The 144,179-nt window shown below is 34.9% G+C and overlaps 3 protein-coding genes across 4 annotated transcripts in view; 2 read left to right on the top strand and 1 right to left on the bottom strand.

Annotated features, from left to right (window-relative positions):
- The window catches only part of LOC149085184 (zinc transporter ZIP3-like), an 81,463-nt gene extending 17,632 nt beyond the window's left edge, over positions 1 to 63,831 (top strand). Inside the window, exons 2-3 of the mRNA XM_089233041.1 lie at positions 23,063 to 24,539; positions 63,499 to 63,831. Coding sequence (XP_089089167.1) covers positions 23,694 to 24,539; positions 63,499 to 63,720 — 1,068 coding nt within the window. The 5' untranslated portion in view covers positions 23,063 to 23,693 and the 3' untranslated portion in view covers positions 63,721 to 63,831. The remainder of the gene's footprint in view (positions 1 to 23,062; positions 24,540 to 63,498) is intronic.
- Positions 63,832 to 80,408: 16,577 nt separating this feature from the next.
- Positions 80,409 to 82,112, bottom strand: LOC149085183 (THAP domain-containing protein 1 B-like). Its single transcript, XM_089233931.1, has 2 exons — positions 81,588 to 82,112; positions 80,409 to 80,520 (listed from the first exon to the last, which is right to left on the bottom strand). Exons 1-2 carry the CDS (start codon positions 81,738 to 81,740, stop codon positions 80,458 to 80,460), a joined length of 216 nt encoding a protein of 71 aa, XP_089090057.1. The 5' UTR covers positions 81,741 to 82,112; the 3' UTR covers positions 80,409 to 80,457.
- A 1,835-nt stretch (positions 82,113 to 83,947) lies between these two features.
- Positions 83,948 to 142,156, top strand: Vinc (vinculin). 2 transcript variants are annotated; one of them, XM_089233039.1, is made up of 23 exons: positions 83,948 to 84,224; positions 90,229 to 90,336; positions 91,141 to 91,312; positions 91,453 to 91,598; positions 92,154 to 92,322; positions 97,846 to 98,006; positions 99,272 to 99,490; positions 102,657 to 102,849; positions 102,961 to 103,106; positions 104,269 to 104,361; positions 107,970 to 108,039; positions 110,927 to 111,072; positions 115,273 to 115,338; positions 123,797 to 123,908; positions 124,951 to 125,148; positions 127,313 to 127,404; positions 127,672 to 127,777; positions 130,035 to 130,148; positions 131,939 to 132,069; positions 132,420 to 132,535; positions 136,666 to 136,789; positions 137,166 to 137,256; positions 141,803 to 142,156. In XM_089233039.1, the coding sequence occupies exons 1-23, from the start codon at positions 84,168 to 84,170 to the stop codon at positions 141,970 to 141,972; spliced, it is 3,000 nt and encodes a 999-aa protein (XP_089089165.1). In that variant the 5' UTR covers positions 83,948 to 84,167; the 3' UTR covers positions 141,973 to 142,156. The 2 variants fall into 2 exon arrangements, with proteins under 2 accessions (XP_089089165.1, XP_089089166.1); XM_089233040.1 differs by lacking the exon at positions 130,035 to 130,148.
- Positions 142,157 to 144,179: the final 2,023 nt, after the last annotated feature.

The raw sequence follows: 144,179 nt of genomic DNA, 5'->3' as shown, positions 1-144,179 counted from the left end.
ACTACGGAAGAAATCACTTCGGATTCCGTGAAATACAAAATGACACGGTTTCTTTTTTTTTGCCCCACGGTTTTGCAAAACTGTCGGTAAGAAAACATCTGGTTCATCTTCAAGTCACGATCTTAGCGTGAGTGTGCTTAATTTTAGTTTGTTTGAACAAAGGCGGTTCGTGCCCTAAAGCTATGAATGAAGGTGGCAGCATGACCAGAAGCTTCTGGAGTTTCGTCTATTCAATTTTCTTCTATGTTTTTCCCCCCACCGTGTACTTCCCGTTTCTGCTGAAGAGGGGTTTTTTTTTGTCAAGGTTTTTCCATAGAATTTCACTTATTCAAGTTTTCTCTTTCAATTTGATCCATGTTGTTTGAGTAACTTTATTTGACAAAATCACTATCATCAACAGCAGTGACGTAACTTTAGTGGTTATACAATACAACTGACTAGTTTTTTTGTATCGTTAGACCGTTAGAGGTTTATCGTGAGAATGTGCTTCGTGTTTTATATGGACTTCTGATTAAACCTTGAACCTTCACTCATACATCGGGGTGCCGTTGATGAGACTTTATCAGTTCATATCCCCTCCATCATCGCTTTGCCAATTAAATGAAGTAGTGCATTGAAGCCATGGTTGGTATAAGAGAATAGAGATGATGACAATTTAAGAGTCATCTCAAGCATCTCTAAGATGGCAAAAAATTTAGAAATGTGGCTGGAAATACATCTTTATTCCGAGAGTTACCAGCCACCTCCACAGGAACAAATGGATATCGTATATTGATGGTAATTGATGCTAACTAATTAAATATGATAATGTGATGTAATATGAATAACTGGTAATAAAGTCACCACACAATGAGTAAGATGCTGAAGATGCAACATGTTAATAGTGATGCGATTAATGCTTTATGAATATGATAAGTAATAATCAAGATATGTAAATAATGATGAATCATATTTTACTTGAAGTAAATAGGGAATATAATATGTGTAGTCATGAATTATTTAGAATGACATATACAGTGTATCAACTCTGGCAGTACCAGAATGGAGAGAATTAGCCATGTAATACAAGTACATGTCAAAGACAAGGATCATTGGGTCTGGACATATCGAGAAATTTTTTAGGCTTCTTAAGTCTAAAAGAGATTTAACGAAGATGTTCATAGTCAGAGTTGAAGAAGGGAATTATAGCAGTTTCTGAAGAGCCTTTTAGCATATTCCATGATTGTTTTGATCTTGGTATCTCTGCGTATATGCTTATTTCTGATGAACCGGGGGAACCTGGTAAAACTTCGGAGTGTTAACTGTTTGGAAACGTTCAAGAGCAATAATATTAGGATTTCTAGCATAACATTTTACATCCAGGCAGAAGCTGCGTAAAGTAACGTAGGCCGTATGATCAATTGATACAAAATAAGTTATTCCCGATTTTTTATATATATATATATCTTTGCAAATACTTAATTAGTTATACTTTAAAAACATATTAACTGCTCTCGGATTTTCCCCACGTTATAATTGAACGAATGATGTTCTTATAGGAATTCGATCGTCAAAATAACAATAGCTAAATAGGAAATATGCTAAATCAGTTAACGAACATTACTGGTTTTATTATCTCACGAGACATTGTCGATAATTATTTCCGTTGATGGCTTTCGAATGACAGCTTCCAATCATTTGACGTATGCTTTCGTGCGTACTTCCATGCTTAAATGCGTTTTGTTATTTTCTTGCTCGTTATATTTTTTTATGGCTTTGGTATGGAATGAATATTTCGACGAACCCCCCCCCCCCCTATTTATTATTGATATTTCTGTTCGCTTCTCTATGGAACTATCGGAAAAAATAGATAAGGAAGTAAGCTTAAAACGAATGCTTGTAACATTCGGAAAAGAAAAGTTATGCTGATAACAGTAAGACTTTTTCTGGCTGAATACTTTTGCGTAATCTTACTTTTCTTTTATGTATATTGCTGGAAATAAGTTCGATCTGGCATGACGTCTTGATTTTTATACATGAAAGGAAAGATGATTTTAGCAATAATTTTATTGGAGCGAAAAGGAATGAAGTTGCATAAGTTAAGTATCGCACCGCGTATGCGTTCATCTCCTTGCATAAGTCACATATTGAACAAAATCGGTGACAAATGACCTGTAACGTTCACCTAATCAGTCTCAACTTAGTGCTGATTGTTGTTTTTTAGTGACTGTTTGGTACTCATTAGATTTCTGAATATCGGAAACAACATTACAAATAAGCATTAGTATCATACGATGAGTGTTTTTCTTGCTAAAAATATTGTTAGATTGCTCTGAGATTATTATGTTCATGGTTATTGTAGCCAAAAAGCGTGTAAAAGATAAGTGACTCGATAGCTCAAAATAATAACCATTTCTCAAAGCTAAGACCCTAACTATGCGCACTCGAAGCCCGAGTGCCAATTGAGGGAGTCTTTTGATATAGAAAATGACTACTGCAACTTTACCTAACACCAACTCTGATCACATAATAGAGAAATTTACTACCGATCGAGTTGGGTAGGAAATGAAGCCGCCATCTCTCGGTAATCGCCTCAGGTTTATAGAAAAAAGACTTACCACATAACAAAAATTAATACATAAATTTTTGAAGAATTTCAATTAGATTAATGAATCGCAGTACGTACGTGCTTGGAAGTAATTAACTAATGAATTAATATACAGTAACACCTAGGCTAACGAAGAGATATTCGTTCCGGAATCACATTCGTTACCGAAACGTGATTTCTCATAGGTTTCTATGTAAAATCGTTTAATTCGTTCCAAACACTGCCCAAAATTCAAAGATAAGTTTTTTAAAACACCAAGGAACGCTATAAAAAAAGACAAAAACTGACCGAAGGCTAAAAGAAACAACTTCAAAACTGGATAAATGAGAATTCAAAGGGAGATGAGATACTGTGAAGATCTTTTTATTTTATACTTATGCTGTCTTGTACACACAAACCACATTAATTGACACTACCCATTCGAGTTCGTTGGTGTTCCCATTCATTTGTAATTTGGTCAGTTCATTTCTGTCTCATATTTATGCAGACAGAAAAGATTATCTCCTACAACATGGGTTTTCAACTAGTGTTCCGTAACAGCTTTTATGGGGTTCAGCATAATCGAACACCACGGAACCCTTAAACATCCTGGAACCGGAGAGCTTTCAAAGAAGAAATCTTTATTGTTGCTGATACTCACAAAGCTGTTCTTTATTTTGAATTTTAACGAGACAGTGTCGTTAAAAAAAAGTCAGACCACATAGATGACTAAACAACATAGAAACAGTAACATTACTTTTTTTTAACATACAATTTTCGAACCAGAAGTTCATGAATATCATTTTCCATTTAATCAGGAAATTATAAGTTGTAAAAACAACGTTTTTCTTTGCGGAGAAGGGGATTTTCATACACTAGAAGTGATGATTGTTGAATTGTGCAGAATTTACGTTTAGTTTACGAGACACCCGTGTGATCTTAGCACACGAGTCTCACCCGACCATGATACGGGGACCTCATTTGCATAGGGGCCTCCACGATAAGATCGTGCAAAATAATTTATGACAGTAAATATGTAAATTAAGCGGTGGTGCCTGGAGGCTATAATGCTGTTGGGATGGCAGTAGAGATACACTTTTTTTCGAATAAATATTCAAAAATTGGTTTGAGTTCCGTAGAACAGCCTCATTGTCATCAAGGGTTCTACGGAATAGCCTTATAATTTTCAAGGGTCCGACGAGAGGTTTTACGTTGGAAACACCTGTTCTAGAATGGTTAGTCTGTTCAGTTTCATGCTAAGAGTTGAATGAGTAATGCCTGTTCTGCAAACATAGGCTCAATTTTGCAATGCATTTTTTATTAGCTGAATCTTTAATTTTACATGAAATGATTCAATAAATTTCAGGAAGAGAAATAGAGGTACATCTGGTATCAGAGGCGTCGACATGAAGGAAACATTGGAGGGGCTGAAAGTTGCTGGTCGTCCCGTATATACGGGACTTAAGCGCTTATGCAAGAGGAGGAAGGTGCATTGCATTGTTTTTTTCAGAAATTATTGAGGGAGGGGGCTCAAATGGCTTCAGCCCCTAGCTTCCGGTGACTATGTCTGGTATAAAAGATTCCAAGGTGGGCATGAGTTGGACTCTAGTGATAGTAATTCTAATGATTGGTGTGAAAAAATTCAGCTCACCTCGTGGCTGTGTTAGGTTATCACGTGCATCGATCAACAAAAGGTCGTTAACCGAATCTGTATTCGTTAGCCGAGGCAGAAAAATTAAGAAAATCTTCGTTAGCATAAAAATCCGTCAGCCGAGGCGTTCATTAGCTGAGGTATCACTGTATTTAATTCCGCCAACGTAATCCCCCATTATTTTTGCATATTTCATATTCCATCCATATGAACGACGTATACAGTATTTACTCCTAGTTTTATATAATATATTTTCTAACTTTTATTCCACAACTATAACCAAATTTATAAACCAAAAGTTATTAAGTCGTCTAGCCATCTTCTTAATCGCATTATCTGATTAGTTTTGCATAACATATAACAATACACACAAGGGACGCTGGATAAACGGAAGGAAATGATAACGTGGACGTTGCAGTGACATGAAATATGACACATTATTATGTGAGGATGAGATATGATGTTATCTGAACCTCAAATAAATTTGAAGGCCTTTTACGTAAGTATTATTAGAAACCTTGTTCTTATAATAATTATCTTTGTGCAAGCGGCTGTCATCTTCAACTGGAATTGCACGTCACCAACTATAGGGAATTAAATTCTGTGTTGAACCTTCTCAAAGAATTTCATAAAGTCATGAGAAGTTGGATCAATGTTTCAGAGCACCTGCTATGAGGAGATGATAAATTACTTTAGTGTTGTCGTCGTGTAAATCGCATCTCATTATGTTGTATATATACCTAACTGTGTAGGTTTTCTGTCATTACTTCAAAAGTAGAGGAAGAGAAAAGCCCTTTGGTGAGAAAATTAATTCCTCCATCTGTTATCACTTATATAAAAATGCACGTGAATAATCTAGAAAACTATCTTTCGTTAAAATTATTCACATGCTCTACACCAAGGGAAAAAAAACAATTGCTTCTAAACTATATAAAAATTCAAGTAATGATTATTTATTAAAGCATATTTATAGGATTGTGGAAATTTAATATTTACCTAATTGAAGAAACTTGAAAAATCGGAAACTAAAAATTCAATTCTCACTTATTTAGATTGCGTTAATTTTTCTCGCGTTCTCTGCAAAATCTTAAAGACAAAAATTAAGAGATAAACAAATCAGAAATTTAATCGCGTGAATTCATCATACATTACAATACATTAGAACTTACAATAACGATTTTTTACCACTGTATCACCATTTTAATTTCTCCGCTATTCTCCCGCATTCAATTCCATTTTACACACTATGTATGTAGCTAATATATGAGCTATTTATAAAAATATCGATTATATCTACAGAGCTTCTTTCTGTGAGATGCAAACACATTGGAATATCAAATACTTTTTTCCCAGAATTGAAATTATCTGTTATATTAGTGCTTGAAACTTCAGAGCACACAGCAATATTTTGTTCTAGTGTGTAGTTATAATGTAGTATACTGTGAACGCTGCTTAATGTGATCACATTTTCACTCTTGGTTTCTGATAATAATAATCGATTGATTACTATATTCAAAAATCTCAGATGTAAGTATAATGACTATACGTCCCGTTTGGTCTACTGGTACGTATGGAAAAAAGAACTCTTGTTTTTCTTTCGCACATAAGGCAGGGTTCACGCTGGCGCGATACGGCAGGCAATGCAGCATGCAGCTCGACGCGGATTGGCTGAAAAACTTAAAATTTAGGTTTTTAACCAATCGGCATCGAGTTGAAAATGATTTCAGAATTACCAAATCAAATAAAGAATCATTTAAAGCAGTGGTTTTCAAACTTTTTAAGTCACGGAGCACTTTTATTCTTTTCCAAAATATCTTCCTTTAGATGATATTCAATGGCCTCATCGTTCAATTCACTTTTCAAAGAAAGTAGAGAAGGCATTTTCTGGAAACTGCCTCAGTGAACCCTGCACAGTTGAAATAACATCAGCATCTTTATTGAATTTTCTGTTACAGCACAGAGAGGTTCTCCTTCAACATCCGAAGCAGCCAGAAATTGCAGAAACAGGTGTGAAATCTGGAATTATATCTTCATTTCATAATACTAAATTTTATTATAAAAATTGGAAATTGTAGAAGCGTCGTGAATTAGTAGGAAATCGGACGCTACATCATGATAACGCCTGTCAACAAGTTACTACTTCTGTGTTTAGATCTATGTATATGTAATATCAAAATTATGCCAAACATCCCTCACCAGGCCGTCTTAAGAACATCATGGGCCCCCGGGTCAAGTGATTTTTCTGAGACCCCACTTGGAAAATTCTCGAAAAATTCAACTACTTCTCGTTTTTCTGAGGCCCCGGGCCGTGCCCGGGTGGACCCATGCGTTAAGACGGCTCTGCCCCTCACAGTCCGGATCTCGCACTATGCGATTTTTGCCTGTTTCCAACGTTGAAGGAGGAGCTCTGTGGGAGAATTATTAGTTATTTCAGCTGTGCAGGGTTCACGGAGGCAACTTCCAGAAAAAAAAACCTTCTCTAGTTTTGAAAAGTGTATTGAACGCGATGGAACCATTGCATATCTATCACCTTACTTATATTTCTTGAATTTTTGATTTCACTCCCATTTTTTACAGAACGTACCTTTTAGATTGGAATAAATCAAAAGTATGTAATTTCATCCCCGTAATTATAAAAAATAATGTACCGAAAACCTTTTATATAGAGTCATATGAATCTAGTCATCTGCTTGTAAACAGCAGCATCTGAAAGAAACAAGAAAAACCTACAGATTCGGTAAGGAAAAAAGTCGTCACCTCAGCCAGTCAGTTTGTTGCGAAGCAATCTTTCTGACTAACAGAATGGGTTAATCGCGTGAATTAAAATCTTTTCGATCGTGGTCAAATAATTGGTTAACGATGCATGAGCCATTCAATGTCTGAAATATTTTCAACAGCCACTACATACTACTTAGTCGTACATGCACCTCTTAAACATTCCTCAGGGGGAATTTTTTACGAATTGGTTACATGCAGGAACGTGTTTGTACGTGTATGCGTGTGTTGCTAAGGTATTTAGGTTGTCAAACTTATTTGTGCCATACTGGTGCTACCATTTACCTTCCATATTTGGAGTAAAAAGGGCAGATGCCTGAATTTTCATGTTATGTGAGTATCGTGTTGAAGGTCTGCGCGCTCTGTTAGTGGAGAGACGTTTTCAAACGAAAGACCGGCTCGTATTCACTCCTCGAAGTTGGAGAACCGCAGAAAATCAACTTTGGCCGACTACCACTGTGCCGCAAACGAAGTTTGAACCTGTATCCTCACGAAGAGAGTCCAGCACGATGCCCACGCGCTTCAATTACTAATCAGTATCTAGAACTGGGCACTTTCCGCGTGTGACAGAGGCAAGTGGTGAGAGTAGAGGAGAAATGGAAACCAGAGAGCAGCGCAATTAGCCCTATGAAATCACTATCGGAGACCGCTCGGCTGGATCTTACGTTATTATCGAGGTCAGATGAATCATATTACCACCCAGCTGAATGAGGAATATAGTGGGATAGCCTGTATATCAACCGTGTAGCGCACACTTCACCCTATGGACTTCAGGAGCTGAAAACTCGTGAGGGTGCCTTTTCTGAAAGCAACCTTTTCTTCATCGCTCTGAACGTTTTTCTCAGCCAGAATAATGCACTTAGAGTGGATATTTCTAGGAGACTAGAAAACACAGTGAGTTGACTATCGGAAATTAGAATCAAATAGCATGAAATGACTAGTTCCATTTCTAACTATACTAGACTGTTGCGTGGCTGAAAATATGATGAAGCCCGTGTGAAATTGTAAAACGGCATAAACCAGGTCGAAATAATACAAGGTGGCCATTGTTTCAATGTTTCAATGATGGCATATGGTTCAGGGCCATCTTAACGCATGGGCTTGACCCGGGAGGAAATAACTCCGGAAATTTTTCATCCGCTGGTCGAATAAATGGAGTTCAGTTCAAAAACAAAGCCTCCGATACATTTTATTACGTTAAAAACAAATATTTGCTTTCGCTGATTCAAAAAGAAGATAGATCTCAGCTTTAACCTGTAATGAAGAAATATAAATTTTTGAAATTCTTGAAAAAAATTATTTATTTTCCAATCTCTTCGCGGAGCACCAAGAAATCTTTGGCGGAGCACAGTGTGGGAACTCTAGATTGCAAGTGATTTCAGAATAAAATTAATTTCAGAATCAATTAGTTCAATCAGTAATTAATAAAAACGTCTTCAGAATTAGTGGAAAAAAATTATTCCAGAACTAATCAAAATTGATAATTAATATAAAAAAAATAATTTCATAATAAATGAGTCATAATCAATTACTTTTGTCCCTGTTTAATTCGAGACTCCATTGGCCCCTTCAAGTAAGATACCACTAAATTACATGAGTTGGTGGCTCGCGGGCTTCGGGGGAAGTTTCAATTTGGACCACCGCGTCTGAAAGGTTGAAGGCCCATGCTTTAGGACTTAAAAATTACGGCTTTTTTAGCACGGAAACCTCTTTCCTAGACACCGATAATGAAAACCTACATTCTTCTAAAGATTGACTTCGGTGAAATATTTATTCAATAACAAATCTGGTTCGCATTGTCAAGTTAGGACTTCTTATAATCAAAGCTTTATTGTTACAACTGTTCGAAAAATCGTAAAAAGGACGCAGCTGAAATGCATGTGTAAATGAAACTCAACACGTCCAAACTGAGGCTAAAAGTATCAAAAATGAGTTTAAAAAAAGAATGTCGATGTTGTTTTAGTGTCAATATGAACTATTGCACATTAAAACCAGTGTTTTTTTTTGTGGGAATGGACTGAACACTTCTGTGAATAACATCTTTTTTATACATGAAGGGATTGTAAGGGTATTTACTTGTTCACGTGAACGTCAAATCACAAATACCACGCGAGAATCCAGAAACACTTTCATTTCCTGGGGATTAAATATCACGCTGTCTTCCGGACTTATAATAAATAACTCCTGCAGATGAAATAACTTCGTATTAGTAGCCAGATCACCCAAAAAGAAACATTGAACGCGTTCGGTTCATGTTATTTATTCTTCTCCTTCCATGTGTCGATTTATCTATGCAATTGTTGATCCCGTCGAAACACAGGTCAGTGTTATCAAACATTACATGTAGGATATACAGTTGACTCCGCTTATTAAAATTGCGGATAATGTTATCATTCGTTTATTATTATCACTTTTCCAAAGAACGGAACGGACCAATATCATCACATGAGAAAAAATTTGTTTTAGTTATCGGGACTTCGAACAATGTTATGTATCAATTTTTTTTTCAGAATTTTTCGAATCTAATTTTTTTTCGTATTCTGAAGCTGAAGTTTAACCAAACTTTATCTTTCTTGTAAGTTATCGTTATCAGGCTGCAAGACTATGTGGGAGGCTAGAAGGTGTAGTCTCACTACTCCCTTGTTAACAAACATTTCCGTACTTAATGTCGTAAATGAATCCGTATTATTCGCTTTGATCCATGTACGTGCGGAGCTGCTTTTGCAATGGCCTTACTATAGTGATGGTAAATGTATGACGAAAAAAATTCTTTTCTTCAGTTCTTGATCAGTTTCTTTCAGTTGACCAGATTCAAATTTCTTTTTCAGAGAGGCTTTCTCAAGGCATCTATGAAACGTATTCTACATTTAAAAAAAAGTAATTCATAATATGTATACATAAGACAGTTTCATTCTAACGCTTCACAATGGTTGAATCAAAAAATGTAGTATTTAAGCTTAAAAGAAAAGAAAGAAGTCCAATTGTAGAATTGAAAAAAAAACGGAACGATTGAACATTTCTACCGATACCTGTTTACCGTTCGTCCCATCTGACGAAACGGGATGCATGATCACTGTAGTTGAAAACGGGACTTTTCTGATATAATTATCATTCAGTTAATTTTATCAAATTCAAATTTATTCATCTACGTCATAGAATCAAGCATATCATATGTGTACAGAAAAGTGGGAAAATCAAACATATAAATAATTATTGCAGAAAAGTAATAAAAAATTTGTATGGCGTAGATAGGGCAGGGGAGAAAGAGCCATAAAAATTACCCGAAGAGTTTCCCTGCCCTAGGAAAAAAGCAGTGGCAACAGCATGGAACCTGGTACAAATACATAATTAAAGTATATATGAAAGTTTAGTCACACATAATACAATAAAATACAGTAATAAATACCGAGTGAAAAAGCGGAAACCACTAGGCTCGATGCGATCATATTAAGCGGCGTATACTGTATAAGAAAACTACGACCTCTCTTTCTTTCTCGGTTTACTTATTTATGCACGTGTGATGACTGAAATAACAATCGTATCATCTTTGTTTAAATTCGAAAAATATTGCTGTGTGACATCATAATAGAATTGTGTTTGAGGGAATCGTCATTTCTTCCTTCCTATACGATTCGAGTTCTAACAACCAATAACGATAGTTTATGGTTGAACAATTGTTGTCGATATCGGTACTAAGCCAAGAAATTTATTGTATTTGAAGTCAACTATGCCACAATCCTAGAGATTAGAAATCGATTGGTGCTGCTCATGCGATCACACTGTCTAACAGTTCAACATCTGGCAAACGACGAAACCGTGAATTATCTGATATCATATGCAAATGTATCTTGCCGTCATTCTTTTACATTATAATTATCCCTCTACGACTTCTTAAGTCAACACTAAATAATTGAAGTACTTCGCGTTCTTTTATAAAAGGAAGAAAAAAAAACACAGATTGAATAAATAGATAGCATTTTATTTTTTTGCAGAGAATAATAGTTAAGAAGCATCGAGAAGTATGTCAAGATTCTCAAAAGTAACCTTTTTTTTTGATGCGATAATGTAAATATTTGATTTTATAGAACCATAGAAATTCTCTTGAAAGAATAGAAGGCGTAACAAAAAAAAAGGGGGGGGGCTAAGTATGTGTGATACTTAAATAGTTTCGTTTTTAATGACGTGTCATTCAAAAGCTGACGGGAAAATGAAAAAGGGTGAATATGATACGGCTTCTCACAGCTATTTATCCTGCCTTTGATGTTTTGCCAGACGTCGAGAGATGAAAAAGTCTTTAAGATATAATTTCATTTTGCATAGATGCACATATTTTTTTTTAGATAAAACACGACTCTACAAAGTTATCAATATCTTTCAGAGCAAAACAAACAAACGATAAAAAAAAACAAAAAAACAATAGCATAAAGAAAGAATACGAAAGAAAAAGCCAAGAAAAAAACGGCACAGTTGGCCGACTTTCTTGAAGATACTAATTATGAGAACAACATAAAAGAATGCACTGGGTGGAAACGAGCAAAAAGATTAAAGAAAAACGGTATATTTTCTGTGTACATACATACAATGTAATTTTTTTTTTTTTTTTTTATCGTCTTTCACTCGGAAGTTCTTCCATCGGTTCTAAAAATGCGGAAGAGTAAGCTCTTTAATTATATTTTATTTGTATTTAATGAAAAAGGAAATTTTTATAGACGTGCACAAGTTGAAGTTCTCGAAGAATTAATTGCCAGTAGAATTTGATAACTTTTGCCGCTCTTAAATAAGCACTCAAAGAATGTCATTATTTGTGTGTGTAAGTTCGTAACTTTTTTTTCTTCTGTTTTTAACCTGATGGCAGCAACCATAATAAAAGTAAATCTCGGAACCTCGTTAAGGGCAACTCGAGTCCCTCAGGTAATCAGCAAACGTTGGGAAACTCTTCCTCCTATTGCCGCTAATTTCAGTTCTAAATCGAAGAAACTCATTTTCATTAGGCTTGCCCAATGATGGTCAGTAATGAGAATTGCTTGAACGATAGGCCTATATCCTTTCAAATTAGCAAGTTTATTCGCCGTTGAAAATGTTAGTTATAATTTCTCTTACAGAATTCACAAGATCCATTTTTTAAAATTACTTTCTTGGGGTTTGTTTATTTGATAATTTAGAGCTGTCGTATAATACAGAAAAGAAAGATGCTTGTCTCATGAAGCTTCGAAGACATCTGGACACTGCTGAAGTTAGTTAACGACCTCAACTCTTTAATTAACTTCAGCAGTAATATTATTCAAGTTTATCTTTCCCACAATGTATACAGGGTGTCCTGTAAGTGCTAATGCGGCCTTTATCTCGTCAGCCGTCCGTCGTAGAGGTAAGGTTTCAATTTAAGAAAATAATAATATAATAAATAATTCGATATACTAAAAAATGCTCAAAATGTGTTCAAAAATCACCCTGTCCGTTTTAAGAGTGAAAATACAGTTTGCCACAAAATAAAAATGTAAATTTTTATACGGTTTCCCCATCTTCTAACCTCCAATTAGAAAGTTGTTGCCCTGTCTCTTCTGAGCCCAACAACAAAAATTTTATGCTTCTAAGCGCAATATTCGCCGAGATATTCGAATTCAAATATTGGGAAGAACAACACAAATAGAGGAAGGAAGCGTTGTCCGTTAGTTGTTTCTGTTCTTTACCAACTTTTCTTCGATTTTTGAATTCAAATATCACAGTGAATATTGCAGTAAAAAACATGGGATTCTTTTTTTCGGGCTCAGAAAAGACAGGGCAAAACTTTCCAATTGAAAGTTATATAGAGGATAAAGGGACCGCATATAAATTTTGATTTTTTTTTCTGACATACTGTATTTCCCCCTCTCAAAACCGGTACAGGGTGATTTTTGAATTCATTTTGAGCATTTTTTAAATTCGGATCATACTTCTATGCCGAATGGTTAATGAGATAAAGACCGCATTAGCACTTAAAGGACACTCTGTATAGTTTTCGTATAATTTCAAGAATTTTGTTTAATTTAGAGTGTCAGACACTGGACATCAATTGTTCGTTTTAATTACAATTCCAAGATTGGGATTGTCTAGTACATACCAGGATTTCGATCACAATGACAGTTTCACTAGATTCCGTATGACTTCGGTCGGGGAGGATAAGCCCTATGACTGACTTTACCACGCTAGTGTCCCTGGATCGAAGAAATAACTGAAAAAAAAAAATAGCGAATACAATAGATCAAAACTGAACCAATTCATACGAAATTTGAATTTTTTGTTGAAAAAATAATGCTGTAAAAAAGCAAAATAATGTCGCTGCAATCGTATATGGTTGGCATAAATTGTCTGTTTGACAGTAAAAATGTCTTTTCCGATGTAGTTGTGAGATAAGAAATTCAGTAACCAATTTTTTATGAACTTTTAGGTATTCTTCGCTGAACAAAATGTGATAGAGACCTATTGGCAGATTAGATGCAAGTTCAGTTAGACCTGGGGTGATCAGCCCTTTGTGTTTCACGGACTCGCTCTCTCAACGAGATAAAGGCCAGGGACCCTCACTGTCAATAAGGGGTCATTCAAGTATTACGTCATCATCGATGGGGGAGAGGGGGTTTCCGATTTGCTGACTTTTTATGACAAGGGGGGAGGGGGGGGGTTGGATAATGCTTACGTCATCGCCCACCCTTTATGAAAATATGAGTTAGGATTCAGAGGGGCAGAGCTGATGACGAAATTCAGCTGACAAGAGGGGGGAGGGGGTCAGCGTTTTGCTGACTTTGCTGAAAAGGGGGAGGGGTCAAAAATGACTAAAATTTGCTTACGTAATACTTGAACGGCCCCTAAGATGAAGGCCAGGGGCCCTCTCTGTCAATAAGTTAGTCAGGGACACCCTTACAGAATAATATACAAATAAAAATACAACAGACACAATGCCCAACTAGGTGGCTGAAAAAAGATGCCCATAAGAAATATGGATGTCGAATCTAAACAATATCAAAAATACAGCAACCCAATAAGAGCAATAACAAACCAATAATTAAGATAAAATATAAATATCCTGCCCATAAAAAAATTGTTTGTCTCATCTAAGTATGGATAGCTTCTCGATTCATCGCAATATGTTTATCGTATTTCTTTTCAAACGTGTCAATCGCGTTAGAATTCGAGACTCCAGGGGGTAAGCTATTCCATTTATTCACAACTGTATTATGGAAAAACTCTCTGCGACACCACCACCTAGAGTTGTCCCTTACCAATCGATACTGGTGTCCCCTTATCGAAGCAGTTAATTGACGGCGTATTTTTTTAATAACTCATGTTAAATCCTATCCATCCCGTTGAAAATTTTGAATACTTCGATCATATTCCCCCGACACCTGTATTCTTCCGATGTAAATATATTCGAAAAATGAAGTCTCTCTTCATAGCTTAAGTAAGTATGGTCTTCAAAGTTGGGTCAGAGACAATGTTATCTGCCAACCTAGATTCAACTTCCATTTTATCATCCCTTATCGTTTTCTTCAACGCCCTTCTTTTTTCAGTAAATGATGACAGGTAATCTCTTCTGCTTTTGCATTCCCTGAATGCCCTTCTCTTTTCAAGATAAAGATTGCGCACGTTATCCGTGAATTAGAGGGGGTGAGATGAACAAACCCGCTTTTTACGAACAAAGTTTGGGGGGGGGCAATTTTAGGTGGCAACAAAGAACACCGTTATGAAATTGTCAAATTATAAAGCTGTGGCGGTGGCAAAAATTCTAGCTACGGCCCTGGGTATAACATCGTGCAAAACAGAGGAGAGTTTTGTTCTGAATTCCTCCCACTAACTTACCGCGTACACTGATACCAACGGGTTTTTGAAAATCCTAACCTTTCCTTCAAAAGTTCGAAGTTGGTTTTTCGAAAATAAGGAACCATTCTGCTATTGTTCGGTTTATCCGCGAAAAAGCTACAAAAAGTTAATAACCCGACGATCAATGGAAGAAAAGTTGTCTCCAACCGAAACATATTCAACAAGATCTTCGGAACTGGTGATAAGCAAATCCGAAATAGAACTGCCCCTAGTAGCTTCTCATACCTGTTGATACAAGGATCGAGCACGAACTTAAGAAAATCTCTATCATATTGATCCTTGATTTTTTTTTATTTGTCCAAAAAAGCCTCAAATTATTGTTTAAGAGCACCATCTAGATGCTCTTGACCTTACGTCCCGCTTTTAAAGCACTCTGTTTTTTTTTTCTTTTCTTTTTTTTTGGTCGCTGCTCTGTTCTTTTAATTATGCCATATAACTGTTTTGACATTGCAATATTCAAATTTGATCCATCATATTTTTCTTTCTTAAGTCTGTTGAAGCCTTTTAATTTATCTCAAATCTACACCATGGAGTTGAACCTTGTTAATGCGAAAATACGTACTACAAGAGTTCCAGGGCTGAAACTAGAGGAGTGAGAGGGGGTTCTTGTGCTCCAGGCCTCTGGGAAAGGGAGAATCCGAATTATTTTTTTGATTTTATTTTACTGCTCCTGAAAAATTACTGGGTGGGAATTCCAAACTGCAGACTTCCCCTTTGTGATACAGGTCATTATTGTTTCTGGTATTACGGCCAAAGGCACTGTCTGTTCCCTTAAGTTTTTTCAAAATCTTCGTTGCCAAGATATGGCTTGAAAAATCGAGAGGGCCGGTGGCATGAATTTTTTTTTTCAAAATTTTAAAAATTTATGTGTCGAAACAAATGCCTAGGATGCCACCCTTACAACCTGCCACCATGGTGCTTCGCACCCCTTGCACCCTTGCTTAAGCTGCCCTAGGGTATGTCTTCAGGTGAATGCGTAAATCTCAATGCTTTCTGCATAGAAGTATTGTTACTTAGGTCGATGAAAATGATATCCTTGATCATAGGGGCCGGAACCTGGTGGCTGAGGGGTTTTTAACCCCCTTCCAATAAATTTTGTGAGGAGGCTGAGCCCTTCCCAAAATTCATGAACATACAATGGAACACACCATCCCACCTCCTGCGTACGGGCTTGACTCCCGTATATACGAGAAGAATGGCGATTTTCAGCCCCCTCAATGTTTTCTTCATGTCGGTCCCTCTGTCCTTGATGTTCATGTACACCCACATGCCGGCGCGATAGGTAAAAATTCCATCCTACAGGACAACAACGTTCGACACCATAGAGCTAATATCGTCAGCGACAAATAATTCAAAGTATAGAATGACCATCTTGATCTCTTGACTTGAATCTCATCAAACATTTTTGGGATGCTATAGGCAAGAAGACGTGTTGTTTTGTTCAATTCTCCACCCAAGACTCTTGCCCCGCTTAGAGCAGCTATGCAAGAATAATAGATTTTATTTTCTACTAAGCTCATAATTAATTAACATATTAATTTTATGCCTGCGCTATTTTTTTAAATGTAAAACTAATTGTCTGCAAATTTATTTTCATGTTATTTCACACTTTCAACGTGATGAGCAACGTGACTCATTTTATTTTTTTCCACCTTAATTTATCGAAACCACTGAGTATTTACTTTACGCGTACTTAATAGCGAATTAATGCATGACAATAGACCTTCGCACAGAAAAATAAAAATTTTCAGAAATGCTCATGTAGATTTATTTCATAAAATATCTGACTATATTTAAAGTTGTAATACATGAACCTCTTAAAATTTCATTTTTTTCTCCCGAATTCGATCGAAAAAAATGTCAAATTTTTTTCATTGAAATTTTTTGTTCATTTTTCATTTGTAAGTAGGGAAATGTTATTAAAGTTATTATTTCTAATATTTTTAAGCATTTAGAACATTTTTACTGCAAATAAAATAATAACGTTTTACCTGCAAGTCGTCTTTTCTTTCTACTTGTGCGTCTAACAGAGAAGTTACATTTACGGTTGTACATATGTGTAAAAAAACTACCTTCAGTGCAAACTACCATTTAGAGGAGAACTACCACCATCTATACGACTGATTTGGTGTTAAAATAGAATAAATATACGGGCAATCTCACTTGCCCGTATCTTTCTCTGATTTGCCCTTACGGCGTACGAACAAATCAGTAAAGGCCCGGAAACAGTGCCCGTACGACGCACAAGCAAAATAGGCAAGGAGTTAATGAATGTTGTGAAACCCATTCAAACTTTCCACTCCATGTTACCATAACTCATCTGCACCACAGGAGGTAGGGAATGTTAGATATTCAACACAAGAAAAAGAAATATAGAATATAGAATCAGGCGATATATAGAAATGCTGATTTTTTGGAAAGAAAAATTCATCTCTGCCTCACTCGAACACCGGTCTCTCATAAACAGGATGAGTTCTCTACCACTAAGCTATGAAGACAGATAGAATATTTGTTCCTTGGAGCATATATATGATGAACGCTAAATATATGTCGCCATCTTGTGGCCCCGATCTCATTTACTCGCAATAGCTGATTGTTTCCACTGTCCATCGCATATGCGGATATGCGCAACATGGATATTCAACATACGCTCCAAGGAAGGAACATTCTATCCGTCTTCATAGCTTAGGGGTAGAGCACTCGTCCGGTATACGAGAGACCGAAGTACGAGTCCCCGTGGAGGCAAAAATGAAATTTTCTTTCTAAAATAAATCAGCATCTCTATACATATAACCAGGTTTCCGTATATATTCTATTAACTAAGTGGAGAGGACATCTTCCTCTGCATATTCAACAACCTATTAAATCTCGGATAGCATATTCCGATTACAAGAAAATTTATCCCTTCCGCGGATCCAAATACGGAGAGATTGATTATACCTGTCGTGTAAAAACTTCAGAATTTGATTATATTACACACACCTCCTATGCATTTTCTACACATGAAATTGCTGTGTTCGCGGAGCCTCCTCTTCCATATCTGGTGGTTGGAACTTTGTGTCCGCGATATTTCACTTTATTTCTCGACTCACCCACCAAAATAAAAGGGAAAATTTCAAAGAGAGACAAAAAAAAAAAAAAATTATATCTCAGCGGGCCCTAAAATGTGAGCTATGGTTCTTCTTTTCTTGTGCCGCTACATATCTTTTCTCCTGGAATTCTTGCTTGAAGCACCGAGGGATTTTTCCGAGAAGTTGGAATTTCGCCCGGCGGCACAGTAGTAATGGATTTTTGATCTTCTGTTTCTGGTATTCCTTCGATAAGCTTGGTATTCTTAGATAGAGAGAGGAGAGAGAGAGAGAGAGAGAGAGCTTGCCTTTCTGTGTGTGTGTGTGTATGTGTGTGTATATATGTCCACAATTTGCTCAAATGCAAAGAGAATAGAACGATTTACTTGTGTATGCTTTTTGGCTTGAGGTATGGAAACAAGCACAAAACCGTTACATACCTTTTAATGTCACCATTCATGTTTCTTGAATGTCTCTTGTCATGTTCGCTAGATGGTTGCCTGAATTCTTTATGAAACATCAATTTACCTATCACATATGAAAGTTTCAATTCATTTTTACGGGATATTTTTTCGCAAACATACGATTCTTTTTTATCTTGTCGAGCGTTATTATTTATTCGTTTACATTCACGAATGCATTTGTATTTTCTTGTCATCAGTTAAATTCTGTGGTGTTTGGTCAGAACATAACTCCAAAACCACATTTTTGATATATAAGCATCTTCATTGTCATTTAAAAATCAAAAATAAAGCATACACACAAATACAAATGAAAATATCATACATCGGCATGTCGTTTAGCCGTGCGCACGCATTTATTCATTCATCTCACTTCCAATTTTTTTGAAGATATAATATTCTGATCAAACACCACAGAATTGTTTTGTTAGCATTCGATTGTATAAACTCGATCTCAGTATGCAATTTTAAAATTTTCAATTCACTTTTCCAAGATTTCTGATGCGATGATGAAAATTTACTTAAAATAAACATTGGGAGTTTTATGGCTTCGTTTCACGAGTAAACTCAATGTATTAAAAGTTTAAAATCCTTCGCGAATTTCGAAGAACCAAATGTGACTACGGGTGTCAAGAAATTTCAAAACCGCATATACGTATGATCTATTTAAAATTCAGTTGAAGATGCGGAATCGAATGTGTGTGTATTACTTCTGTTGCATAATTTCAATAGATGAGTGTAAGTGGAACAGAGAGAGACAAAATGAAATGCTAGTAAAGAATTTAAATTTCTAAAATTAATTTAAGCTGTAATTTTGCATTTATGTTCTCTATATAATGCTATTATCTGCATGGGGTGTTTTGAAAATGACTACAAGCCATAAAAGCTTAAAACTTCTGTAGCAATCTCATTTTAAGCAAACAGATGGCGCAGAAACGCGGAGAACAGTTTTCCTGCGGCCTCCTGCTAGGAAAACGATTCTATCAACTTGCCATTACTGCCAAATGGAATGAAAATTTTACCCATTAGTCCCACATTAATTTTAACAACCGTGACTCGCATAAATTGTGACAGCGTTTCGAGTGCCGTTGCTTTTAAGCAAAAATGACGTAGAAAATAAAATTTCGGTTGTTGATGCACGTTACAAACTCGAACGATACGTTGGTCATTATTGTAATCTGCCTCATATAAACATTAACCATTACATTTCATGTGATTTGTTATAGTTTTTCTCGATTTAAATACTCAAAGCTTTGCACTTATTCGTACTACTGTTTTTTCAGCTGATGACATTGGATTTTTAATTTAACAGCAATAGAAAACTCAAAATTTTCATGTAAGCTATTTGTTAAACGCTATCAGCAGATATCACAGACATTTTTGTAGATAAATTTTTTCTCAAAGAAAATTCTTTCCACACTACCCCTATACAACACATACATACATGCTCTTCAAAAAACACATTTTCCACTACTTAAAAACAATAAGGTTTTTTTTAAATGCCGGTCCGAGGTCCACATCTGTTTTCCACAACTTCTGCCGTTATCTTGGGCCTAACAACACAGAAAACAAGTTTTACGAGGCTTAAAACTGGGATTTTCAACTAATCTGTAGGATCACCCGAATTACAAAGAATCAACAATGTCAGCTAATGCTAAAACTCAAGGCAAACAGAGATAATTGCAAGAAGAGAGGGAAGCCAGTTCGAAAATTGTTCAAGAGAAAGCAATTTTCATTACCGAAACGCGATCCAAAAGCGGCAACGGAAATTTGCGATAAATTAATAAGTTCGCCTTGTTTGGTGGATGTATTTACGATTTAAGGGTCATTAGGGAGTTATTTCGCTACCATTTACTTCTACTTGGTGGTATTAACGTCTTTCATAGCAAAGACGTCGACCCACACTCGATAATGCAAGTAAGCTTAATATATTATGACAAGGGCAATGAAGTGTTAATCTTTCGGAGCATTTTCGTTTTAAGCAACTAGTCATCTTGCTATTCACCATTGAAATCACCTGTTTTTATGCGGACAATTAAGTAGCCCCTATCGTGAAGTAAGTGCACTTACACGCTACTACTACCACTGCAGACAAAATTTATTCGGCAACCGATCGAAATAAGTAATTTCTTCGAGATTATGTTTTGCGGTTCATTTAATGGACGTTTTCATATTCTTAACATCTGTTTAACCGATCCACTGCTAAAGGAAGTTTAAGCAGATGTTATTTATGTATTAAAAAAACAAATGTGTTGAATAACTGTGATAAAAGAACGGGCGAAAGAGTACGTTACGAGTTAAGTATGTTTACCTACTAATGAACAGGCACACACATCTCGTCGATGTTATCTAAAAATAGATTCTTAATCATGAGTTTTGACTGAATTTTATCGAACACTCTTACCTATAATCGAAACTAAAAGACGTAAACAAACTTTTAGTATTAATAATCTAATTTATCACTGTATTACTAAAAATACAGACATTTTATAGAAACTTCCGAATACAGCAACGTTAACTTTCCGTAACAATAGTTGCCATTGATGAATCACATAGAAAGAAAAATTACGCAAACGCATCACTTACGTATATGAGCATGAGAAAATTTTCGACGTGTTCATGTAAATCTTTTTTGATAGAAAAATTTATCATTTTTCAGGGAACATTAGAGAATCCAGTGAGGAATATTATAAATCGCGTGTCCACGTATTTATTTTATTTTGAAACTCATTTTTTCAGCTGCAAAGTTAGTTTATTTATCGAAAGTGAGCTATATATAAATGTATAATATATTACGTATCCATGAAAACAAATTTACGTGAATATATATTTCTAAAAGTTGGATGCTCGAGGCATTTATTCGAAATCTTCTCTTCAATTTGTGATGTCTATACTTTCGTGGATGAAGTAACAATTGAGTTATGGAATAAAAACGTCAAATTCAATTCCTTATGAGGAATAATATAATATATATAAAGAAAACTATACTTTCTGTTTTACAGGTCATCGCTCTTTTCCAAGTAATTCAGTGCATTTTATGACCAAAACATCTTCCCTACTTTCCGCTGTCAAGTTTTATTGTCCCTTTGAAAATAGAATAAAAAATTCGAGAATATACTGAATCAAAATAGGAAAAAATAAACTTCTATCCATTCCCATAAATATTCGCGAATTTTGAAACGCGAATGACGTTTCTTACTAAAACACGTCAAAGTATTGAAATCATTTGAAACTTATCTTTCGGTGAATTTTTGTTTATTTTATCTTTCTTTGGGACGTTTACTAGGATAAGCAAACTAGGTAAAAGAAAATCAGATGAATAAATACCAGAGAAGAACTATTCAACAGACGCTACAGTCGAAAGTAAACAAAGCTGGGGAATGGTTTCCTCTCTATTTCTGTTTCTCTCTCTCTCTCTCTCTCTCTTTGAGTCTATCGTCTTTTCTTACATGAAAATTAGGCTACCATGCAAAGAATAACTCAATGTAAATGTTAATTCATACGAACTTCTTGTAAAACCCGTTAATGAATCTACCCAATCAAACACGAAAGATTCGTTCAGAAAAGTTCAGAGACTGAAGTTTGTTTACTTAAACAAGGATTTCCACTCTAGGGAGTCGTTGCGAGAATCAATAGTCAACAACGTTGTATATTTCTTACGTTGTTAATAAGAATAGAATTTTACCCAAAATATGTACACTAGACACGACCGATGAAATGTTTACCGTCTTCTTAGTACAGTATAAAGCTATATCTCATCTCCAGCAAATACTATGAGCAGAAAACCTGGATTTTTATACAAATACAAATACAATGCCACAACAGGCAAAATGCCCAACGAGGTGGCTGAGAAAAAGATGCCCACAACAGTACAGTAAAACAACATACAGTAAAACCTCTCATATCCAGAACACACAAACAAAATGAATTTTTAAGGAGATAGATATTTTCTGGATATTATGCTGAGGTGTGAAAAGTCATCTTGCCTCCGCCAGGACTCGAACCCAGACCCTCTTGCATAACGAGAAAGTATGCTTTATTACTTAAGCAAATTCAAAGGTACGTACGGTCTCATGAGGTTGGTGACCAAAGAAATAGCGAAAATAATTTATGAGCTATTTTTTATATTAATGCAAAATTGTATGAATATAAGACAAACAAATTTCTGCAATTTTTATCCCTTTATTAGCTTCAAAATTTTTTATTTTAGACTTTCTTGCAACAGTATGGAGATATTTACTCGTGTGCTGAAATTTTCTCACACGAAATGGATTCGCATCCCTCCCCCACCATCTTTATCTTGGATAAGGGGATGATTTTATACTGTATAACAAAAAAATTTTAAAAAGGAGAATTGAGTCACAAAATATATAATAACATAATTGCTATTTCTTGGAAAGTAGTTTTAGCAATCAATAATTTTTAATCCAGGCAAGACTTAAATTTTCGCATTGAACTATTAATATTAAATGAACCATGATCTCTATAAACCTCTCGCACTAAATCACCGAGATCCATTAAAGAGACACTAAAATAAAAAAATTTACGAACTTAAATGGCGTTTTCTTTTTCAGTTTTTAAAATTTTTTATTCGATATAAATTAAAATTTTAATATTTCTGATAAATTCTGTGTGTATATTTATATAAAAGTCAATACTTATGGCCGTATTTTTTTATTTATTTCCACAGTCTGGTGAATTCCATCTGACACTAAGAAGAAATTAAGAAATAGAAGTTTATATGAAAGCTGTTCGACGTTACGGCACTGATATTTTCGTCTGACATTATCCAGAGCAGCTGTGTTTTCAAGCTTTTTTTACAATTATTTGCAGAGAACTATTCAATACCGTTTTCAGCGTCACGCGTTAATGTGAAGTCGAAATTAGTATTTTTACCCCAATTTAATAACAGAAGTAGCAGCAAGTGCCGCATGTCGCAACAACATACGGTAAGAAACTCGCAAAAAGGGTGTAACGAAACAGGTGGTGGTGGTGAGCGTACACTTGCTTATCGCTGCTGCCGCATTAGTAGGAAGTCTTTAGCAGAGAGCCGTGTGCCATCAACAGTCGTCAGCTCAAATCTTATCACTACGTCGATAAAACCGGAACGTCGTAAGTTAACGCTGTTAGTGAGAATTTCTCGAGATTCTCTCCGAAAATAAACGACCCCGCGTGTAATTATTCGACGAGACAGACAGCCCGAGAAATACGGAAAGACGACGCAACCGAGTAACAATAACCGACGCAGAAAAAGGAAGAATCTAAGGAATACAAAGATATTCCTAATTTACTGGACACCGATCTTCTAACAATCGCATGTGATGCATATAATTACCGCCCAGCTGCTAAGCCTGACATGCTTGTTCGCAAGTATGGTTGGCGTCTTCCTGCTCCCATATTGGTGGCTGTCCCGTAGACCAGATTCCTTCGATGGGTCACGTTACCAGATTGGTTTGAGCTTGGCAAACTGCTTATCAGGTGGAGTTTTTATCGCTACGTTCTTCGTCGGTCTCATGCCTGAGGTTCGAGAGTTATTCGACGGAGTCTTGCAGAGTTACAACATCAAATCTGGATTCCCAGTGACTGAATTCGTTATATTCTTTGGATTTTTGCTTTCTTTAGGAGTCGAACAGTATGTTTTAGAGTACCAAGAAAAGAAATCTTCCCGTTACACATCCATTCCTTCTGGGATTAGTGACGATATCAGTAAAACAGACACGAGCTCCAATTCTCTATCATTAAATGCTGAAAGAAACGAAATCACTGACTGCGAGAGTGAACGCGAGAATTCGTCGAAGGCCACTACTGTGATTTTAAAAGAAAATAATTCCACGTGTTTTGAAAATCCTAGAAGTAATGAAAGTAAGTGCCACAACCACGGCGGTGGCGGCCACAGCCATACGGACATTGTCCATTATTTGAAGGGCGAAGCCGGTATTCGCCTTGGAATGCTAATGGTGTCACTCGGAGTTCATTCGTTGTTCGAAGGTCTTGCCTTGGGGCTTCAGACAGATGTGCCTGTTCTACTGAATTTAGTTATTGGCGTCGCTGTTCATGAACTTCTGGTTTCTTTCGCAATGGGGGTCAACGTCTCCAGATTAAAGTTACCGAATTCTACTGTCATCAAGTTAGCTTTAGTTTTCTCAGTATCCATTCCCGCTGGTCAGGTATGTGACATATTTTCATACTTCACCAACACAACAATGTTTTAATCATTTAGGGAGCGGTAGCCCACATCGATAAGATACTCGCTTAAAGGAACAAAGGATGTTCATAGGTGTCGCGAGTTTGATACCTGGTGCGTCCTTGTCAGAAACTTTCCTAAGACAGGGTACAACATAAATGGCTACATGGCCACTGAAAAAAAAATGCTACCACGGGGAGTCCCATATCGAGGGGTTAGCTCACCAACCTCTCCGTGAGTATAAAAGAGAACAGAGGCTGCCGTTTGGAATCGGCAATAAATTGTAGGTCCCGGTATTATTAGCCCTCGTATACAGAAAATGACCGTGGTGCGACAAAAATGATTAAATTTAATCATTTCAATAAACTTAATGGGCTAAAGAATGTAAATAGTTTTTTTTTTCACTACGATAATTATACTCATCATGATTAAGGTTTTCACAATAAAACCAAAACGAGAAAGTCGAAGTCCCATAAGGACAGAAAAACTCCATTAAAAAAAAAACAATAATTCTAAAATTTTGAGTGCGGTAGTTGTTTTTGCTCAATAATGCTCGCCTATGTATGTCTCCCAGAAAACAATCAATCTTCACACGAAATATCGCTTGGAAGTGTTGAATCACTTACCTTACAGTCCAGACCTGTTACTTTATAGATTTCATTTGTTTGCTCTTGTCCTTCTCTGAAAAAGCACCTGAAAGAACGGAGATTAGCCGGACATTGAGATGAAAGAGGCGATGAAGGATTGGTTGCCCTAAAAGATCAAAGCTTTTTTTAAAAAGATCTGTCTTCAGTCACAATGCACCCATTTCTTAATGATTCGTTTATTTTTCATAATGAATGCTTGTCACTTTGTCATTTGATCAATCCTAATATATGATAACTACAGTTATTACATTCTCGTGTTTATTAGCGGTATGATATTTTATTAATTTTTCGAAGAATATATGTCTTATCATATGAATATAACAATTATATAAGAAGATGAAACCAGTGCGAAACATTAACAATCAACATACACACAAACTCCGTAAAAATAAACCGGAACTATTTGAATAATATGTTTGCTTTTTTTTCTCCATAATACAGTCTAGAGCTCATCATATCAAATTTTTCACATAGGGTATTAAAAATGCAGACAACAGACAGATTTTATTAGTAATTTTTATTGTTCTTTCATTTTATTTGCAAGTGATATTCAAATAATCATCAAACATTGAATGATAATCACGTGGGCCGCAAAACAATGAAAAATAAACTCATTGAATCGTGATCTGAGCCTGTGCTTAGTTTTCTTCTTTAGTCTCTCATTAAGATGATCCTCGCTTTTTGATTGACTTTCAAATTAAGGAAAACATTTTTCACTGTATCAAGATGTCCGCGCTCATTACAAGTAGTATAAGGCCGAGAGAGTTATTATATATTCCCATCAGAATAAAATAGAATTTTTCATAGCTGCAGTATTTTTCGTAGAGTAAACAAATTTTCAATTAACAAAACCGGAACACGTTCCCTTTAAATTTCTCCACGATGAAAGTTCACATATTTCTTATTTATGTTTATATCTTTCGAAATTTGCCTTTGATGAAAACTAGAGTGTAGAAAGGTGTGTTGTTTGTGTGTAAAACCAGGTTGTTTTCACGAAGAAGCACCTAGATTATTTTCTGGAAAGATGTAATAATATTGAATATTTTCCTTAATTCTTTCTCATATTTATATTTTCTTCCTCTAGATTTTCTTAATATTCTCCTTAATTCTTTGCAATTTTGAAATTTTCTGAAACTTCATTATGCCAAACAAATTTGTGAAATGAAAAGCTCTTATTTTTTAACCCCTACAAGTATCAATAAAGTACTTTAAAGGAAAAGTTGACGATGCTTTACGGTATTAATCTCGTGAGAATATGTTTAAAAAAAATTTACCTCTATACTGCAATCAATCTTCGAAGTTTTGTTTATTTATGCATTTCTTTTTCGGATAAATTCACGATTTTTTTTAAGTAAAAACTGAATATTCGGGCACTTTTTTTTTGTTCTCTAGTTCATTTCATATATGTATATATATGTATGTACCGTAACATATGTATATATATATATGTTATGGTAAATGTGATAAATGGGGTTGTTATGCATAATCGCCAAGCATTTTGGTAAAGTTTTGATAAATTTCCCTAAATTTATCACACACATACACACACTTTTACCGGTGATTATGCATAATGTATGTATGTAATATGTATTATGCATAATCTCCGGTAAAAGTGATAAATTTATCAAACTTACCAAGACGAATGGTAAGTATGCATAATAACCGATCATCATGTATAATAACCGATTTATCACATTTGCATAATAACATATATTTTTTATAATTTCTTAAATTATTCCTGAATTTCGTATTTTTATAAAAATCAGCTGATTTTTATTTATTTCTAAAATTTGTTTTCTCCGCAATGAAAGTTCTACACCAGTACAAACAAGTCCACTAATTTCTTGTTTTCTTGAACCCTGAACATGCCTGATTTATGATAAATGGGCGATTTACCACCTTTTAATCCTGAGGGACGAATTGTTTCAACATGAAACATCCTTTTCGCTTTCTTTTACCGTGGTTCGATCTTTGTCTTTTGTGGGCGCTATCTATTTTCATTAAGGGATAAGTCATCTCACTGGTCTAGAAAAGGCATATGGAACAGATCCGCCCTTAGAGAGTGTGCGATAGGTGCGGTCGCACCGGGCCCCGCACTTACGGTAATAGAAGTGAAAACAAAATATATATTTATGGTGCACAGTATATCAATTACATTGATGAACGACGTGTCTGAGGTTCTACTGTTTTATTCTGCAATTTTCATCAATTTTATAATCGTTTTTTTTCTATCAGAGCCCCCTATATCATTGAAAAATTCATTCCAAATTTTTATCAGTACCAAAATGATTTCTTTTCACGGAGACGCTATTGAAAATTTCACTAATATTCTAAGATTATTTTTTCATTAAATATGAATTTTTATTAGTTATGGAATTATTTTTTTTTACTAATATGAGTTTTCATTAATTTTGGAAATTATTATTTATTTATTATTTCTTTCCGTAATTCTTAAAATATTTCTTTCAGTAATCCCGGACATATTTTTCATTGATTATGAATTTTCATATAAATTACGAAATACTTTTTTCCCCACCAATTCCGAAATTACTTCTTTTAATAATTACGAAATCATTTCTCATCAATTCTGACATTATTTCTCTCATTAATTCAGAAATTCAATTTATCTCTCATTAATTTGGAAATTCAAATTATCTCTCATTAATTTGGAAATTCAAATTATTTCTCTCATTAATTTGGAAATTCAAATTATGTCTCTCATTAATTCAGAAATTCAAATTATTTGTCTAATTAATTCTGACATTATTTCTCATTAACTCGGTAATTCAAATTATTTCTCTCATTAATTCTGACATTATTTCTCATTAATTCGGTAATTCAAATTATTTCGCTCATTAATTCTCAATTTTTTATAAAACTAAATTTGAAAGTACTTCTCTCAATTCTTGAATACATTTTTTTCATTGAGGTTTTTTTTTCTGCATGTCTAGAAATTATGTAATTATGTGAAACTTTTCGCCCATGGACCACTGCAATAAGGTTCGTGGGACACATGTGGCACGCGGGCCATGCGTTGTAGACCCTCGGTATACTGTATTTATCTTGCAAGGATATTACTTTTACTCTGCATAGAATACCCTATAGCCTACTGCGTCATGATAATTAGTTTTTATATGAGGAATACTGTTTTGGGAACGGAGAACGTATTTTTAATAGGATCTTCCTTATTTTTATGTGGTAAAATTTGCTTTGAGTTTTTCAAAATGACAAGCAAGTTTAAGCTCGTATATACAGGGTGTCCTGTAAGTGCTAGCACGGCCTTTACCGTACGGCATCAACCGTCCTTCGTAGAGGTATGATTCCAATTTAAAAAAAATGCTCAACAGCCGTTCAAAAGTTACTCTGTACCAGTTTTGAGAGTGAAAATACAGTGTGCAACAAAATAACAAAGCTAATTTTTTATACCGTCTCCGTGTGCTTCAACTTCTAATTAAAAAGTTGTTGCCCTGTCTCTCCTGATGCAAACAAAAAATTCCATGCTTCCAAGTGCAATATTCACAGAGATATTCGAAATCGAAAAACGGAGGACATTTGGGAAAGAACAGCGTTAAATGCAGAAAAACCGTTTTACCCGCATTTAGCGCTGTTCTTTCTCAAATTTCCTCCGTTTTTCCGAATTCGAATATCTCTGTGAATATTGCACTTAGAAACGGATTTTTTTTTGCATCAAGAGGGACAGGGCAACAACTTTCTAATTAGAAGTTAGAGCACACGGGGACCGTATAAAAAATTTAGGTTCTTTTATTTTGTGACACACTGTATTTTCACTCTCAAAAAACTGGAGCAAGATGATTTTTGGATACATTTTGAAAATTTTTTAAACTGGAACCATAACCACGATGGACGGTTGATGAGATAAAGGCCGTGCTAGCACTTACGGGACACCCTGTGTATATACGTTTGTTACGACAAATGTGATAAATCGGTGATTATGCATACTTACCAATCGCCTTGGTAAGTTTGATAAATTCATCACTTTTACCAGTGAATATGAATAATACACAAGCGTCTTCGGTAAATTTGATACTTGAAATTTATCACCTTTACCTGCGATTATGCCAATACTCTAGTGTAATTGGTGAATTTGATAAATGTGAAAATACAAATGAGTCTAGTATGTGTGATGATTCATCGCACATACTAGAATTTAAAAAACAGAGGGTGGGGAGGGGGTGGCAATTACCAAACTTGAGGGAATAGCAGTTTCACGGATGGGGGGGGGGTGAAAATTTGGTTTTTACTTCAAAATATAATGGCGTACTCCGTTTAACGAGTCACTCCGCTTACTAAGTCATATTTCTGCTCTCCCAAGACTGACTCATTAACGAGGTTTGACTGTACAATACATGTATGAATTATCATATACGTAGTATGTATGATTATATAGTATATCGTATATACCTTTAGTAATAAATTTAGGAAAATTTATCAAATTTACCAAAATGCTTGCGAAGTATGCATAGCAACTACATGTATCACATTTACCGTAACATATATATGAGTCAAAGTACTTTATTTCTCCGAATAGTCTCATACACTTTAAAAGAACTCCATTCAATAACCTCTTACTCCTTGTTGAAGAACAGGCTCTTCTGAATGTGACGTAAATGAACTCTTACTCGCACGACCGAAATAAAATCCAACAAAAACGTCATTTGACGGTTACGCGAAGCGGTTACGAGAGTCCCGTGATGTCAACGTCGCGCATTAAATAGCAGAAAAGTCCATGCGTAAGAAGGACCACATATTTGAAGAGTGGATTCATAAGAAAAACCAAGCAATAAAGAGCCTAATATGTTTATTTCTTTTCAAGCATTTCAGGCTTAATGATCGTTGACAGCTGTTCCAAATAAGCAATCAAATTACGACACTCGTTATCAGAAGAGTTTGTAATTGCACGGGCATTAGAACTATTAGCATAAACGCGATTATTTCCAGAATTGTACGCGAAACTGTCAGGAATGTGTTAGAGCTGGAAAGCAATTTAAATTTTTGATATAATGCTTCATTAAAACTCTCTGTTCATTTGAAATGGAATTATATTCGTTCTTAGCGTTATGAATCCTCTAGTAAATTGCTCTACTTCTCAAATTAAATGCTTTGGACGGAATTGAACAGTGATCTTATACAAATGAATAAAAGATCGGAATTACATTTAATTTTTTAAAATTGCATCGGAAGTATTCGAGAAAGTTGTATTTATTTGTGTGTGTGTGTGTGTGTGTGATGGGAAAGGGTGAGTCAAATTATTCAAGTGGTTTACGATTGCGTGCCTCTTGTGTTCAGAAGGCAGTTGAGAGAATTACAATTTGTGTTAGGCCAGTAAATTCCAGTCAGTGATAATTGCATATTCTTGGTGGGAATCGCTGCTTGATAGTCAAGTAATTCGCATGCCTTGGCTTCTTAGTTTCCAAGTTGAATATGCGTTTCCGTTACGATTTGGAATCGGATTCGAAATATACCTAAGTCACGTCTAAATTACTTCGTCTGTATTTAATGACCATATTAGGCAAAATATTGTTATGAAATAAGATTGGGGATAATTTACTTACGTTTGGTGTTGTCGTTCAAGTTTTTTTGTATGCAGCTGCTGAATACGAAAAGAAAAGACAACTTATATATATCCAAAATTCCGAGACTTTTTATGAAATTCTTTTACACGGAGCGCCAAAGTTCCTGGCTAACGATCATGCATCATAGGCTCGTTCAAGTTCCCATGTTCTGAGCAGTTTACAGACGTAGCTATTCGTCAGTACTAGAATCGATTGAAAATTCCTCAATGAAGAAGTGGGAAAAAATTGAAATTAAAAAAAAAAATGAGGGAGAGGCTATATACCAGATTGTTTTATCCGTAAATGTTAAGTTAAAAGAATTCATCGTAAAAAAGCAAATAAATGTTCAACAATAGGATTTAAGGTGGCAAAAAGTTTTTCTTGTGAGGATACGCATTCCAGTTTGATTTTCTAAATAGTGTCATTTTACGACACACATACATGGACATGTACTTTCCTCTTTTCAATGATATATGGATCACATTAGTTTGTACGTTTTGTACTTTTGAAGATAGGCATGAATTATCGAGACATCATTTCAAACAAAAATGGGTGAACTTCGACCCTTTATATTTTTGAGCCCTATGGTCCTTACGATTTTATATGGTACTGTAATAGAATGTGTTTTCTTATGCAAACTGTAGTACATGTGTTAAATTTTGCGAACGTGCTGCGAAACTGTTCAAAATTCATGACAGTCTTTTAATGTCTCCAACAGAACCGTTTCTATTATCATTTCTTCACTTATGAGCATGACGTTAAGCACAAGAGAACGTGGTGTGTTTTTGATACTCCTGTACGGCCATGGTAATTTCTTTACCAGAAGTTCTTTATAGGGATTTGAGATCTTTGAACGGCCTTTTGAAAATCCGGGCTTTTGAAAATTAAAAAAAAAATCGTCTCTTCACACACACACACATTAGTATGTGTTTCCAAAACTCCATAGCTTTTTCATGAATAGTTACAGCTGTCGACAGCACAGAAAAAAAGGAACTTTAATTACAGATAGCGTGGTGTTTTTATTTTATGAATAACATGACAAATTGAACTCCCAATATTTTTTTGTAATATAAATAAAAGTGTTATGAGATTGAAGTTACAGGGTCACACACATGAGATTCGACAGAAACCAATCAACAGTTCAATGGTGTTTCCCCAGAGAACTTTGATTACTTCCTTTCACGTATTGGAGGAGAACGCGCAGTGGAGAAGCCCCACAACATTTTCAATATCATCAGAAACTTCATCCACACAACAAATACAAGTCGATGATGACAATAATATCTGAAAGTAGCAATACTGAGAGAGAAGACTCATTTCCCTGTTCTCATTCAATACTACGACGAGCTGACAACGGGAAAAACGCGAGCGAGAAAGAGAGAGAGAGAGCTCAGCTCACGTTGCAGCAAACATGACAGCTCTGACAAAAGACCAGCTGTCGGAAACGGATCTGATAGAAGATTTCTTCCAATTTAAAAACCGGAAGAAATGATGAAACTGGATAAGGAAATAAGAAACGGAGCTGAGAAAGAGATTTAGTGAAAAAAAAAAGAGACTTCTCTCTTTGGACATATTCTGTAGATCGGAAATAACCTCTATAAGATGAGGAAATGTGGCTTCGAAAACTTGCCTCTTTACTCATTTTTTTAACATATACAAACGTATACAAATACGCAACATACAGTGGAACCTCGTTTCTACGACGTTTTGTTCCGGCTTGTGAACGTCGTTTAAACGCTTAAGTCGCACAACTGAGACTCCTCATGCCCTCAAAATGCCCTCTTTCCCAACAGACATATAAAATATTATAAAATTCAATGTGTTTAATTGCATGTAAAAAATGAAATTTATAAAATCTCATTTCAAATTGTTTAGACCCTTATGCTGGTATTTCACTATAAAACTTTTATAAACTTTTACTTTTTTGTAAACTTTATAAAACTCGAAAAATGCAGCCAATAAATCTAAACCGATAAGTTCATTGATTGTGGGCGGAACACATCAGGCATATCGTTAATGAAACAACACGAATTTTTCGTTATCTATGCATTACTTTACAATATGTGCATTTGCAATATGCGCTAACAGTTGCACAAAAACAGATTGATCAAAAGAAGTTGTTGCATTCAGATCCAGCAGTTCGTGTCTGATAGGGTACAATGTGTTTTTGCGCTGTCTTCGTGTGCAATGCTTGCAGTTTCATAGTGTAATCCCGGAATTAGAGAAATAAAATTAGCAGAACATTACCTTTACTTTACTGTTTTGCGAGATCAACTTTCGTCACATTAATTCAAAGTTCTTGTCAAATTATGACTTTCCTTATTGACAGATATGTACCCTCAAAATGCTTACAATGGACTTTCCCACCCTCTAGGATAATTTCTGAAAGGACATATGACCACCTTTCCAAAAATTCAATCCCGTTTCTTTAGGACTCGCCACTCGCGGAAATAAGCAATAAACAGATCACTTAAGTGTCCGCTCTAAATGGACATCAGCCAGCTCAATGACAATTTTCGTATTTGTCGGCAATCACTCATACTTTTTATGGCTTTTGCGGTGACAAAATGCAAAAAGAAATATTTCAGCAACACATTTTCACTGTTTAAAAAAATTGCGCGCATTTGATGGATATAAAAGAAATTATTTCTAAAGATTTGGAGTTTTGAGTCGAATAAATGAACTACAGTGAAACCTCGCTACAACGATACTCGATATAATGATATAAATCCCTCTACAACAATATTTTTTTCAATCTTGTTTGGAATTGCCTATAGTCTAAATGTTAAACACCTCTCAATTCAACGATATTCTCTACTACGATAAATCCTTCTATAACGATATTTTTAAGAGATTTTAAAACCAAAAAATATACAACGATATTTTTTTATATTTCGCTCAAAATCGTCTGGAATTTAATTTTAACTTCGTCCCACTTGTTTTCATTCTTCCAATTTGCATCTAATAATATTGGTGTTTTGCTCCACATGATCACCGAAAATGTTGATAAAGCTGTTGGTATAGATACTTTAAGACACATAAGTGATATACGGTAAACTTCTATACAGGGGCAATGCATCTGATTGAATTTCATTAATCAACTAATTGATTAATTTAAATATTTTAAAATGCTTTTTCTGATGATACTAACATCGCAGATTTATAAAGATGCCAACAACAGCATAAATTTGATGTCGAGTGATGGCAATGTTACCTCTCGATATGTAAAAGATAATCCCTCTACAACGATTTTTTTTCATGGCCCGCAAAATATCGATACATCGATTTTTCAATGTATCTTGAAATGTATGGGAAGTAATTGCGACCGAAGCCAAACGTCGTATAAATGTGGAAGTCGTATAACTGAGCGACGCATAAACGAGGTTCGACTGTGTAAACTTTTTCTTTGCAAAATATTGCTTTGATGGCCTAGGTAAGAGAAGCTTGCCTTGGGCTTTAACATACTTTTTCCCTTATTTTTCCTCATGTAGTTCAGTCCGTACAAGAACGCACAAAATATTTACCATATGTATGTATCGACGAGCGCAAGTACAGAATCGCACAAAATATTTACTGTATACCCCCGAAAAAAAATCAGGTAAAAAGAAAATGTTTCTCGTATTTATATATTTTCTTTTTTCAGAGAGTTTATTCCTACCTTTTTCTTTCTTAACATCTATCTTGTCCGTAATTGCTTCCCGCTGGCATTGCATCGAAAAGCATTTGGCAAACTACTTGGAAAGAAATAAATGACAAGAGGTCTTCAATCGAGCTCTTCGAGAGAATATATATATATATCCTTATGAATACAGCAAATTCTTAAAGTTTTCATGGATTTGCATAAGCGAACGATTTGGTTAACATGAGTATAAACAGGGAATCAAGAGTGGAGAAAATGTGGAAGCGTTTGTCGTATATTTGCAATTTTTTTTTTAACTTTTTTAAACCGTTGGAAGTCGAATTCCGAATAGATTTCTAGTAAATGGCTATTTCAGAATTGGCTATGGAAATCCCACTATTACGGCAGATGCTAGGCTTCTTATTACTATAATTATATTTGTTTGGTTTGAGTAAGCTTATTTTATACAATCATAAATTTATCGCGTTTTTGATTGTTATTTCTTATGAATTCCAGTGGGGTTTCTAAAAAAAACCAAATTACCTATTTATTTTCCCTGTCCATATGAATTACTTTCTATTATTAAGTTCCATTATTTCTGAATCCTGAATTTACTTTTTTGTTGTTGCATATCTTATATATAAATGTGAAAGTATGTATTGTATATATGTTTGTTCTTTATACAAATCTACAATTTTAGACCGATCGTCGCCTAATTTCGCATATATACCAAACAGAACCGGGATTGAAGCACAGGTTACTTTGAAAGTTCGTCAGAGCTGGGCGGAATGGCCGAAAAACTGTCGGATAACAGTGGTTCCTGGGCCCCAACAATCACTTTCGGAATGTTTATTTTGGCTACCGTGGTTCCCTAACAATGCGTTTCAAACATGCACATGCCTTTACAGTGGTCTGTCACTTCTTTGATGCTGGCAGTATTATGTATGATAGTTTATTATAATGGTTTGCCACTTTTTCAATCCTCCCAGTAATTGAAGAAAACCCGGGAAGCGCCGGGTATTTTTGCTAGTATAACAATAAATAAACGCTCTCATATTAGTGACTAGCTGTTACCCGCGCCCTCGCTAGCCTGGATTCGCTAATCTGAAAATTGCACGGCGATGAATTCCCACATATAACATTTGAACACTCTCATGATTCCCTTGGGAGTTGAATTTACAGAATTCCCCCCCCCCCCGTGTGTGTGTGTGCCTTAGTGAGCCAAACTATATTACAAACTACAGGGTGGGCAACAGAGGCAGATTTAACGGCGGGCACACCGGGCGCGCACCCGGGGCCCCTACTTTTAAAGGGCCCCGAAAAACCAAAACTCCACACTTTTTTCTAATTTAAGGGGCCCAATATTTTCTTTTGCGCCCAGAGCCTTGGGAAATTTTTTAAGACAGGGAAAAAATAACTCAAAAACAGCCGATAAGTGGCACTGGCTTTCACAAATCAAAGAAAAGATGAGCAAATAACGAACAGAAGGCCTCCAAATTGTTTATTACAACAGTATGTGTTCCACATGACCACCACCACCACAGGGGTAACACATTGCAGGCGAGTCACAAATCCAACATCGGCAGTGTGCCGCAGGTACACATACACGGTTTATAAAGGTGAACTGGCTGTGGATTAGGAGCGAAAGTTCTTATAACCGTCTCATTTGCAAATTTCCAGCGAAGTCACTTTGGCTTTGGCTCGTACCAGCGCCACCTATCGGCTGTTTTTTTAGTTGTTTTTTCCTGTCTTAAAGAATTCCCGTGACATAGAGGTGCTAACCCTGCAAACCGTTTTTCATTTCGGTTATTTTTCTGGTTTTTATTCATTTTAAAAGTTTCTCCGGACTTTTTGCCCACCCAGTATAATACTGACCATATTTCATATTTATAGCTTCAGCGATTTGGGATCAGCTATGATTGTCATATATAACCTAATGACCCCCCCCCCCCCTAAAGGTTGAATTTTGAAAAATCCCTCCTTGGTGAGTCTCTTACATTACAAAATAAAAATACTGACTAAATTTCATATTTATAGCTTGTGATTTCGGCTCGTCATGATTTCCATATTTCCCGTGTGGCGAATCGTATTCGCCAGGCCGGAGTTATTAAGTAGGCCTATCTTTTGAGTAACCTTTTGACCCCTCAGGGGACCCCTCTTTCGCCCCCTTAAGGGCCCGGTTGATATGTGTTTTGTGAGTGGAAGGCACGGTAATACACACGACCAATGGAAAATAAATGATGAAAAAAATGACAGTTATTCATTCACACGCCGGTTGCTTATAAACAAATCTTACATTCCTAGCTACATTATGGAAATTTAGCGCATCGTGTTTGGCCGAAATAAGTGATGAACCATTGCGTCACTCCGTAAAATCTTTGCTGATGACGTTTAACGATAGATATACTTAATTGTGGGCGATTCCGGAATTCGCCGTTGAAGTAATGGTTATAACACGGGACATACGTGCCGAGGGTCGTGTGTTCGATTTACTCTCAAACCCATCCCGGAATTTTTTTCCCATCTTTGCTGTCATTTATTGATTTACTAAAAAATGCTTTTTATTCTGATTTAATCAAATGCGGTTCAGGTACATCAAGATGACAATAATAACGGCTCGCGAAGAGTTGGACCCTACTATCATCTACTGATTCACTAAAAAATGCTTTCATTTTTCGTTAATGAACTTCGAGAAATTCAGTTTCGCCAAAAACTCCGCCCTTCGTGACGTCTTGCTAGCTTTCTTGCTCGTAGTAACCAATCACCGGTGTGTTAATGCCTTTTGTGTTACTAAGAATGTAGGGACTGTAATTACGCTGCCCGGTTTGACTGATTACAGGGCCCGGTGCCGGGCCGCGGACCGCCGCGGCAGTTGAGAAACACTACTATAGGGTGTCCCATAAATTCGTAAATAGTTTGAAAATTCTTAAGTATTGAAGGAATCGATAAATTTAGATGTGGTGTTTTTTTGCAAAAAAATTACTCTCACGACAGGATTTTTGGCACAGATAAAAAATTAGACGAACAAAATTAGATAAAAACAAAAATTTAATTCAAATTTTTGTTGGTAGAGGATGCTGCACGTAATTCTGGCAGGAGTGATTGGACCTGAACCTCTTTTCAATCACTGCTATGTCCTAAACATTCGTAAAGCTTCAGCCGGCGATTCGTGGCCAGTGGCGTATTTACAGAGGGACTTAGTGGGTTATAGCCCAAGGCGGCGAGTTAAGAGGAGCGGCAAATTTGAGGAATGAGTGCCCAAAAAAGTTTGTAGAATGATAAAAGGGTAAAATTTGTATTAATCTTAATAAATACGCCTCTGCCCAGACAGCAAGGGACTAGGTTAGTGAATAAGCAAAAGAGTGACTTGGAGCGTGAGCAAGCATGTGAATGACAAAAAAGTGACATTCAGAGCGAAGTATCAGGTCAGTGGGTGACCTAGAGAGTATGAAGGCATGTTAATTACCAAAAGAATGACCTAGAGCATGTGTAAACGTGTAAATGATCTAAAGAGTGACCTCTAAAGCAAGGAACCATATCAATGAGTGACCAAAAGACTGACCTAGAACGTGTGCAAGTATGTGATTGACCCAAACGGTGTGCAAGCATGTGGATGACTATAAGAGTGACTTAGGGACGCAAGTATACTTGTAAGAGTAACGGAGAGGGGATGGCCAAGCGGGTTATAGCACAGAGTGGCGAATTCGAGGAAAAGTAGTCAAGAAAATTAGACTAAAATGGGAGAAGGGCGGCAAAATTCGTGTAACCTACAAGCGGAAAAACCATAAATGCGCCTCTGTTCGTGACTGAGGCAGGGCCGTCTTAAGAACATCTTGTTCCCCCGGGCCAAGTGGTTTTTGTGAGGCCCTACCTGGTAAATTCTAGAAAATGTTTACCAGATCTCATTTTTGTGAGCCCCCTTTTCTCTTGGGGTGCCCGGGTAGGCCCATGCGTTCAGATGGCACTGGACTGAGGTAAAACAACTTCACCAATATTACTTTATCCATCTACGAACCGCAAGCGTCGGCAACAGGAAAATTCAGAAATTAGGTGTTAATCGTACACCCTGCATTTTAAAGGATTCTGATTAATATATTTCCAGCGTTTTGCTTTTGTGCAGCACCCTCTATCGACAAACATGTAACTAAATTTATTTTTTGTACCAAAAAAATAATCTCCCTTAATTAGTAAGAATAACTTTTTCGCAAAACACATTCAAATGTACCGATTCTCCTTCAATTTTTACGAATTTTTAAACTACTTACGGATTTATGGGACACCCTGTACTTACAGGTCTAAAACTAAATTTTAGAGCTCATCGTCATTTATTGATTGTGGTCAAATTTTCTATGTACGATTAATAGATTTAATAGTAAATATTTTTCTATTAGAAAGGTTTAGTAAATGGATGTTTCAAAACCGGCTAGGGAAGTTTCCCTATTACGGCATTGGCTTCTAATAGCTATAATTATATTCATTTGGTTTATGTAAGTCTGTTTTACACAATCGTAAATTTATCGCGTGTTTATTGTTATTTCGAAATGTATTTCAAATGGAATTTCTAAAAAAAGCAGAAAGCTTTCCTTTATTTTTATTTTCGTATTTGAAGCTTTCTTGTCCTGTTATTTCCGTATCCTCATTTTATACAAGGTGTCCTGTAAGTGCTAATGTGGCCTTTGTCGCATCAACTGTCCATCATAGAGACATGATTCCAATTTAAAAAATGCTCAAAAGACATTCAAAAATTACCCTGAACCAACTTTACCCAACTTTTCGGAGCCCAACAAAGAAAATCCCATGTTTTTAACTGCAATATTCAGTGAAATATTTTAATTCAAAAATCGGAGAAAATTCGATACAATTTATGGGAAATAACGGAGAAAAACTAACGGACACACACGCTCCTTTCCCAACTTATCTTCGATTTTTGAATGCGAATATCTCAGAGAATATTGCAGTTAAAAACAGAGGATCTCTTGCTGGAAAAGGCAGGGCAACAACTTTCTAATTAGGAGTTAGAGGACAGGGGGGCGTATAAAAATTTAGATTTTTGTTATTTTGTGACAAACTGTATTTTCACTTTCAAAACTGGTGCAGGGTAATTTTGAATTTATTTTGATGTTTTTTTAAATTGAAACCATACCTCTACGACAAACGGTTGATGAGATAAAGGCCGCATTAGCACTTTCAGGATACCCTGTATGCAGTACGACCTCTCAAATCCTGACTCCTTGAGACCGAATTAGGGAATCTTCCGGATAATGAATCCAGTTTTGTTTATTTCCCCAAGTTTTCATATTTGTAACAGTAATATACCTCTTTGAGGAGTTTGATTCCTATTTTCTTTTGCAAAAAATTAATATGAAAAGAAAAGCAAGATATATGCGTATATAGTAGCAGATAATTTTTAAATAAATCCGTATAATTTCTAATTTACATACCGTTAGTTATTCATAGGAAAAAAAATTCGTTAGTCTTTAAACATTTTTTGTAGTTATTGCTTAGATCCGGAAAAAAACTGAAAATTATATTTTTTGTTTCTGAACATCGAAAAACGGTAGATTTTTCTGATTCCATGCTTTCCACACAACATTCGTTCTGGCATTCCGTGTTGTAGCTTTTTCAAAAGTTCATCTTTCTCACGTATACATAAAGCATCATGCTTCCGATTACAGCTTGTATCTGCCACACCACTTGACGTTTACGGGATGTTCAGAAATTCAATTAGATCATTGAATCACACCACGGTCATTTTTTGCACACGAGAGCTAACTAGACCGGGACCTACAATTTATTGCCGATTCCGAACGGCATCTTTTTTTTTAATACTCACAGAGAGGTTGGTGCTGTCAGGAAAGTTTCTGACAAGGACGAACTGGGTATCGAACTCGCAACTTATCGACCTGGGCTACCACGCCCCAATTTCAATTAGATAATCAGAGAAAATAATACAGCAGCGTTTCTCAACCTGGGATCCGAGAACCAGAGGTGGTCCGTGACGATGGTACAGATGTTCCACGGACAGTCCCTAATGGGATGAAAAATTATGCAATTATGAAGCTGACATTAGTATTACACTATTGGGATCAAATGAAAAACAAAACCCTTTTTTTCTTACCCATATTTTATCGAGAAAAATACCGGATACCTCTAATTTTCGTCAAAACAGACGATTCTCAATGAAATTGCTAGTTGATGCTTAAAATTAAGGACTGTTTCAAATCGCAGTAAAAAATGTATTTCACGAAAAAAACGATAAAATCTAGTGATTACATTCATCGAAAGAAAAAATGCGGAAAATTGGGATCTCTCGAATTAAACAAAATACAAGACATCGTCAATTGGTCAAAAAACATTGCTATAAGTCGGCGAAACCACCAACTATTGCTAAAAAACTGATTAAAAATCACCAATAAGATGTAAATTAGAGGCTACTAGAATTTTCCGGAAAAAAACGTTGAATATAATAAATGTGTGGGATGAATTTTTATAATTATCATAGCATAGGTTATGAAAATTTCCTACTTTTACAATTTTAAATACGGGGGATTGTATAAAATATTCTCCAACCAAAAATACAGGAACATTCCGTAAAATACGGATGGTCCCCTTACTCATATCACTCCGTCAAAATTTTGCTGACATATTACTGGGTCTTGGGTACAAAAAGGCTGAGAAACGCTGTAATACAGCATTGGACAAGTTCTAAAACATTAAGTTTAACTAAAGCGCGCAGAAATGAAATGAAGGAAGAAAAGTTCTTTTGATGAAAGCTGACTTTCTGACTAATCACATTCATTGAGAAATGGTCGCAGTGAAAACCAAAAATAAGAAGTACAAAAAAGAAGTAAAATGGCCGAAGTATTAGAAAAAAGGCCCAAACAGAATTTGGACAAAGAAAAATCATCAAATGTCCCGTGTTGGATTTTTTTTTCGGCTAATCGTCCTAATTTGGGAGGTCCTACTGTATTAGTATTCCTAACATAATTTTTTTTCCAATTTCTAATAATAAACAAACGCTCTCGCATTGCTGATTGATAATATCTATATAATTTTACAGCTCTATAACTAAATTTTAGGAACTTATCATTGTTTATTGATTGTTGATCAAAATTTCTGCATATTATTAATAAAATAATCTACTAGTGAATATTTAATATTGAATGTGTACGCTCGCGTTTGCTACAGCTCCAATATTGCTCTTTTTTTATCTCTCGAGACAACTCCTGTCAAGTGTCTAGAATGATGCCTGGAATTAATCTCATTATTTCCCTCGTGGATACCTAAAACACGCGAAAGTGTACTTGAAACAATTTCAGTGTACGAGGTTACTATGTTTTATGTTTGCCATAATATGAAAAGTCTATATTATCTACTCAGATTAATGATTCAGATAACTAAACCATTCATGCCCTTCATTAATCATTTTGTGCAAATTAATAAAATATTACGCAATATTTCAGAGATTAACTTCAAATATATTAATTGGATTTTGTACGGAAATCAGAATATAATAATCTAGAACGTGATTCTCTTAGAAATTTATTATCTTACTCTTATTGAATGTAATTGTATTTGTATTGAACATAAATTACAAAAGGTGGATGATAGATAGTGACATACAATTCATTATCTAATAATATACATTAATAGAAACGGCATCGTATTTGTAAAAGTATTGTTTATAGAAATAATATCCAAATTCCAATGTCTGCTTGGTAAAGTCGTGATTGGTTTTTACAATAGATGTGGATTAAACGTGATTAACTAAGAAATTCAATAAGCGTAGGAATATTTTGGTTCACAGTTAATGATAGTAATTTATTTGGATGATAAACAATTTTTGTGAGATTAATTATGAAATTTTACGTATTATTGAAAATCATCGTCATTAATTTGTGTATACTGCTAATTTTACGTTATTGTAATCGCAAGTGAATGAATTCTCGTAATTTCATGAATCCACTGTATGAGTTATACCGTTTTCCTAAAAATGCGTAACGTCGAAATTAGAAAAGTAACGCTTTTCGGAAAACTATCAAGTTCTCTGTTAAGCCTATAAGAAAAAAAAAGAGGATTTATATTGACCATATGCGTCAACAATAGTTATACGTGAAGCTTTTTCGATCTCAATTCCTCTCTTTGGCTCAGTTCCAACCCTATGCCATGCTGATTGCCTTGGTTTTAAAAAAAAATTTACCCGTTTAAAAATTGAATTGCGAAACAATTGATGATCTCCCTCTCGAACTTTGAATTGAAATGCGATTGGCTAACTTGATAAGCATATCAGTGGAGAGTTGAGTGTAGATTCTTGTAGAATTCAGTTAGCCTTACATTACTGTGACTGCGATAATAAAACTTGATAAAGCTTGATAATCGAAGACAAACGTTTACGATGATTTGTAGTTAATTTTTCAGTTGACTGGAATTACTTTAAAATGTTCGTTACTTTATTGAAAGCTTATGGAAAAAAGGTTTTTTATTATGGGCACATTGAAATCGGTTTATAATACACTTCAGTGTCGCACTGCTTCTCAACTTTTAAGCTAATTAAAATTAAGTTAATTTTTAAGTGTAATTAAAATGGTATTTATTAGATAGAATTAAAAACGTTTGCGATTAATAATGCCACTTATGAATTAATTTTCTTAGAAATAATGATCACATTTCTCGCATTATGTCGTTTCAGTTGGAAAATACTAATTTACTCGGGGATTGTTTGAAATGCATAAAGCAAGAATATTCAGTTAGTCTATTATAAATGTAAATACAGTCGAATCCCATTTTAACGCGCGCGAATACCGTTATAGCGAAAATCTCGTTTTAACAAACACTTTTCTAATCCACCAGATAAGTTCACATAGAAACAATAGAAAAACCTGGAATTCCTTTATAACAAAATTTCGTTATAACGAAGTGATTTCTCCGGTCTCTTGGAGTTCGTTATAATGGGATTTGACTGTATCACACACACATACATGTATATATATATATATATATATATATGCACTTTCTGCAGTGAGTGAAATACAAACCATGCAAGTCAACTTATGAAGCAATATAAGCCCTCTTTACTCAAAAATTTCTCTTGTAAGAGCTCAATCCTCTTGTTTCATGCTTACGTCCACAAAAACGCTTTCAGCGTGGCATGGCTGTCATAATTTTTTTAATTCCTAATACCAATTTTGCATGTCTGGAGAAATTAATCTCTTTTGTTTTCGTGGCATCAGAATGCTAACCAACTTTGTGTGAAATCATGGTTCACCGCGCACAAAATTGCCGCTTTCGTTGCTTCGAAAGCATTTTTTTTTTTTCAATTTTGAAAGCAAAGAGAATTTTGCATCGCTCGAGCTAAAAGAGGCGCTTACTATAATCGAAGCTTACATTTTTTTAAATATTAAAAAACCTCCACTTTCGTTCAAGATTAGGCTACTTTCGTTGTGAAGACAGCTTGACAGGTCCAGATAAGAAGCAAAGTTTTGACACGAGTCTTGGGATGATAAAATTTTAAACGGAACATTTTTCCCACAGTTTTTTCCTGCTTTTGAACAAAAAAAAGGTAAAGACACGGGAAATGCGTATTTCTTATATTTTTCAGCAACTTTTTTTGGGTGTTTTGCATAATAGTTCTTAATTTGTTAAATTTGAACGACATCGCATATTAATAAAATCTTAAATAAAAAAGGCTTAAGTATATTAGTCAGAAACGAGCGATTCTAGTCATGAAAAAGGAATGCTTTGACCTAGACCCAGTTTCTCAAAACGATTTGATCTAAGAGAAAGTCAGAAGGGGCAAGTTAGTACAATGTTACAGGGCTTTAGCAGCACCCTAAATTTAGGGCAGGATGTTAAAGATTCCAAACGACTTGCCAGCAGCTCGATAAATTTCATGCAGGATTAAATTTCAGAGATTCATCAAAAGGTTTTCGATAATGTTTCTGCACCTTTACATGCGTAATGTGACTAATATATAGCGGAACCACGCTACAACGATGCCTGATATAACGATAAATTCCTCTACAACAATATTTTTTTTAGATCTTGTTTGTAATTGTCTAATGTTAAACTCTTCTCGGTACAACGATATCCTTTATGCAAATGCAAATACCACAACATACAAAATGCCCAACGAAGTGGCTGAAAATAGATGCCCATAAAAAATATGGATGCCGAATATATATCTAAACTATATCAAAAATACAGCAACTTAATAAGAGCAATAAAAACCAATGATGAAAAAAGATAAATGCAAAAAAGCAAATAATTATAAAAATGATGAAACCGACAATTACTACAATGAATCCCTCTATAACGATGTTTTTTTTTAGGATATTTTGAAAGCGCTAAACGATATTTTTTATATTCCGATCAAATTTACTATCAATATTTTTTTTAATTCCTCACCAGTGTTTGTTCTTTAGAAGGTTTTTAACAACATCGGTATTTTGCAGTATCTACCTTCCTATTAACCATTAGCACTATCAGTGCTTATCCTATTAGCCTTATAGTTAATTAAGTTGCCGTGAAGCTGCTTTCTGTACATAATAATATTGTATGAAAAGCTCCTTTACAGGGTGAAGCAACTAAATTTTGTTCAAAAACGAATAAATTAGAATTTATTGCTGCGAATAAATGCTCATAAATGCATTATATATTGGTAATAACAAAGCCGATAGCCGATTCGGAAGAGACACAAACAAGAGCATGAATTCGTTGGTGCTATATGATAATGCTCACTCAGTAAACGATAACCCCCTCTACAATGATATTTTTTCTTGGTCCGGAGAGTATCGTTATATCAAGGTTTCACCGTACAATTACGAGAAGTCAATCGTTAATGGAATTATTCGTAAATAAAGTACGAAATTGTGACACTATGACAAATCTCTAACACTTGCCCTGATTTGTCCAAAGCAGGTGCAAAATTGTTCAGAACATTAAATTATCCTATCTACGCTGATTAAATGACCGAAAGAAAGTTTCATTGATAAGTCTGTGCACGAATCAAGTATTTGAATCAATGCTCGAATTCACACGTTTGTAATTTTTAACAAAAGAAAAGGATGTAATAAAATTACGCGAGTGGCATGTCTTAATTCTATGTAAGGAGCCAGAAAAGCTGAGGGAAAATAAGACAACAATAGAAAAAGGAAGAAAATATATTTACTGTTGTTAGAGCGTTAACTGAGACGGTCAATTAAGCTAAAGTTTCCCTCCAATTCCGTTAAAGCGAGTAAATACACGAGACTTACGTACTCGCTCAAATTGCCCGTTGCTTCGTTAGTGTAATAAAGATCGTTTTGTGTGTGCAAGCTCATTTGACAAAGTAAATTTTGCCAGCGCGATTGGAATTCACGCCGAAAGATTACCCAACCCTCAAACGTTAGCCTCCGGGAAAGCCGAATAAATGAGTATGTGTCGCAAACTTTCGTATGGAGTTAGTGCGCAGCTCCAGGTCTTTCAAATAGACATTTTGTGACTTTGCACACTTGACTGCTCTGTTTCCTGTTCCATCGCCTGGATGACTCAATTAACTGAGCCTGACAATTACGCTGCTATAACTCCTGTCACATTATAGTTTCGGCCGTTCATGCTATAATACCACCTTCTTGATAGAACTATTTCTAACATCGATTAATTTCTTGCTCAAAAATTAAAGTCTTACATTTTTATACTGGATCATTAATTAGATTTTTGTAAGAATACGTCTCCCTAAAACTATAAGAAAAAGTTATTCTTTACAGTTTAACACTAACGACATAAAAAAAACTAAACTCTGTAAACTAAACTAAAAAGTAAACTCTGAAAAAATTACCATAAACAAGGGCTACTTTGTCCCATTTTTTAAAAATTTCAAATTCACTTTCCAATAAACCCAGTATTATTACTACTTTTGAGTTCTGGTAACCTTTTTCATATCGATAGGGTTATCTTATACTATGTATATTGCACACATATAAAACAGATTTTTTTTTCAACTTAAGCTAGATTTTGGGCCAATGTTACCCTTATATGTTGGTAACTTGGCCCATTTCACGTTTTCCTATTTTGAAGCATTGAATGAAAAGCTGGGATATTTCTTGAACCTGGGCTTGAAATAAAACTTCAGTTTTTGAAAGAAGACTTATATTTCAACTTATATTCAAATATATGTTTATCGAAATTTTTACTTCTCGATCTTAAAATTGACCAAAAAAAAGAAAGACCTCTTCTAACAGGCTCTGAAGGCTTAATTATTAGAGATCCGTAATCACACATTTTATCAACTTGAGTCGCAAATGCTAGTAATGCGTAAGCACTAAAACCTTGGGATGACCTGGTTTGCTAGATAATGTATTTTTAATTTTGTTTTTAATGGTGCTTCGAGGTATTTCAAAGTTATATGCAGTTTGTATTTGGTTTATTTCAATCGGATCTAATTGCATCTAAACAGTTTTGAAGATGGTCAGTGCTTCTTAGTCTACATAACTTCGACTTCCAGTCTAATGTTTGCGTTTACACGCCCTCCTTCCAGTCTGGAAACAAAAACTTGAAATAGGATAGGCATTTAAAAAATTAATATAATTATTCAATGCATGATTATGTTTTCAAGTGCTCACAAAAAAAAACCAATCATGCATTGAATAATTATAATTTTTAAGTGTACTCACAAACAAATTGGGCGCGGTAGCCCAGGTCGGTAAGGTACTCGCCTCAAGTACCAAATAATGTTTAGAGGTGTCGCGAGTTCGATACCCGGTTTGTCCTTGTCAGAAAACTTTCCTGACAACAGAAACGGCGACATGACCGCCGAAAACATTGCTACCGCAGGGAGTCCCCCATCGAGGGGTTAGCGCACCAACCTCTCGATGAGTATAAAAACAAGCCCGCCATTCAGAATCGGCAATAAATTGTAGGTCCCAGTCTAATTAGCCCTCTAATGATCAAATGATCACAAACAAATTAACGAGCGTTACAAAAATACGACCTTTGACCCATCAAAATGTTGGGACAAATTGAAGTTACCAGAGCTTAAATTTTCAATTCATGTTTTCGGGAAAAAAGAAAGATTAAACGAAATTTTAATAATACCACAGTTGAAAGTATCAAATTTTGTTTCTAATTAAAGCACCTACCTAACTTTGCAACTGAATTGGCGCCCCCCCCCCCCCAGTTGAAAGTTTCAAGGATGGAAAATTTGCGTGCAATAACAGCATACAAAATCACCACTGTTGCTGCCTACACTCGGTCATTCGGGAACATCCCGATTCATTCCGTTACCTGACTGCAGTTACTTTACTAAGTCGCTACTTACCAAAAACTTCACACTTCCGAGCATTTTTTTCTACAGTAATTAGAGTACGTTTTATTATTTTATTGTTTTGGCCCAAAACAATAAAATAAAACATTAAATTATAACCTATTACTAAAAATTTTACTTACTTGTTAACTACTTTATAATCTAAACATTAATTATAACTGCTAAAAAAGTAAACATTAAATTATATTCCCAAAGTTATTTCAAGTTGTTTTTAAAAAATAAAGTGAGATCATAGGCGCCTTAACCGAGTCCCTTTGAACACCCCCCCCCCAGTAATTTCTGAAAACAATGCAATACACTCACCTTCTCCTCCGTAGGTGCTAGAGTCCGGTATATACGGGACGACCAGCAACTTTCGGCCCTCCCCCTCAAAGTTTTCTTCATGTCGGCGCCTCTGAGTGAGACAAAATTTCATATATTTTTAATTGTTTCTTAACTGTAATTTTCTATTGAAAAGCAGTTTCTCGGAGCTAAGAGTCCTCGTCCGTGCGAGTTAGTTTTCTTCTCTCTCTCTCAATGTTTCCTCAACTGTAATGGGTGCCATTATCAGGAGGTGCCTGAGTCCCATTTCTAAATATTGAATTGAAAGATTTTGTTGCTCTACCTACACGTTTTCCTCACTTTCTAACAACTGCAGCATGTGTTTATGATTTTGCGTTCTACTGAACCCAGAGATTAGTTGCTGTGGAATTTAACCTGATGTCTTATGAGCATCTGGAAGTCTGTGAGGTTGAACAAGAGATTATCTCCAAAAAATCGTCAACGAATAAGGCAAATACCAGGAAATACTAAAAGATTCCTAATGCATTTCAACACACAAAAAATGGGTGTCGTCTTCAGAGGATATATAAGAGTATCACGCTGACCGAGTTTCCCACTTGGATTGAGTACCAAATCTTCAACCTCGGTTGCTCAGCGGAACGAAAAAACAATACGTTTGATCAAGTCCAACGTCGTGGCAAGAACAAAAGCCAAGCGTCTGTGCGTAAGTCTTTTGTAACAACCTGATTGGCTGCTTGCGAAATGAAGCTATCAGATTGGTCTACTCGAATTTTATTTAAATTCTCTCTCGTAATGAATTTAAGCCATGGCGAGATGTGATCGGTGTTGATTTATTGCCGTTTACTAATTTATTTTTGAAGGCCGGGATGTATGTGCCTTCTTAGAAGTCTAAATCGACCGTGGATTTCACTTTGTGAAAAACTCTCGCTTCCTGAAATTTGAATCTATGGCCCTCTTGCCAGCAGTGAGCAGCGATGGTCGATTTATCACATTCTTGATTTTTAACACAGACGACACCCATTGTGTGTTGAAATGCATTAGGAATTTTTTAGTATTTGCCTTATTCGTTGACGTTTTTTTATGGTATTAATAGGCAAAGTCATCTACTCTTCCGTAAGAGATTATCTCTCCCACTCCACTGTTCAGTAATGAAAATTAAACATTTTGTGATGATGTCAAAAACTAACCTATGGTAAAAGTTGAAAATAAAATGAAATAAATGCGATCCCTTTGTATTTATTTTATATAATCAATAATGTCGTTCCATCAAAGAAAAAAAATTGAAAATATAACTCTCACGAAATTATTTATTTATTTATACATACATACACATCTCAGTAGTATAACAAGTATTGTGCAGTTATAGAGATGGATGCAGTTATACGAGGAGAAATAAAAATTTAATAAAATTAAATGAAATTGAATTATATAAAACCTGTTTCTTGACCTTATCTCTCAAGGAACACCGATTTATTTTTTTAAGATTTATTTTTTTACTAGTGAGATGTGGTACTGACGCCGATGCTATACACCAATGCGGCGGATAGGCAAAGTAATAAGATATTTACCTAAAGCTTATTGCAGCGTGCTTGAAAGCGGCGTGTTTAGCTTAAGTGTAATCATATTTTTTTATTGTTAGTATTTATTTTTGATATACAGTGTTTTCAGTTTGCACTCTTACCAGAGGATCATTTGGTCAAATACCGAGAAACCCTCACGCTGAGCGATAGCCATTTAAGACAGTAATGTGTGTATAGATTTTGTATAATTCCATTCTAATTTCTACTTTGATCTAAAACACATTTTGAGAACCCTTTAATAACGTCCAGCAAACCATCAGACATATCTCTCTCTACAGAGCACCCATCAAAACCACTACTAGACACACAGTTATAACAACTAATATACTGATGGTGTTTGCCGTTGTCAGTATTTTCCGCTTTTCTATTACATTTAGTATTTAAGGCTTAAGAAAATTTTTAGCAATGAAAGTATCATTCTCACATAAACTCATTAAATATGTAGGATGACATGTTAACGTAGATAAAAGCAACTATATTTTATACAAAAATTTTCATCAACTTTGTATATCAGTCATCTAGTTAATACTGATATTGAAACTACATTGGCTTTATACGAAGTACGAAAGCCTGGATAACAAAGCGGAGATCGAGATGTAGTACGGAAAGAAAAAATTCACATTCCTATGTGGGAAATCCAACCACCAATCTCTCACTGTCCGGGCGAGTGTTCTAACCATTGAACTACAGAGGACAGACATTTCTTTCCGAACTACATCTAGATCTCCGCTTGGTTATCCAGGCTTTCGTATGAACAGCGGAGAGTGACATTGTTTCTCTCTATACACACACACACGCATTGGCTTTGTTCCAAAACTTTTTTTTTCCTAGAAATGAAATATTTTAATCCTGTTTGTTTAGCGAATTCCGGATTTTTCACTGCTATCAAACATTTTAATGAACACCGAATCATTCATATTTGATCAAGTTTCGTCATTTTACTCATAAAGAATAATTTGACATCAATAATCAGCTGAAACATTTGCTCTGACGATCATCTTTGAAGAACGCTCTTGAACAATAAATATTGTTCTTTAGAGAAATGTTATTTTCCAGTGGTAAAGACATTATAACACCAGACGCGCGAATTTATCCAATTTACGATCTTGATTTTTGTGACAAAATATTAAGCAAATGCAAATTTAGTACCTGGATTGCGGATCGATATAAATGCAATTTTAATAGCTAAAAATATACTCATTTCTGATTTTTTTTTTTTTTTTTTTTTTTCAAGTAACACGACCGTGCATAAATTTGGCTTTTGAAACTTTCAGTTGAAATCAATGACTACAGAGCGATAATATATTATTGCATACATGGATAGAGAGTGAAACATTAAAGCATCTACCTGACGTCTCATGTTCAGATAAAGTCATCATTTTCTCACACAAAGTCGTTTGAATCATTCAAATAGTCGCTTTTCGAGTGTTTCTCAAGCTTGAGTCTCTTTTAAACGATACAGCCATAAATGTTGGTAATCAATCGAATAGGTGGTACTCTCATTGTACGTTATTGAGATGATGCAGGAAAATATCAGGAAGTGTTCAATATTCATATGAGTGGCTCGTCGTCATTGTCGAGTACGACCAAACCAAAATGATAGGATGAAGCTCAGTGCCACAGGAACTCGGCATTCCCTACGAGTAACCGTTAAAGACCGTCCCCGAGTGATTTGACTTTCGTAAGCGTAAATTGTTTTCCAATATTGAACTTAAAGCGGTGGATAAACTTAGGGCGTGAAAACCTATGGGAAAACGATAGTTTTTTTTTCTCTTTCGTTCTAGAGAGAACAAATCTCTTATCTTTCTATATCTTTCTCTCTTAACGAGTCCAAAATGAACAAACTGCCCTGCCGCAAACAATCAGAGGACTATTTTGCATGACTAACACGTTTTCTGTGATATTGACGAACACTTCATTTTCTCCTCTCTCTTAATTTACGAACCCTTTTCCTTTTTTTACATTCTATAGGATGATGAAAATTCATTTAAATTAGGAAATGGAAGTGTCATTTGTTTGTTTCTTGGTACATCACAAGCATTTTCTTCCCAGTGAAACCTTTTAGGCATTTCCAACTTTTTTATTATTGTTATTTTTCGAATATTATTATTGTTCCAAAAATTGTCTTATCTTTTATTTTTGTGTATTTATTTCAAGAGGAAGCTGGTGCACGTTTATGGGATTTATGATTATCTACTCACAAATCCTTTGAAAGCATTTATTGCGGAAAATAATTGTTCTTATTTACCTTCATATGGCTGCTGAAATTACTAAAAACATTTTCCTGTTGCATTCATCCTGCATTTTATGAGCAATGAAAATACTTTAAAAAAACATGAAAATACTATATTTTATCAGTTGTTTGCGTATTGTCAGTCTTTTGTGATTTCTTTTAATCAATTACTTACAGATTAAGAAAACAATTGGTAATCAACTGTGAATTAAATTCTCAATTATAATATTAAGAATCGTTGGAATTAATGCAAATAAACCTTTAAAATATCACATAAAGGTATGGGTAGAAATTATGTGGAAGTGAGATTTTTATATTTGTTTTTAGGATATTTATAAGAACTTTAGTTGTAGAAAATTCCCCTCTTGAGTATTTCTATATGTTGAAAAAATTCCTTTCTCTCTTGAAACAGAAATTCTTCACCCAAAAGTAATCAAAATCACATTCGTATACTATACCGTAAAATAAAGTAATAACGTGTACCACTTTTTGAGGTTTTTTTTACTGTAACCTCTTTAAAAATTATCATATCAGGCCGAAATTTGTAGGCAATGTTGCAACACATCTTAGTTTTCAAACCGGGGTTAATTTTTCTTTACATCACGTAAGTAAGGGGAGGGGGAATTATTATTTTTGGCACATTTTTTCCACCCAAGGTGAGGTAATTATAAATAATTTGCCACCTACTTTTTTTAAATCAAAACATGCTCTGAGCGACCCATGGTACATTTTTAATAAATTTTAGTCAATCAAAAGTTACTGAAAATAAATGGGAAAAAGAATTGTCATTTTTAAACACTTTATTATATCCTTTAAACTCTAAAACGAACTTCGGTGGTTGTCACAAAAAATATAGGATGTACCATAAATTCATTTCTTCAAAGGCATCATGAATTTCACCTCATTTCTAAATTTCACTGGGGGAGCAATTGTATTAATTATCTGGGTCTTTTTGTACCAAAGGTCATCTTTAGGGTTGGGCCATATTTACCTTTTTCGTTGAAACACAAAGTCTCCCAGTCATCAAAATCTGTCATCATTTCACCTGGGTAAAGTTTGCCCTAAGAACAAAATCTCCTTTGCTATGCTGTGTTTATTGCTAGTTAAGTGGCATCTCTGCCTTCTGATGTAGAGAGTGTGTTGTCAGTCATTGGCGATAACTCATCTGCAGCCACCATCATTTTCAGACTGGATAGCATTTGAAAAACAAAACAAAAAAAAAATAATTGTTTCAAAATTCGGTGGCACATTAATACCCCAACGTACACTTATTACCATGTATAGATTATAAATAAAATACTATAGAAATAACGCCCTTTTTTGACATTGTTCGTCTTAGAGAGTTATGTGGTAAAGAAATAATATACTTACGTGCGTCGGTCAATATTATGTGGGCTTGGTTACACAGGAAGGTTTGCGTAAGTTTCACACACTTTTAACAATAGGTAGTTTAAATTCAAAAATTCGGCGTATGTAAGCAAAATCTGCATAAAGTAACTATGCATTACGGCCATTAACCTTGCATTCCGGCATCCTTTAAAGTCCTTCCGTGACGTGGGATCAGGTCACATCAGAGTAGTGTGTAGTGGCCTTTAACCGCTGCTCGGTGAGCTCTCGACGCGACTTCATGCTCTACATCAGTGATTCCCAACGTGGGCGTTAACACTCCCTGGGAGGCGATGGAATGTTCCGGGGGCGGTAGAAGACAGTGGCGTCGGAGCCGGGGGTGCTGTGGGTGCTCAAGCATCCGCAGTAATTTTTGGCATGGATTCTGGCACCCCCAGAATTGATTCAGAAATTAAAATTTCCGATATAAAACTAAAGACGAGCACCCACAGTTTAGAAACACTTCCGACACCCCTGGTAGAAGCTACGAGTATAACAGGATTCTATGGGTTAGATTGCGTTGGGGGCGATAGGAGGAAAAAATTCCTAAAGATGGGGGTGATGGGACAAAAAAGGTTGGAAAACTATGCTCTACATCCTGACTCGCAGGATGCGCTAAAAGACTACAAAGCTGAAGTTAATACTCAACGTAGCACATTAAAACCACATTTTACGGTAATGGTTACGAAAGGCCGGTTTACATGTGTATTATTGCAGCAGCATTGGAAGTTCTGGCACCTGCTTGACGACTTTTTTCCTTCGTAGGAAAAAAATGGGGCAGCAGCTATTGGCCCCTTTTTCTTGCGGATCTTTCAGGGTTGCAACCTCCTTTCCCATAATTCTTTGCTCATGCGAACCTCTGAGTGACGACTTTAGTAAAGTGGAGTTGTGAAATTGCGGCCCATGTAAACGGGTTTTAGCGAAAATCTTTGAATCTGGTTTTAAACAAGCTTTTTCCATTTACCATGTAAACGGCCTCAAATAAAGCATAAAATATGAATTTTTTGGTCAAAAAATGTGTTCCGGCAATCACCCTGTTGCTTCACATTTTACTAACATTCTTGTCCGAACTTGGTTTTGTAAAATTGAGTAAAAGAAAATGGTGCTACAAAATGATCAAATGATCAAACTGTGTAAAAACAATGAATTATGACGACGGAAAGGAAAAAAATGGTCATAAAATATTGCGCAGCTAACGGAGTGGACTTCGTGTTGTTGCGTCTTGTAATTATGATGATTTGCATGATTTATGCACCATTAATTACACGGCAGCTGATGGCTCCGAATATGTTCCGTAGATTATATGAACAATCTACCAATGGCGTTATTACGAGAAAGACAGGAGCAAGTTCGAAACATCGTTACCATAAAATTCGTGCAAAATGTGTCGAACAATTTGAACATGCATCATGAATTTAAAAGTTGTGTCATATATTTCTTTACAAGAAAATTCTTTATTTTCATCTAGATCGATCGACGTTGTGTATGAGGAAGGTCAGTGTCAAACATTCCTAAGCAATTCAGAGCTGCATTTAAAGTTTTGAGGTATAATGTAAATAACAAAAGAGTAGTATATTATATATATGGGGGATACTATCGACCGCCCAATAATTACACATGTGATTCCTTGTGAAAAATTCATATGTAAAAGTGTTTTCAGTTTTATGATTTGACCAATAATTATGGAGTTATAACGCTTTAAAAATTGATTGCTTCACTTCATAATCCTGCCAAATTCACCAACCGTAAACGAAATATATAGCTTGTCTTTTTCGAAACTGATAACAATGGTATAACTCTAAGGGAAATCGAAAAAGAGCAAATACGTTTTTTCCTTCATGTGTGCGTGTGCACTTTTCAAATTTGTATGCGATCATTAATATACCCCAAAATATTTTTTTTTGCTTTCATCACAGTTGCACAACGTCTGTGTTCATTTGATTTGTCTGGTTTAAATGAATAACGTATCGCTAACAATTTTGGGATGAGATTTTTTTCTAGTTCCAATTCAGAAGTTTTGGAAGATTTATATGTTGCATAACAACTTTTGATTTTAATTGTGCAACACAATTAACTTGATTAACACGATAAACTTGTCGAATGAATTGACCAGTCACAAATTGTCACGAAGAAGTCTAACAAATACAGTTTAAAATTTTTACGTCATCTCATTTATGTTATGAATGTGTGTATGAAACAATTTTTAAACCATATATAGAAAAACAAACAGCAAAGAGATAGTTTTCATTTTGAAAATTGAGAGCTATGGCGGTGAGGGCATGGTTTTTCGAGGGAAAAAAAAGAAACGAAATATAAGAGCATCTCAAAGGGCCGGCAAAATTAGTAGTGCTTAAGACAGAGTCTGAGAGGTTCGTTTCTGCTACTAGGGCTGGGGATTGCAGTCACAAGGAAATGAAAAATTTTCATTGCGACATGTAGAATTCGATATGAAAATGTGACTCGAATAATTAATAGAAACAATCCGAGAAACCACTAATTATATTGAATATGTCAAATTCATAAAATTATTAGTTTATTTAAAAATTTCTGATTGAATCGTTGTTATTATTTTACTGTTTCTACCAGTCACCTTCGTCAATCTGCCATTTTTACATCCTTCATTGTTTCGATGAAATTTTAAAATTGCTAAAAAAATATTGCCTTGTTTTATTGATGATGATGATGATGTGATCTAATTGAAACTACACCGTAAAAAAAAACGATCGCGCAGTAAACATTATGCACTGTATGTACCCTCAGTCAAGATTTCACTTAACCCCTTCGAGTGCAAGCTGTTGGTGATAAATTTGAATGATCTGTATTAGACGTATAGGCGATAAATGTGGACACCTTGTTCCACGTTGAAAAAAAGGAAGAAAGGGAGAAAAAGAAAAAAGGGCGGGGGGAAGGAACAAGTACAGAGATAATTGGATAATAGAGTACAGTGCCTTGCTTTTTTTCACCCTCACCTACCAACTTGTTTGTAGTTTTTTTTTACTTGTGTGTGTCTTTCTATGTATAGTATATAATAGAAGGATCAGTCTGAGAAAGATACATTATATTTGTTTGTGTGTGTGTGTGGGGGGGGGGGATGCCGTGGAAAACGAGGAGGAGAACCGCCACCATCATTATCTCAGTTACTCATTATCAGTTGATCGTTATCTCGTTGAGATATCACGATGTTGGGTGGGAGAACAGAGAGGGAAAAACACACACAACTTTGTTTTGTAGGGTTACAATAAACCTTCGTATCAAGAAAAAAGATTGAATGAAAAAGAATCGAATTTATTCCACTGGTGTTTGGACGCAATATTACGTCCGTGATCGTAAAGGGGCTAACAGTGAAGGAGAACAAATTACCACATTCCAGCAAAAAAAAGTGTTTTGATTTGTTTAAACCATTTTCCAAATACATCTCATCGCGCTATAACTCCCTAAATATACGTACGATCCTGAAACAGAAAACACTTTCCTAAACAGTTTTTCACAAGGAATCACGGTAATTATTTGGAGATAAATAGTATCTGCCCTGTATATGAAGTATTAAAGAGCATAATCCAACATCACATTGATTTGGAATTGTGCATTACCTAATAAATTAACTTTTTCTGATTATAAAACGGAAGTTCATTTGCTATGGAAGGTGTACGGGGTTTATGAAATGAAATCAGTTCAGTACGATTTTAATTTATCATTGAAAATGTTATGACACTGCCTATAAATTGTGTCATGTATAGAATTTATTGAATAATAATATATTAATCATTAAATTTTTATCACCGAGTACTGCAATGTCGAAAAAAAAATCCATAATACCTATGTACTATCGGTAGTTCGTTCCACAGGAAACTGTGCAAGCATGAAACGAACGAGTTTTCTGACCGCTCAAGGTTTGGTAACAAAGTAATTATGGATATCTTGTTAAGCCTCACCAATCGCCATCGGCTAATGCTTTGTAATCTACAATCGATAAGACCGCGAAAGTTCGTAGCACATACGTGTATACTCTCGTAGATGCTAATAACTAAAGTTTGATACTTGGTTAATCCCTAAAGAAAAGAGGAAAAAACCGATATTGCTCATTTCTATAATATACATAATTGGACAGAGGACTTCTCTCTGTCTGTCTAATTGACGACAATATACGTATACATACAGGGTGTCCTAACTCGGCCTTTATCTCATCAAACCTTCGTCGTAGAGGTATGGTTTCAATTTAGAAAATGCTCTCTAAATGTGTTTTTCACTGGTACTAGACCCTGTACCAGTTTTGAGAATGAAAATACTATGTCACAAAATAAAAAAAATAATCTAAATTTTTATACGGGCCCTCCCTGAAATCTAACTTTCAATCAGAAAGCTATTTCTCCGTCTTTTCTCAGCGCAACAAAAAAAAATCATATTTCTAAGTGCAATATTCGCTGAGATATTCGAATTCAAAACCAGAGAAAAAAAAGGAAATTACAGCATAAAATATTGTGGATGAGCTCAGTATGCTGTTCTTCCCCCTTTTTCGATATTTTTGAATTCAAATATCTCAGCGAAAAATGAATTATTGAATTTGGAGAGATATTTGGTTTTTTTGGCCTCGGGATAGACAAGGCAACAACTTTCTAATTGGAAATTAGAGGGCACGGGAACCGAATAATTAACCCATTGTCCCCGGACCCAGTGATTTTTCTGAGGCCCTCGCACCGTGCCCGAGTGAGCCCATGCTTTAAGACGGCACTGGTACACAGAATGGTTTCTGAATACATTTTATTTTTCTTTTAATTTGAACCATGCGTCTACGACAAATGATTCATCAGATAAAGGCCGACTTGGGAATTACAGGACACCCTGTATACTGTAGAAATATTCAATGATAATGAAACACTTCAATGAAAAATGAAGGTATGGAAAAACTTCCCTGAAGTAAAATAACTTTGCAAACTCAGCATCGAATGGATTACAGATTCGGCAGGCCACATATTTTCATGATGATATCGTAGATTCACATGTGAAGGCCCTGATTGGAATTGCTATATATATATGTATATATATATATATATATACTGGAGATATACAAAATGGGAGATGCATTAAAATATATATATATATATTTTAATGCATCTCCCATTTTGCCGCATGCGAAGTAAAACTTCTGTAAATTATGTGTATTCAAGGACAAGTTTTATGTTTGCAACGAATTAGAAACTGTTACTTATATGCACGTCACAGTGGCAGAACTTAATTCTCAAACAGTTTGTTATCCATTCCGACCGTGAGAAAAACCGAACCTTCAAACCAAAATGACGACTGGAATACACTAACTTACAGGACAGAGAAAGAAAATTGATTGCCAATCTATACTTGAGTCGGAACCACTCTGAGATATTCGATAAATCAATCCATTAAATGTGGCATATTTATGTGCACTCAGAACAACCGACTTGCGAACAATGAAAAAACTTCTATCGTCAAGTCACCTCTATTCAATTTCTTGGCTGGATTCAATGGTAGAGTTTTTCTTTCATCCAGTATTGCCCTTGATGCTAAGAAAATAGCTCATAATTTCTATCAATTCCATAAGGTTCGTAATAAAAGACAATGCATTAGTCATCAAAAACAGGAAAAAAACCACTCGAATTCCTCATTCATTAACTCTCTTCTAGGAATTATGTCCATAAACAAAAAAAACTGATTGTATGCTACTTGAAAAATTTTGATTAAATTCCACAGTTAAACAAGTCATCCATTTATTATTCTTTTGATCCTTAATCTTCTGAAAGGCATTATTATGTCATACCGTACATACCAGAGCCACCCTTAGGGGTATATAACAGGTGCATAGGCGGAGATAGACTTGGAAGTCTGGGAGGGCACGATGATGATGATGTCAATTCATGTATACGCATATATATTAGATCTGTCAACTCCACCTTTGACGCTGGGGGGGGGGGGGGCATTGCCGCCCATGGACAAGTGCGGTCGCACCGGGCCCCATGTTTTGGGAGCCCCCCGCAGTTACGATAATAATAATTTCTTTGGTAAATTCTCATCAATCCAGAATTTTCATCAATTCTGGAATTCTGAATCTCCAGCAATTCTAGAAATTTGCATTTTAATCAATTCCGGAATTTTGAATCTTCAGCAATTCTATAGAATATTATTTCTTTCATCAATTCTGGAATTATTTTCTTTCATCAATTCTGGAATTATTTTCTTTCATCAATTCTGGAATTATTTTCTTTCATCAATTCTGGAATTATTTTCTTTCATCAATTCTGGAATTATTTTCTTTCATCAATTCTGGAATTATTTTCTTTCATCAATTCTGGAATTATTTTCTTTCATCAATTCTGGAATTATTTTCTTTCATCAATTCTGGAATTATTTTCTTTCATCAATTCTGGAATTATTTTCTTTCATCAATTCTGGAATTATTTTCTTTCATCAATTCTGGAATTATTTTCTTTCATCAATTCTGGAATTATTTTCTTTCATCAATTCTGAATATTCACCCATTCTTGAGTTTTGAATATTCATTGATACTGGAATTTTGTTCTTTAATAGAAATAAATAATTCTGGAATTTACTGCATTTTTATAATTCTGAATTTCCACCAATTCTGGAAATCTGAAAACTTTCATCATTTCTCAAATTATTTCTCACACCTATTCTGAATTTTCATAAATTCTGGAATTATATTTCTTTTATTTTTCGTGTTTGCTGGAATTATCCCCTCTCGATTATCTTTCTTATTTTCAATTGATCGATTCTGAATTTTCATTAGTTCTCAGACAATTTCTTTTCCTCTGGCCCCACGTCTGGTAAAGACGTCTCTGATACATGCCAATGATGTCATGCAACAATAATGATGCGGAAAATAATCTGTTTAGGATAAAAATGCAACGTAAAACTGTGATTGCCTTTTTAATTCTTCAATGCATTAACCCTTTATGTACCAGATTATGAAAAATAGAATGAGAAGAAAATAATAATAAATATAATGATAATAATATATATAAATAATTATGTAAATTATTTGGTGGGCCATTTTGGTTCTAATTAAAGATTTTAAAAAATGAAACAAATACTGTTTTCTTATAATTAGAGCTAGTGCATAACAAATTATCTAACCTGGTACTTTTAAAGTACCGTCAGTAAATAAAGGGTTGAAACACTTTCATATTCAAGTATTTTTTTCCCAAATTTAGGCAAATGCATAGTTCTAATAATAGTTGTCAAGCCTGATGAGTAATGTTCCGAAAATTATTATGAGTGTTTCTCAAACGTTTGAGACCGTGGCTCGGTAAATTAAAATTAAGACGATAAATGTCAATAAGCAATTTATTTCTAAATTGATTACGCATAATTTATACGATTATCAAGCAATATCACATTAATTAACTAATTAGAAGCGGCCAACTGATTATTTAAGACAACTTGCGTGCAGCATTAACACACCAACATGTAACATTAACACACCAACATTTAACATTAGCGCACTAACATTGTAACATGACACATCACGTAAGATTTGTTATCGCATGAATGAATCTTCCGGTATGATTGATATTACAGCTGTTACCAGCCGTAAAATCAAAGAACACTGTTATACAGGGTGCAGAGTGAAGTCTATATACACTCTTCAATTTTTAATTCGTTGATCATGGAAATAACTTCTTAATTAGAAAAAAAGTTTTCAAATGATGTCTCTCAGATGTTACCTATTTTCCAAGGGACTGTACATGTTATAAAATACAAGAATTATGTTTTTTACAGTCCCTTTTACATTCGGCTTACTCATTGGAAGGGATTACACTATAAAATTTTGATATAAGATCTTCAACAAAACTTGAAAAATGCAACCAATAAGCGTATCAGTTATACTCGAGCGAATGTACCAATAGGCTTATTGGTTATTTTTTCAAGTTTTGTAAAAGATCTTTTACCAAACTTTTATAGTGTAATCCCGGCAAAAGAAACATTTTTTTTTGAATTTATTGAATTAAACTAAAGTCCCCATGTCTCTAAATGGAATATAACTGCTGAGACATTTTATTTGTAAAATTATGATTTTGATATTTCAGAACATAGCGTTTCGACGAGATGTTCATCTAGTTTAAGCATGAGATAAACATAAATAAAGTTCCCGTTTTTTTGAGATCCAAACACATTTAAAAACGGGGAAAAAATTGCAGTTCAAAGTAAAGTCTGTGTACATCCACATGGAAAGAATCGAACGCAAATATATACAGTACGGACAAGGTGTATAACTATTCTATCAAATACACGATAGTAAAAATATAGTGTCAAACAATTTCTCATTTCTAAGACACTTTCTTTAATGTTTCGATGTGGGATATCTGAACGATTATTTCATTTAGATGCATGCAGGGCTAAGAGTTTCTAGATTTCAGTTGAAGGTAATGGAGACCGTATAGAGAAAAAAAAATCAAATTTTGTATTTTTAACCCTTAAATACTTGGTTTTTCTTCAAACTGATAATTTTTTTCATGGTCAATGACACGTATAGAAAGCTGGAAAAATCATTTAAAAAAATCTGTTTCGAATTGTACTGCTCCTACAGTGCTTTATTAAAGACGTGCAAAGCCTCAAAAATAGCACATAAAATAAATGTATTGAAGTAATGTTACTTTGGTGCAGTATATAACTACCTTCTTTGTGATTTAAACCAGTGTTTCTCATCGTGTTTCAGCCCGTGGCCCCCCTTTGGACCGTATTTTCTTCCTGTGGCCCCCCAGTCTTATCCAGGATCCCCTACCCCTCATCTCTGAGACTTATTCTACTTATTGAATTGAATTCAGTCAGAACTAAATTTATAATGAAAAAAATTTCATAAATCCGGTCGATCTGTGGAACCCTAGACCAAGCACGGATCAACTTTCCATCCCATCCAATTGGCGAATTATATGGGAAAATAGGCCTCTGTAAAATACGGAACGATCCAACGAACCTATGCAATAAATACATCATCCCGACCCGATGGATCCTCTCCCTGGATCTGTGCCTATCCTGGGCTAGAGTTCAGTAAGCTTCCTTCAAGTGGGATTCTATTCATGGCGGTCTCAACATCATGGGTCCTCAGACAGAGTAATGTTCTGAGGCCCCCCCCCCCATATACTTAGCTGGGTAACAGCTTACATACATATATTTTCATACTTACACTCGAAAACCATATCACCAGATCTCATCATGTAGGCCCTATGGGCATGGAGCCCCAGGCTACGAACATCACATGGTTACCCTTGACAACTCTGCTAGATTCTGAAAGTAATGTCAGCCCACCATATTTCACTTGAAAGCTTCATTTCTTCACAGTTCTCTGTGGACCCACTTCACCACTTGTCGTGGCTCCCTTTCATCTAATTTTCACCCGTGGCCCCCTCAGAACATCCCAGGACCGCAAGGGGGCTATATGGCCTAAGGTTGAGAAACACATTTAAACTATAGTAATGAAAAAAAAATTGGATTGTAAACTTCAAGGTAAAAAAAAAAATGCAAACTAAACATTTTAACAAATTAGTGAAATCACAACCCCACATGCTCTGAAACAAAGAGTCGTTGTCGTTAATTGGTACATCTACCAGCAAATTACAAATACAAAGAATATGACCTCACCTTATGTGCAAAGGCAATTCTGAGTTTTATCTTCTAACTAGCTGCAGTAATGCACGCTTAAAGGACCTTTGATCATTTTTGTCGCACCACGGTCATTTTCTACACACGAGGGCTAATTAGACCGGGACCTACAACTTATTGCCGATTCGGAACGGCAGGCTTGTTTTTTTTTTATATACTCATCGAGAGGTTGGTGCGCTAACCCCTCGATGGGGGACTCCCTGCGGTAGCAATTTTTTGCTGCTGTCAAGTCGCCGTTTTTTGTTGTACCCCTGTGTCAGGAAAGTTTTCTGACAAGGACGAACTGGGCATCGAACTCGCGACACCTCTAAACATCCTTTGGTACTTTAGGCGAGCATCTTATCGACCGGGCTACTGCACCTTAAAGGGCCTTTTGCACGTATGCAAAGCTATACATTTAAGGGTTAATACATGTAGAAAATCGAATGATATATTCAAGTCCCACATAAATTGAATAACCATTGAATAATATTTATAATTGGATGTCTGTTTCTATGATCCACGATTTGAAAGTTAAAGGAGATATAATGTCTTTTCTTTGCACCGACTGAGAAAATTTTGAACTTGAACAGTTTATATTAGTTCTGTAGAAGATGTGGGAAGTGCTTCAACTATGTTTTCTTTTGTGAGTGGAATTTTATTTCTATTCATGTTTTTTGTTGTCTATCTTACAGCTGCTTGGTCTTCTGATCGGTCATTATCAGTCAACTGCGGCAGTAGCGGTGAGTGCAGTACTGCAAGGTTTGGCTGCCGGAACGTTTATTCACGTCACTTTCCTGGAAGTTATACCAGCAGAATTCCATGAACCTGGACTAAGAGTGTTGAAAGTTTTCTTTTTAGGACTTGGATTCATGCTGTTGTTATTATGCACTGTAGCAATGCAAACTATCTTATAAGAACGAAAGTGAGAGAGAAGAAAAATACATTGTTCTTTATCACAATAGTGTCACGTGTAAAAATTTTAACCCTCTTTCACCAAGTTCAAATAAAATCAGTTTCCACGTGTATCACTTTTTTTTCTTTCTTTTACAGAATTTACATCGATGAAAAAAAAACTTTTTTTACACAATTAACCTCTATAAAGATTTTTTTTTTTTAGAGAGAGAGTGTGTCATGTTCTCTTTTAAGATAAGTTCTTATTCAGAATGTGAACTTTTGTTGCCAAAGACACATATATCGAACGCTTCATATTGTGAAATGAATATTGTTGAATCGTATTGTCTAAAGCAGGGGTATTCATACCCTGGCCAGCGGGCCAAATGTTGTCCTCGGAGCTTTTTGCTATGGCCACCCAACTTTTTTTGAGAAAATAGCTACTTTTCATTAAAAAAAACGATTAAATTACAAAAAAAAAATTCGTTGAAGAGCACTTGTCACTGAAATCTGTAGTGCTTTATCTAGAACTGTGAGACACTCTCTAAAGTCAATAGTAATGCTGTGGATTTGATACATTAAATGGGTCGTCGTAACGAATTCTGGAAACCCGGAGTCAAAACATTTTTTGGAACCTATGATTTCATATTATTATTTCAAGAGGTAAACTTCGGCATCCGAAAGATATTTTATAAGATAATTTATACGTAATTAAAGAATTTACGAAAATGAGGAAAACACCTTACTTCAGAATTAAGAATGATTTCAGAATTGTTAAAAAAAATTAACTCTAATCTCTAAAAAAAAATTAATTGGTGAAAAAAATAATTTCGTATTTGATGAAAATTTATGTAAATTAATGAAAAAAATGATTTCAGAATTATCGGGACAAATTTCAGAATTAATGAAAAAAATAAGTAATTTAAAAATATATCATAATCAGTTAAAAGCTATTTCAAAATAAATAAAAATTCAAGTATAATGTAAGAAGTAATTTCATAGTAAATAAAAACATTTAGTAATCTTTGGAACTTTGTTTAATAGCACGGAATATGTCACTTGGTGGTTCGTGGGCTCTGTGGGAAATTTTAATTTGGCCCGCAATGTCTGAAAGGTTGAAGATCTCTTGTCTAACGAAACAATTGTGGAATATTTAACCTAGTTTCCCCCCGTAAAATATCATCACACACACACAAGGACTTAGGACTATCTATTTTGAACCCAAAATAACTTTTTAAATCTGATTGTGATCCGAATTCATGACGTGATTTCTGGCTCAGATTTTTGGTACAGACCTGGTACATACTGTTTATTGTAAACAAAATTCCCTCCACCACATAAATTTATGTTTCACAAAAAAAAACCTGATTTCTACTCGAATTGACCTATGCGGTATCATTTTATATTTACTATATATATATATATATCAGTACCACTCATAACTTAATATGTAGGGGAAAGGTGGGTAAGAGTACGCACCAAGTACATTTTTTATCATAAAAATAAACTTTGAGATGTTCCAAAAATTTCATGAAACAGTTTATTAAATCACGAATTGCTCTCTCGCCTTGCTGGGTAAGCAGAGCAGGCGCCTAAGATTACGATTAAACCAAAGATTTAACACTACAGTGATACCTCGGATAACGAAGATAATTCGTTCCGGAATCACATTCGTTAGCCATAACGCAATTTTCCATAAGTTTCTATAGAAAATCGTTTAAAGGTCTGGACACATCCGCCCCATGCTTGACACGTGTGTCAGTCGAGTGTAGGCCATCACTCGGTACCCAAACTTTCAAAGTAACTTTCATGAGACACTAAGAAGAGCTATAAAAAATAGAAACAGACAGAAGGCTGAGATAAATAGCTTTACAATTGGATGATGGAGAGTTTAACAGAGGATGAAAAACTAAATATATTTTTATTTTACACTATGTATACGCTATGCGGTCGAGTTCGTGAGCCATAGTAAACAAAATGTGATATAGAAGTCAGCTCAATCCTCTCTCGTACACGCATGTAGATGGAAAAGATAAGTTCCTAGAATGTTCAGACTATTCAGTTTGGTATCAAGAATCCTACTGTATACACTGAAACCATTCAAGTCCAAGGCTTTTTTTTATGCAATTTCTCTTAGCGTAATCATTCATTCTACATGAAATGGCTGTCTTTCTGAAAAAGAGAGAGTATTTGGAAAGCGATGCTGAGGTAGAAATAAATTAATCTGGCTCGAGTGACAGTTACGCATTGGATTAATTTTGATTGGGACGAAAATTTAGGTCACGATGTGGGTATTTTATTCATTTTATTTCAGCACATGTATCCATATCAACAAAAATGTTCGTTAGCCGAATTCGTATTCGTTAGTCGACGCAGAAAAACGTCGAAAAATATATATCTTCGTTAGCCGAAAAATTCATAAGCCCAGGAGCTCATTAGCGGAGGTATTATTGTAATCGCAAACGAATGCCCTCGCAACTTCATAACTAGACCATTTCCCATTCCTCGTGCCCCACTCCTCACATATTACACACTGAAGTCTAATCTTCATCACAGTACTTTTCCACAGGCTGGGCAGATACTGTTAAATTCTAACGTCACCAAATTGTACAACAAAGAATGTTCTTCATAACTTAAAACTTGAAAGAGCTTTCATCAATCTTCTATCCACAGAAAAATTAGGATTCCTACGCAGAAAAATGTCCCAAAAAAGTTTGTGGAATTTTTTTTTTTTTTTGTATAACTTTTGTAGCACGCGCTGTAATAAAATGCAATTTTTTTCATAGAAAAAGAAAAGCATTTTGTAATAATATAAAGAGCATTTTTTATGAAATAATAACAACTGTATTTATAATCGTTAATTTGTTAAAATTACGTGTCCCAAAAGTTTATGGAAACCATTCAAATACATGCAAATTTCAAAACTCGTAATCATGACGAAAGGCCATAAATGCCATAAATCTTCTGTTATCAGATTTTGAACAAAAGCTGACTCCACCCCCTGGCAGTTGATTGACTGAACGTGGGAGGGAGGAAAAAATGCTATCAGGCAAAACTCTCTGTACAGAGCTAGCAGGGCTAGGGATTTCCGAAATGAGAGGGTTTTAAGAAGACGAGATATCTCTCTCGCAAAATCGGGATAGCCACTATAAGGCTGCGAACATAGTGCGCACGTATTTCTGATCCAGGCAGTGGGCATGGTTTACTCACACCGGGATGGTGCACAGTGTAAGCCGGTTTTCGGCCACTGTACTTTATACTGTTTTTTTCTTACTCGTCAAACCTGCGGGAGATGAAAAAAACGAAAAAAACCGCTGACGTAAAGAAATAAGAGCAGTTTCGATTCTCAGGGTTGCCAATAAAATATCTGGAAAAACGGTTACTATAAAGTAAGAGTGACCAAATTCTTTCTGTTCAAGGGCCAACATAACGGTCTGGTGCAGCATCATGTATTAGTCGCACCAGTAAAATGAGACGTACCCGAACACTCACACATTCGTAGGCGCTATAAGTACTTATAATAGGGCAAAACACGGGCAATTTAGTCACTGAACTTTTACACTGTGGGCATTGTATTCACTTTCATCCTTCATAGACATATTCATTGTTTATCTGGTTGCGTCCCCAGCCAGATGCAATGCATCAAAAATTAGTTTCTTCTCAAATTATTTCCATCAAATCTATATTCAGTTTAAATTTCACAAATGAAACGTGTTCCAGTTTTTCTTCAATTGTGAGCAATTTGTGTATTTGAAAAGGCAACACGGTGATAACACAGCAAATTATTTTTGTCATTAACAGTAAAGAATGTAGGTAGAGGTGCACGGACTCCCCGTGCCTCCCCCCCCCCCGCACAAACCAATCAAAAATTGGAGAAAAAAATTATTTCAGTAAAAAAATTAAAATATTGAAAGAAAATAATTTCTGTTAATTTAAATGTTTTTACATAAGGGTGGTAACTCAAAATTTCTCGGGAAGAAAATTTTTGTACTTCCCCCCCCCACCCAAGCCTTTTGTGTCCCCTCCAAATACCTATTTTGCGTTGCGTACGCCCCTGAATGAATGTATATAGTTTTCTGCTGTGGAAACAAGAATATTCTCGAATAATGGTCACAAATTTGATTTAAAACCTCGTCAAAAGGGCCAGGTCTTGAATCCTACGAACTACGCAGCTACAGAAGGCACCAACTGAAAGAGGTCGATTTTTTAGGGAGCCAACTAAAGGGGGGGGGGTGATTTTTTATCACCAAAATACCATTCGCTTACACTCGAAGAATATCCAGAACCGGCCCTGTTTGTAAATGATTAATTTTAATTTGATAATTTATTTTTTACCTCGTCGGGGGGCCGCGGGCCAGCTGTTCGTCACTCCTGCCATAAAGCATGATGGGTGGGGGGAAAGAAAGCTGAAATTTATTACTTCCCCCATCTACCGCTGGGCCTCGGGAAGAGGTTAAGTTATATATATATATATATGTATATAATAAGTTTTTTTTATTCATTAAATTAATAATATTTATAGTTAATAATCAGCTTGTTGGATGGATCTGAAACATTGAAAAACTTTTCAGGTCACAAAATGGATGCCTGTCAACTGTAAGGTTGGCATGGTATTTAACTTTGATGGGTTATTACCGCCTTTGGAAAACCAAAATATAGTATAATGATTTTATAACTGTTTATAATTATATTATAAAAATTTTGATCAAAATAAAAGTTCTCACCTTGATCAAAATAAAAAAACTTGTGGTAAATATCGTCATCTTTTCTCTTAACTACTAACTAATGGTGAACGGTTCGCACAAAGCGGCGACACGCTATGCAAATGAATGGAGCATTTTCCCTTTCGGATTAATCCGATCGCCATCAATTATGCCGGAATCGGAAATCCCAAGAACTTTTTCCCGTTAATGGTCCAAAACCTGAAAACTAAGGTTTTAGCGAAGCTTAGACGGATTTTCAGAATCAGAAACACGCGATCACTATGTTCATACCCTAAAGGGTTAACAGCAGGATATGCACTGCGGAGCAAATATGAACTGATCATCGTGGCTCAGTTCTAAAGAAGGTATTTTAGAACTACGCTTCTCGCCGACCAGAGCAATATGTTTGCAGGGCCGTCATTTCAACTTTTTCCGGGGAGGGGGGGGGGCAAAGCACATGTACTCAGTGTATGCATATATATATATATATATACACCATTTTTAATGTATTTTCAAAAGCCCCTAAATGACGGGCCTGTATGTTTGGTATGTCACCAGAAACAAATCACCTCCACTAGGTATAATTCCATGTTGATCGGATGCGGCAACACTGCAACCGCTGCGCAGTTTAGATCTTCCGACATCAAGCGGTTGCTGCTACCCATTTAACCACAAAAATTTAATCATTGAAATCCTTAGCAGGAAATAATTCACCCACCGAATTCCATAGTTGCCAGATCACTGTCGAAAAGCTTCGGTATTTGTTTCAAATATGTCCAATGTTAAATGGGTAAAATTAAATTTTACCCATTTAACATTGGACATATTTGATCATTATGAACATATTAATTATTAACTCTTGTTATTATCATCAATAGCAAAAACTACCCGGCGTTTCATGGGAAAAGGGATAAATGCACAAAGTATGATAGAGCGTGTACACACATTCACGTAGTATGTATTTCAACATCTTTATAGCCTAACGGCTCAGACCAGTGAAATAATAGTCACCTACTCAAGTAAATTGTGAGATAGGAGATATTTTTACAAAAAAGTTATAAAATTGATCAATTAATTATGAATTATTGACTAAATATGAAATTAGGAAGTATTGTCATGCTGTATAACGAGAAATATATGAATTAATTATAGATACTGTATATTCTATTTTAAGTCTCCTGTTTATTATATGTGCGAAATTTCGTAAAAATTGTCCGGAAATAGAAGATTTGTGTATGGAAAATACACACAGAATGTGACAATCAATTTTATATAATGCATAAAAAATATAGATTTGAGCATCCCCATTTTCCTTGAATATCCACCATTCCTTGATTATCCGTTAGTCAGAGCTGGTTTTCCCGTGATTTTTTTAGTGGGTTTTTCACTCCATAATGAGCTTGTCTGTTGGTTTATGCTGATCTTTCCCTCATTTTCTCAGCAATTTTTGAATTCAAATATCTCTGTGAATATTGCACTTGGAAACGAGGAATTCTTTTTTGGCTTCAAGAGAAACAGTACAAGAACTTCCTAATTATGTTTTTTTAGGACAGTACGTCCGTATAAGAAGTTTTTTATTTTATTTTAATAACTATACGTCCCCTTGAAATAAGAATGGCGTATCTGAGACCTACACGTTATTTGGATATTTTTTCTAATTGGAAGTATGCCTCTAGGATCAACGGTTCACCATGAGCTTGCTGCAATGGAACTTAAGGCATTACCCTGTACATATATAGTATTAACGAAAACACAAATGTAAATGTTTTTCGACACCTAAATTGTAGCAACGGAAGAAAAAAATATAAACTAAATGTGCCAAGTGTTCTTTGTGCTATCATTCTTCAAGAAAAAACTGCGATTTTGATGAAAAGCCAAGTTCATTTTTTCTGACGCTAAGTAAACGTGCTGATATACAGGGTGTTTCAAAAAGAATCACCCGATTTGAAATGCGTATATTACGAAAAAAAATATTTAACATAGACACTTAAGATTAATTTTATAATATTACATGCCTAATCAAAGTTTTTTTACAAACCAAATTAAAGGTGCTCAATATCTCCACCTTGGATGCACGGCATATCTCTAGTCAAATTCGTCCCAAACTTTTGCGAGCATGTTTGCATCCACGACTGCTGTTATGCGTATCTTCAGTTCGGCTAATGTAGCTGGAAGGGCACATAAACGTAGTCTTTTATAAACCCTCCACAAGAAGAAATCGCACATTGTGAGGTTCGGCGATCTTGGAGGCCAGTGATATTTAACTGAATCGTCAAGTCCCGTACGGCCGACCCATCGTTTAGGAATGCGATTGTTCAAAAATTCTCGTACGTCCAAGCTCCACTGTGGTGGTACCCCGTCCTGCTAGAAATGAAGTCATCTGAATCGGGTCCTAACTGTGGGAGAAGCCAATCTTGACAAACACTGAAGTGACGGCGAAAGGAAGAGCGCTAGTGCTTGCTACCTGTCGGCAACTGCGTGAAACTCGAGATTTTCCTCTTTCTGCCTATACATTATTCGATCAAAACAGATTGAAAGCTGAATAGTTATGATTTTTTTTAAATCGGATGATTCTTTTTGAAACACCCTGCATTTTAAGACGTGGGATCGGTGATTATTGGTAGTTTGTCTTACTTTGTCGTAAACCATAATTTCACAAGATATTAATCTTTTTTACATCTACCAATTTGATTATACGTCTGGAATAAGTCTAAAAATTAATAAACTCTTATTTTATCACTATTTTTTTGGTTTTACACTTGGTTTGGAAAGAGACATTGATACAACGAAGTGAACAGCTGATTCTTCTTTCACTCAAAAATTAACGCACGTTACGAGGAGTCTGTTAAAGATAATATATTCGGAGCTGTCTCATATAGCAGTAACTACCATCAGAAAATTTTAAATTTTAGATACTTCTTAATAAAGGAATGGAAATGAAATTTATCCCTTACAGCGGCAATCCCGTGATATCTCATCGAACTTGATCTGTTTTATTTCAGTCCCCCTCCGAAATATCTCTAGTTCTTAAAACGCTATAATTTCGGCATCGGCGGCATGGGCGGAGATACGGGGGGCGTGGGGGGGGGGAGCATTGCCCCCAGCGTCAAAGGTGGAGTCGACTGACCTAATGTATAAATGTATATATGAATTGACATCATCATCATCGTGCACCCCCCCCCCAGACTTCCAAGTCTTTCTCCGCGTATGATCGGCTAGCCCAAATAGACGTTGATATTGTTTTTATGGTCAAACACGCTTTCCATTCCCCCCCCCCTAATCGATCTACTGCCAGTGAGCGGAGTCAGATTTTGTTCAAAGTTAGATAACAGAAGGAGAGAGAAAAAGAGAGACTGTGTTGTTCTCTTTTTCCTTTCAGCACAGTAAAGAAATATACACTCAGTATAAATAATATCAAAAGATTTTTTTTTCCAAAAAAAAGTATTCCTCTTCCAAGAAAGATACACACTTTATGACAGGTGTCTTTGTATCATATTGAGGGAAATGAAAGCGATGGGCGACGTCAATGTTCTTGGTTTCTTGTTTGGGGGAAAAGAATTTATCAGCTCGCAATAGAAAAAAAATTCTTCTTGGGAAATAGTTGGCAGGAAATTTTTAAAAAGCACTGAAAGGGTTAATGCCCAAAACAATTAGTTTGAAAATTCACAGCTAGAGGGTATTTCTCTGTATGAAATGTAGTTCACGGGCTAATTTCCAAAACAACGGGACCCGCTGCTCACACTCCAAGGTAAGACATCCGAACATGTTCAGCAGTAAGACGCCTATAAGGGGTTATTTGCTGTATCTCTATCCAGCTGAATCATTCTATTATCATTCCTTCACTAATGAATGCGACGCTGAGTTTATAAGAACGTGCTTCGCTTTTGAAACTTTCTTAGAAAAATGATGATAAACACAAGAATCTATATGAGAAGCTTTTCCTAAAAAAACCAATCATTGCTAATGGAGCCGCGGGAAATATTCGTGAGACTCTGAGAAACAGGCTACTTGCTATTCAGTTTGTGACGTTGCCTCACTTGTTAGAAATTGATCAAATTTTGAGATTTTCCACTAAAATATGCAAGATAACACGATTATCAAACTACTTACACAGTATAGGCTACATTTTAGGAAAATATGTCGTATACGTACGCGACAAATATAACTTATTTACTTTTCATAGTCTGACAACACTCTAATGCATCAAAAGAATTCTATATATCTTCTCTTTGAGTATCCACTACAATGAAAGTCCGTTATAACGTGAACGGCTTATGACGATAATCTCGCTATTACGAGTGATTTGAAAGTAATTGTCGAAGAGCTAATGTTAAAAGACACAAAAAATATTCGTTTATCGCGAGTTGCAAATCAAGAAGCTTCCGTTATAACGTCAAACAAAATTCTCAAAAACGCTTGCTTCTATCTCTAAGAACTGGACTAAAGGTGGATCACTCATCACTTATCACTGCACACATATATATGCTCCTCTTATTAACATATTATTCTAATATACTTCTAACACAGGATAGACACAGAAAAAACACATTTTTTTACCTCTTTTTATTATTCTTAGGCTTCACGAATATACTACCTCTGGCAGAAAGTGTTTTATCAACCACAAAAACGCTAGCAATGCTAAGTTTAAAACGCAAAAAACAAAAATAATTTTTTTTTCCCCGAATGGAAATTTATGGTAAAAACAATTATTTTAAATACGGAATATAAATTTAAAAAATCAATTTTCGATTCACCTTGAAAATCGATTTATGAGCTGGCAACACTCGAGAAAAGGTGTTCGATCAACACTTTGGACGGGAAATAAGTGTTCGATCGATGTTTTAGAAAATATGTTAGCTTTAAATATGTAAATGAAATAAGGTTTGCAGTTGCAGGGTAACCAAACTGTTTAAAAAATGAATGCACACACACGCACAACGAGGTTTTCATCATTATAACTTTTTCTGAAGCACTTAAGAGATGGCTCCCAAACAATATCTTTCTGGTGATCTCTCTAAAGCTGATAATTTCCATGTTGGAAGACGGAGTTCTTCAAAGAAAAATTGCAAGATATTGTTCAACTGTGCTCTGTGCATGGCCGGCTTGGACAGGTGCGAAAAACCGCACCGGACAGCAAAATGGAATAAAAGTACTTTGTTTACATTTTGGGTTTAATATTTTAACGTTTGACGTAAATCCAGGCATCGAAACTTCTGGCTTAAAGGTTTTACCGAACCCCCCCCCCCCCCCCCGCAAGCCAAGAGAAGGATGTAGGTGGATTTAGTGTTCAGGTGTTGATCCAGTGGGGCACTAAATTCATCTTTAACATTGTTCAAAATTGCACGAGGAATAATGCAACGCATGCTTTCTTGGCTTAATGAGTATCTAGTTGTGGCTCTGGACAGACAATCGGAGCTCTAGCCCTGACAGCCCCCCCCCCCCTCTCCCAAGTGTCAAATGTGTCTGCTAGCACACTTGCAATTTTTTCGCTGGTCAGCGGACTATCGTCCAAATTTATTGTCGAATGATTTTTTTTTTTCATGACCATGAAATAGTAGTTCGATATTCATTCTCGGGTGTCAATGTTAACCTGGAGTGCATAGGGTTGATCATGGACACTGGGGAATGGGAAAGCGCGTTTTAGAGGGCCGCAAAATACTCAAGCCCGTCCCTGGCTCTATATACTGTGAGCCCTTGAGACAAAGTGGTGGGCCATAATCTAGTAAGGAGTAGGTACATGAGCTATCTTTGGGAAAAATATCAGAGGACTGGCAGTATTGAGAAGAAAGAGAATGTTGAAAAAAATGAAGTTGTGCCGTGAAGCGCTACTATATCTGTGTAGAACCCAAAAGTGTTGTACGGTAAACCTCTTTACAGTGTGAAACAATTGCAGTCGAGTACTTATAAAATACCCCGGGTATAACATAAACCGTGGATATAACATACGGTTTCGTAATTCCCGATTTTTGTCCCATTGACTTCAGTACATTTTCCCCTCTATTATTACATATCCCGCTTTAAACAGACACTGGTTATAACAAGAAAAACCAGACGCGCCCCCACGTTAATATTCCAGAGGAATCTGTAACGTATCTCTCCAATCTAACAAATCTGAGAAATCTCTAACCTGTGGGCATAACATACGAGCTAAAAAATAATTCGGATGCAACATACTGTATGGGGGGAAAAAGCAAAACATAAACAACGCTCACATAATAAAAAATATAGTAAAAAACAGACTCATAAGATTGCACCGAGAACCCCTTTTGACAAGAAATTTATCCGCGACCCTCCTACACAGGGTGGCCATATGTTGCCGTTTTCCGGGACATTTCCGACTTATTGTTAATAAATGTGCTATCTCAAAAGCATTTCATTTTCGGAACTCCTTTTTCTTGCAGTTCCAATTTACGCAAATAGTGACAAGTGAAATCAAATTATTTTCCAATTATTTTCAGTTGACAGTTCTGTTTTATTATGAAATTGGAAATGTGGGGAGGTGTATGTTCTTTAATTTTGATATACAGTGTGATTCAAAAAGAATTGTGTAATTTCAAAATGATTGTTCGCGTGAAATCGATCATTAATAATATTATTCATAACACGTAGACATTTCCTCCTTCATATTAGCTCATTGATTATATCACATTCTGGTTTTTTTTTTCAATTTCGAAAAATACCTATATAATTTTTAAATCGGATGACTAGGTCACCCTGTGTACAAGAATTAACTTGATAGATTGATAGCAAATAGAATTTGATCAAATTACATTATAATGATTTTATCAAAGCGTTGACTTAATTAAGTCGTTGTTAATTTCAGCATTGACGAGTACGTGGTTACTCATTTTGATTCGAACAACCCAATTATATATGGATAGAACAATTATATATGAATATATATTATGTTTGCAGTATATTGTAGAATACAATACGTTTTCGAAATTTTTGGAAAGGTATCGAATAGATACTGTTATACACGCTACTACCAATCATAAGTGGATACAGGCTCTTCGAAAGGGAGGGACAGTTGCATTGTGACGGGAAGGATATGGATTTTCCACCTCTCTCTTTCCACCCTTCCACCTATGCTAATAATACAAATTTTTGGGGGAAGGGGAGAGTGGCTGCCCCTCCCCCCCCCCATCCGCCTATGCTATCAATTCAATTTTGTGCTCGCATAAGCTTAGTTTTTGTCTCCCACAATCTCAATAATGCACTGTATGAATATATTATGCAACTTCTAATTCGCGCAATCCCAAGACTGCTTATAACATACACGTTTATTATAACACACACTTCTCGAATCACCAAGGGTGTATGTTATTACCGAACTCAACTGTAATTGAATTTCATTAATCGATTATAACTTTTTGTTGCCAATGAATGCTTATGCGAGTAAATGCATTTGGTGGTAGTATACCAACAACGTCAATACAACAACAGCGTAAATTTGATGGCCACTGATGATAATGCTACTTCTCGATATAACGGTAACCGCTCTACAACGATAATTTTTCTTTGTCCACAGAGTATCGTTATATCGAGGTTTCATTGTATTTTTGACGTTAAAAAAAGTTGAACTCTATGGTGAAGATTTGGGATTAATAAAAAAATTCAACCCCGAAAGGGATTGTAAGGAAAACTTGATGGTATCAACAAGAGCTCGGAGCTATAATATGAAAAAAAAAATGAAGTTGACTTTAATGGTATATTTCTAATGCACGGAGCTACGAATCCCATAGAGGGGATTACAACCTCCTTGATTCTAGTGGTTCTATAGAAAAAATTATCTGCCATTGATTTACCCAACAAAATGCAGTCGACTGTACGAATGGGAAATATGAGACTTTTCGCATAGACGTCATAATCATCATCATTATCACTGCCGGACAGAGGGACAGGCATAGGATATTCCCCATAGAAATCAATGTTGAAATTACCGATTTTACTTTAGAAATGCAGAAATTTAATTGGGTTTTCCACCATATCAATTATTTCTATCCAATTCAGCAAGTTGCCCCCCATCCCAATCTCGTGTAAACGCTTCAAGAGTCTACCGTGTTGGATCCAATCGAATGCTTTCTGGAAATCAAGGTAAACAACATCTACATTTTTGCCCTTACCCAAAGCCTTCGTCACGTGATCATAGAAGCAAAGGAGGTTAGTTACACATGACTTTTCCTTCCTGAACCTATGCTGATTATCCGACAATACACTATTCTCTTCTATCCACTTCACCATTTGCCTTTTGATAATAATCTCCAAAATTTTCGAGAGGAGCTCGTCAAACTCACTGTACGATAATTGGACACAGCCTCTCTACTACCCTTTTTAAATATCGGAACAACATTAGCAAGTTTCTAATCCCTTGGGACGATACCCTCAGCAACACTACACATGTAAATCTGCGCGACTATCCCCAAAAATTCATTAGTACATTCCCTGAGGACGCTAGGATAGATATCTTCTGGTCCCGGTGCTTTGCTCGCACATACATTTTTTAGATTTAGGACCTCCACATCTTCCACTTGAATATGGTTGAGGATTTTATTACTCCATGCAACACCCGTACATTGAATATCGTATGCTCAATAAAAACCAACGCGAAAAGGCATTGAAAACACTACACATACCTACATTGCTCGCAACCCAAGATCCTCCTATCGAGAGGGGGGGGGGGCAACTGTCCCCTGACATCCATTATTGGCGTAACTAAAAATGATTTTTTGTCGGAGCCAGTGTTATCTGTTAACCCAGATTCAACTTCCTTTTTACTATCCCTTATCTCTTTTTTCAACGCCCTTCTTTTATCAGTAAACAATGACAGGAACACTTTTATACTCTCTGAATGTTCTTTTCTTTTCAAGATAAAGGTTACGCACGCTATCCGTGAACCATAGGGAGCGCGATGTACAAACACGCTTTTTTCGAACAAAGGGAATAACGTCGTGCAAAATAGAAGGTGGCTTTGTACTAAATTCTTCCCATCAACTTACCACCCCGACTGATTCCACCCGATCTCTGAAAACTTCTGTTAACCTTTTTCTCTCAAAACATCAAAGTTAATTCTCCGAAAACGAGGAACTAGTCTTTTGTTATCAACCTTACCCGAAGAAAGGTTACAGTGAAAACTGTGATGACACGATGATCACTGGAAGAAAACACGTCCCCCATCGAAACATGTTCAACAAGATCCTCGGAATTAGTGAGAACTACATCAAAAATAGCAGTATCCCTAGTGGGTTCTGATACATGGTGATACAAAAAATTATTTAGCTCGAGCACCAACTTAAGAAAGTCCCTTTCATATTGATCTCTAGCGATTATAACTATATCAAACTACATAAACTTATAATTAAATTTTTATTATAATTATTATTAATAAATAATGAATTAATTAACTGCAACAATTTATCAATTTACTCCGAACAGTAAAAGCCCGTTTTAATGAAGCAATTAACCATCATCAACTTGTCAGTTCCTGACACTTATTAATTAACAGTCATAGTTCATTAATAGTTAACTGATCGTATGTTAATTATTTTGTACTGTTCTTTAAGACGGTACTATCGGACCGTCCACAGCTCTTACTATTCCACCACCAACCCCGTGACAGCGCGAACAGCGAGCTGTCATGGCCAAATATTAAATCGTTAATTAATTGATTAACAACTAATAAAAGATTTCGTTTTTTTATTGTCATAATAAAATAACAATTAGTAATAACGATAATTAATCGTTAACTGTTTCAAACTGCAAATCATTCGTTTTAAAGGGCAAAATATCCGTTTTTGGTGGGCATCATCTAAAGCAGGCATCTCCAACCCGTTGCTCGCGAGCACCACGGTGTTCTCTGAACCAGGGCCGCCTCAAGACCATCATGGGCCCCCGGGCTAAGTGATTATTGCGAGGCCCTACCTGGTAAATTACCGAAAATTTCAACCAAATCTCATTTTGCGAGGCCCCTCCTTCGCTTGAGGCCCCCGGGTCGTGCTCGGGTGGGCCCATGCGTTAAGACGGCACTACTCTGAACCACCCAGAGTGCTTGATGCTCGTGTCCGATTTCGTGCTCACGAGCACTTGATCAACAATTCCAATTAAACAATTTGTACACATTGCATTCAAGAATTGAAATCAACCTAATTTCATGCATTCGTATGCAAAACTTGCTGTAAGGGTGCTCTTTTTTTGATGATGAGTACAGGCAGTGCTCGCAACTAGAAGAAGGTTGAAGACCTCTGACCTAAAGTCTAAACCAGTGATTCCCAACGTGGTCGTTAACGCCCCCTTGGGGGCGATGCAATGTTCCGCGGGGCGGTAGAAGCTACGGGTATAACATAGGATCCTATGGGTTGGATTGCGTTGGGGCGATGGGAGATATAAAAATTTCTGAAGGGGGCGATTGGACAAAAAAGGTTGGGAAACTGGTCTAAAACCATATCTTCCCAAACTTTTTGTTTCATCGCCCCCTTATACAAAAAAAATTTCTTTCTCATCTCCCTCAAATCAAATTCACCCATAGAATCCTATACTAAATTCATCGCTTCTATCACCCCCCTAGACCATTCCATCTCCCCCAGGGGGCGATATTGCCCACTTTTGGAAATACTGATCTAAACTAAAGTGCAGTTAAAACAAGTGATTCCAAATACGGGAAAATACGAGACATCGACAATTGTCGCTAAAAGTAAGCAAAGTTGTCACCTATTGCTAAACTCACTAAAAAATTTCCAATTGCGGGAAATAAAACACTACTGCAAATCTGCAAAAATGAATTCTATGAAACAAAACATTTACATGACAAATATGTGTGACATAAATATTCTTATAAACGAAACGGTGAACCTCTCCGCTAATTCTACGAAGTATAGATTGCTGGATACTAAGCGAAGATAATTTTGGAAAGAAAAGTCATATTCCTCTGTGGGGAATCAAACCACCTTGGTGAAGCTCTACCATTAAGTTGTAAAGGACAGCCATTTTCTAACCGTAGAACAATATGTTCCTTGGGCTAAACTGGACTTCCGGATCCGAATAGACAGCCATCTAACTCAACAACAGCTCTTAACGATATTTAACCCGCAGAATAAGTATTTCTGTACTACAGTGGATCGAACTCTTCATACCTATATTCTAAGAGTTCTACTTCGAACCACAAAAGGTTGGCTCTAGGCTGTGATGCCTATGCAGACGAAAAAAAAAAAAAAAATTAAAAAGAAAAATGTTTTTATGGAAAATTTTCAAACTATGATAGCACACTGGAGACTGAATGATTTGCAGAGAAACCCGTGGTTTTTTTTTTAAACGTGAGCCTCACCAACACCTACTAGAGAATTTTCAAGGCCGCAACACGAGCTCGTGACGTCACTAAACTTAGGCGACTGCTTGCGCTACGCACTGTAGAATCGACTTGATATATGTAGCGTACTCATTTATTATTCCGCGAGTAAAATTGGTGCTATGAAATATTTCTGATTTCTGCCTTAACTTTTTACTAGCTGAATTTAGATTATATATATATTTATATATTTTTGTTTTACTCACCCCCCCCCCCCCCATTATTCAGTTCAGACAAAAATGAAAAAATTCCCTGTACTTGTCTAGGTTCATAGAACGATTGAAAATAAAATGAAGCCACAGAAAAAATTTTCCTTTTCCTCCTTTAAAATGGTTTTAGGAAAATAAATTTATAACTGAAATGAAATTTTTCTCACAATCAAGTTTCATATCACACACCTACAGAGAAAGACAAATCAACAGAAAGTGGAAGTTTTTTTTTTTTAATTAATATTTTCAAATATATTTTACGAATTGGGAACATTATCTACTTTAAACACTGTCTTCATTCTCAAACAATTTAAGCAATAATTTTAAAATTTCCTTCAAATTTTTTCCATTACATACAAGCAAGAATTTTAATATTCAAAAGCTAATAAAATGATTCTTATAACAGTAAATGAGAACAAGATAACTTTCATTAAACTTTATTTATAGAATTATATATACTTTATTAAAAAATTATATATTTTATAAACAGTTGTATCGCACAAACCATCAAATTCCTTTATATCTTTGTAAAAATTTGTAATTTTCTGTACTGAAATGTAATTCACACACCTGTGTAAGAAAAAGAGAATTTTACTTGGCAATCTACTGATTTACAAGGATTCATTAAAATATCAATTAAATAATAAGCTAAATATGCCTGATGAGGATCATCAGGATAATTAAGGAGATAATCAAGCACTATAGACAGCGTTGACAAAAATTGTTTGCTTCAAAAAATCAAAATTTTTTGAAAAAAAAATTCAATATTTTCTTTTCCTAAATTTCGAGTCGAATCGAAAATGCTAACTTTGCAGGGCATTTTTCTCTAATAAGGTTGTGAATAAATTGAATAGCTTGCCTTCGTGGTCGGGAATTTTAATACAATTGTCATATTTAAAAAGAAATATGATAAACATATGGGGATTAATCAAGAAGCTATGCGCCTATGCATAATAAAAAATGAGACAACCATAATTTTTTTATGGGCAGTATATTTATATTTTATCATAATTATTGGTTTTTGATTGCTCTTATTGGGTTGCTGTATTTGTGGAATATATATTAAACATCCATATTTTTTATAAGGGCAGCTTTTGTCAGCCACCTCGTTGGACATTTTGTCTGTTGTGGTATTTGCATTAGGGTGTATTAAATATTTTTCATAACAGTTATAGTTCCCAGTTTTTAACTTATAGGCAATATTAAGCTCTGAAGATCGTGCTTAAAAAAAAACTACTAAAAATCTCATTCAGCATACCAGTGACATCAAATTCTACCAACTGTTTATCTCGCCCTCCCCAAAAAAAACTGCATTACATTTGTTTAAATATTAATTAATGTGTAAATAATATGAACCAATCTTCCCTTTACTCGTATTACATCACACATGTTTAAAAAAAAATCATATTCAAAATTGCTTCAAATATTAGTCTGACTTAAATCAGAAATTTTTCGTTAGCAAATGTTCATTAGCCAATTGATTATTCAAATCAATATTTTTAGCTTCAGTTACGTGTATTAAATTTCGGGAATAAAAAAGAAAATTCTACAGTATGCAATATTATATATTATTTGTTTCTAAAATCTGGCAATTATGTAATTCCAATATTAAAAAATAATTTTAGTTATGCACTTACCTTGTGATTCTCTATCGGAATGAAGTCTTTTCTTGAAATGGCTGAAAGCCAACGCTTCCTCAACATGGCATTCTCCGGGAATGAAAATACTGATACTTTGGGACCTTTAACATAGTTTCCCCGACAATGTGGTGCACAGCTTTTATATGGCATGATTGTAAAGTTTTTTAGATGTTGAAATCCACAGAAACGAATAAAAAAGAACGATTTTAAGAGCTTCGTTTTCGCACATGTCTGACAATAACAACGTGGAAGATACAAAGTAGAAGCCAAGCAACGTGCTTTGTTGGCGAGAAAACAACGTGCTTACACATCACCCCCTATAGATAAGCCTCTTATCTATGGGGCGGGTGTTGGCCTACATGCGTTAAAGAAAAATTGCTTTTTATCACTTGGCGCGTTTTCCCGAATAACTAATGGCTTATCGTAGGCTGATGGCAACCATTCCATTTAATTCTTCGGCCTAACTATGCTACGTCACAACTACTTTTGGGTTACCGTGTAGAGGCCTTGTTTTCTAGTGGGTGTTGGCCTCACACACACTCCAAAGAGATCCGTAAGATCTGTCCAGGTAATTTGTTGGTGTTAGTAGACATCGAAGAACCGGGATTCGGTCCCAGACTTGCACAATCAGAGGTTAGCTCCCTAACCACTGGACTGCCAGGCGACAATTTTTGACGCATTTCAACTGTCTGAGAACACAGCAGCGAGTTTTCGGGGTTATTTTACTAGTGTGACTTATACACCAGAGAGGCGTCGAAACTGTCTAGCACGGGTAATAATAATTAACTATAAGATAAGTAGATGCATGGCCCCCACATCCTGAAGCAGGGCCCTTAGGCTAGGATCTTTTACGCCCCCCCCCCCCACCAGACTTTCAAGGGGACCCTTTATGATGAATTTATAGCGTGAAAAAACAAAAAAATGATTAAAATCACACCGGACCCCAGGGCTGAAGCCTTGTGGGGCCATGAGTAGATACTTATCTTATAGTTAATTGAAACCATGCAGTCTCGATCCTCTAGTGACGTAAAGATTTGAGCATTTTTAAATTCACGTCTTTATTCTGTAGAACTTGTCTTACTCTTAAATTTGTTATTTTTGTATTGATTTAGTATTTATCATAATTTGCGACAGTTAGTATGCATAGGCGGAGATAGACTTGGAAGTCTGGGGGAGCACGGTCATTATTGCTGGGGGGGGGGGGCAAGATGATGATGACGACAATTCATATATACATATATACATTAGATCAGTCGACTCCACCTTTGATGCTGGGGGGGGGGGGCAATGCTCCCCCACGCTCCCTCGTATCTCCGCCCATGTTAGTATGCAAACTGGTAGGCAGGAATTTTTAGCTGGCAGAGACTCCTCAGAAAAATCAATTTGTCAAAGGGCTCTCATGATGCTGTTAAAAAGGCTCAAGAGAGAACGGCTCATTATAGAAATTGCATGAAATCTTATTCCAAAATCTCAGCATTAACGTGATTTATAGTTTGCAATATTATCAGTTTTTTTGCATTTGTACTATCCTTTTGATGAAGATCTTCAACTATATAATCAATCAAAAATTTTAAGATTTTCTGCCGGATGATTGATGCTGGAAAAAAAATTGTACATATACATATAAAAAGAAAATTTTTGGCAAATTTTTGTGGTGCCCCTTTCTTCCTGATGCCCTAATCATGTGCATATTTTGCGTCATGGTTAATCCGGCCCTGTTGGTAGAGCACTCGCTCACCACCTAATGTCCTTACGAGCTGTTATTGAGGTAGGAGGCTGTCCATTGCATGGTCCTGGTTAAGCCCAAGGCAGGGCCGTCATTTCCGGTGGGGGGGGGGGACAAAGCACATGTACTCAATGTATGTATATATTTGTGTATATATATAGCATTTTTAGTGTATTTTCAAAAGCCGGGGGGGGGGGGCAACGGCCCCCCCCTAAATGACGGGCCTGGCCCAAGGGTCATATTGTTCTACGGTTAGGAAATGTCTGTCTTCTGTAGCTTAATAGTAGAGTACTCGTCCGGACAGTGAGAGGTTGGTGCTTCGAATGTCCACAGAGAGGAATGTATCTCTTTTCTTTCCGAAATTATTTTCGTTTTGCACACACATCCAGTCAGCTTACTTCGTATTCTTATTTATAATAGTAATTATCACAAGACATGGGGTTGAGAAGATAATTTTAGTCCATGATTTCAATATAAAAATAAAGATTCAAATTTCCTTCGCTAAAAGTCGGAATGGGTACGTGAAATTACGAAATGTCCCGGTCAATACGAGACTTATAGTCACCGCATGTCGAACCATCCCCTGGAGTAGACGATTTTCTTTTTTCACTTTGAAAATCAGTCTTTTCAAAGACAAGACTATTTTGGCGGTTACCATGACGTTTTGGGAAGCGTCTTGTTTCCATTTATGGGTATGACATGGGTCTTTAAAAGAAAGCAATCGTGGGATGTGTTTTTTTGCCACACCTGCTTTCCAAACTCACTCACTGTAGGCTGAATCTTTCTTTTGATGAAATAAAACTGCAAATGTAATTCTATAGACGAAAAGTTCATCTTTTTTTAAGTTCAAAATGTCGGTTTTTCATACTAAAACGATCGAAAATATTTTAGAGCCCGTGGCTCAACAGGTGAGAAGATTTTACTTCATCAATGGGACATTTTTTGAAAGTTTTATCTCTCAGAAATATATGTGCATATTTATTTCTCAGTACTGATTTCGTTATTTTTTTATCTTTTCTAACTACCAAGAGATTTTTATCAGTGGTTTTCAAATTTACTTACTATCCGCAACCCCCTCACTAGATATTTAGAAATCTCTCACTTGTAAAAATTATAACAAAGTTTAAAAAAAAAAAAGACACATAGATTTCATTTTAGAAATTTAAAAATTTATTTCCAATTAGTGTATGATATTATCAGGAAAAATTGAAGTTTTTGACTGGGGCATCTTAAGAGCGTCATAGGCCCCAGGACCATGAGGTTTTTCTGACGCCCTTCCAGACAAAATTTGCACCACATCTCATTTTTATGAGGCCCTTTTCTGTTGAGGCCTCTGGGCCCATTCGTTAAGATGGCATTGGTTCTCAAATAATACAGTAGAGTGTAGATTTTCTCTAAAAGTGCGACTACTTGACTTGAGCTCTCATCAAACGTATTTTTAAAATTATGCACCTAGTCTAGCCCTGAATACTGTTGCAACATAAAAAATGAATAAGAACAGTTACAGCCACCTCATTGGGCATTTTGCCTGTCGTAGCGTTGTATTTGTATACAAACACAATGGCCACAACAGGCGAAATGCCAAATGAGGTGGCTCAAAAAAGATGCACGTATAAATATTGGTGTCAAATATATAACCAAAATACAGCAACCCAACATAAAAGCATATATTTTAAAATAAAATAATTAATACTATATAATACATAATATATATATATATATATAATACTAAATAATACACTGCCCATAAAAAAATTATGGTTGTCTTATCTTAAGTATGGATAGCTTCTCGATTTATCTCACTATGACTCTTTTTAAACGTGTCACTTGTGTTCAAAGTCACCACCCCCGGAGATAAGCTATTCCATTTATTCAAAAGTTATGTTGAAGATATTTTAATAGAATATGTTATACTTACATCAATTGATGGCAACAGCTGCCTTTGGAAGAATGCACACAGGCTCTGAGTCTCTGGCCAGTCGTCTATAGCAGCACGAATGATGTTCAATGGAAAATGTGAGACTGCAGCCGACAAGGAATGCTTCAAACTTTTGATAGTGCTATGTCTCTTCTTGCAGGCAATGCCTTTGAATTCTTACCACAGTTTGTAATCTAGATGGTTCGGGTCTGGCCTGCTAGATGGCTAATCTTCAAGAGAAATGAAATCAGCAACATTGCTGGCAAGCCCCTCCTGCCTTGATGTTGCCTTGTGAGCCAGTGTAGAATATTGTTGGAAAGTCCAATGTTCATTTTGGAACAATGTGTTGCTCAAATTCTTTACAGTGGGTGGTATCTGAAATTTTTAAGCGATACATGATTAAGAAATCTAGATTCAAATTTTTCATGTCAGAAAAGTGATGAAATAGTAAAATAATCCTTTGCCTGATATAATCACAAACGGGTAAACAATGAAAACGCCAATACACGAAAATTCGAAATTCCTAATGCATTTCCACATGCTGTGGGTGTTGTCTGCTACTGTGGTGGTCGAGTGGTCATAGTGACGGACTCGGATCCGGGTTCAAGCCCCACCAGCGCCACAGTGGTGGTCAGCTGAAGTTGGTTTCCAACTTCAAGGCGCGAATACGAGCTGATCTCCCCGTTGAAAAGTCTCGCCAAGAGAGCAACAGGCCTACAACGTAACAAATATTCAATCATTACACTTCACTCACAATTTGAAGTATAGATGGCAACACTGAAATATCAAACACAACACTAGTTCACACTCAAACTGTTAGGTGGATTCACTTTGTTCCAGATTCTGCCACGAAGCTGGGCTGGAATAGATCTCGGCAACGGGATAAGTCCGGTGACAGAGCCCCTGGCATTCATTCATTCATGTGGGTGTTGTCTTCAGAGGATAAAATATCATGCTAACTGAGGACCCCACTTGGGTTGGTTACCAAATCTTCAGTCTCGGTTGCTCAGTGCAAAGAAAGTGTCAAAATGCATCATGTTATCAGAAAAGCTTTCCTCATTTTGCGACAGTGATGGAGCTAACTGATTTAATACATTTTTTAAAATTTTATGTAGTGGCATTATCAACACTGTGTCCCTTCCCCCATCAAGTCTATCTCCGCTTATGCATTTAATGTCAGTGGTTCCCAAACTGTGCTCTATAAGAGGTTTCGATGCAACTATAGTACAAGGCTTAACAATCCTCAGGCACCAGATCACCATGGTTATTATTAGAGCCCAGAAGTTTAGGCACTAAAAATGGTTGAAATAGGCAGGCCAAAAAGGCACTGAATAAAGGCACTTATAATTTTTGAAAGTAAGAAAAAATAACTAAAAACAAAGGTATATTAAGGTTTCTTAAATTCTTTTTAAGAAACATCTGTCAATAATTAAGAAGCTTATTTTCAAAGGGAACATTTCAATTTTTTTTTAATTCACTTTTCAGTGGTTTCTGAATCTTTGAAAAATGAGCTCTCGGATTATGCAACAGGTTTATTTAAACGGGAATGTTTTTGGTAAGAATCACAATGTAAAATTGGTTGTTTCTGCTATCTATAAAGGTAACATATCCACCTGTTTCATTCACTTCTGTATTTTTAATTTGAAAGGAAGCATAAAAAAGTGAGGTTATCCTACTAAGGGACTTTTTTTCAAAATGGCACATTTTCAGAAGTGCTTTCAAAGTCGCATTTCAGAATGATTGTGCTTCTTATGTTACTCACGAGAGAGCAGTAAGGGTACTTTCCCTTGGCTAGCTGAAACCTTCTGGAATCAACAGGTGGTATAGAAATTTTCAATTATTCAGACTTAGGCAGCTCCAATTTTAATCAGAAGGTAACATATCCACTAATTTTCTTTCAAAGCAGAACATTTTTAAAATTTAAATGTAGATAACCCCCCTTAAATGTTGATCAAGAAGCATAGTACAGTGAAATCTGGATATAACAGTACTCTGCGAACAAAGAAAAAATATTTTTGTAGGGGGATCATCGTTATATTGAGAGGTAGCATTTTAACATTGGGGTATAGACATTTCCAAACAAGACGGAAAAATATTGTTACAGAGGGATTTATTGTCATATTGAGTATCATAGTAGCGAGGTTTCACTGTATTTAAATATTCTTTTACAACTCCCATATGCTACCTGTTCGGCTAGTTTCCTCTTTTGTAAAGCAGTCCATTCTGGAGAGATATGTTTTATACTTCTACTGTGAATTTAGTAATTGTTTGAATGTTCCCTTTTGAAATGAGCTCCTCGATTAAAATCTTATTGAGAAGCCTGTGATACAGAAAATTTCATGTTCTCCAAATCAATACCTATGGGGTTATTTTGTCCCAAATGTTCTCAATAAGATTTAAGTCCAAGTCTCTAAGTGGCAAATACAAAACATAAAAGTCCACGGTATGCACTTTTCAAACCAGGCAGTAATCCCCAGATGGCTTATAAACAAACCCTATGTTTTTATATAGCTACACTATAGAAATTTAGTGCATCTCGTGATTGGCCAAAATGAGTGATAAACCATTACATCACTTATAGTGAAATCTTTGCTGGTGACATTTCACAATAGATATATTAATTGTGCATGAGTCCTGCATCTCTAGTTGGAGCAATGGTTAGAACATGAGACATACATACTGAAGGTTGTGTGTTCAATTCAATCTCAAACACATCTGAGATTTTTATTTTCCCATCCTTCCATCTTTGCTGTTATTTATTGATTGACTAAAAACTGCTTTCATTTTTTTCTGATTTAATCAAATGCAGTTTAGGTGTATCAAGATGGCAATAATGACGGCTCGCTAAGTGGGAGCCCCTGCTATCATTTACTGATTCACTCCACAATGCTTTCATTTTTTGTTAAAGTACTTCAAAATTCAGTTTTGCCTCACAACATTTTGTTATCTTTCTTGCTCGTAGTAACCAATCACTGGCATGCTAATGCCTCTTGTGTTACTAAGAATGTAGGGACTGTAATTACGCCCCCAGATGGGCATGAGCAGAGATATACTTTAATGGCTGGGGGGCGGGGCATGCACATTGATGATAATATAAAGGCTAGAAGGAGCAAGATGATGTCAATTCATTCACTGTATACTCTCGCTAATTGGCGCTTATCAGACCAGGGTGGGTTGAATTACCAGAATAGACGAGATTACTGGGAGTCAGTTGAAAAAGCCCATATAAATAATATGAACTTTTATGCACACAATGCAGTTACATGCTTTTCTATTCTACGTTCAAAGGAATCCTGCCTTAAAACTGTGGATTACTGTTACTGGATCACTGTTACTGCCAGCTAGCACATAGCTGGATTATGGAAAGTATACTGAATTGGGGCTCAGATTTTTATGACCTAAAAGTATAAAAAATATGTAAGAATATATGACTGAAAAATATTACCTTAAAATTTGAAAAAAATGACCTTATAATTTTCCAATTATTTCATCCCTTTTTGAGTTACTACTTCATAGTCTTATTCAATTGAAAAATAAATGAAAAAAATTAATAAATTTTCCTTTTTAACTGAAATTCTTTCACCAAATATTCAAATGAAAACCACCCCTACATTATGCACAACAACTGTACTTTGGTACATTCTAGAAGCGCACTGAATTTCATGAGATGCAGTTTGAAATGTTTAGAAAAAAATTCTATTGTTTAGTGCCTTCTAAGAAATATTTAAAGGAACTATATATACATACTTTCTTTTTTTTGCAAAGGTTTCTTAAATATTTTGGAAAAATTACCAGATACACCAATATTTGAAGAAGGCTTGTCATAAAGCAGATACCTAGATTCTGCAATGTCGTTGATTGTTGCTCAATCTGAATTGCAATGCTGCTGCACAGTTTCTGCAAGCAAAACTTCTGTTGCAAGACTTTGTAACAGATAGATTGACCCACATTTGCGCTTGAAGCAAGAAAATGACACCAAACCAACTTCAGCCAACCACCACTGCGACACTGATGAAATCTGAAGCCATATCATTGTGATGCAAATCCCTCACCCATGCAAATCCATCACCGCACAGAGAGAGCGAACTACCATCAGTACAGAAAATATTCTTCCCGATGTCCTGGAAAATATTCTGTAATTTTTACTCTAAACACTTAATTTTAGGCAGTGCCAGAGTTACAGGAAGGGACAAAGGGATGGGAGGAGCAACTACCAAACTTGAGGGAGTGGCAATTTCGGGAATGAAAAAAAAAGTTTAAAAATAATTTTTTATTTCAAAACATAATGCAACAATGTAAGTATTATGTCTTTGAGAAGAAAATGCCCACAAATTAAATTTTTTGGTGATGAATGACAAAAAAAATCTATTGCTTGAAAATTCCCAAAATATGACTGATCACTCAAAACTGACCAAAATATGACCAATAGCTCAAAACTGACCAAAATATGACCAATAGCTCAAAACTGACCAAAATATGACCAATAGCTCAAAACTGACCAAAATATGATTTGTCATAAAAATCAGAGCCCTAGTTATCACATTACAGTTTTTGATATAAACTGTATGGTTAATACTTTTTATGGGCATTGTATTATATTTTATCATGTATACATTGGATAGTCTTTAGTTTTTATAATTGCATTTTTAATTGGGATTGTTGTATTTTAGAAATATGCCATCCATATTCGTTATGGGCATCTTTTTCCCAGCCACCTCATTGGGCAATTTGCCTGTTGTGGCCTTGTATTTGTATTTGATATAACATATTGTAAAACATTTTTAAAAATATATTTTTGTATATTTTCTCTTTTTTGTTTTAATAAACTTAAATGTTATAAAATAACCATGAGGATTGAAGATTTCTGTAGGGTTTGTAAATGAAAAAAAGTTGAAAATATGACAATTTTCTATTAAAAAAACTATCAATTCTATGAAAAAAAGAAACATATTTTCTGAAGATGAGAGAAACACCTTTACTCTTTTTATTCACAGGTATCACGTCTAGTTATTCTTCATGAAGAAGCTGAGGATGGGAATGCAATGCCTGATCTCTCTAGACCAGTTCAAGCTGTCAGTAAAGCAGTGGCAAATTTAGTCAAGGTACATTAAGTAATCTTTTCAAGTTGGTTCCCTATGTCAGGAGTTAAAATATTAGTAGTGGTTTGAAAATCTCTTCAAGTATCATACAGAGATTTATTGTAGTAGTAGAGATATTGTTGTATATATAGAGAGGACTTGTGATCATCATATTGAATGCAATTTCAAATAAAAATTTCAAAAATATTGTACTAAAGTTCCTTGTTCCTATACTAAATAGATTCATACTTTGTAATTTGATTACTTAAACTTTTATATACACTGTGTCCTGCGAGTCCTAATCTGGTCTTTCTCTTTTCGTTTGTTTGAATTTTAAAAATGCTCAAAATATGTTTAGGTCCCCTGTATCAATTTTGAGAGTGGAAATACAGTGTGTCATACAGAGTTCACACATCATGTTCTTAACTGTGTTTTTAAATTATCAGCAAAAAAAAAAAAAAAAAAAATTGTAATAATTGAGGTAGGTACTAGTTATTTTTCAAAAATTAAAATGATTATACCAAACATAGGCATGATGTCCTATGCCATCGTAGCCAGATGACTAGTTAAAATAAATCAACCTACACTTTTCTTTTGAAAAGGATCATGGTTGTAGTGAAAGAGATGGTTAAGGAACGGATCATTTGAGTTTCCATTATTTCTTGTCAGGAAGTTTGATTTGATATATGAGTGTCTCAGATTACAAGCACATTCCTGGAATGAATTATGCTATTAAACCAAAGTTCCACTGCATATGGGTTTTTTTCCATATTTTCTTTTGTGTTTCAAAATTTGATTTCAAAGGTTGTTTCAATTTGATTTATTTAGGTTGGCAGGGACACTGTCAACAGCAGTGATGATTTGATATTTCGACAAGACATGCCAGCAGCATTGCAGAGGGTTGAGAAAGCATCAAAACTACTTGAAGAAGCATCTAGTATGCTCACAATTGATCCGTTTTCCCAGCCAGCCAGAAAAAAGTTGATTGAAGGAGCCAAAGGTAAAATATTGTAGAAAATATTTTATGAATCATATGATTCATCAGAACTTTGAACAATAAGGCTTGAAAAACCTCATTAATTTTTCACATTGCTTGATGTTTTCTATGGAATGATGAAATTACTTTACTAATTATTTTAGGCATTCTACAAGATACTTATGCATTACTGCTGTGTTTTGATGAATCTGAAGTGCGTAAAATTATCCGGGAATGTAAAAAGGTTCTGGATTATTTGGCTGTATCCGAAGTAATTGAAAACATGGAGGACTTAGTGCAATTTGTAAAAGTGAGAAATATTATTTTTATTCTTTTCTGAGAGTGTGTATGCATGTGTTAGTGTAATAAAAAAAATATGAAAAAAGGGAGAGTCAGTCAACATGACCCCCTCCCTCCCAGCTGGTCAACATGCTACTGACAGTCTCCATCCAAATGTTTATTTGTTGTGTTGTTTTTGTATTACACCTTTGTTTTTGTGACACGCCTATTTATGTGTATGAAAATAATAATAAATGCCTGTACTCAAAAAATATTAAATATAAACAATAAGCCCAAAAAAGTATTACTATATGAAGAAAAAAATTCTAACTAACTATCCCCTATCAAACTAAAACCAAACAATATAACAAAAACTAAAATATAGCAAATAAGCACTATTTTGTATTTATGAAAACTTGATAATTGATGGAATTTTAATTTACACATCATATTACATTGCATCATAAGATATGTAAAGTTAATCATATATGATGAATCCTGTATCATTAAAATATTTATTATTTAAAATACATGAAATATAAATTATTGTACATTTATATTATTTGATGCATTTATCTGTCATTAGGATCTTAGTCCATGCTTGACCAAGGTATCAAGAGAAGTTGATGCCAGGGAAAAAGAATTAATTCATCATGTTCACAGGGACATACTAACAAGATGTTTGGAATCTGTTAAATCACTGGCACCAATACTTATATGCAGTATGAAAATATTTGTCCAAATCGTAAGTCAGGGTAAGCACATTATCATAAATTTTTTATATACAAAATGTCTCATATATTTGAAACCCAAACTTAAGTAGCTAGAGATAAGAAGACGTGACAGCATGGGCACTTGTATGCTCCCACAAGGGCCTGGGACAATTGCCATCATTTTTTGTTTTTTCATGATATAAATTTAAAAAAAAATGGCAACATGCTGTCAATGTTTACAAACAGACAGTTTCTGAGCTCTGAAAATATACATACAAATTAAGTGTGTTATCAGTAGATAAAGCGAAAACCACAGCACTGGAAGCTGCAGGACTGTGGGAACGGTAATTATGTTCAAATAATATAATAATATGGTAATTAAAAAGTAATGAAAATAAATGAATAAAGTATAGCTACATAACTAGACAACAAAGAAATAAGGAATCAGAGTCACCATCTATGAAAACAATTGTAAACTAAGAACTGAGTATATACAATTTTTTCATTGGGGAAAACAATCAGAGATGGATGGATCGCGATGTTGGAAGTGTAACGATAAAGTGATAGACGTGAATGAATTTTTCTTGTGTACAGTGTGTAAACAATATGTACACCCGCGTTTGTGCTGGATACAACGAATCTGCATTTAGAAGGATGACAAAAGATAAAAGAAGCAACTTCACATGTAAAATTTGTGAAAATAAACAAGATGAAGGAGCCACAGTGGTGAATGATAAACAGCAAGACAATTTTGACAGGATAGAAAAAATCATATGTGATTTCAAACTGGAAGTAAAGGAAACCATCCAACATGTCACAGAAAAAATTATACATAAACAAGAAGCAATGGAAAATGAAATGAAGGAGGTTATAAAGTCTATAGAATACAACTCAAAATGCATGGAAGATTTTTCAAAGCAGGTAGAAAACTTGAAAGAAATGGTTCAACAAATGGGCAGAGAAAATCAAGAACTGAAGATGGAAAATAAAAACATGAAAGCAGAAATAGGAAATTTGAAATATCATATGAATGAGTTGGAAACCAAAATGAGACGAAATAACATTGAGATAAATATAATACCAGAAAGCCCAAATAAGAACATACAAGAAATAATTCAAGCAGTAAAAACACAACTAGAAAAACCTGAAAGAACTAAAATTGAAAGTGCTCACAGAGGCCCAACAAGAAATGACAATATACCCAAACCAATCATAGTAAGATTCAATAGTGAAACATCAAAAAGCATCTGGATACAAAAGGCTAAGCGACAGAATACCCTTACAGTAGATAAAATAAACCCGATCTTTCAAGATGTCCGAATATACGTGAACGAACATCTAACCATTGAAAACAAGAAGTTATTTCACCTGGCTAGACAAACAAAAAATAAACTGGATTTCAAGTTCGCGTGGGCGAAGGAAGGGAAAATATTTCTCTGGAGGAATGAAACTTCAAGAGTAATCCGGATAACAAACCAAGAACATTTACAAAAGTTAGAATCAAGCCTTAGTACAAATGAACACAGAGAACTTTTCGAGATGCTGGATCAACGACCTCTGGAGGACATTAGTGAAGCAAAAAAGTTTATGAACTGCCCCAGTGAACCGAACTCAACATTGACGTTTCTTACATTGAATATCCAAAGTATAAGAGCAAATTTTGACAGTTTGGTGGCATTTCTTAGAACTTTAAATGAATTAATAGATATCATATGCCTAAGTGAAATATGGATTGAAAGTGAAGAATTATTTATAATTATTATATTGACAATCTTGAAGGAATAATAGATTAATATTGCTATATAAACAGTAGAACATACAATAGAGCCGGGGGAGTAATAATGTATATGAAAATATCAAATCAATACAAAGGAAAAATGTTAAATTTTTAACTGCTGAAGAATTATGTATATACCTCCCTGATTATGACATTGATCTATTACTTTTATACTGTTCGTATTCTTTTTCCATCTCACAATTTAATGATGAATTAGAACGAAATTTACAGAAATTGAAGCAAAATACTTTAATAGTGGGTGATATTAATATAAATTTACATGGAGATGATAACGAAACTTCTCAATATCTAAACATAATGGCAATAAATGGACTGGTCCCCCTTCACAAAAATATAACAAGAGAAACAAATAATAATAAAACATGTTTAGACCATGTATTCTATAGATCAAAAATAAATTCAATAGAAAAATTCACAGTGTATAAAACTCAGATAACAGATCACTATCCAGTATTAGGATACATAAACTTTATACAAAAGAAAATAGAAGAAAATGAAAAAAACAAACATATAAAAATAATAAATTATGATAAATTTGAAAAATTCATTGAAAATATAAATTTTGTTAGTGTCCTAGAAGAAGGATGTATACAAAATAAATACAAACGATTCGTGGATATCATACAATCAAACTCTAATCTATGGACAAAACAAGTCAAGATGAAACCCAAAAAAAGTAAAGAAAAAACTGGATCACAAAAGAAATAATAAATAAAATAAATCTTAAGGAAAAATTGTACAAAAAATACAAAAAGTACCCAAATATTATTTCATACGAGCAAGAGTACAAAAAATACAATAAAGAACTGAATAAGTATATTAGAAAAATAAAACAGGAATATATCAGAGATACTTTTACGAAATGCGAGAATAACAAAAAAATGCAATGAAAATGTATAAATCAGAATATACTTAATAAAAGTGCAAAGCAAAATATACTCCCTATCTCTGATAACCATAACGACTTAGCGAAGAAATTTAATGAAGACTTTATTACAAGCAACTTGGAAGAAATAGAATTAAACACAGTCTGTAATTGTGAAGATGACCAAACAATGACTAATTCGAACAATTCTATGTACTTCTTTGAAATTAACGATTATGACATTGATAAGATTATGTCAGAATTGAAGACTAATAAAGCAAGTGGATATGATGAAATAACCCCTAAGATGATGAAAATAATTGCCCATTATCACGTGGATGTAACAAAAAATGTAATTAACTCATCTATAATGGAAGGAGACTTTTATAGTGATTTAAAGTATGGCATAGTACACCCCATTTATAAATCAGGAGAGACAAATAACTTACTAAACTATAGACCCATATCAATTCTTCCAATATTTTCAAAAGTAATAGAAAAGTGCATAAAAAAACAGCTTGTAGATTTTCTTAATCATCAGCATTATTTAGCTCCTAACCAATATGGGTTTCAGAAAAGTAAGAATACAGAAATGGCCATCTTAGAGCTGTGCAATTACTTAAATACCGGGTTCAACGGCAATAAATTTTCTATAATGATATTTCTAGATTTAAAAACAGCTTTTGACTATGTAGATTTAGAGATACAGGGAAATTGTCATCAGCTGGTATATGTGGAAACATATTGAGCTGGCTTAAAACATACTATTCTAATAGGAAACAAGCAGTTAAAATAGGTGAAGAAATGAGTACATTCTTAGAAGTAAAAAAAGATGTTCCCCCAGGGATCTGTTCTTGGCCTGATATTGTTTCTCATTTACATAAATGATATATTCAAACTCAACATAAATGGTAAATTAATCTCATTCGCAGACGATACAGTACTGTATGTTGAAGACACTGAAATTACAAATTTAATAAAAAAAGTTGAAGAGCACCTATTCAAAATCAGTACCTGGCTCAAGAAAAATAAACTAAAACTACACATACAGAAAACTAAATACATATGCTTAAAAACAAGAAACATAAATAGTTTGGCAAATTTAAGTATAAAAATTCATGATCATTGTCCGTGTCAACATATTTTACAATGTAACTGTCAAGAAAGTGAAAGAGTACATGAATACAACTACCTAGGAATAATAAAAGAAGATGATTTAAAATGGAAATCACAGTGTGAAAAAATAATGAAACAATTAAGAATACATGCAGCAATTTTATATAGAATAAGTGACACAATAGACAATAACTTTCTAAAAGATTTATTTTATGCTTGGATATATTCAATAGTAACATATGGAATCACTGCTTAATCTGCATTAATCTATATTACAATAACAATACAACTACATGATACAATCCATCTGCATGTAAAATTTCTTTGTTACATAAATACAAAAAAAAAGAAAAAAAAAAAGTGCTTTATATTGAACAATTATAAACCGACCTAAACCATAATAGGCTGTTGCTAAGAAAAATAATCCACGGAGAAACCCTTGCAGACCTACTGTAAGGACAAGTATGTCCCTTGAGGTCAAAAGTGTATGTTGAATGTGTTTATATATATGCTTGTATGTTATAATTAAAAAAAAAAAATTCACTACAGAATGACCCGTGGCCACATTGCAAATGCAATCATGGTGCTGTGTGCAGAGAAACACATATTCATTATTGAACATTATTTCTTTTCATCGTCATATGAGACCATTCAGAAACTTTTCAAAAACGCATTTGCAGATTTACCTATGCTTAATAAGAGCATGATCAAGTGTATGGTTGACCATTTTTAAATGGCATTCACCATTCACCATGGAACTAAAGAAAAAGATCCGACTAAAATCAGCACTTACCTCAGAAAAATTTATCGAGATTGATGACATAGACACCTGCAATTTTGCTAAATGTGTCCCACAACCTTCTGAGATGTGTTATGAAGTATGTAGCTGTGTGTGCGATAAAGTTTTTGCAGCCATCGTTAGATCGAAGATGACTTTTCTGGCCAATTAAAGGCTGTTGTTGGCTTGAGTTTGTCATCAGTGTTTCCCCAACACTAGTGGTTGGCATCATCAGGAGAAAACTAGTAGTATCAAATAGTTAAAATTGATCAGTATCCAATTGTTTCAGTGTTTACTACCTTTGTCCTGATAATGCCAACCACTATCATTGGGAAACATTGAAAACAAACTCAATCAAAAACTGCCTCCAAGCCTGAAAAGCCAACTTTCCACTTTTTTAGTGCTTGAATTGCTTATATTCAATAAAAAAATTTTCTGCATATTTTTAATTCTTTTTCACTTACAAAATAAAGACTCTTTACTTGTATTTAAAATAAAGTTTGGAATAATGGTGTTGTGAACCTGTCTATTTTTCTTATTTATTTTTTAATCAGATTCCCAGCATTCATAGGCGTGCGCAGAATTTTCTCGAGGGGTTTCAGATTTTTTTTTCCTTCTGAGGGGGGGTTTACTTTTTTTCCTGCAAAATAACATTATAATCGTGGCTCAAGGGGGGGGGGGGGGTTAGAATAACAAACCCGCCTCCCTTTGCAGCGTTTATATTCAAAATAAGTTAAACAAAACACTTGTATATTGGGAGCTTTTCTATATTCATTCATAAGCAATAGAACCTTAGTCAAAGATCAATGGCAAGTTAATCCCTCAAATTTTTTAACTTTTTAAATTTTTGGTGTGCTTTTAATCTTAGCCCTTACTGAATGTACATATAACTATGTTTTCTATCGAGTCATCATATACCCATAATTCATCTGGTGCATAGTTATTATTTCAAATTGTATATATATACACACACATCATACTTATCTGTATTTGATAAAATGATAACAGGTGGAAAAGGTATTCAAGAAGCTGCAGAAAACAGGAATTACCTATCACAAAGGATGACTGATGAAATCAATGAAATTATTAGAGTCCTGCAGTTAACAAGTTATGACCAAGACGAATTTGATGCTGATATTGATAATTTGAGTGTTATGAAAAAAGCACAGGTTGTTCATTCAGTTTATTATGTTAAATGTTTTATTTAAAATTTTTATGAATGTTATTGAAATTCAGTTTTCTATATGTAGGCAATATGTCTATCACAATATCAATTTAGGTCATTCATCCATCCCTTTTCACTGAAATTTTTTCTTGAAATACAGAAAAAAGCATAGGCTATTCATTCAGTTTCTTAAATTAAAATTGTGAACAGAAAAAAAAAATGCATAAACACATGCTCATATGCATGTATTATATGCATGATAATGATATAAAAGAAGAATTTATCATCATATTTGAGTTTAGCCTACTTCATAAGCCCCAGTATGATCATGTTTTTAAGGATTTTTGAAATACTTGTTATATATCTGGAGATGATGATGATTTAGGAAGGAAAATTTATATCTGCCTCCATGGGGCCTCGAACCCAGATCCCTCGCGCGTATGCCAGACAAAATCCTCATCTCCAGATATAATCACTCTTCCAAAAATCTTGTATTAACAAGGGAGAGGACATCTTTCTGTACATATGTGATTAAAGCTTTGGGCAAAGGCTAGAATTTCAATGTTGTCTATCTGAATTTTCAAAAGACTTGATCATATTCAACATGGTAAACTCTTGAATCATTTACATGAGATTGGTACGGGGGGGGGGGGGCAACTTGTTGAATTTGATGGAATCTTGGTTGTAAAATAGGTCACAGCATGTAAATGGGGAATTTTCTGGTTGGACAAGTGTCACATGTAGAGTCTGTTGAGGAAGTGTCCTTGATCACATACAAGGAAGAATGTAAGTGTCATGGGGATATGATTGAGGTGTTTAAAATTTCCAATCGGATAAGATGGATTATAAAGTATTAATACACTGTCAATCGAGTTGACAGAAAACACCAGTATCGATTAGTGATGGACTCAAGGTTGTGGTGTCACTGCAAATTTTTTTGGATTTTTTTTGAAGTAAATGGAATAGCCTGCCATTTGTTGTGAGTTCTACCACAACTGACACGTTTCAAAAGGAATACAATATTCATATTGGAATAAATTAATAAGCTATCCATATGTAGATGAATATAACAATATCTTTTTATGGGCAGTGCATTATATATTTCTCATAATTTTTTTAGCAAAAATTGATTTTATTTTGGGTTGGTGTGTTTTTAGAATATTTGACATCCATATATTTTTTCTGGCATCTTGTTGGGCAATTTGCCCATCATGGCCTTTGTATTCATGACTGAGTAATGATTTATTAAATAATAATTTATGTCAACAGAATGCTATGGATGGAAAATTAGAAGCAGCTCATGATTGGCTGGAGGATCCAACTGCTGTTGTGGGAGGAGTTGGGGAGAAGTCACTCAGACAAATTTTAGATTACGCATCTCGTGTTGCAGATCGTTGCCTAACAGCTGATTACAATGTGATTAGAAAAATGTGTGGGGATATCAATTCTATGGCTGATGCATTATGTGAGCTAAGGCAAGAAGGAAAGGTAAAAATTATTTTTAATTTCTTTGTGCCTTTACTATACAGAGTGATTCAGATATAATCATCTAATTTCAAAGCTATATCGTTCCCCCTCATGCCATAAGCACAAATGTGCAATGTCCTTGGAGAAAAAAGAATGTGGGAAATGATTTTTGAATGTTTACTCTACCTGTGTTACTCTGAACCTGTGCCGCGCGTCATACAAGTGATCCGTGATTATGCTGCTTATAACTCGAGTAATCTGGAATGTGCCGCAGATAACTTGAGTGATGTAGAACCGCACTGGTGGCCGCACCAATGCTCTAAAACTGTGTCACATGTTATTCAAGGGATCTCTAAACGTGCCACGGATCGCTTAAATGGTCTGGAATTATGCTGTGGGTCACTTAAGCGATCTGTGAATGTGCTGCTTGGTTCATTTTTACGAAATTAGGTTTGAGAGGGCAGGGCCGTCTTAAGACTATAATGGGCCCCCGGGCCAAATGGTTTTTCTGCGGCCCCCAGACCGTGCCTGGGTGAGCCCATGCGTTAAGACGCCACTGTGAGAGCGACAGGCCACAACAGAACCCCCAGATCCACGTTTGGTCCTCACAGGCGAAGTGTTTACAGCGGGTCAAAGGTTACCTATGTGGCTTACAGGTATCACTCAAGTGGCTCACGGTGCATTCCCAGATTACTTGAGTGACGCGCATCACATTTACAGATCACACTTATAACCTGCAGCGCTGTTCTAAATCACTTAATTAAGTGGCCCGCGACACGTTTTCAAATTAATGAAGTAGCCCTGCACTCTTCAAAAGGTTGAGTTAAGTTGAAATATACCGCTAGTCATTTAGGTGGTCTGAAAGTGTGCCGGCCATTTGAGTCATCTGGAAATGTGCCACAAGTCACTTGGATGATCTGAAATTGTGTAGCGGGCCACTTGAGTGGTCTGGAAAAGTGTTAAGAGCGCCACTAAAATAATCTATAAAAAATGCATTGGACCACTTAGTGTTAATGTATTGCAGACCATTAGGTGATCTGTGTGCTGCGAGCCACTCAAGTGATCTTGAAGCGTGCCACATGCCACTCAAGTGACCTCGAAGTGTGCCACGTGCCACTCAAGTGATCTCGAAGTGTGCCACTCAAGTGATCTGTAAATGTGCCTCCAGTCACTTACAGTAATCTGCAACTGAACAACATGCACCTTAAGTGAACTGGGGGTTTGCTGCAGGTTGCTCAAGTGATTTGGAAATGTGCTTGATCTGGATATATGCTTTTGGCAGCTTGAATGATCTGCAAATGTGCCGCAAGCCACTGAAGTAATCTGGAAATGTGTCCCACTTAAATGATTTTATGATCATTTGTGGGCCACTTGTGTGGTTTTCTTATTTGTCCTGGACCACGTGAGATGACTCCGAGGGTCATGGGTTAGCATGTTTGTTTTAAGGCATACTAGGTTCGTGCGTATGCTATTGACGATATGTTAATTCATGAACATATGCGGGCCATTCTAATCATTGTATCCTTCGGATGTAATGTAACTCCAGGAGTTGTTACATCAAGGGTGTTCAACATTCAGTACAGTGTGGGCCATTTCGTTGATTTTGAAATGTGTCGCAGGTCACTTAAGCTGACCTGTAAATATGTCTGGGTCAATTGAATACTCTGGAATTGTGCCGCGATGATCAGTAAATTTTCAGCGGGTCACCTAAATGATCTGGGAATATGCCGCAGCACACTGAAAGAACGTGGAACTGTGGCACAGGTTATTGAGTGATCTTTTAAAGTTGCATCGGTCAATTGAGTGCTATGGAACTGTGCCACGGTGATCTCTAAATATGCTGCAAAATATTTAATCATCAAGGAATGTGCCGTGGGGTCACTTGAATGACGTGTAAATGTGCCGTGGGTCACTTGAATGACATGTAAATGTACCTCGGGTCACTTGAGTGGTCTGGAACTCTGCCGTGAGTCACTTAAGTGTTTTTGACGATGTGTTTTGAACAGTGTCGCAGGTCACTCAAGTGATCTAGGAATGTGCCCAGCTTACTTAAGTGAAGTGGAACAGCAGCTCGGGTAACTTGAGTAATCTGGAACTGTACCGTGGTGATCTGTAAATGTAATGCGAGCCACTTGAATGACCTGAAACTGCCGCAGCGTCTCTTGAACGATCTGGAAGTGTATTGCTTAGTTCATTTTTACAAAATTAGGTTTGAAAATGTGGGCCACAACAACAACAGATAACTCTGGGGCCACATTCGGCCTGTGGGCAATGGGTTAAGCATGCATGCGCTACATTTCTATGGCACCTAGACAGTTTTTCTTTCTTCGAAAAGCACGAGAGGGGGGGGGGAATGGATCAAGATCATTAAGTGGACTTTTCAAGTAACAGTAGAAATTTGATTAATTTCTTTTTAGTCCTGCCATTTGCATTGTTTTTGATCCCACATTCTGTGGAAATGAAAGATTTTTAAATTCGTTAGAAGAGAGAGAGAGAGAGAGAACTTGAGTTTCTTGAAATATCAATAGATAATACTATAATTAAAATATATAAGGTGTGAATCTCAATGACACATTTTTAAATGCCACGAAAATTTGGGAATTCCATTTTTTCCCTCCTATTTTTTTCCTATTTTTCCTACTTTTTTTTCAAATTTTCACTTCTAGGCCTGATATTGCCACCCATCTTGTATTTACATGTATATATTTTTGAATATCATGTTCTGATGTGGTCACATTAAATTGTCTGTAATGTACCAACAGAGAGTTATTTTCAATGTTAGTGGACACACTTTCTTGATATATAAAACTTTCTGAAATAATTAAATTATGAATGAATAATAAATTGTTACATAGTTAAAACTCAGATTAGCAATTTTTTTTTATATCTATTTTGGCCTGCAACATCCAAATTCTCAATCTATGGACTGCTATTGTCATGCATATGCATACATGTTATATTTAATTTTTGATAATTAAAATAGTGTTTTTAAAATAGTAAAAATGCATGGAAGTTTCAATTCATTGACTGCTTCTTTTAACTTTCATATAAAAAAAATTAAGGTTAACCTTTTATTATTCTGATATCTGTAACCAGGTTAACCCACATCAGAAATAGTGAATGGTATCTTGTTTGGTGATGTACATATTACTTTTGGCACTGATTTCTTTTTATTATATACTAAAAGGGTACATCACCTCAAGCTGAAGCTTTATCTCGAGGTATCAGCCAGAAACTAAGAGAGCTTATTGGTTTGGTCAGTCAAAGTATTTCTAATGTAGAAAAAAGCAATATCCAGCAACCAGCTCATACATTAGGGGGAAGAATTGAACAAGCACAACGCTGGCTACAGAACCCATCATTTGATGATAAAGGACTTGGTATGTAGAGGACAGATATTTAAGAGCTGTGGATAAATAATTTGAATTTGTAACTCCTACACAGAATTTGAAAATAAATTCTTGGAAAATAAGAAAACTTGAATTTTTTAGGGTACCAGGCTATTCAACTTCTTGTTGAGGATGGCCGCAAAGTTGTGAACAATTGTCCTATGGAGCAAGAACTGGAAATACAGAAATTATGCAATGAAACTGCTGCTCTCTCTCGTCAGCTTAATGAGTTGTGTCAACATAATCAGGTATTTTTGTTTAGAATTTGTTAGAGCAGCTGTTCTCAACCGGTGCTCTGCAGAGCTCTGTGGCACCTTTTAATCTCTCCTTCAACACTGCAAGGGAATGTCAAAATGTGTGCTTGCCCCAGAGTTGGTTGCGTACCAACCAAGCATCCAGGTTGCACCCTTGTTGTGATATAATTTTCCTTATACAGAGTGTCCCCTAATCGACTGACGGTTTTCAAAATGGGATAGAGCAAGAAAATTGTGACAGATATTAAAGTCATTCTTGTGGAATATAAATGTGCGAAGTCAGGAATTTCAGTTACATCATTCATATTGTGAGGGATTGTATACATAGGCACCGAAACATAAGGGCTGAGGCTCTTTGAGCTGACCCCCTTCCCAAATAATTTCTGAAAAAGCAATGCAATGCACCTTCTCTCTTCTGCATATGGGCTTGAGTTCAGTATATACGGGACAATGAGTAACTTTCAGCGCCCCCCCCCCCAATATTTTCTTCATATCAGTGCCTCTGGTTGTATATAGTTATTAAAATACAAAAAATTAACTTTTTATATGGACACTGTGACCAAAAAACCCAATTAGAAAGTTGTTGCCCTGTCTTCTTTGATGCAAACAAAAAATGTCCACGTTTCTAAGTGCAATATTCACAGAGATATCTGAATTCAAAAGCAGAGAAAAGTTTGGAAAGAAGCGTTGCCCATTAGTTTTTGTTGTTCTTTCCCAACTTTCCTTCAATTTTTGAATTCAAATATCTCTGCGAATATTCCACTTAGAAATGTGGAAATTTTTTGTTGGCATCAGGAGAGACAGGGCAAAAACTATCTAATTGGGTTTTTGGGCACAGGGTGTTGATATAAAAATTTGAATTTTTTTTTATTTTGATAACTCTACAACTCATTGCAACATGAATGACAGCAGAAATTCTAGACTTTGCACATTTATATTGCACAAGAATGACTTCAATATCTGTCACAGTTTTCTTACTGTCCCATTTTGAAAATCATCAGTTGATTGTGTGGAACACTGTGTATATCATGTTATGATTCATAAACTTTAAATCATAAATAATTAAATAAAAATGAATCATCTATATCATATATGATTCATTGCCATATTGTATTTGTACAATAATACATGTTATTTTTTCAACATGAATTTTCAGGGAGGAAGTTACCAAGCTGTTTCTTTAGCACGCTCAATTTCGCAAAAGCTCACAGAATTAGAAAAGAAAATTAAAAAAGTGCTTGTAAATAGAGTAAGTTAACTGTTTGATTGAAAATTTATCATGATAAGTTTTGTTGTATTTAAATACAGCCATTTCCTGGCTTACGAATAGTATCCAGTTCATTCCAATGACATACCATAAGTTGAATTATTCATAATCATAGGCAAATAAGCCTATGTTTTTCCAACTTATCTATGAAGGAAGAGTTTGAGCCCTCAATTCTAAGTAGCAGCGTTTTTAGTATTTCTTTTGCTTATTATTTGCCTTGTTTACTCTGTTCTCTCTCCCCAGGGACAAATTTTTCCTCTGGGCATGGGCGGAGATATGGGGTTGCCCCCAACCCCCAGCAGCAATGACGGATCCAACTGATCCAATGTATATGCATATACAGGGTGCATAACAAACGGAGTATGACATTTTACTGGAAAACTGTTGATCCTAAAGGTATACTTCTGAATAAAAAAAGTCTCCAAACAACGTGTAGTACTTAGATATGCCATTTATGTTTCAAGGGGTTGTATAGTTGTTTAAATAAAAAATAAACTTTTTATACAGTCCCTGTGTGCCCTAAAACCCAATTAGAAAGTTCTTGCCTTGTCTTTTCTGATGCCAACAAAAAAAATTCCACGTTTCTAAATGCGATATTCACTGAGATATTCAAATTCCAAAAATCAGAGGAAATTTTTTGAAAAAAACAGCATTAAATGTGCAGGTAAAACAGTTTTTCCGCATTTAGAAACATGGAATTTCCCCATTTTTTTTGCTGGCAACAACTGTTTAATTGGGTTTTGGCACATACGGGGGACTGTATAAAAGGTAAATTTTTTTATTTTAATAACTATACAACCCTTGAAACACAAAAATGGAATGAATATCTGACAACCACACGTTGTTTGGAAACTTTTTCTAATTAGAAGTATACCTTTAGGATCAACAATTTGCCAGTAAAACGCCATACACCCTGTATATGAATTGACATTAGTGTCATGAGGCCGGATGGCGACATTTATTTAAAATATAATAAACAACACTCATTGAGAAGCTGAGGCGACATTAGGTTGTTCTTCCAATTAAATTTTAAATATGTATTAAGTTTCAAAACAATTAATCCAAACAAAAAATTAAAATATAATCGCAGCATTTTAAAAACTGACTTTGGTTGTTATATAGGAATTCAAGTAAAAAAAAAGAGCAAATTCACATTATGGAAAGAATCATATCAAAAGTCACTCAAATATAAATTATAATAAAAACTTGACTAATCTCACTAAAAGCCACTCAAAATACAAAAAAAAGCACAACGCTCACCCACCATCATCTTCTGCTCTTGGGAGCACCTTGTGGTCAGTGCCATCTTAACGCATGAGCCCACCCAGTCACGGCCCGGGGCCTCTGAAAAATGAGAAATAGTTGAATTTTTGGAGAATTTGCCAGGTAGGGCCTCAGAAAAATCACTTGGCCTGTGATGCTCATAAGACGGCCCTGCCTGTGGTAGGAAAACTCTTATGTTCTATTTTTTTTTTTTTTTTAATTACTTGAATTTCAAAGTAATTCAGGTCAGTCTGGCCAGAAAATACTGAACCTCCTTACCATAACAGTTCCCTCCAAGAAATGTGTGGTACACCTAGTTTTAGAGTAATCTGTCAGAGATGCTATTTTCTGATTGGTCAATAGGGATCACATGTTACTTTTGGAATTTCATCCAAATATGGAAACGAGATAGAAAATAGAATGTTTATAATGTGATGGAAGTCGCCAAGTAAAAAATACAATAGGTCAGTATATGAAACTCGAAAGGCTTTTACCAAAGATAAGAAGTAAAGGAAGGCTTCAGCCAAAAGAGAGAAAATAAAAAGAAGTGTTCAATTCTATGATTCTTTAAAAGAAATAAAAAATAATTATATGGGAGGGGGAACATTCTCACAATGCCATCATCAACATACCTCTCAGCCTTTCATGTATATCTCTGCCTATGCCTTTGGGGACTCTCTTATAAGGTAAGATCAACCATATAGCATTATTCTATTTATAAATGTTTTTAGCCTGATAGTGTCACACATGAACAGAAAATCTGATCGATCTATAAAGATATTTATGCTGATGAAGATATAAGGTTACACCAAAATTTTATACAAAGAGAACTATCAAGTCCTAATGCATTTAAGAAAAATAAGTTTCTGTGCATTTTTTTTAACTCTTATTTATAAAGAAGTGGCCTTGGACAGGTCAGTCTCTAAAAACATGCAGAGTTGGTCATGGAATGGGGTGGTTTTTGTCATTATGTCTATGGAGTCTATTGTCCCTTCCAAAAAAAACTAGCCATAAAGGGAATTTGACTGCAGAATAGAGGGAAGGGGGCTGCCGATAGAAGTTTCACTGTATTTGAAATTTCATTTGTCTTTCTCTTGGATTAGTCACTTAACCACCGTTGGAAAAAAATTACAAATATTCATGATAAAAAAAATGGCAAAACCTTGATATTCTAAATTTGTGGGAAGCTTATCTTTGTTATAGAATCAAAGAAAAATGGCATGGATGACTAATAAGCTATCTCAAAAATAGCTTGTAGCTCTGTGTAAAAAAATTTCTGTTTGTAGTTTCAGTTTTTTAACATCACATAATGATTAAGTTGCAATTTGTGGTCATTCCTGTATTGATGAATTTTATAATTCAAACATTTTTGCAGTCCTTCTTAAGCGCCGCTGTGGTGGTCGAGTGGTCATAATGACGGACTCGCATTGCGAGGATCCGGGTTCGAACCCCACCGTCGCCATAGTGGTGGTCGGCTGAAGTTGGTTTCCTGTGGTTCCCAACTTCGAGACGCAAATGTGAGCCGATCTCCCTATTGAAAAGTCTTTCCACAGAGAGCAACAGACCTACAACGATTAATTATTCAGTCATTACACTTCACTCATAGTTAGAAAAACTGGTGGCAGGTGGCAGCACTACAAATAACAAGCATTACACAGAAACAAACTTCACGTCAGGTTTCACTACACGTACACACACATTCCCGCATGTACCAATTCGTTAGAGGTTCCGTAGAGGAATATGGACAAGGTACATGTGTGGTTTAGTAGTAGTAGTAGTCCTTCTTAAGCTTTGAATCAACAAAGTTCCACAGTACTGCATTTTCATTTGAGTATGATTATCAACAGATGAAATGGGAAGAACACACCAGAACAAAAACATTATATAAGTATAAGCTTGCGAGACAAAAAAATTGGTCACTTGCCATGTGTTGGGTGTCTTTAGATAACATTGAGAATAGTTTTTAACTGCTGCATTTAAGTGTAAATAAAATGAATAAGGAGAATCAGGATATGATTACTAGGAGAGAGGGATAAAGATAGATATTCGTTTTGTAAATTTTGAAATCTCACACATTCAAGATAAAAATCAAATGCTTTCATGAATGAAAAGTATTTTTTCTAATTATTAAAACCGGTGTGCCCAATTGAAAACAGTGACAATTAAAACATTAAACAGAAGTTCCCAAAACACTTGCTTAGAGAAAATTATTGTCTGGCTATGACTGCCAACATGGTGGACTGTTTGAGGGCAAAGTCTATGTGTTGTCATAATGATCATTTTTCTTATCATTATCTGATATTAATATTATTTTCTTTTCTTTCAAGGTTGTTGAAGATTTTATTGACATAACAACGCCTCTTAAACAATTTACAGATGCTGTCCTTGCACCAGAAGGTAAAAATTTATTCCTAATTAAATGTAAAATTACTAGGTGATATAGGTAATCGAGAAGCTATCCATATTTGGATTAAGACAGCCATAATCTTTTTTATGGGCAGTGTATCATATAGTTCTAATGTTATTTCTTTCTTCTTACGTGATACATGCTTTTACATTGGGTTGCTGTATTTTGGTTGATTTTACATTGGTAGGCATTTATATAGCCATCTTTTTTTTACAGCCACTTTGTTGGGCATTTTACCTGTTGTGGCCTTGCTATCTGTATTTCTGTAAAGTCCTGTAATCCTATATGTTATGATTTTGTTTTGTGCTTGCGTTTGTTATTTATTGAAATCGTTGAAAGAAAAGGCATATTTTTATTTATTATAAGTTTTATCTAGTAAAAATATTTGTGTAGTTTTTTCTTAATTTTTGATGATGTACAGTATAGGCAAAAAGTCTGTAGAGACTTCAAAAAATTCATAAAAACTGGAAAAATAACTGAAATAAAAAATGGTTTGCAGGGTTAGCATCGCTAGGTCACAGGAATGTTTTTTAAGAAAGGAAATAAAATAACTCAAAAAAACAGCAGATAGGTGGCACGCTGACGTACACAAGTCAAAGAAAAGATAAGCAAATAACAAACTGAATGCCTCCAAATCGTTTATTACAGCAGTATGTGTTCCACATGACCACCACCACCACCACAGGGGATAACACATTGCAGGCGAGTCACAAATCCAGTGATGGCAGAGTGCAGCAGGTCCGGATGTATACATGACACCTCTTGGCCAGGATTTAAGCTGGATAAAAAATTCCTTTTGCAAAAAAACGAAAATGGAGGGGAAAAGCTTTAGCAAAATGCTGCAATGCTAATGTAATGATTGATGGTTGGACGTCTACTCGTTGCGTACCTCCTGTACACATTTTTGCGAAAGTGGTTGCTACTTTTTTCGCATTCTATGATTTTCTTTTGCATTTTGCGAAAAATGTGACCGTAGCTTTAACCCTGCTCTTGGCGGATCGCATCTTAGTTCCGACAGATTGAATGGTCCGGATCGACCCAGCTTTTCAAATATCTGAAACCATCTTCAAACCAGAAGTCTGCCAGTGCCAAATCTGGAGACGGAGGAGGCCATGGGAACCTGCAATGCCTGTTAATGATTTTGTCTTCCCCGAACGTCTGTATCAGGAATGCCTTGGCCAGACTAGCAGTGAGACTAGTTGCTCCATCTTGCATAAACGTGATAGTAGAAAGCGTATCTCTTTCACGCAAGGGAAATGTTGTTGGATTTGTGACTCGCCTGCAATGTGTTATCCCCTGTGATGGTGGTCATGTGGCGAGAGAACACATACTAGTGTAATAAACGATTTGGAGGCATTCTGTTCCTTATTTGCATATCTTTTCTTTGACTTATGTACGTCAGCGCCACCTATCGGCTATTTTTTAAGGTTTTTTCTTGTCTTAAAAGAATTCTTGTGACCTAGCAATGCTAACCCTGCAAACCATTTTTTATTTTGATTATTTTTCCAGTTTTTATTCATTTTTAAAGTTTCTACAGACTTTTTTCCTACCCTATATGTGATACTGAATCTTCTGTATATGATAACATTCAAGGCTGCTTTCTTTCACGTCATGTTTTTTAAAACAAACTAACATATGCTCAGTATCAGCTTAAGTGCCACATATCTTTTTTTAAAATGATATTTAAAGAAATGTAAGCAGTTTTTTGGTGGGTAGACCTAAAAATAAAGTAAATTCTTTTTTGGAACAAATTTTTTCAGATTTATGACAGTGATGAGGAGACAGAAGATATTAAGTGATTTTCATAAAATTATGCAAAATTCTTATTAGCATAACGAGTCACCTTATAATCCTTTAAGACCAAGCTCAATTGATCGTGCAAGTGAAATACTTAACAAACATTCATGTTTTCAAAAATTTCCCAGTCTTAAAGAACTATCATGTGAGAGAAATTGAGATCACTGCATTTTTTTTTATTTTGACCATTCTAGTGCTACCCTACATCTTCTCCCTTTTCTTTGCCAAAGTGACAGTTTGAATTTGGTTTCATTTTTAAGGGATTTCTTTTTGCTGCAGGGGTGCACATATTCCAGATCACAGGCCAATCTGGTCCATTCGAGAATTCTACCCGTCTTGTGCAGTATAATTTTGAAAAAATATATCACTATTTTAAACTACACTGTAGGATATGCAGTTGAATGTGATATGCATAGAAAGCAGAATTACATAATGCGTTATTGACTTTGGTGCAAAATGATTATCATGCAGAAAGTATCTTAGCACCAATTGAACATGTTCAAATCAATTTTATTTGTGTTTTTCAATGATATTTGTCTCATGTAAAAGTAATTTAGCTCTTATACATACTGCAAAGTAATCCTGGATGAAATATGGTCCACAAGCAAAAAGTCTGTACAAGATTCATTGAAAGACTGGTTATTTGTGGAGATGATTGATAACCAGTCTTTCGATGAATCTTGTATTGACAAGTGGAGAGGACATTTCTATATGCAAAAAGTCTGTGTTCACTGACTGATGCTCTACTCTGTCTAAAGAAGTATTATCAAATAATAAAGTATAATGGATAAAATTCGGAAACTTTTCAATTTTTTTTCTTAATTGCAACGAGACAAAAGCAAAATACTCACTTTGGAAACACACCAAAAATTTAATTTTGTCTTGAATCTGTACTTTTTATTTTGAGCTAGTAAGCTGAGCAAAAGTTAATTTTAATTTTTTCTACAGGAAATTGATATTTTTTGTTTTTATTGATATTGACACACAATACTGGTGTCACAAAATCATCATTCTTGTTACATTTTACTTAAAGATTTAGGGGTAATTAGTTCATTAAAATCACAAACTTTTTACTCATAGGAACACCAAATCGGGAACGAACTTTCAATGAAAAGGCAAATCAACTTAGCACCTTTTCACGTCAAATAGCAAAAACTGCTTGCAATGTTGCTACAGGAGGATCTGCGAAGAAAGTAGCCGAGGCATTGTTCGCATCTTCCAGTCAAGTAAGCTACTTTCATATATATTCATGGTTCATTCAAACATGTGTGCAGCTTTATCAAATCAATTTTGTCTTTTCTAGTATATATATTCTTTTGTTTAGTATATATAGAATAACAAGAATACTAAAATAAATTTTTTGCCAAGTTCATTTCACTTGAGCGTAAAAATTAAGCTGAATTTAGTTATCAAATGCAAAATCTCATAAAAATGTTTTCGTCTTTCAACTCAAAAATGATGACAGGTCTAAATGATAGAAAAGTAGTGTAAAAATTGACTACTTTAATATATATATATATACAGGGTTATTATAAAAAAACTATCCCGACATATGGGCCCCTAACTATCATACCATTCACAGAAACTGAATGAAATTTTGGCATAAGGCATTTTGATGTATGCGCTCAAGAATGATATGGAAAACAACAGTATCACTCTAACAGTTACGGTTACAGTGAGAAAATTTCGAAAATATCAAATGGCAACACCAAGTTTTTTGTATTGGAATGTGATCTCCATTGTGAAAAACCCTAAATAGCGTTCGAACGGCAACTGTAGCATGAAAATCACCGGCGGTAGATAGGCTAAAAGTGAGGACAACCAATAAGGACAGAGAAGCAGCATAAAATAAAGCATTTTATTGTGTTTCACAAATTTTCCACATGACCTTGTGGAGGACTAATCAGGCTGGGATCTCAGCCGAAGAAACGGTGTGACGAATGAAACGAACATTAATGCTCTGGTGCACGGCAAAGTCCTTTTTACTTTTTCCTTGCCTAGCTCCGGGGATTTTCGTGCTACAGGTGCCATTCCAACGCTATTTAGTGTTTTTCAGTATGGAGATCGCATTCCAATACAAAAAACTTTGTGTTGCCATTTGATATTTTCGAAATTTTCTCACTGTAACCGTAACTGTTAGAGTGACACTGTTGTTTTCCCATATCATTCTTGAGCGCATACCTCAAAATACCTTATGCCAAAATTTCATTCAGTTTCTGTGAATGGTATGGTAGTTAGGGGCCCATATGTCGGGATAGTTCTTTTATAATCACCCCGTATATATATATACATATATATATATATATATATATATATATTTGTATATGCACAACATTGCATAATTGATTGAAAATTATAATGTTTCTTTATAGACTGAATATTATTATAAAAATTATACAGATTCTACATAGGGAAAATAAATAGATGGGAAAATTAATATCGGTTATGAATTTCCATTGCATTCAATGCATCACTGTCATTCAGGTACCAGCATATTCATGACAGTTTCATAAAAGCCCAGTATATTTTTGGACTAATCAAACCCCTCAAATCCATTTTTGATGGCGGTTTTATAACTGAACATTTTCTCTGACAATTTTTTTCCCAAATATTTAAAAAATTATGGCAAGAGATCTGAGGTGTATGTTAGTTGGAAGAATTTCATGGTGCAAACTGTGTAAGTTGACTATTGTTCTTCTAGGCTTCTTAACTTGTAACCTTTTAATCCTTGCATCCAGCTGGGTGTAGTATTTCTTTGTGCATTAATTATTTCATTGAACTAAATAAAAGATAACAGAGGCATCCAAGTATTGTTTAAGCAGAATTTTTGCCATTTTTGACTCCCCTCCTCTTGCCAGCAAAAGTATGCGAAGTCCCGACCTTCCCCTCTTTCTTGTCAGAAAAATTGAAGTAAACTGGACCAAAGCCTCTATGATTAGTACTGGTCTCTCTCAATTTTTGCAAGCACCCTAGAAGAATAGACCTGTCAAGTTTAATTCATTGCATTGCTGAAGTGAACATCTTTATGCATGTACAAGCATATGAGCAATTTATTAATTACACACTTATGTTTTTTATATATTGCAACTGATTAAATACACTTTGTCCTTAGCTTATGTTTTTATTTCTGAACATTACTCATCAAAGTGGTGAGCAATGATACAGTCGATGCTTGTTATAATGACCGTGTGTTATTATGACCGCTCCGTTATAACAAAGAGTATAATACGTCCAAAATTTTTTCTTATTCATCCCATGTTATTTTTCATATATAATGACCTACAAAGATGATTCAATCCAATATGGTAGTCAAACTCAGCTCTACCTCGTGTCTGAAAAAAATGTTGATATATTATTTTAGATTATATATTATTGATAGCAGACCTGCCAACTCTCGAGATTTAGACAGGAGACTCTGGATTTTTCATCCTTCTCCTGCTCTCCGGATTTTAGTAGAGAATTAGATTTTAGGTGAGCTTTCACGTTGTCTTGCCGTCAATGACTGCTGTCATCGTTAAGGAAAACACCTATAGAGGACAGAAGTGGTCATTTCCATCGAGCAGCCGTAAAAGTCTTGGTGACCACATTTAAGCAACTGGCAAAGATGTGACTTTGTTTACGTAGCGTTTATCGGCAATCATTTATCAGGGGCATGACCTTGGTTGCCAAAATTCCTGTATAATCTTTATTGTATTCCATTTACAGCCGTGCAGTAAACACAAGTTTTTTCGTCAGCAGCGTTGTATTTTGAAGTTTTTTGAATTGTTTCCTCTGATTAAATATGTCTTCAGAAAGAAAATATAAAGCTTTAAGCTATATAAAGCTTTTAGGAGTTCATATTCCCAAGATTATCAATCACTGATAGCATCCACGAAAGGAAACACTTATGTTATATGAGCAGTATGTAGATGTGATTTCTCTATTCTGCATGGAAAGACTGACATGGAATTATATTCTGCTCAGGGGCAATGCAGAATCTGCCTCGGGAGGGGGGGGGGGGAGGAATGGAACTTTTTCTTAATCGATTAAAAAAAAATTTTTTTTATGTAGTCTCACTGCCAGGGGGAGGGTGTATCCCCTCGGGAGAATCTCCAGATTTCTGGATTCCAAAAGTTGGCACGTCTGTGATAGATAATAATAATTTATTATTGCTACATTTTCCTAAATAACACTGTGCTGTGCCAAAAAAGCTTGCAGCATGGTTCTGCTATAAAACCAATCTGTTTGTGAATGAGCTCAACTAACAAAAATTGTTGATAATTACATGTCTTTGGCTCTATGAAGTGCAGATTTTTTTCCTTTATTATTTCACATCGCAATAACCATAACTTCCTACTGAGCTTTCACCAGCATTGAAGTTACCAATTACTATTTTGATATAGTGGTTTCCTTTATTATTCATGTCGCCTTTCCTTTATAAAAGTCTGCTGCCTTTTCCGTAGAATGGCTTGTTATTGATGCACAGACTTGAATAATCTGTATCCAGTATCTGCTTGACACATCTAGTTTGACATATGATTGTCAAGCTAATGTAAATTTGTTACAAATTTATCGTGATATTTCCACATCTTGTGAATGAGAGAAATCCTACATCAGGCATTCTTCCATTACCCGTTCCTCTGTAATAAAATAATGTCCTCTGGTAAGTTAAATTTCATTTTATCTTTTTGTCGTACTTTACCATTGCCTATGATGTCCCAATTTATTATTTCTAGTTCTTCCCAGCTCCGTAAATTATTTTTCAATGAAAGAAATCATTCATTATACGTGGTCAAGGTCACACAGAGATTCTTAGCATCTTATGTCTTCATGTCTTACTGGTCCCTGTTGTAACCAAGGACACTTAGACTGCTGGAGACTGAGGGTCTTGTGTTTGAAACAAAGTTCATGTTCTTTTTAGAGTTTTTTGTCCGCAATCCTCCGTTTTGGCCAGTGCCAGTTTGAGGAAGTCTGTTCTTATCCATTCACCATGTGCTAGACATGGCTACATATAGCTGCACCATGAAAATGTGTGGATTAGACCTTAAGCCTTCAATCAATCAATTTTTACAAATCCTTCCAATAAGGCAATTGAATGTTCTTCTACTGTGCGTGTGAGTAGAGACTTTTTCGGATACATACATCATAAACAGCCCATGTATGATGTATGTGTTGAACTGATATATGATATAAAGGTTATAAAGACTGCCGAAATTATATTCTTTACCTAATGACAAAACTTGTTAATTGAGGTTGAATTCAGTAGGTAAAAAATAATTTTGTTTTAACCCTTGTTATTTGCTCTATTTGTATCATAGAAATATACTTAAATTTAAAATGAATTCAGTAACTTGGAAATTTTTCATGATTAATGAAATTCATAACTATTATTGATGTTATAATAATAGTTCTAATATTATTGATGTTTGTTTATTGATTTCATAAAGGTTGAAAGTCTGACACCACAGCTGGTAAATGCCGGTCGTATAAGAATGACTTATCCTGACAACAAAGTAAGTGATAGTTCAATTTTGGATTTAACTGACTGGTCCATAGTTCTGGATGTAATTCACCAAAAAAAAGTATGTGTTTGATGAATGGGGTGACCATATGACCTGTATTTCCTGGGACATTCCCATACTTTCACAGTTGTAGCTGTCCCAAATTTTTTTTCTATAAAATAGTTTTTCCTTGTATTTTTAATAGATCCAACTTGAATTTTTATTCTTTACCATAATCAAGGATGAAAATTATTTTCCTAATTCATAAATTATATTATGACCGTGAATATAAATATTCATCTCACATGTTTGTCATGTTGAAAGGTGTTTTTTATTGCATACATTTTAATTCACTGCAATTTGCAGACGTGCTCCATTTCCTTTATTTGCAATTTTAAAGTGATTTTAGATATAAATTGCAACTTTGCTTAGCTTTGGCATCATTTTTGGTGACAATCCGCAATGTACCGCATTTGCTATGCCTATTTTTCATGTAAAATATGGTTAGCCTAGAGATGAAGGGATGGCCAAAATAACAGGAATGACGTGGGGAATCATATGGCCATATGGTCACCCTTTATATGCTAGTTTCTGACCCGCTAGTGGCGAAAATACCTCTTATCTGGTCTGTAAACTGAAAATGTTGTTCACCCCCATTTTAGGCGACTTTGAGGAGGGGAATAAACAAGTAAAGGTCACAGGCAGAGTTTGTAAGATTTTGCCGTAGTGGAAAAAAACACCCCCACAAAAATTTTTTTTTTTTAATTTTGATTAATTGAATTTAAATTTGAATGATATAGAATTTAAAATTAGAATTTTTACTTTTATGGAACAAGTTCAAAGACAACTTTCTCTACAAAAGTGCAATATTTTAAATTAAGAGTTTTTCTCCGTCAAATCAGTTAATTTTTTTTTTTGAGTAGACGAAAGGGTCAGAGATAAATGTGAATAAAAGCATTTCTGCTGAGTAGGTTTCCCGTACACAATTTCTTAACCCTCTGTGGTCCAGTATATATCTGAATATACATGGCAAACAAATGGTTGAAAAACCCTATTATACCAATTTCTTTTCTGAATTTTTTTTGGTTTTCAGCAAGAACATCTTTTAGTGTCATTTCAGTAGAAAATACTGTTATATAAGTACACTATTTTTTTTGCCTAGAAACTGTTGATTCCCTGTGTCATTTTTTGAGTGCTGCTGAAATTTTACGTGCTCAGAGTTTTATAAAATCACAGGCAAATTGAGGGAATTGGAAATAAAATTCAAAAGTTAAAATATTCAACTTTGCTGAGCAAGATTTTATCTGTTTATAGATAACAGTAAAATAAAGGGAAACAGTATTTCACCCTTGATTGTTTGTTGTGACTAATTAAAACAAATGCACTATATTTAATTAAATTGCTGTGTTTATGTATTTTTTCAATTAAAAATATGCTACCAGCATCAGTTTATAGCCTTTTTTCTACAATTTTCAATGTTTTTATAAGGGTGAACCATAGAGGGTTTATTAAGCACATGTCTTTTCTTAATGAAAGCCACCAACATATATGGTAACATAGGAGTGCAATGAATTTGGAGCGCACATTATTTATCTACCTTGCACTTAACTTACCCTTTGGTCAAACAGAAGGAACCAAGAATCCAGACTATGCCGCAGTTGCTTATATTTTCATTCTAATTTCTGCTATTCTAAAACACATCCTGTGGATAACCTTTAAAAAACTACAGAAAGAACTATATAGTGTGAATACACTAGTTTTTTGAGTGAGAGCGTGGGAAATTTCTGCTCATTAGTAATATTTATTAGTTTCTATAAGAGTCAGTAAAGTTAGTGTTTTCACATTCTAAAGTACCAACCACTATTATTAACTGAACTCATAGTAACTCCCTGTTTAGAAGTTCACTTTTTGTTTGGAATCTATTGGACAAAAGAAAATATTACAATGTCTTCCTGTTTTAAACCGATTCAAAGAAAATGAGATATGGATTATTTCTAAGGATTAATAAATGATGGCAAAATCCTAGAAGATTGCTAAAGATTTTGTCATATGCTAGGTAACAAAGTTGTTGTAGCCAGGATGAAAGTACATTTAAAGAAATATAGTTATAAGCCTTGTAGTCATGTTTTTATTTTTAGTATTATAATACATTCCGAACTACTCAACTTAATAATCATGACAACCAAAATTTTAACTTTCCACCTCATAAGAAATGTTATGTTGTTCAACAAACTTTGAATATGCTTTACACAGAAGAACAACTGAGAAAAGCATAGCTTTTTTTTTGGGGGGGGGGGGAAGATAACATTCTTTTTTGCTGTTAAAGAAAATGAGCTTGTTAAAAATATGCTTGAACATTTTACATGCTGCTCGAGATATACACCACTCACTCGCAAGTGATGTATATCTTCAATAATATTAATGGGACGATGAGAAATAAACACTGGAATCTGTATCTATCCAAAAATATGATTAAAACATGATAGTCACATAACACCCATGAGATAGCATAACACTCATCATGTAACATGTATTATCAATTTTTTTCTTTATTTTTGCCATTTTTATCAATTTTTGCTTGGTTTTTTCCACTTTCTGCCACCAGTAAAATCCTTGAAGTGGATGGCAGGTGCTATAGTATTTCCCAGAAAATTTGACTTGAAGATTGGTTGTTGTGGCATATTCATTAATACATTACTTGCTGTATAAATTTCATCATAGCATTTGCCTTGCTGATCTGTAAGAATTATTGTTTTCCCCAATAAAATATTTTCCCCAATTTCATATTTGCAGCAATAGTGCTCCGGGTACCATAGTTTAAACGATTTTAAGGGGTGAATTTAGATTTGTTAAATTTAACAAAAAAATAGCAGATGGTCAATGTTTGATGTGAAAGTTTTGGAGACATTGGTTGAGTTAAATCTATGTACTCAGGAGTTCACCAAAAAATGAGAGCTGCCTGAACAAGCATATAGTCACTCACCTCCTTCAACTTGGTAAGGCTAATGATAGAGAAACTCTAGTACCCATGGGATTATTAATACTTAGCAGTGAATCAAATGACTGAATACAATTACCTGTAGCAAGTCTGAGAACTTTTCTTGGGACTTCTGCCATATCCAACACATTCATAGATGGCAGATTCAGACTTTATGGTTCCAGTATTTCCAAGCAAAATTTATTGAGAAAAGTTGTTTGCTTGGACACACATGAACAGGCATTATCGTGCAAAAACACAACCCCTGCATGCAACATTCCAGGAAATGTGTACTTCATGGCAGGATGCAGGCATTGCGATGTCTTACAGCAGGTGCCTTCAACAGTTAACACAGCGCAGTCTCATATTTGATAGTTTTATGAGGCCCATGTGCCACCAAGCTATACATATGTTAACAAAAAGCTCAGCAGGACATACATTGAAGACCCTTGTCTTATAGTATGCCTCACTGTTAACTGTGGCTTTGTGTTCAAAGAAATTTATCAGTAACAGTCTTGGCCATTTTTTTTCGATGACTCCGAACCACTGCTGATCAAGTTACATAGGAATTGAACAAGATCACCAAGCAGTGTGAAGCTGCTAAAATTACCTGGGCCACCAGTACTTTTGCACTTCTTTTTATCAAGAATTTCTCTTTATTAAAATGTGATGTAATGTCAAATGTAGTATCACCTACATTGCATGGTGCCAGGGCCCTAGCTAGAATTTTTGGCAGGAGGGGAAAACTGGATTTTGCCCTTATTTCCACAGTAAAACGCCATAGTTCTGTAAAAGTGTTTTTTCCGTAACAACAGTATTTTTACAAAAATATGTTGTTTTTTTTCCTCATTTCTACAGCTCTGGTTGCTGATTTTTCAACTAAGCTGAATTTGTGCTTGGCCAGGAACAGTAAAAATGCTGCTGCACCCACATAAAAACCATATATACAATCAAACCTCAATTCAATGCAACCATTTATATATTTTGCAAAATTCTGGCTCTCTAATGAGTTTGTCATTATATTAAATCGCGATTGAATTCATGTAATCCATATATTTGCAGAGATGCTGCTATACTCTAATTTACCTGGGACCCAGGTTGTTCGAAAAATTTGGGTCCTTTTTGAGTGAAAGTGGGTCGGTCTAGAAAAATATTATCTTGAAAAAAAGTATGTCCTCCCCATAATTATGACTGGTATCTCTATGAATTTTTTCCAGCATGCTCCAGGTATTTGATCACCTGCTTATATCTCTTCATTGAGACAGAGCAGAAGCCATGTTCTGGTTAGGAGAAGCAGGTATGTGTGTGAATGAAATAAATAATTCATTTCTAAATACACGTTCTATCCAAAGGATCACTTACTTTCATATTCTACCAGTAAGAAAAGCTTGCAAAAAAGTCCATCAACACTGAGAATTTAACATATGGATGCACATGTAAGAAATCTAAAAGAAATGTACAGTCGATCCTGCTTATAATGTTCCCATTTAAAATGTTTTTCCACTTAGTACGATTTATTTTCATGGTCCCAACTCTTAAGTAATTCTGATTATTAATTAAGATAATTAAAATTTCCTGTTCAAAGTCTTTTCCTGCTTATAACATTTTTTATGACAGTTTTTGAAAAATGTTATAAGCAGGATCCACTGTAATTGAAAGTTAAGAGGCACACATTTAAATATTTACTAATAAAAATCAATCAATAAATTCCCTTCTGATTGATTTTCTGTTTTGTTAAAAAAATCTTAGCTCTTTCAATAATATCTTCTGATTAAAGTTCAAAGTGAGAGAATGAGAAATTCTCTCTCTCTCAGTACACTCTCTCTCAGATACTTATCTTCTGATTTCCTATTCATTTAAATCCTTGTAAAGCGATTTCCTGGATATCTAGATAACTAGATACTTTCTCAAATGGGACAAGCACACATTTTGGCACCCCGTGTAATATAGAAGAAGCAGCTATAAAGGGTGAATTCGGCACCCCCTCTGGTCCAGATCCCAAGGCACTATACCTGCCCCCAATTGTGGCCCTGCATCTACCCTCCAAATTGGTTATATAATGCATGGATTTGAAATTTAATTTATACATATTTGTGTTGTAGGTCTATGTGATAGTAATGGCAGCTAGAGCTTTTTTTATTTTTCAAAGGAATAACCAACTCAAAATTGGAAAACCTTGGAAAATCCTATTTTTAGCTGGTTACCACTGCCCAATTGGGGGTTCTAAACCCGGATTTTTACCAAAGGCAAAATCTGGGAGGGAGTATGGGGGGACCCATGCTTTACCAAGAATATCACAAGTTAAAAATATCTCTGTAGAAAATTAAAATATTGAAAAAAAAAAAAACCCATTCTTATACTATATGTTAATTTAAAATTCTTTTTGAGTGTTAGTGACCCACAATTTCTGTGGAAATCCTTGTGCCTCTCCAAAAGCTAATTCTGCGTATACACACCCATGATTTTAACAATGCGAAACGGTGACTACCAAATAGCAGCAAGATGACAAAACTGGATATTCAAGGTAGTCTTTACAGATTCGTTTTTTTTCTGAATGATCTCAGAAAATGTTTTAAAATTTGAACAGGCATTCCAAATCCTTGACCAGTTTTAAAAAAAAGCACATTCGCAATCTTGTAGGAACAAGGGGAATTTACGCTATATAGATGCTGTCTTTGAGTGCTGGCAAATAGCAACAAAAGTACCATAATTTTGGTTATGTAACCGGAGGGGAGAAAATCTGCAGGGGAATTAAAACTCAGAAATTTGAAAATTCTGTAAAGGGCTTTCATTCAGGGAAGCAACTAGATATTGGACGTCTAATTCTTCAACAACCCGCGTGTATATCAATACAATACAGTAGGCCCTACAGTATACAAAGTAGTAAAACCAGTTTTTCAAGGTCGCGCAATCATGATAGAAGAAAGAAAGGAAAAAAAGTTGGAAAGATTTTTCTATCTACTTTTTTCTTCTGGAACTAGGAAAGAACGTGTCCCAAAGGACGTGGGAACCAAATTTTTATGCGTCCTTTTCCGAAATTCTGGATATTTGACGTGCTATAGCATGTCATTGCCATCTCTGTACTTCAGAGATTTATTTACTGAAAATCTCTGGCATGGGTTGGTGCTAAATTGGGGAATGCTATAACAGTGTTTGATTGTACCATTGACTAACAGGTAGCCCACAAGGAGATTTTGTATGGCTCCCCCAACAAGGTAAAAATACTGTGTAATAGATTGTTTGGCCATTAGTTGGTACCAACAGTGAACTTCCTGTTGAACAAACTACCTACATTATCATTATTTCTAGTGAGAAAAAAAATTTGGGGTAGACTCTCTTAGACATGGTCACAAGTTTCGATGTGAATATGTTCTTTGTGCCTTCAACTGATTGGTAGGTACTGACTTGCCAACAGATTTGTCTTTGAAATATCTAACAGATGATAACATTGTTGTCTAAATGTATTGTGACCTTCCCAAGATATAGCGTAAAACAATATTGTTAGTAATGCAGGCCAGGTTCCCAAACCAGAAAAGAAATCAAAACCAGAGTGACACCATTGGATTTGTCTCAAGAATATCTAGTAAACGACACCATTTTCTTCTATTTGCATTAGATATAGCATAAAACAATTTTGTTATGAATATGTGCCATAAGCCTACTGCCCAGAGACTGGAAGAGGTCTCAATACCAGAGTGGTGCTATTGGATTTGTCGTAATGATATATACCTGCAGACATAAAAAATTTGGATATATGCTGAATATTTCCTGAGATGTTAAAGAGCATTTAAGGCAATTGCATCACACAACATTTTGCGAATGCATCCAGTATTGTCAGGTAACTTAAAAGATATATTTATGTCAATAATTTACAATGTTTTCACCATACTACCTTTTTGAGCACACAAATTACTCATAAAGTTTGTTATGGACATTTTTGTTCCTGCCATCTTATTGGAAAAGTTACTTGTTGTGGCATCTGTATTTGTAGCTGAATGCATATTGTGTTCTGCTTACTATTACAAAACTTTTCTGAAGTCGATGCAAACTTACAATGACTCCCCAAAACTTCTACTTACTAGACTATGGAAATCCAAATGATTCCAAAGAGCAAAAATGTGTCATATTTGACATAGAAGTTGATATTGTTCCATTGATCAAAGGCATTCCACATGCATATATGATGATTATTTGTGCTGAAAACAGAGCAGCATTCAGCTCTAAATTTCAACAAGGCAGATTGATGGCATTCCGCATTACACCAGACTAGCACTTCTTCCAACTGAACCACTGACATTCTGGGTAAAAAAAAAGTATCTCGTGTATTAATCTTTCCACATCTACAGGTAGTGTGTCTGACCCATGTGAAGCTTGTCCATCTTATCTTGTTACCATTGTGTGTTTACCCATTCCAGACTCCCTTGGAGCCAATGGTAAATAGGATCCATGTGACTGGCTTTTTAGCATTTAATTCTAATATTAAAACTCCTCTCAAAGTCTACCCATGCATGAATAAGCTCCTCATATAACCTTCTCTAGGACGTGATATAGCCTAGGTTGATAAGATACTCGTCTAAAGTACCAAAGGGTGTTTAGAGGTGTTGCGTGTTTGATACCTGGTTTGTGCCCTTGTCAGAAAACTTTCCTGACACAGGGGTACAACAGAAATGACGACATGACTGTAGAAAAAATTGCTACTGCAGGAAGTCCCCATCAAGGGTTAGTACACAACTTTTCAATGAGTATAAAAACAAGCCTGCCGTTTGGAATCTGTAATAAATTGTAGCCCCTGTGTGTGTGTGTGTGTGTGTGTGTGTGGTCTAATTAGCCCTCGTGTGCAGGAAATGACTGTGGTGCACCAAAAATGATCAAATAATCTTCTCTATACAAGCAATGCGAAATCAGGGGTAAGGAAAAATAATAAGTGAAGAAATATTTGAAAAAAATGCTTTGTTTATAGAATTCAAACTATACATATATTGGATGAAATTATTTGCAGAAAAAACTGCAATTTTTGATGCATTGCATCTAGCTGGATATGCTACGAGATGAACTAGAATATAAGTTCGTATATGAAGAAGCATAGGATTACAAAGCCTAGGGTAAAGGTTTAGTGAAATTAATTACCTATGTTTCTCCGTATAACTTACAATGAAAACAAATATGCAAATTTTCTGATTAAATTTACTCGTGCGGCTTATATGCCAGAAGGTGTGGCCACGATGCTGCAGCTGACCATTATTTTTGCCCTCGAACAGAAATAAGTTGGCCACCCCTGGTCTATATGGTTGCATCCCACTGCTCAGAGGAAAAGCAGGTCTATCCAGGTAAAAAAGAATTAGAGTGGATGTTGCTCTTCACTCACTTTTTATTTATTTTATCATTTCTTATAATAAGAGATGTGAAAAAAATTATTTATTAAAAAAATTGACTTACTGCTACGTAAGATCAAAATTATAATATCCACATAAACAGAACATTTTCTTTTTTCAGGCCGCAGATGAACATTTTGAAAACATCAGACGGGAGTATGCAGATAGTGTCCAAAGAATGCGAAATTTGGCTGATGAAGCCACTGATACTGCTAACTTTATAAAAATTTCAGGTAAAAAACATCTAGCTTGGAATATTTTTGGATTAGTATTTTGCGTATCCAACTTGTTCCTATCTGCTGAAATTTTGAATTTTTGTTTGAAAAGCACCAGCTCAAGAAAATTAAACTGGTTGGCTATATATAAGAAAAGCACATTCATAAATTTTAGTTTTGTGTGCGCCAGTATAGATTGCCAGCAAGATTTCAAGCTGCTGTCAACTATGTGGTCATAATTTTGTTTTTGCAATGTCGTTGGAAATCTGTGAATCCCTTTTATGGCCATTATTTTTGAAAAATTGACCATTTCACTATATTACTGCTGGTAAAATTATTAAATCATGACAATCCACACATGAAGAAAGCATTTCATAGAGATGCTGTGAGAATGTATGATGCTATATAACTAATTGTCAGAAACGAAAGTTAGCACTGCATTTTTTTGGTTTTTTTTTGTTTTGTTTACCATTTATATTCCTGCCATGATGTATGTTCCTTCTGCTTGTTTGTGTGTTGTGTTATCAAATGTGTTATATTCTGTACTATATATAATGTCATGCGTTTGCAGAACCTGCTACATTTGGGCCACAACCCTCATAAACGTAACACTATATAACAAGTTCTGCCATATTGTGTAACTGTAATTAAAGTTAATGTGTATGACATCAATCATACTGTAAGATGATAGTCTGTATGATGAAAAATACTATGGACTAAGGTGTTGTAATAATCAGTTGGCTGTTTTTTATCAGTTAATTTTTGTGATGTTAGCTTATAATCATATTAATTGTATATAACTAATATAGCAGTTGATGTTTATTGATTAAATATTTTCTCAACTTCATTTTTTTAATAAATTTGGCTGTGATGGAAAGTTTATTTAGATACTAAAAAAGCAGCTGTCTTAGAAGAAAGGAGAAGGCTTTTTGTTTGGATGAATATATATTATATATATATATATATATGTATATATATATATAGCAAATAAATTTGTTTATTTATTTATAAATCTTTTTTAAATTTTGTATTTTTTTCACTCTTTTCATATTTTTAAAAGAGGATACTATAATTCAGCACAGCGAGGCATGTGAAGATGCAATAGCTGCTTGTGCTCCTCAGCAGATGGTGGAAAACACTTCTTGCATTGCCCGTTTGGCAAACAGGGTTCTGATGGTTGCCAAGTCAGAATCGGATAACTCTGAAGATCCATATTTTGTTGAACGTGTCAACCAAGCTGCTGACCTCTTGCAGTCAAGTAATTTGATTAATTATTTCTAAGCCTTGTATTCTTAATGTTACTTCTGCAATTAATGCTACTGTCTGACACTTTTGCCATTTCACTAAGTAGTGTTTTTACAAGTACTATACTTCATTAACGCCACGTACCTTACAACATATCTGGGAAAGATACTTTTTTGATTCTATAGCTTAAGAATTTATTTATTTATTTATACAATAATGTTTGCTGAGGCCTATACATGAGAATGCAGTTCATGGTGACAGAAAAAATGTTTTAAATTTTTTGAAAATATAAATGCTTGGCGTGGTTGAATCAATGACAGTGGAGGGGAGCCAGTTCCAGTTAGATATAGTATGTGGAAAAAAGCTAAATTTAAAGCAGTTGGTGGAAGCAGAGATAGGGTTTATCTTAAGTGGATGGTCAAGTCTGCTAGAGGTATATGTTGGCTTGGATATAATACCAGAGTTGTCAAAATTTAAATGTCCATGGAGAATTTTAAAAAGCATAGTTAATTGGGAAAAAAGTCGGTGAGTACTTAGAAGGAGAAGATTAAGTTCGCGTTTTAGTTTAGAAACAGACACAAAGAAGGACCAATTGTCATAGATAAAGCAGGTGGCTTTATTTTGTATTGATTCAAAATATTGAATCAATACTCACAATATTGATTCAATATTCTTGATATTTGCTAGCAATGTAGGGGTCCCAAATTTCAGAGGCATAGGAGAGAACTGGAAAAATATAGGTTTGATAACAGAGGAGTCTTATATCGCTGGTAGAGTGTTTAAGGTTGCGGCAAAGGAAGAAGTGTTTATTGTGACATTTTTGGCAGATATAATTGATATCTATTCCAGCGCAGGTCTGCTGAAATAATAATACCAAGGTATTTATATTGAGAAACTTGGGATATAGAGGAGTTATTAATAGAGTATGAAAATTTGAGAGGTGAAAGTTTGAGTGAAATTCTCATGAGAACCGTTGTAGAAATGTTGAATGTTGAGCAGCATTTGCTACGAGGAGCACCATTGGGAGATGGAATTGAGATTACTTTGGAGAAGTTCTTGGTCTTACTCATGATTTATGATGCGGTAGGCTACGCAATCATCAGCAAAAAGTCTAGTGGTACAGTTGAGGGTTTCAGGCAGGTCATTGATAAATATTAAAAATAAAAGTGGGGAATCAAGGAAACAGTTATTTTCCGGATTTTATGCTGAGGTGAACTCGGAAAGAAAAGTCATCACGTCTCCGCCGGGACACGAATTCAGGCCCTCTTGCATACTGGGAAAACATGCTACCATCTACACCACTGAATAAATGAACGCCAGAACTTTGCCACTGGACTTATCCCATTGCCGAGATCTCTTCCAGCCCAGCTTCGTGGCAGAGTCTGGAACACTTTATTTTGTGTCAAAAAAAAAAAAAACCATACAAAATTTTTACAACATATTTTCCCAGAACAGGATCTTTTATATACGGGGAAATTAAATATTCTCCAATGGTGTGATTTTTTTCCTTGTCTTGCAATACAATAGCTTATATAGTAGAAGGCATCGGTAGCTTTGGCAGAATCACTTTTGGCAGATTCAAAACATGTTTTCACGTTCACAGGTGCACAGTACTTCATTTTTGGTCTTTAAGCCAATTTCCGCATAGATCCAGTTTTTAGCCACTGATCCATATCGTGAATCACGTGACTAGTAGGTGCTTGATAGAGAAGTTGATGTAGAAAATTGTGGGAATAACACGCACATGCCTCAATACAAATACCTACAACACGAATTAATTGATTCTTTGCTTTTATGCACACTGAAATGATATAAAATACCACCTGGCCGTTACATGGTTAGTATGATGGTCTTCAGCAGTGCAGGTTTGAGTTTGAATCAATATTTTGACATGGATGTGCTTTTAACTTTTCTACAATTTGCCTTGGACAGATCATGCACGAATCTCTTAGGAAAACAATTTTGAGAGAAATCATTGAACCAGTCAGTTCATTGTTCTGTTTTTCTTTTCATTTATTGTTTTGAACTAATTCTTTTGAAGTATTGTACAGATTTTTTTAAACAAGCCTTCAGGTTTTTAAAACAAAATTGCTCTTATGAATGTAGTTGAACTACATCAGATAGCATTGATCAGTCATATATATATATATATATATTTATTTATTTATCATTAAAAGCTGTAGCACCTATGGTTAAAGATGCAAAGTCTGTAGCAATGAATATAACAGATCAGAAGGGCATTGCACATTGGCGCAACTCTAATAAAGCAGTAAGTAGATGAGTGAAATATTAAATTACCTTTTTAAATATGTACTGCATCAAGAAAAAGAACATATATGTTTAACCTTTTAAAGGCTATGCTCAATGTCAATTTTTGAGTGATATGGAGATTTTTGATTTTATCTGTATGTAAAGATGAGCTAGCAATGGAAAGTCTTCTAGAGCAAAATTTTCACTTTTGTGAATTTTTTTCATTAGAATGTTAGGATTGTCATTTTATATTATTTATATCCTGTGTATCTTTTTTTAATTCAAGTTAATAACTGCTGTTGGAGAAGTACATTATGCAGTAACTGTTACTCCAGAATTTTCTGCTCCAGAAATTCCTCCTCCTCCAGATCTGAACTCTATAAGACTCGATGGTAAGAAAAAATGTTGTTTTCTTTTGTTAGGTATTAGAATTGAAATTCTTCAACTCTACTGCCTAAAATGTTGGTGGTTTTTATTCCTGTAAGATAGTTTTTTTTTGGTTATTTTTTAATTTTCATTTCAAAGGGTAAAAAAAAACCTTTGTAATTGGGTACTTCATTTGCTTTTGAAGTTCTACCATCATCCTCACAGATGAGAACTAAAGTACCAAATGTTGCTCTTGCTTGTGATAGAACTGGTGTGTTTGATCAATCAGCTGCAATTATTGCGAATGCTGTGCTGGAAGATGTTGGGTTATTGACGAAAGAGAAGCCAAATATGACAATAGACCAATAATTTCAATATGAAAATGAGAAATGAAGGATTATAAGAAGCAGAAATTCGTACATTCCATGTTCCGAAAATAAACTTTTCTGCTAAGCAGTATTCGGAACTAATTTCATGGGATCAAGGGCGAGTGACTGAACTACCTATTATAAAAAATCAGGAAATGGACCCACAAAAATGATCTGAACCTGCTTTTCCATCTATACCGAATTTTCCGTGTCACACAAAGCAGTTGAACAGTGTGTAAGTGTGTATGACTCGTAATTGAAGCATTTCTTGTTGTATAAACAACGAGAGTCATGAAGGCTTCATTCAAGCCAGAATAAAACCAACGAGCAGCACTCTTCCATCATTTGGAAAAAAAAACGGACTATTTTGCAAAAACGTGAAATGTAATAACAGTGTGATAACAGAGGAAGCAATAGAGGCATTCTCCTGATACCTATATCATCAAACTATGTTTTTTTTAATTTGGAACACGGTTATAGTTTTGCCCCCCCCAAAAAAAAAGAAGATTTATTTTTATCTCCCTCTACCAATCACTATATTTGGAGTGCTTGAAAAATTCCCCTTTCAACTACCATGACAGCTGCAAATAAGCAAATATGCTTGTCAGTTATAACTTATATAAAATGGAACTTTTTTTTTTTAAATAACGTGATCCTCGCATATTCCCAAGGGATCAGCATGATCTGTCCAGGGAATTTGTTAGTGTTAGTAAACATCCATGCCCGAACCTCTTTTTTAACTCTTGTGAGTATATATATATTTCTCTGGGTGTGTATGTATATATATATATATATATATTCAGTTTTTTGCCTCATGTACTGAATAACTTTTAAATTAAATGTTTTTCTTTTTTTTTAAAAATTATCAACTTCGTTTATGTTTCTAAAGATTTTTATAATGTGTACTTAGAATAGAAAAGTCTTTTTGCTCGACCTTTAGGGTCTATGAGGAACCTCAAGATATCAAAATATTTTCCTAGATTTTGGTATAACTTCTTGAAACCTAGAAAGGCATCTTTTGAATACTAAGGCAACATCAATTTCCAAAAAAAGTGAAAAAACACCCTTTTTCGTTCCACCCTAATGTATATCAAAGTCCTATTTCAAGGGACTGGTGCCAATTATGGAGGTGTCCATATATAGAGTGTGTTCAATCTGTTCATCGTGGAAGGTTTTACTTTAGTTGCATGCAATGTGTGTTTTATTTTATCTTTATGAAGAAAAATTTATTGCAAAATATTTTTTATAAATTATTAATATCAGTTCTAAACATTTGAATTGCAACTTAATGAGTTCATATTTTTAAAAAATAGGGTATTTTTCATCACAATTTTTAAGATTTATTTTTAAATTGATTTTTCTCATCGGTGTGAGCACTTGAAAATTGGGTGTTTAAAAACATAAGTGCTGCAGTGTTAATTTCAAGAAATATGGTACTCTCTTAAGACATTTTGTTTGTGCATCTAAATTTCAAAAATTGTACATCACAGCTGCTGCTTATTATTTTTAAATTTTGTATCAAAACTTATGAATATATGTGTACATATACTCTACAAGCCATGATTGAAACTGTATAAAGAATACAAGCACATTAGTAAATAAAAAAAGAAAAGAAAAAGAAATTTATAAAAAAGATATAGAAAATTTTCTTCTGTTTATATTTTTTATGAATAAGTTTATTTCTGTGTAAGCTAAAAAGAAAGTGTTCTGAAAGAAAATCGATTTATTCTGTTTAAACTAATTGTTTCAAAAATACTGTGTAATTCCCTGTTTGTTGACTTTATTAGAAAACATTTATTTAAAGGGCTCAAAATTATAGCTTTTTTTAGTGTATTGATGATTTTTATCAATGAAAAAATTGTATCATATGAATCTTATGTTTTCAAATTTTGATTATTCAAGTTTCTTTTGTTAGAAAAACAGAAACAGGAAGTGAATATCCCTGATTTTGACAAAATTTTTAATATGGAATTAAACTCTATATTACCAACATCAGCACCAGTATTACATTCTGTCTCTACGAAGAAAGGTATAGGTTTCATGCATTGTGAGGTTAGATGTGCCATTTGATGTTTTATGTGTGCATGAGTTGAATATACGTCCTCATTGACACAGATTTTCCTGCATGAACGCATGCCATTTATCAGGTTGATCTATAGAAATATATCACCATTAATTAGCATCATCAAATATACCTATACATATCACACCCTCTTCTGGGAATTGTTAAAAGTTGTTAAACTTGCATGAATTTTGGCTTCAGTTGTTTTTTTTTTAGCCTGAGCATGTGACATTTAATGAATTGATGAAGATAAAAATGCATTCAAATGTCAAAAACAAACTGTTTTCTTTAAAACCCCCATCATTTGCAATTGACTTGTCTAATTTAGATAGATTGACTTGACACAAACAAGTTTTCAGTTGTATTTTTTTTTCTTGTGTTTGTGGGGGGATTTATACAGTCAGATGCCTTTGCAGTTTGGATATTTCTTCATTCTATAGGGAGTAGATAAATCTTCTCTGTAGGGGAAAAATAGCCTCTCTTGAATGGGGGAAACAGTAACAGTTTCTATTTCTGTGAAATACATATATGCTGATGACAAAGATTTAGTTCATGCTTGAAACAAACAACCATGTTCATAAAGAACACTATTTAGAGATTTTTAAAGATCATACCTTTTGGTATAATTATATTTCATTCATAATGGGGGAAAATTTTTCTCTGATTTATTGAATTCAGTTAATAAACTTAATGCTGCATTAGATTATTGGAATTTTTCAGGTTGTAAGACTGACGTGGATTCAGATTTTCGTTCAGTTTTGGCTTGCTGTTGTGCAATCAAGAATGATGCACAACAGCATTTCAAGAGTGAGGGAACCTACATTTATGTTTATTTGTGCATGCAGGTTTGACTTGCCAGGCATTTGTCCAGACTTTTTTGTAATGCCATTTTTTTTTTTAAATGGTCATTAATCTTGCAGAAAGGGAAAGAATCTAGTCAATTTTTTTCAAAAGAAATGGAATGTCAAATTCATTGCTTCATAAATTTGTATTTTGTGAAGGATTTGGAAAACAGACCCAAATTTTGGCTAGACAGACCAATGCTTACAGAGCTTATTTATAATTGGGTGAATTTGGAGGAGTTATTTATAGGCTGTTACACATAAAATTAGTTTCTCGACTCATTTGTGATTGGGTGATTCTGTCTGTATTATGTGATAGGGTATTTATTATGTTATTGGTCAAATTATACCTGCAAAATCACTCAATCACAAATAAGAATAGTAAGCTAAACCATCACAACAAACACATAAATATAGATTTTATCCTCAACTTCATATCACTCCTGAAAATGTTTAGCTCTACAGCAAGCGAATAAAAATCCCAATCCACGAGGGCCTTATACAACCCTAAAAGCTCTGATAGCCTTATGAATGATGTCCATGTAAGCCTTGCAAGCTATATTAAGGTTACATTGGTTTTGAAAAATTACTTGGTATTTACAGATTCTCTTTTATTAGTTTCTTTGTTTGGCATCAAAGAAACTAATGGAAGTTAAAATTAAACTAATTAAAATTTATAGATGTTTGACTGTTTTGAAGAAATCTTGGCCTAGAGCTGAAATCATGAATATTTTAATACTTAGGCTCAGACACTTTTTTTACCTTCTGTAGTATGAAGAATATAATTGAAAAACTTTTATTCTCAATTGCAAAATAATTGATATTTAGTTTCATCTTAATGGTGTTCATGCAATTTAATTCAACATTTAAAAATAAAAAATATGAAAAATATTTTTTTGTTAATCATTTTCACAGATGAAGTTCCTCCTCGTCCACCACTACCAGATTCTGGGGATATACCACCCCCACCACGACCTCCTCCTCCGGAAACAGATGATGAATTTGAAGCACATTTTCCTGTTATTCAACCAAATCAGCCAATAATGGTTTGTGAAAGTTCAATTTATAGCAAAAAACTCAATTAAAATATCTTTTACCCTCAAAGATATGCCTAAATAAGTTATTAGAAAAGGTTTTCATTCAAACATTTCCGCATTTATGTGGCAATTTTTTTTCCTTTTTTTAAAGATATGTCGCTTGAAAACACAAAAAATATGTGAATAAAATGACACATTAAAAATCATTTAAATGAAAAGCAGTGAGTTCTATTTCAAATATGGTTTGTCTTGATTTTTGCTCTATTCTTTTAAGAGTTTACAATCACTCTGTATATTGCTCATGAAATAAAAATAAATTCATATAGAATTTCCTTTTCTATAAATATCTGTGACACTAGGTGGCGGCCCATGGTTTGCATCAGGAAGTCAAACAATGGTCAAGCAAAGACAATGAAATTATTGCAGCTGCCAAGAGAATGGCTTTGTTGATGGCAAAACTCAGCCAGCTTGTAAGGTAATCTTTTTTTTTTCTTTTTCATACCTCAATATATATGTAAGGATTGTAAATAAAGCATTGAAAACATAGGTAGTAAAACATTTTTATTGTACATGTGAGTAAAATGCAATTTCATCTCTTCAATGTGATTGCCAACAAAGTCCTGTACTTTTTTCTAAATGATTGGAAGCTGTTTGATGCCATCAAAAAAAGTGGTTTGTATTCATCACAAGTGGAATTCCTATTTCAAGCTGAATCCACAGTCTTATTCAAACCAGTACAAAATGCTCTGACCCATCTTGCAACCATCTAATTAAATAACACAGATATATATATATATATAACTACTATAGGCTTTGCATAGTCCTTAACACAGTAGAGTCTAGAAACTTCCGGCTGGAAAGGTTCCAGATAATCCAGGGTGCTGGAATTTTTTTCAAAATTCCTTTTCAAAACCTCTTTCTTTGCCAAAAACAAGTTCTGTTTCAAGTTCAGTTTGATTGAGGTCTTGATTCTTAACCTGGGGTCTCCAGTGTATCCCCAGGCCAGAATTTTTCAGAGGCTCCTCTATAGTAAATTTATACTGTAAAAAAATACAATAACATATATACTTTACCTTGTTAGCCTCTGAAACGAATTAAGGGCAAAATAGATAGAAGTAGGTACTCTCCCTCCCCACTACTCATTATCAAGACTCTACTGTAATATTCCAGATCATTTTTGCCATGGCCACCTTAATTGGAATCAGAGACATCAATCACGCCAAATATCCAGAATTTTGGAAAAGGATGAATAAAAATTTGGTTCACATGTCCCAAAGTAAAAAAATTCAGAGAAAAACCCTCCCCAACTTTTTCCCCTTTCTTTTTTTTTCTTCTTTCTACTGTCTGTCATGATCACACAACCTTGAAAAAGTAGTTTTACTACTTTGAAGTACAAATGAAGCATTTTACTGTACTGCATTGTATTGATATACACTTGGGTTGTTGAAGAATAAGATGACGGATGTCCCTGTGTGTTGTGTCCCTGAATGAGGGGCCATATACCAAATTTTCGAATTTTGGAGTTTCTACTCCCATGCCGGTTTTCTCCCCTCCAGTTATATTCCAGAAATTATGGTACTTTCGCGGCTATCTACCGGCATTCAAAGACAGTGTCTATACAGCATAAATTCACTTTGTACCTGCAAGATTTTGAATGCACATTTTTTGAAAAACCATAAAGGATTGGAACGAACGTTTGAATTGTAAAACATTTTCCGAGATCATTGAAATAAAAAACCGAATCTGTAAACACTTTACCTTTAATATCCATGGTTTTGTCATCTAGCTGCTATGTGTTAATCACCCTTTCACATCGCGAAAATCATGAGTGTGTATACAGAATTGGCTTGTGGAGAGGCACAAGAATTTCTTCCACTGAAATCGCAGGTCACTAACACGGAAATAGAATTTTAAATTAACAAGATAGTGTAAGAATGTAATTTTTTTCCAATATTTTAATTTTCTACAAAAATATTTTTAATTTTTGATCTTCTTGGGGGAGGGGGGTGCACCGTTTGGAACCCGCGATTGTGCAGTGGTAATTGGCTAAAATACAATTTTCTAAGGTTTTCCAACTTTGAGTTGGCTATTCCTTTGAAAAAATCTCTAGTTGCCACGACAATTACACAGATCTACAACACAAACATGTATACATTAAATTTAAAATCCATGCATTACCAATTTGGAGAATAGATGCAGGGCCATAACTGGGGGGGGGGAACCAGGCAGATCTGGTGCCCAGGCTCTAGAATGGGGGACGCCAAATTCACCCTTTATAACTGCTTCCTCTACATTACAATGAGATGCCAAAATTTGTGCTTGCCCCATTTGAGAAAGTATCTAGTTGCGGCTCTGGACAGGTAGCACCACCTACTGAACATAAAACACACTGGGCACACACACAAGCAACTGTTAAGTTTCACCAACATAAATCTGTCATTGCCACATATTTTCACACCTGAATATGGGAGCTGTTGAATGGTGACAGATCAGAGTGGTAGACCATCAGGGAGGGAAAAGAAAATCATCTCACCAGGAAATCACTTTGCAAGTATTTATATGAATAGGGGAATCAGAAGATGAGTGTTAGAATCTCTCATTTGCTTTAAATTTAATCTCAAGATATTGTTGAAATAGCTAAGGTTTTTATAATGAAATGGAAAATAAATCGGAAGGGAATTTATAGATTGATTTTTATTAGTAAATATATATAAATGTGTGTGTTCAACCTTTAATTACAGTGGATCCCGCTTATAATGTTTTTAAAAAAAGAATCATAAAAAAACTTTGTAAGCGAGGGAAAAAAAAGAAGCTTTAAACGGGAAATATATCTTAATGAGAATTGCTTAGAGTTGGGACCATGAAAATAAGTCGTACTAAAACATTCTAAATGGGAATGTTGTAAGCGGGATCGACTGTATATTTGTTTTAGATTTATTACATTTGTTAAATTCTCAGTGTTAATGGGCTTCTTTGCGAGCTTTTTCTACTAGTAGACAATGAAAGTAAAAGAACCTAGTTATAAGCTGGTAAATTAATCTTTTTTTTTCAATGAACCTTTGGATAGTACATGCTTTCAGAAATGAATTATTTATTTGATTCACAGAGATACTTCCTCCTATCCAGAACATGGCCCGCCGCTCTGTCTTAACGAAGAGATATAAGCAGGTAATCAAAGACCTAGGCCATGCTGGAAAAAATTTACAGAGATACCAGTGAATAATGGGGGGGGGGGGCTATAATGTTTTTTGAGAGGTACTCACTTTCACTTAAAAAGGACCCAGATTTTGCCAATAACTTGGGTCCCAGGAAACTTAGAGTACAGCGGCATGTCTGTTCAATCACTGATCACATTTTGAGTGAATGTTTTGAGGCTTTCCCTGACCAATTAGGTTTTAACAGAAAATAAAAATTTGTAGTTCAAAAATTTTGGTGTCTGTGCTGTGAGTTCCGTGAAGTTATTTAGTGAAGGGAAAAAAATCACACACATGTTAAGTCTTTGATCTAAGAGATTCATCCTAAGAAATTTTGAATATTTTGAGTGATTGTCGAATAACTGAAACAATATTTTAAAGAATATTCGGAGTTCAGTTTACAGTGAAGTAAAACCATTTATGACCATTTAAAATCTTTCATTATGAAACACATTTTATCACATGTATATGTACCGTTAAAGTGTATTATTCAGTTATTCTATGAAATAACTGAATTATACACTTTAACGGTAACATTTATACTTATTGTTTAAAGTAGTTTTCCTAAATCTGGCAAAATTTTCTTAATACAAGTCAGAACAGGAGTGACCAACCGTCGGCATGCTTGTGGCACACCATAGTATCAGGAGTGGCAAACGAAGGCTTCGAAAATGAAAGAAATTCTATTCAATTTTTCAATCTAAAACATTCTCCCCAATGTTTTTCTTGTCTTAGAGGCTTACAAACCTATATTTGGCATGATAGGAAGTCCAATCAATCGTGATGCATTTTTTTTGTTTTCTATCCAACCAGAGACACCACCATAATGAAGAAAATATTTTAGGGGGAAAGCCAAGGTTGCTGGGCATCCCATATGTACAGGTCTGAAGGACTTTTGCATTGGGAGAGGGGACCTGCATTTCATTGTATGTCCATTAATTCTTATTGGTGGCTTCAGCCCCCTTAGAAATTTTGTTGGGAGGGACAAAGTACCCTAACTGAGCCCTCAAGTTCAGGTGCCTATGCTCAACATTGTGTATGTAAGATGCACTGTTATTACACTTACACAATTTGCATTGTGACAAATGCATTTAGGATTCAAAAGTAAAAACATTTCTGATTTGTAAGAGTGACAAAACAAGCATTTCTACTAAAACTAGAGGCTGAATTACATCAAGAGAATCATCAGATAAAAATGGGACATATGGTCTGCATGATGTAAACATTTTGAGTAGTTGCATGTGACATTAAAATTGTCTTTATTGTGGGGCACAGCTCAGAAACAGATTGGCCACTCCTAAGTTAGAATGTTCTTTCCTAACCTTAGCTAACAGTTATTTGTCCTTTCAAGAAATTAATTGTATTGTTTATATGTTATTTTCTAAAATAAAGAGATTTGGTTTTAAAACAGAGGGGATGGTGGTTCTAAAAGAGAGCTAATTGCTTGTGCTAAAGACATTGCTGAAGCATCTAAAGAAGTAACTAGACTCGCAAAAGAATTGGCTCGTATGTGTACAGATAAAAGGATGCGCACAGTGAGTGATTTTTATATTTTGCATAGTTGCTTCTTTATGTTATTGGAATATCAAGGTTTCATTGGGTATATATATTATCATTGTATTCATGAATGTTGCATTAAGGTGTTGTATTTTTATTTAAAAAGTATGCTCTTATATATATATATATTGCTTAATAAAATAATTTTACCTTATAGAAATGCAAAGAATTTTTTTGATTGACATTTTTTTAAAATAGTTTTTTGTTCATTTTTTATAAAGTTTTGTGAGAATGACGCATGTATGATAAACTACAAACTGAACAAAATTTTATATCTTTCTATTATGTAAATTATTTCATTGCTGTGCATTCATGCATCACTTATCTTTTATATTTGTACATATTTATTTTTAGAATATTCTTCAAGTGTGTGAAAGAATTCCTACAATTGCAACACAGTTACGCATTCTTTCAACTGTTAAAGCAACCATGTTGGCTGGGCAAGGTATGCTCATTTGGCTAAATCAAACAAAAATTTGCTCAAATACTAAAATTTTATCATAAATATTGGTTACTTTGTTTCTTCCATTAAATCATCATTTTATTTTCTGTTTCGCAAATTACTTTTTGTCAGAGGTCGAAAATCAAACTCTATACTCATTTGTAGCTCTTAGATTTCACCCTTATCATTGCTTACAGCTGTTTGTTTACAAACTTCTGTTAATGATTCATATACAAGCTAAATACCATAGAACCTCTCTAACTCAACATGCATATAATCGAGCATATGCTAGATAACTCCAATGGTTAGCACAATACTGAATTCAATGGGGGAGAAACCTAAAACTCAAAATGAGATGGCTAAACCCAGCTTAAGTCTACTATGATTTGTAATGTGTTATCACAACAAATTTTTAAATTGCCTCTGCAGCAGCCAGTTCAGAAATTTTTATGTCATGTATAGTTATCTATATTCAGTAAAATCACTTTCCACTATTTGGAACTTGGAAACTCAACCCATATACAGTGCCGTCTTAAGGCATGGGTCCACCCAGGCATGGCCCGGGGGCCTCAAGCAAAGAGGGGCCTCACAAAAATGAGATCTGGTTGAAATTTTCGAGAATTGTTTGGTTAGGGCCTCAGAAAAATCAATTGGCCCGGGGGCCCATGATACTCTTAAGACGGCCCTGCCCATATATTATAAAAGGTACAGATAAGTGGGGATGATATCTGAAATTTTTGAGTGAGAGATGGTGGAGTAAGGTGAATCAAAATTTTTAAGTGAGAATAGGAAAGATTTTCTAATTTTTGACAATTGCACTGCTCATATTCAAAAATAATAAATGTTTCAAATTGTTTTTTTTTCACCCTAATTCAAGTTTATTCAGAAAATTTTTGTTAAAAAAATTACTGGTAAATTTTTTTTGTTAAATTGATGATGGAATTGGAGTGTTTTAAAAATTGTTAGTGTGAGATCAAATTGAATTTTGCTAACTTGACATCTGCTCAAGTCGACATGTTTATTGATACCCTGGTGGGGGGGGGGGGTGTCTGGTTATAGAAGTTCTACTGCATTAGGGGGGGTGGTTACTGTATTAGGGGAAGCTGTTAAATTAATGTGGAATCGGGTCTATCAATTCAATAACTTTTTAACTCCATTTTGTGCAATTGTGAGGTTACTTTAAGTAAACTTATTCACTATTGCCAAAAATCAAAAACATGGTTCCCAATGTTGAAGTTGCAGTGTTTTTATTTAATTATATATTTTTTTGTAATTGTTTTGAAGGGAAAAGAAAAATATTAATTTTTAACACTAACTCATTTATTGCCTGGTATTTTTTATCAACTTTAAGTTTTATACCTAATTTTTTAATATTGTGTGGCATGAATTTTGAGCATTTTAATTCAGAACTGTTCAAAGATGTCCTTTTTTGACAATTCCAATCTGTCCTTTTTTTTCTGTCTCGCACTATGGAGAAAGAGGGTAAGCTGTTTGAGTACATTATATTTTTGACTGTGATAATCTGAAAGATCTATACCACTAACTGTAAAGAAATTTCTTAAAACAAAAATCAACTTGTTTGATGGTAAATTTTCTAAGTATATCTAAAATATGAGGTACATGTTTTTGATAAGTTTTACCGACTGGAAATGTTTTTTTTTTTTGTATAGTTATAGGAAAATACCTTGCCAAATAAGACATTTGACACACATAATGTTGTTGATTATGGTAAAAGTGTAAAATTTCACACGGATTTGAGTTGGTACTTCACAAGACTTACAGCAGTTACAGCTCATATATTTTAAAGTCTCAGTGTTTGTTGTTACTAAGTCTGTGCTTTCTGATATTTATTTCACTTAACTTAGATGTTTTCTCTGTTTCAAAATACAGTAAAAGTCTACTACAGTATAACGAGAGCAAGAAAATTTTTATCAAAAGTAAACTTACTACGCATTTCTTTAAATGCAACTTACAATAAATGCATATTTCTGCATCTTTTTTCAACATTAGTTCTTTGACAATTACTTGCAAATCACTCATAATAGCTAGATTTTCGTTATAAGCTGTACTCGTTATATCAGACTTTTACTGTAAATAAAATGAGGTGAGATTGTCCAGATTTTTTTGAAGGTTTTTTTTTTATGATTTTTTTTACCAACATAATTGGCTGAAATTGGTACAGAAAGATAGATACACATCCCAGCTCTGTTTTGGAGCAGAAATTTTTTTTAAGTGGTTGGGGGTGGTTGAGGTATTATTTTTTTGGCACAATCTCACTCCATGAAGTGGGGTGATTAGGCCATCTCTTTTTGTTAATGGAATCAATCGTGGTGCACATCAACACACCACTTACCTTAAAGCAAAAACACTCCGGTTGATGTTAACTCCTTTTTAAGCTGAAAAGTTGAATTATTTTTTCAAAATTTAAACAATTTTTTAAGGTTTCAATAAATAAGTTGGGAAACAAAGTAATGCTCTTCAGTCACTCTTTTATACTGCCAACTACTACAAAATTTCCGTTGTTTCTACCATAAAATACAGAACTACAGTAAATCGTGAAAAACTATGGTCTAGTTTCCTTTAGAAACTTCATTAGTTCAAAGATTTTCTTGAATTTCATTATCTTATCGAGTACAAAATGACATCATGCAAAGACTGCATCTCCAAAGAATAAATAACAAATCAACCAATTGACATAAAAAGGTGCAATTCACACAAAAATAAGTTATCACAGCATAGAGTTCTTTTTGATAAATAAAAGAAAATTCAAATTTCACTCACAGATAATGCTGTAAAACAGAAAACGTGACATCTGTCTAATTATATATGATTGATTTTTTTTTTTAAATAATAACGTGATCAGCACATATTCCCAAGAGATTGTTACGATCTGTACAGGGAATTTGTTAGTGTTAGCAGACATCCATGCCCGACCCGGGATTCAAACCCAGACCTGCACAGTCAGAAGCTAGCTCCCTAACCTTTTTGGCGGCTGTTTGCGTTACGTTCTCAACGTTATGTTCATAATGCTGTTTTGTGTTATGTTCTCTGCAAATCTACAATTTCATACCAATCTTTACCAAATATTCTATGTGTACCAAACAGGCCCCAACTTAAACGATAGGCTCCTTTAAAAGTTCGACAGAGTTGCTCGATGGGGTTAGAAAGCTGTTCAGCAGGATTGAATTTTGGAATGTCCATTTTGATTACATCTTGGCTCTTAAACTTTTTGTTTGTCACTTTTTTAATGCTCCCAGCAAATGAAGAAAACCTGGGCATTGCCAAGTATTACTGCTAGTTTGATATAGAATGTCAGATTTAAAATTTTTTTCTAAAGTTGAAGAAACTTTATATGAACTTACAAAAAAAAGTCATGAGAGAGAGAAAAAATTTTGTAAACATTTTTTTTCGAGGGGGGTACTCTCAGCAATGATCATTGCCATTACAAAGAAACTTGGTTCCAAGGTTGGCGTGTACGCTCTTTATTTACTGACTTAAGAAATGTTTAATATTCCGAATCAATAAAAAAGACTTTTGAATCCCTCTTTTTCTTGGGAGCAAATATTGTTTTAATAATTTGGTCCTTCCTATACCAAAGTTCATCAGCCTTTTTTGGCCAAATCCAATATTTTCCTTTTCTCACCATACAGGAAACATAAGCTTCTGCAGTTTCATCATAGCTTGTGCACATTTTACCCGGATAGATTCTCCCTCTTCATTTGAAATTGCTACAAAGTCACCTACATTGAAATCTGCTGTGGTTGCAGTGACACCTTCATCTGCTTCCCTGACAGAAACTTCTCTCCCTCTTATTCCTTCCACAACTTGTGCTATGAGTTCATCTGTCCACCTATGATACCTCCAACCACCAACTTTCTTCACATACACACGTCCCATTGCTAAAATAATGAAAAACAGTGGTTACAGTACAACCAATAACCAAAAAAAAAAGGGGTGGCACAATCTCACTGCTTCATGTGGACTTTTACTGATAGTGTCATATGTTCACAACCAAATAAGGTGATAGAAATGAAACTCCACGGATAATACTTCGAGTAATAGGTGAATCAAATATATTACTTACCAGTACGTGAAATAAGCCCATGATACTACTACAGGAATCAAGACTTTACATGGGTTGTAAGAATGTGACAAAACAGTGAATTGTTAATAAATATTGCAGAGAGGTTACTGAGTTCTCATCAGGGACGTGTTATTCCAATGGTTATAGCTTTGTACCACCACTATCTCCTGCTAATCAGAAAAACAAATTGCTTTAATGACAGGCCCACTTGTATGCTGAATCTCAGGATGGCACATTCTCACCCCAAGTGGCATAATCTCACCCCATTTTACAGTATGTGTTTTCTTTTTTAAATTTGAATGAAAGAATGAAAATTTTTTTTCAACTGTTTCAAAATTTTTGTGGCGTTTTTTCAGTTTTATAAAAACCTACAGAAAATGTTGCTTTTTTTTCTGGTGCTGAATTTTACACCTATGGTTGATTGAGCAAGTAAAATTTTTTATTATATTTGGATATATATTTCAGGAACTGAAGAAGATATGGAAGCAACCGAAATGTTGGTGGGAAATGCTCAAAACCTTATGCAATCAGTGAAAGAAACAGTTAGAGCTTGTGAAGCGGCTTCCATAAAAATACGCACAGATTCTGGCATTAGAGTTCGCTGGATAAGGAAGCAACCATGGTACCAGTACTGATTATTACCTATAATATGGGACTGCTGCAAGAGAAAAATCAAACATAATATATACTTTTCATCATTTACTTTTTTTGTTCATTTGAATCAATATGACTGAAGAAAGTTAAGCACTGATATGTTAAAACAATTTTCGTAACTGTTGGCATTATTAAACAATACTAAAGCTTTTGTTGCAAAGTGAATCATGATTGTAATGACTTAAAAACTATGCACTCTGATGAGAAATAGAAAAACAATTGAGTTGCCATAGAAACAAGTGATATGGTTCCCTCATAGTGTTCCCTTTACTGCAAAATTAACCACGAATAGATAGACCTATTTACAGTTTTTTCATTTAGTCCCTTCTGAAGTGGGTTTTTTAATACATAAAAATCCCCAGATTTGTGAGTATAAACACTCAACCCTCTCAGCGGCATTGACAAGATATCTCACCTCCTTAGAAACCTCTTATTTTAGCATTATAATCAATAGCGATTATGTAATGATATTGAACATCATGCGGATGAAGAGGATATTGTTAAAAATGAAATATTGACAACAGTTCCAGCTGATGTATGTGGAATGGAACATATACAGGGCACCCATAATTAAAAGACCCTATTTTAAAGTAGTCATCTGAAAACCAGTTATCAGAAAAGTTGAAATTTTGTGCAGGATGTCATGAAATGATGGGAATTCAGGGGAGAAAAAAATTAGTTGCACATGTTACCACCAGAGGGCATTTCACTTTGAATACCTGTAGTAAACATGTAAATTTATGTGACACTAACCCAAAAGGTTATTTTTTCTATTCATCTATCATTTCTATTGCCAGCCTAGTCATGCCCATCCGGTGTTTCATCCGGTGTATAACATGGATGGCCAACTTCTGTGTTCGGGGGGTCAACACAATGGTCGGCTGCAGCGTTGTGGCCCGCATTAGGGTTGCCACTCCGTTATATAAGCTGCACCAGTAAAAGAAACTTGCAGATTTGTATAAGCTATAATTAAGGTGCCCATACATCCCCTATTTCCCTGGACAGGCCCGGTTCTTTTGGTTTTTCCGACTTAGTAAAAATGTCTCACTTGAATTAGTTACTTCCATCAAAATCGTAGATGCAGGTAATTTCCATAATTCATAAACTATGAGGTTGGCATTGTTTTTAGTGATATATATATGGCAAGAATTATAAAAGAGGAACTGACAGAAACCAGATTTATTTGAAAAACTTCAAAAGTCAGAGTACAGAGCCAAAAAGGCAGCTTTATACACATAACTCGAAATTATAAAATTAGAGATAAAATGAGGAGACGAAAAATAAAAATAAATTAGAAGAGATTGAAAAATTGGAAAAATATGGATCAATGAAGAGGTCGTTCTCAAGGGGAAACCCCCACATTGCTCCAGACTGCAAAAATGTTTCTAATGATGGTAGGCCTAATAGGCATAAATTTACCATCAGTTCCCCCGACATTTTTGCGATGAACAAGCTTTGGAAGTAAATTAGCAAATATGAGAAAATACGAAATTTACAAAAAAATATATGAAAAGTCGCATTAGGAGCAAAATATTATATAGATATTAACACACAAAATTGTGTTTAAAAGTTGAAGATGTAAAAATAGAAAATATAAAAAATTGAACAATAATATAAAATGAAATAAAACACCAAAAATGATATTTCAAAACATGTGGCACGAGCTAACGAGTTGGAGAACGTGGGTGAAGTTTGAAACCCATGGAGGAAAGAATACAAGGAGGTGACATCAGGCACGAAAATTGAAACCGTTGTGGCAACCCTATGGGCTAACAAGTAAGCCCAAACAAACCGCTTTTTTCCTTATACTTAACATGTGTTTTGCCGGATCGAATACTTTTAAAATATTAATAACTAAATAAATTTAAGCACCATGACTGTTTAATGCATCTTTAGGTAATATACATGATTCAATAAAGGGGAAAGATAAAACTTTATCCTTTTATAAGGGGTTTTTATATTTTTAATTTATTTTTAAAAGGGGAATATCATTTTTCACTCTCAACTCGTCATAAGTTTTTAGTTCAGTGCCTTCAATTTATTTTAAAAATTTGATGCATCACATTAATGTCTATGGGAATATACTTAATTAAAATAATACGAAGGTCCAATAAAATGCAATTTCCATAATTTTTCCTTTTAACGGTTTATTTTGCCTTTTTTTGTTTTGTTCATCATTATGATAGAT

Source organism: Pholcus phalangioides, unplaced genomic scaffold (genome assembly GCF_987345545.1).
Source record: "Pholcus phalangioides strain wild (caught in Gottingen) unplaced genomic scaffold, Ppha-v1.0 ptg000007l_1, whole genome shotgun sequence".
NCBI lineage: Eukaryota > Metazoa > Arthropoda > Arachnida > Araneae > Pholcidae > Pholcus > Pholcus phalangioides.
The sequence above is the reverse complement of the archived record's forward strand: the minus strand, read 5'-3'. Positions and strand labels throughout refer to the sequence as shown.

Bases quoted from the DNA above. Each gene is read 5' to 3' on its own strand.
- LOC149085183 (XM_089233931.1), bottom strand. From the start codon at position 81,740: ATGCCATATAAAAGCTGTGCACCACATTGTCGGGGAAACTATGTTAAA. The intron at 80,521-81,587 runs GTAAGTGCATAA...TTTCTTACACAG, and splicing joins TTCCGATAGAGAATCACAAG to GTGTGTGAATTACATTTCAG.
- Vinc (XM_089233039.1), top strand. From the start codon at position 84,168: ATGTCGGTTTTTCATACTAAAACGATCGAAAATATTTTAGAGCCCGTG. The intron at 98,007-99,271 runs GTTGTTCATTCA...TTATGTCAACAG, and splicing joins GTGTTATGAAAAAAGCACAG to AATGCTATGGATGGAAAATT. The intron at 132,536-136,665 runs GTAATCTTTTTT...GTTTTAAAACAG, and splicing joins AAACTCAGCCAGCTTGTAAG to AGGGGATGGTGGTTCTAAAA.